Source organism: Barbus barbus (genome assembly GCF_936440315.1).
Source record: "Barbus barbus genome assembly, chromosome: 37".
Taxonomy (NCBI): domain Eukaryota; kingdom Metazoa; phylum Chordata; class Actinopteri; order Cypriniformes; family Cyprinidae; genus Barbus; species Barbus barbus.
Window position 1 is genome coordinate 20,937,722 of NC_136715.1, and position 144,179 is coordinate 21,081,900.

General features: G+C 41.7%; 4 protein-coding genes across 6 annotated transcripts; all 4 read left to right on the forward strand.

Moving 5' to 3' along the window:
• The first annotated feature begins 258 nt into the window (after positions 1-258).
• Positions 259-8,818, forward strand: asb14a (ankyrin repeat and SOCS box containing 14a). 2 transcript variants are annotated; one of them, XM_079396518.1, is made up of 10 exons: positions 259-342; positions 654-816; positions 903-955; positions 1,637-1,768; positions 1,859-2,017; positions 3,488-3,733; positions 4,632-4,803; positions 5,500-6,043; positions 6,118-6,271; positions 8,263-8,818. In XM_079396518.1, exons 2-10 carry the CDS (start codon positions 689-691, stop codon positions 8,439-8,441), a joined length of 1,767 nt encoding a protein of 588 aa, XP_079252644.1. In that variant the 5' UTR covers positions 259-342; positions 654-688; the 3' UTR covers positions 8,442-8,818. The 2 variants fall into 2 exon arrangements, with proteins under 2 accessions (XP_079252644.1, XP_079252645.1); XM_079396519.1 differs by lacking the exon at positions 259-342 and having other exon boundaries at positions 607-816.
• A 394-nt stretch (positions 8,819-9,212) lies between these two features.
• Positions 9,213-22,677, forward strand: appl1 (adaptor protein, phosphotyrosine interaction, PH domain and leucine zipper containing 1). 2 transcript variants are annotated; one of them, XM_079396104.1, is made up of 22 exons: positions 9,213-9,406; positions 9,883-9,981; positions 10,817-10,876; positions 10,992-11,063; positions 11,275-11,362; positions 12,327-12,368; positions 12,462-12,520; positions 13,378-13,524; positions 13,614-13,696; positions 14,976-15,134; positions 15,218-15,406; positions 16,466-16,508; positions 16,940-16,996; positions 17,110-17,201; positions 17,983-18,162; positions 18,292-18,341; positions 19,212-19,386; positions 19,623-19,659; positions 19,795-19,941; positions 20,392-20,442; positions 20,558-20,647; positions 21,096-22,677. In XM_079396104.1, exons 1-22 carry the CDS (start codon positions 9,353-9,355, stop codon positions 21,243-21,245), a joined length of 2,124 nt encoding a protein of 707 aa, XP_079252230.1. In that variant the 5' UTR covers positions 9,213-9,352; the 3' UTR covers positions 21,246-22,677. The 2 variants fall into 2 exon arrangements, with proteins under 2 accessions (XP_079252230.1, XP_079252229.1); XM_079396103.1 differs by having other exon boundaries at positions 18,289-18,341; positions 21,096-22,526.
• Positions 22,678-23,916: 1,239 nt separating this feature from the next.
• On the forward strand, positions 23,917-27,073 carry hesx1 (HESX homeobox 1; the record flags this gene model as incomplete). The annotated part of the gene is made up of 4 exons (XM_079395996.1): positions 23,917-24,052; positions 25,335-25,495; positions 26,681-26,782; positions 26,963-27,073. The coding sequence occupies 4 exons, from the start codon at positions 23,917-23,919 to the stop codon at positions 27,071-27,073; spliced, it is 510 nt and encodes a 169-aa protein (XP_079252122.1).
• Positions 27,074-30,792: 3,719 nt separating this feature from the next.
• On the forward strand, positions 30,793-76,989 carry LOC306856658 (interleukin-17 receptor D-like). Its single transcript, XM_079396025.1, has 13 exons — positions 30,793-31,014; positions 57,511-57,574; positions 59,153-59,278; positions 63,211-63,329; positions 63,431-63,551; positions 64,491-64,535; positions 64,676-64,827; positions 68,404-68,469; positions 68,553-68,607; positions 68,687-68,797; positions 70,342-70,526; positions 73,853-74,786; positions 76,104-76,989. The coding sequence occupies exons 1-13, from the start codon at positions 30,805-30,807 to the stop codon at positions 76,220-76,222; spliced, it is 2,307 nt and encodes a 768-aa protein (XP_079252151.1). The 5' UTR covers positions 30,793-30,804; the 3' UTR covers positions 76,223-76,989.
• The last annotated feature ends 67,190 nt before the right edge of the window (positions 76,990-144,179 follow it).

Genomic DNA, 144,179 nt, shown 5'->3' on the forward strand with positions numbered 1-144,179 from the left:
TTATTCCTCAGAGGAGCTTGATCAGATCAAATCATTCCTTAAAACAGTAATATGATATCAAACCCAAAAGCCCGCTGTACATAAAGCATCAAGCAGCAACTAATAATGTCTAGTTCATGTCCAATAATGACTTTTTATTGCAGAATGACAGGATGAAAGTATGTAAGGATCATATATCAGACGTCTGGATCCTTTAAGTGCCCTTCTGTGTCTCATGACCAGGTATTTATAGAAGACCTGTGACCTAAATAACCTAGTATGCAGTCAAAGCGATGCCCCCAAACATACTGGATCGACGCAACAACAACAACAACAACAACACTTGCCGTCCTAAAAAAAAAGGTAACGTGAAAATAAAATGCCTAATATTTGGATAAATGTCGTTTTAGAGTTTCGTATGTCTGATTGCGCAGCTAAAGAGAGTTTAAATCGTTTACTTTTTATATTTAGCCCCAGACGCAAAATGACACATTATCTTATCTTATCTTATTGACACATTATCACAGATTAAAGGATTTAAACATCATATATATTTGCTCATGTACGCTTTTAGACTCGCACGTGCTGTTATTTACAGTTTAATCACGTGAGCGGCAGATAGTTTGCGTGCAGATCGCAGGTCACGTGATGGCTTTTCTCTACCATGTTCATAGATTTGTCTATACTCAGCATCCAGTAGGACAGTGTGATGGATTTGCACACATCTGGAGGGGGTTTAAACGAGGATGTGGCGACTCAGCTGATGATCGAGCAGAGTCTCCTGCAGCGCCGCAAACACGCGGAGGTCAGGGGCTCTTTCTCCGGTGAAACCTGCAGGTCAAAGACACTTCACACTTTCAATGAGTTCAGATTCATTTGTGCTGCTGCTGCCTGAATGAAATACGATGTATTTTTGTCTGCAGGATCATTCAGATCACCCCTGAGAGAGAGAAGATATTCAATGCAATAAAGCATGGTATGAATGGGTCAGTCACACAATGACAAGGTCACATTTCATCCCAAAATAAAAAAAGAATAAGGGGCAAACTGTAAAGTTTTTTAATTGTGTATTTTATTTATATTTGGATATTTTAAATCAATGTTTTCATGACAAATACACACATTTTCACCCATTTTCTCATTAGTGTAGGTGTTTACTTATTTTATACTTTATTAGTAGTAGTAATAGTAATATTTTTACAATTATCCTTATATTCTCAAACGAGATTATTATTATCATTTGTTCTACATTATAAAAAAATGATGGAATATTTTTTATTAAAATCAGATGAAATCAAAGCAGTACAACAGATGCTTCCATAAATACTTTATTTATTATTTTGCTTGATTGTGTAATGATTATCAGGACCATTACTTTTTTTGCTTATATGACCTAGATATGTTTTATGAGTTTCGCCTGAATATGTTATTAATTACACTGATTATCGTCACATTTAAACAGCATGTGCATTCACTTCTGAAAATACTTCATTAATTTCACGTTGTACCGGGTTTCTGGTTTATGCTAGTTTTTGCTGGTCTGGCTCTGGTCTAGCAGTTGAACTGTAACCACAGCAAAGCTATGAACTTCACCAGAATAATTCAGCTGGTTAAGAAGCTTCTGTTCACTCATGTGTTTCTCTGGATGTGTTATCAGGTGATGAAAAGTCCCTCCGTAAGCTGACTGTCCATCAGCGAGCTTTCTCTGAAGAAGACGACACAGGCTACATCCCTTTACACGAGGCAGCCATACAGAACAACCAGGACATCCTTGAGATCACATTTAACGGTCTGTAGTCAGGATCCTCATTGTTTCTGATCATCATTGTTGATCTTATGTGTCAAGACAGCAGTGATTGTGATTTCTTCTGTTCATCAGCCTCTCCTGAGGATGCCAAGCACACAAAGACTCATCGGGGAAAGACGGCTCTCTTCTTAGCGGTGGAGAAAGGTCAATTGGACAACGCTTGTTTCCTGCTGGACCATGGCAGCAGTCCGGATGCCCTGGATAAGGAGGAAGACTCGCCTCTCGTTGTAGGTCAGAAAAGCCCACGGGTCATTCTTCCATTGGAGTGACAAGAGAGAATTGTTTTTTTTTAAATAACAAAATGTATTGCTATGTATTTAAAATTTGTTTAATATACTATATTTATTAAAATAGGGAAATTTTAATTTTTTATTAAAATTCTGGTGCTTATGCTTAGACTTTTCTAAAATATGAGCTGCCATTAAGATTTCATGCAGCGTTATTTAAGTATAATTGAGAAATTATTATAGTTTTATTAACATTTTGAACGAGTAACTATTTCCGTTTTCCATTTTAAATGTAACTTTAGTTTTAAAATGGAATATGTGACCCTGGACCATAAAACCAGTCTTAAGTGTCAATTTTTTGATATTTGAAAACTGGGATTTATACATCATCTGAAAGCTGAATAAATACGCTTTCCATTGATGTATGGTTTGTTAGGATTTGGCTGAGATACAACTATGAATCTGAGGGTGCAACAAAATCAAAATATTGAGAAAATGGCCTCTAAATGAAGTTCTTAGCAATGCATTTACTAATGAAAAATTAAGTTTTGATATATTTACAGTAAGAAATTTACAAAATATCTTCATGGAACGTGATCTTTACTTAATATGCAATGTATTTTTGTCTCTTGCTGCAAATATACCACAGCGACTTAAGACTGGTTTTGTACTCCAGGCTCTCATATTATGTTTTAAAAATTAAAAATATCTCTGCAGTTTTTATTAATTTTATTTTAGATTTAGTTTTAGTCAAGTGCATCAAATTAAACTAAATGCAAATCAAAAATAGTGTCTTGGGAACTAGCTGAAATAAAATAATTATTTTTAATGTTTATTTTAATTTCAAGTAACAATGTTTTTTAATGGTTTATTTCTTGTTTCAGCTTCTATTTATTACATTTTAGATTCGAATATGTAAAATCTGCAAGTTATTAGAGTAACACCATGGACTTCAGTAAAGTTAAACTGTCAGCAATTTAGAAAAATGTATGAAAATTATTAAGAAAGAATTAATAAAATCACAGAAATGGGAGACGACGACTATTGTTGCAACACAGACAAAGTTGGGCAACATATCTTTTTCTTAAACCGAATAAAATAAGTATTTATTTTAAACAAAATAAATTGTACATGTTAAAATCTATATTCAGAAGATAACCACTTTGTGTTAAAAATGTTATATTGTTGCAATTATATACCAGGATACTTTATTTAGTGGTTAGAACATACAGATTTGGTTTCAAACTAAATTAATAGTGTATTTTAACAGTGCACAAATTGTTCACCCTACAGAATACAAATATTTGATTATTTATTAGAATTTAAACCGATGTAAAGTAGATGGACTTCACTAGCCACCGCAAATCAAGGATGGCCTTCCTCTTTAAAAAGCCAGCAGTCTCACAGGCTGATTTCAGTTGAGTTGCATTTGTTCTTTATTCTGGTTTTATTAAAAATGGTTTTATTCCCGCAGCCATAAGGAACAATCACTATGACATGACGAAGCTCCTGCTAAACTTCAGTGCCAGAGTTAACCAGGAGGGGGCGAACCGCAGGACGGCCCTGCATGAAGCCGCCCGGCTCGGCCTGACGGATTTCGTGGATCTGCTGTTGAAGCACGGAGCTCATCCCGACCCCAGAAGCTCCTACGGCCTGACGCCGTTAGCATTAGCTGCACAGGCCGGACACCTGGAGATCATCCGAACGCTTCTCCGGAGAGGTCAGCAGAGAATCTGGATGCAGCCCAGGGTCAATATATTAAACTAAAACTAAAAACACACCCTGGCCAGTTCATTCTTTTTTTATTGATTTTCAGAAACTTTGATTAATGTGTCACAGTTTATTAAAATTATGTGGTATTACACTGATAACTTGCAGGTTTGACCATTTTTAAATATAGCCAAGGTTATTGGTTTAGGTTTATTAGTTAACTGAAACCTAAAATAAAAAAAACTAAACAAAACAAAACAAAAGAATTTCGTTACTTAGATTGAATTTTTTTTTTTACTTTTTTCAGTTAGTTGCCAGGGCAACATTTCTCATTTTCATTTAGTTTAACTTAATGTACTTAAAAAAATGTAGACATATTTTAACAACACAAAGACAAGTACAATTTTATATAATAGATATGCATTATATAATAATTATATAGTAATATTATAAATTATTGATGATATTATGAATAATAGTAATTACTGTTAATTACATTATTGTACATTTGTGGTCGAATGTTTTAACTGCTGATTTACATAAAAATAAACGGCAAATTGTAAGGTTTGTACAATAACAGTTTATATAATAATAATAATAATAAAAATAATACATAATTATTATAATGCTTTATTTTGTATATTTTGATATCATTATTAAGAATAGTTCAAACAGAGAAAGTAATAAAAATGGCAAAAACAACAAAATTACTAAAACTTAAAAATTAAAATGGAAAAATCTAAAAATAAACTAATTCAAAATATTAATACAAATTGTAGTAGTATTTCAATGATTATAAGATTTCACATGATGAAATCTTGTAATTATCTAATATTTTGTGTATCTGTGGTTTGAAGTGAGAATAATTTCTGTTGCTGTGCTGTGAGTGTAAATAGTGTTGTGTTCAGGTGCTGATGTGGAGGCTCAGGCTCAGGATCGTGCAACAATACTGTTTGAGGCGTCTGCTTCAGGAAACCCTGACGTCGTCTCGTTACTGCTGGAGTACGGGGCTGATGCCAACATCCCCAAACGCACGGGACACCTGCCCATCCACAGAGTGGCCCACCGCGGACACGTGAAGTTAGTGCTACATACTGGATGACAATGAATGTGATGAAGCATGATGAAGCCTTCGTATTGTGTTCTTTGCTAAATAAGCAGATTTAGTCCAGGCTTAAACTTTCTAAATAAACTAAAAGTGAAATGTGTAAGGTTTTAAATGTTTAAATTTGATGTATACATATTACCAGTGCAACAAATCAAAATATTAAGAAAATCGCCTTTAAAGTTGTCCAAATGAAGTTCTTAGCAATGCATATTACCAATCAAAAATTAAGTTTTGATATATTTACAGTAGGAAATTGACAAAATATCTTCACGGAGCATGATCTTTACTTAATATCCTAATGATTTTTGGCATAAAAAAAAAAAGATAATTTTGACCCATACAATGTATTTTTGGCTATTGCTACAAATATACCCCAGCGACTTATGACTGGTTTTGTGGTCCAGGGTCACATATTTATCACATTACTTTTGACAGCATCCTCATTTTACAGCATTTTTGCTGTAGCTTTGCAGGTAGGTTTCTGACACAATACAGCAAAAGATAGAAATAACTGACTTCAAACCATTTTTTAGCTGATGAAAATACTAGTGTTCTAACAATTTTGGCCACCAATGTATTTACTGTATAGTTCAGTTAATGTTTATTTTATTTCAAGTAATGAAATAGTTTTTTATGGTTTTATTTTTATAATTAACTTGCGTCCGGAGGGCTCTGGCTCTGCTGATACCGGTGACGTCGTGGGATGCAGTGGATGACAGTGGGATCAGTCCTCTTCACTCGGCGGCGGCGGGCAGACACACTCAGTGTCTGGAGATGCTGCTAAACGCCCATTACGACCCCAACTTCATGCTGCACCCGTGGGTGCGCCGCAGCTATGACGACAAGCGCCAATCTGTGCTCTACTTCGCCGTCTCCAACGACGACGTGGCCTCCACCCGAGTGCTGCTGGAGGCCGGAGCGATGCCCAACCAGGACCCTGTCAAGTGCCTGCAGGTGGCGCTGCGGCTGGGAAACTACGAGCTGATCAACCTGCTGCTTCGCTACGGAGCCAATGTCAATTACTACTGCAGAGTGAACACCACGCACTTTCCGTCGGCCTTACAGTACGCGCTGAAGGACGAGGTGGTGCTGCGGATGCTGTGTAACTACGGCTATCATGTGGAGCGATGCTTTGACTGTCCATATGGGGAGGGATCACACGTGCCACACGGTTACGAGGGCTGGAGTGACACTGTCATTAAAGACACGCTGGTGAGTTTGTGTCTGACGCTTGGCATTCAATGTTTCTGGTATGTGTCTTGAACGCTCTTTTCCGCTCGCTGTAGTTCTGTGAGGTCATCTCTGTAGCGTGGCTCAAGTATCTCTCGGGAAGCATGGTCCGCATCATGCTGGATTATGTCGATCATGTGACCTTTTGCTCCAAACTGAAGGCTGTGCTCATGGAGCAGAAACAGTGGCCTGAAATCTGCAAAATTCAAGGTTTGTTCAAAAATCTTTATTTGACCCTCTAACTCTAGCACTCTCTATTCTAATTCTATTTGATCTATTTGTTGACTTGACCCTCTCTTTTTGTTTTCTAACTGCTTGTTTACTTTAAAAAAAGGCCCCTAACACTAGCTTTCTCTATTCTTTTTTTATTCTATCTACTTGTTTTCTTTTTGCTATATGTATGTGTATATATAATATATGTATGTATGTATGTGTGTGTATATATATATATATATATATATATATATATATATATATATATATATATATATATATATATATATATATATACACATTATATATATATATACAGCACTTGCACATTATTGCTCTTTTGTTGGTTTTGATTTCTTCTATTGTCATCATTTGCAAGTCGCTTTGGATAAAAGCGCCTGCTAAATTACTAAATGTAAATTTAAAAACTATTTATAATAATAATAATAATAGGTATTCTATATCCATTCGTTTTCGAATTTTGACATTGCCAAAATGCACGTATATCGATGGGTGAAAAAGAGCTTTTTGAATCTCCGAATCAGTTAAATCTTTGCGTCATTTAACAGTGAAATGATTCACTGTTTGCAAATTGTTTTTATTTAGATCGGGACTTTGGAGCGTGGATTGCAAATAATTTGATTTAGTTCAGAATTTAGAGCGCTTATTGGAATCATTTGATTCAGATCGGGACTTCAGAGCACGTATCACAAATAATTTGATTCAGATCGGGACTTCAGAGCGTGGATTGCGAGTCATTTGATTCAGATAGGGACTTTGGAGCGCATATCGTAAATTATTTGATTCAGATCGGGCCTTCGGAGCATGGATTGCGAATCATTTGATTCAGATCAGGACTTAAACTCGTGTATCGCATAACATTTGATTTAGACCGGAACTTCAGAGCGGGTTTGCGAATCATTTTGCAAATTGAATGATTGGCGATCCAAGCTCCAAGTCCTGATCTGAAATGATGGTTTGCGAATCATTTGATTCAGATCGGGACTTCGGAGCAAGCATCGCAAATCATTTGATTCAGATAGCGTGTCACAAATCATTTAATTAAGATCGGAACTTCAAAGCATGTATTGCGAATCATTTGATTTAGATCAGAACTTCGGAGCAGGTTCGCGAATTTAATGATTCTTGATCTGCGCTCCGAGTCCTGATCTGAAATAATGGTTTGCGAATCATTTTTCTGATCGGTGTGGGTTTGCAAATCTTTTTTCAGAGGAGTGACAAAAACAGCAACCCACTTTAAGGGTGCCATAGAATGCAATATTTTACAATATTTTTAATTGTTCTCTGATATCTACATAGAAGGTATGTGGCTTAGGTAAGGGTAAAAATTCTCCGGAAACAGTTTTACATGTCCATTTACAACACTAAGATCTCTCCCCAGAATTAAATGGTCTGTTATTGGGCAGTTATATTGTTAGGTAATTATACTGTAAATAAAATGCGGGCATCAGGGAGCCTCTATTAATATGCTGGGCATTGAAACTGAAAGTAAAACACGATTGTGCATTTGAAAGCACTTTCGAGATTTGCGATTGCATGTACTCTGTTTATACAAGATCAGATGCTTGTCAGTGGTGCCCAAGATCTGTAAATCATTCGCCATCATCCTCAGTCATCTCTCCTTACTCTGTTTATGTGGTAAGTAAAATCGTATGTAATGTAACAGGCTATACTCTAGCGATCTAACCATGTCCCTTTAGTGGCTTGCGTTATTTTATTAGAACGCCTTTCTGAATACAGACACCAACCCATCCCTGCACTTCACATACCCTGCACAGCCTGGAACATAACATTTATTTCCATGATCTGCCAATAATTTTGATCAAACAATGTCCCCATTGGTATGTCCCCACCAATGCCAAACTCAAACCCACACCTTTGTGCAAAATATATGATCTCTAGTGTATAACTGCTTTTCCTCTGCTCATGTCATGCTTTTATTTTTGACTAGTTTTGTTTCTTCACAGAGAATGTCCACTGTCTGCAGCATCTCTGTCGGCTGAAGATCAGGGCTTGTTTGGGTCGGTTGCGTTTGAGAGCTCCGATCTTCATGAGCTTCCTTCCATTACCAGACCGACTGAAGCAATACATCCTATACAAAGAATATGATCTCTATGCTCAGAAATGCCAAACGCAAAGCAAATAAACCACAACACACTCCTGTAGAAACACACAATTACAGCTCAGCGCAAGTATAATGGACACTCCATGATAGGCATCTTGTCCAGAAATATGTGCATATTCTTTAAATACAGTTAATATGAAATATGAACATAGTCTTAATGTTAACGAATATGTATAGAACTCCAATAATTTGTTAAAATAAAGAAATATTTGTTTTAATAAAATATAGCATCAATACATTTGTTTATGAAGAAAAGTGGTATTTTTGGAAGCATATCTGTGTAAAAAAAGAAAAGAAGCTTTTTGTCTATAGAAATAACTTTGAGGAGGCTAACGTTTTTATGCATGTATTTTTTTAACAAATGAAAATAAATAAGAAATTATTTAAAAGGTTGCCTCATAAAATTGTTATTTTGATAATATTTAACCTATATTAACAACTCATAATCAACACTATTTCATTTTTTCCCACACGTTTCCACACTAACATCTCATGTAATTTTTATAAGCCTTTTTATGTTTTATTTTATTTTTCCTTTATTGAAATACAACACTTGACAAATATTGAACAGCTATCAGCCTGCCATATTTCTGAAAGTTTTTTAAATGAATTTATAAATATAAAGTGTATGAGCGATTCTGAAAAAAAAATGGATGAAATATTTCGCAAATATAATAATATTATTAATTATTAAATTATTAAAAGCCACGAATGGCTTTTATTTCTTATAAACAAGCGCGGACGTCATCATTTTAGCCACAGCGCCTCCGCCAATCAGCGTTAGGGAGGGGCGGGACTTCCGCGTTTGTGGGCGGATCCGGGTGGGTGTTGATTTGTCAGGAATAAAGCGAAGATCAACATTGTAACATTGTGATTTTTGTTTCTGAATAATAATCTAAATAGCTCGTTGCGCGCGCGGTTAATCTGCAGTCATGCCGGCAATCGATAAATTACCGATAGAGGAAACTCTGGAGGACAGTCCGCAGGTAAATCAGCAGCATTTAGCCAGCAAGCTAACAGAAATAAATAAATAAATAAACATTGATCATAATAAACATCTGCTGCCCTCGCTTCTCCCGAGTCTGTTCATCCTGATGGTTTGATCTGACTGATTCTGTCTGATTTGGAGCTCTTTCATTTTTGATGGGTGGTGGTGGATTGATTTGGCAATGATCAGTTATTAGAAAACACATGAATCTGAAATCATGTAAATATATAAAAGAAAACTGCAGTAAGATGGTCTAAGCATTGCTTTACTTACATGATCAATGTTGTAATTGAAACTCATCAATCAGAGTGAATGAATGTGTTCACATTTGTATTAAGATTCTGCATCACTCTTTGAGCTTCAAAAATAAAGTCTGAGGCCTTGCTTTACATGCATCCACAATTTGTTAATAACACATTTTATGATAGTAATAACATATTGAAGTCATGTCTGAACAGTGCTGGTGTTTTCCAGACTCGCTCTCTGCTCGGGGTGTTTGAGGAAGACACCGCAGCCATATCCAGTTATTTCAGTCAGCTCTTCAAAGCCATGCAGAGAATCTACGACGCCCAGGTGAGAACATGAAATATGATATATGCTCAGTAATAACATTATAATAGTGGCTGTAACCTAAGTCTTAATGGATGAATCACTCACAGCCTGTCAAGATCTTTTCATGATCACATTGCATACAAAAACCAAAAAATAAAACCCATTTTTAGGGTGATTATATCTGTAAATATTTATTTATTTAATTATATATTAGTCATATATTCTTCAAAATATTTTATTATTATTATTATTATTATTAACAACAACAATTGTTGTTGTTAATATTTAAAAGAATGATAAATAATTATTATACGAGATAATAGCATTATATATTATTACTATAAATTATTCTTAATAACAATAAAATACTACTAATAATAAATATTCATATTATATGAGAGATAATAATTCTATTGCATAGTATGGATATTATTATATTATTATAATGGTCAAACATCATATCAATATTAATAATAATGTAAGTAAAATAATAATAAATATTGATTATATGAGATATAATAACACTGTTGTATATTATTATAAAATTATTATCCATGAGAATGTCAGTATATTAATAAGAATAATAAATATTTATTATATTATATGAGATATAATACTATTATAAATTATTGATATTTTAAAATGGTTGGTGATTAATTAACAATTTTGTATAAAATAAATAATTATTATTAATAATAAATACATAAATGAAATGAAATAATATTAAAATCATATTAAAGAATGAATAAATATTCATAATAATAAAAAAAAAATCATGCATAATATAATATTTTTTTATGACTTTGTGGTACAGATTTTTAATTTTTTTATGAGAATTGTGTGCTTCTCCTTTCAGAATGAACTGAGTGCTGCCACACATCTCACGTCTAAATTACTGAAAGGCTATGAGAAACAGGTGATTTTTTTGCCTTTTGTTATTTTTATACATAATATCTTTTTTATACATAATGGCTTTCTTAAGTTCTCTGTCCGTTCCCTGTTATTGTTCAATATCTGTCTCTGTTGGGCAGCGTTTTCCTCTGGGCGGTGATGATGAGGTCATGAGCTCCACTTTGCAGCAGTTTTCCAAAGTCATTGATGAGGTCAGAACATCCTCAGTCACTAATGAAGGTCCTGTGTGTGTGTGTGTGTGTGCGTCTGTGAGTGTGCGTGTTTGTGTGCGTGTGTGTCTGTGTGTGTGCGTGTGTGTCTGTGTGTGTGCGTGTGTCTGTGTGTGTGTGTGTGTGTGTGTGTCAATCAATCAATCAATCAAAACTCACTCACTCACGTGTGATTCTGTGTGTTTTCTTTCAGCTCAGCTCGTGTCACGCCGTTCTCTCCACTCAGCTCGCAGACGCCATGATGTTCCCCATCACACAGTTTCAGGAGAGAGACCTGAGAGGTAGGAGACAGCGGTGCATTATGGGTGTAGGGCGTTCTAGAATACTTCATTCTGATTGGTCTGCTACTCTGTGGTCAAATATTTTTGTATGCTGATTGTTAAATATACAAAGGCGTTTTTTAGTATGTGTAAATTCTTTTAATGTCTATATAGTTTTAGTAACTTAGTTTTAGGTTTAAGTATCTTATTATAGCTATTTTTTTAAAATCTATTTTATATTTTCTTTCATGTCAGTTAATTCTCACATATAAAGTAATTTACCTATATATTGATGTTTCATGCTCGTTTAGTATTTTATTTGTTAAGTAGCTGTGTAATACAGTGTTATCTTAGTATTACTAATATACTAGTTTTTTTATTAGTATTTTGAATCCCTTTTTATTTAGTTATTTTTTAGTTTCATTTTAATTTTACTTAAGCTTTAGTCATTTTGTTGTTTTGGAAGGGGGGGGGTCTTTCTAGTATTATTATCTTTCAGTTTTAGTTAAGTTATTTTAGTGTATCAAGTTAAGCTAAATTAAATTGTGTAATGTTGCGTTTGCATCTAGCTCAATTTTATTTTATTTCAGTTAATATCTCTTATTCTTCTCACAAAAATGTCACTTAACTATATATTAATATTTCATGCCCATTTAGTCATTTATACAGTTGTGTAATACAATTATTCTAGTATCACTGAGATACTGTTATAGTTTTTATTCATATTTGTTCTATGTTTCCATTTCATTCTAATGAATTTAATTAATAAAAATTGTTTTATTTTAATTTTAGTAATTTTAGCACATCAAGTTAAACTAAACGAAAACGAGAAATGATGCCTTTGCAACTAACTGAAATAAAAAATGTTACATTTTATTTTAGTAAAAATAGAAGTAAAGAAAATGATTATTTAGGAGTTTGAGGAGACTGACTGTGCATTATCTCTTACATAACACAATTATTTTCCTCCTCTAATTGTCTCTAGAAATTGTCATCCTGAAGGAAGTGTTTCAGATTGCAAGTGATGGTAAGCACTTTATTTTTTCTACATGATTGCTGCATAATATGATAATGTAACCATTACTTTTTGCTTCATAATGTGCAACATATTTGATTTCAGATCATGACGCAGCCATCAACAGATACAGTCGTCTGTCTAAACGAAAGGAAAACGAGAAGGTGTGGCTTTTTGAGAATTCACAGTGTTTTATGATTGACAGCTGGTTGGTTTGCAGTCTTGATAACGAAACAGAAGAGTGTAACGTGTGTGTTTTAATGTGCTCATTTAATAAAACACACTGAGAGTTGGCCTGACCTCCAATAGATGAGCATCTGCTCCTCTGAGACACTGGCAGGTACCTGTGTCCTTGTCTAGGACAGAAAACAAGAAAATATTAGACAAATACCTCACTATTCAGTAGATGAAGTTTAAAAAACTTTTCTTAATGCACATTTTGATCCTATTGTGAACAATTCATCAGTGCATGTTATTCCAAATCATAAACTTACATCAAATTTGCTCCAGTTTATTTTAGTATTATTCACATACTACTATATTTTTGTTAATATTTTGAATTTTTATGATTCTGCTTTTGTTCATTTGGGGCTAACATTTTAGTAATTTTGTTGTATTTTTAATTTTATTGTAGTTTTTATTAATTTTCATTTCAGTTTTAGTTATTTTAGTACATCAGGTTATCAAACTAAATGAAAAATGTTGAATGGGAAACTAGCTGAGACTACTTTGAAAGGATTTTTTCACTGATATCACCAAGGACTTTTATTTTTGCATTTAACTGCAACGAAAAAAAAATTGGTTTAGAAGCAATTTTTACTCATAAATTGCTAGAAATTTCACAAACAATAAAGAAAAAGTATTAAACAAACAATAAAGAAAAGTATTTTTTTCAAAACGTACAATGATCTTTGCTTTATTCAGTGTATAGAGAGACTTTTCACCGTCCAATCAATTCCCAATCGTTCATATCATGTCCTGTCGTATATTTAATTAATATTCATGCATGCGTTCACTGCAGGTGAAGAATGAAGTGATGGAGGACGTCTACACGTCCAGGAAAAAACAGCACGAGACCATAATGCACTACTTCGCATCGCTCAATATGCTGCAGTACAAGAAGAAGATCGCTCTGCTGGAGCCGCTGCTGGGATACATGCAGGCGCAGGTGATCATATAACCCTCATTATCCATTCATAACCACATCTGATAATACTAGAGTCCTTTTATAATTCACTCTTGTTTGCTTTTCATCAGATCAGTTTTTTCAAACTTGGATCAGAGAATCTGACGCAGCAGTGGGAGGAGTTTCTCACCAACATCGGAACGAGCGTGCAGAAGTGAGTTTCAACCAATGCTGGTATTGTTAACTGTTAAAAATGAACTGTTTTGTTAACTGATGTAAAGATTTGTATTAGAAAAAAAATGAAGAAATGTCGTAAGTGAGGTATTAAAACTAAAACAGAAAAATATACTGTAGAAATTATATTTATTATTTAGCAGAATAATAAATAAAATATAAATATTATTAAAAATGTACATATTTATATATATAAATATAACAAATATAAAAAAATAATAAAAATGACAAACTACAATTAAAATAAAAAGTGGAAATATAAAAACTATGCATCTGGCATAATACATTTTATGGCATGTTAGTTGTGTTATAAGGATTTATTTTTTTTAATAGTGAAGCACAATATATTAGTGCACATATCAGTATCGGCCTGATTAGTTTGGTTAATTATTAGCAACATATCACAATATTGTAAACAGATGATATCATGATATTATTTTTCTAATTCAAACATTATTGTTTAGGGTAGGTAATAAACAATTAACTCTTTATTTATTTATTTTTATACCTGATTTCAGTGTTAACCGTGGAAAAGGGCAAACAGATTTATGATGTTACATCTGTTATGTCATCATATCAGTTCCATTACATAAAGCTAATTATGAGTCAATAATGATCCCTATCTGCCAAAATAATTTTAGTATGTACAGTACCCTTCAAAAGTTTCGGGTCAGTATAATTAAAAAAAAAGAAATTAATACTTTTATTCAACAAAGGTGCATTATACTGATCAAAAGTGACAGTAAAGACATTTATGATATTACAGAAATTTATAGTTCAAATAAATGCTGTTTAAAGTTTTTCTTGAGCAGTAAATCAGCATATTAGAATGATTTCTGAAGGATCATGTGACACTGAAGCCTGGAGTAATGATGCTGAAAATTCAGCTTTGCATCACAGGAATAAATTACATTTAAAAATATATTAACATAAAAAAAAGCCTTGGTAAGCAGAAGACACTTCTTTAAAATATATATATATATATAAAAACTGAAACAGCAGTGTATCTTATATCGTATACAGTATGTAAAGTATTGCACACTATCGTTCCTGTTTCAGTAATTTATAACTTTCTTCTTTGCTCTTGTCAATAAAATGTTCTTTGCATGATATTTGCATAAAAGCACATTTCAGTTGTTAATTTAACAAGAAAGTACAATAAATAAATGTAGTTTGTTTGCATGTGTTCTACTGCAAATGAGAAAACTAGTTAATGGATTACTCCGAAATGTCTGAGTTTGTTCTCGTTGTGCTCGTAGTGTTCGCAGGGAAATGGACAGCGACGCTGAAGCCACGGATCAGACGATTCAAGACATGAAAGCAGCCAGTGACCCGCTCTACATGCCCGACCCGGACCCCAACAAGATCCCGGTGAACCGCAACCTGACCCGCAAAGCTGGCTACCTCAACACTCGCAAGTACAACAGCATCAGCTGCCGAGTCAACATTTCCGTGTTTCAGTCGTCTGCATTTCTAATCATCTCATGCTTCTCTCCGCCAGTAAAACGGGTCTGGTGTCGTTTACTTGGGAGCGTCAGTATTTCTTCACGCAGGGAGGAAACCTCATGAGCCAGTCGCGTGGAGCCGTGGCCGGAGGTCTCGTTATGGACATCGACAACTGCTCCGTCATGGCGGTGGACTGTGAGGACCGACGCTTCTGCTTTCAGATCACAGCGTTTGATGGCAAGAAGTAAGTGCACAAATCTGTCTTGTGCAGTTCTTACTACTGTATATACTTCAATAATTAGTTATTACAGTATTGCTGTAGTCATCTATGGTTACGAAAGTAACAGTTCACCCAAAAAATACAAATGTGCTTAAAAGGTACTCAGTCTCAGGTCATCCAAGATGTAGATGAGTTTGTTTCTTCATCAGATTTGGAGAAATGTAGCATTGCATCACTGTCTCAGCAATGGATGCTCTGCAGTGAATGGGTGCCGTCAGAATGAGAGTCCAAACATCACAATTATACACACCACTCCAGTCCATCAGTTAACATCTTGAGAAGACAAAAGCTGCGTGTTTGTAAGAAACAAATCCATCATTAAGGCGATTTCAAATTTAAACCATTGCTTCCAGCCAGGTGAAAAATTAATCTCATCTGAATCAAGAGAGAAATCTGCACAGATCAAGCACCGTTTACAAGTCCAAAACAGCTCTAAACAAATATGTGGCTGGATTTTGATGAGAGAGACAACAGGAGATAGACTTTTTCACTGGAGGAAGCATTATTATTATGAATTATAGACTCTTAATTAAAATTCAAATATCTTGATGGATTTGTTTCTTACAAACACGCAGCTTTTCAACATAAGAAGATATTTATTGATGGACTGGAGTGGTGTGGATTACTTATTGTGACGTTTTTATCAGCTGTTTGGACTCTCATTCTGACGGCACCCATTCACTGCAGAGGATTCATTGCTGAGCAAGTGATGCAATGCTACATTTCTCCAAATCTGATGAAGAAACAAACTCATCCACATATTGGATGGCCTGAGGGTGAAGGTGGAAATCTGGTGTGGTTACTTTTCCTGTTCGTCTGGTATTAGTGTAGTAATGAGAAATGTAAACACTACAGTGCTAAAGTGCTGCCAGTGAATTCGCAAGTGCTGATCCAGTTTAAACTCGAATGAATATTTATCAGGCGAGTAAATGGCTGTCTTATCCTTTCTCGATACATCTGCCAGTTATTGAGTCATTCTGAGTCACTGCTTTCAGTGAATGGCTGTTTCTCTGTGTACCGCAGGGCTGCCATATTACAGGCGGAGAGCAGGAAAGACTGTGAGGAGGTGAGGAGACTGTGTTTGATTGAATCTCGTTCACTTGGAGATCCATCTTTGAAAAACAAAGAACATTTAACCACAAAATAAAAGAAATTATAATTACATTACTGTTCAAATGTCTGGGGTTTAGAAAGGAATTGCTACTTTTATTCAGCAAAGGATGCATTAAATTGATCAAAAGTGGCAGTGAAGACATTTATAATGTTACAAAAGATTTCTATTTCAGATAAATGCTGATCTTTTGAACTTTCTATTCATCAAAGAATCCTAAAAAATGTGAGCTTACAAAAAATATGAAGCAGCACAACAGTTTTCAATGTTGATATAATAGTCATAAATGTTTCTCGAGCAGCAAATCAGCATATTAGAATGCTTTTATTTGGCTTCAACAGAGCCACCAATTACAAATATTTCAAATGGTTTTTCTTTTGTTTTAGTGGATTGCAACAATAAACAACATCTCTAAGAGGATATACCTCAGTGAAAACCCAGAGGTGAGTGTGGAATTCAGATTTACTCTTACCGTCATGCATGAAAACCTAAACCTCTGCAAATATAATAAAATAACTTTAATGCGATTTAAAGTCAATGTTTCTTGTGTCGGCAGGAAATTGCAGCGAGAGTGAATCAGTCGGCTCTGGAGGCTGTAACACCTTCACCATCCTTCCAACAGCGGCACGAGAGTTTCAGACCGAGCACGTGAGTGTCAGCACAACATCTCACTAATAGAAATACTTCACCCTAAAATGAAAATTAGCTGAAAATGTCCTCTCCCTCAGATCATCCAAGATGAAGATGAGTTTGTTTCTTCATCAGATTTGGAGAAATGTAGCATTGCATCACTTGCTCAGCAATGGATCCTCTGCAGTGAATGGGTGCCGTCAGAATGAGAGTCCAAACATCACAATAATCCACACCACTCCAGTCCATCAGTTAACATCAGTTATAAATTGAAAAGCTGTATGTTTGTAAGAAATAAATCCATCAAGACATCTTTAACTTTATATTTTTGCTTTTGGCCAAAATATGAGTCCATAATCCATAATAACGCTTCCTCCAGAGAAAAAGTGGTCTGGTCTGAATCAGGAGAGAAATCTGCACAGATCAAGCACCGTTTACAAGCCAAAACATCTCTAAACAAATATGTGGCTGGATTTTGATGTGAGAGACAACAGGAGATGGACTTTTTCACTGGAGGAATTATGGATTATGGACTCAAATTTTGTCCAGAAATGATGGTTTGAAGTTAAAATTATCTTGATGGATTTAATTTTTACAAACATGCAGCTTTTGCCTTCACAAAACATTAATTGCTAGACTGGAGTGGTGTGGATTATTGTGATGTTTTTATCAGCTGTTTGGACTCTCATTCTGACGGCACCCATTCACTGCAGAGCATCCATTCCCTCATCAGAGTGATGCGTTTGTAAATTATTCCATGTTTTCTGTCACAATGCATTGGTGTTTTTTGCCCCTGAAGGCAAGGTCGACCCAAACCGGGGCGTTCAGGCAGTCAGTGTTCTGTGGGCTCCGAGTCTCCAGCGCTGTCGTCTCTGTCTCTGGATTCGCTGGTGGCTCCGGACACGCCCATTCAGTTTGACATCATCTCACCCGTCAGCGAGGAGCACACGAGTCAGGCTAAGAGCGGCGCTCAGGGCAGGTCTGTGCTTGAATCTCTGGTTTATGTTTGAATGCTTCAAAATTATTAGAAAAAGAGGACAATTGACTGTTGATTGTTATTAGGGAATTATTAAGCACTGGTTTGTGTTTTTCCCTTTACTGAAAGAAGGACCAACCCGTTTGGGGAATCTGGAGGGTCAAAATCTGAAGAAAGTGAAGGTACATTGATAAAAGAATATGTATACACCACTGTTTAAAAGTTTGGGGTCAGTAGGATTTTGTTTTGAAATAAATTATTGTTTTTATTCATTAAGGATTAAATTGATCAAAAGTGACCATAAAGACATTTAAAATGTTACAAAAGACTTCTATTTCAAATAAATGCTGTTCTTTTGAACTTTCTATATATCAAAGAATCCTGAAAAATAAAATGCATATCACAGTTCCCAAAAATATACATTGATAATAATTAGAAATGTTTCCTGAAGCATCATGTGACACTGAAGACTGGAGTAATGATGCTGAAAATTCAGTTTTGATCACAGAAATAAATGACATTTTACAATATATTCAAATAGAATACATCTATTTTAAATTGTAATAATATTTCACAGATTTACTGTTTTTGCTGTATTTTTAATCAAATAAATGCAGCCTTGGTGAGCAGAAGAGACTTATTTTAAAAAAAAAAAATTAGTATTTATAATAGATATAATTAGAACATGCGTTTGAAAAAATAATAAAACTATTCATGTTTAATTGTCTTTTAATGACAGAATTTAAATTTATGTGTGTGTTTATTGCAAATGCAATTTGCAGTGTATTTAATTTACATAATGTCTTGTATTTTCTGGTGAAATAGAATATTCTGGGACATAATGTAGGCTGGGACTTGATTTATATTCATCAGATTTTTTTAAATGATGATTTTTAGCCTGGTCACATTAGCAGAAAAGCAGAGAAAGGCATTGCATTTTCATAAAATCAGTTTTTATATGTGCACAATATGACTTTAATTAAGAAAATACATTTATTCATTTTGATTTCATGTTGGTGTGAAGTCAGACCGAGTCTCTTGTGTCGTTTCAGACTCGATTCTGCACCAGCTTTTCATTGTTCGGTTCCTGGGCTCCATGGAGGTGAAGGCCACAGAGAGCGCAGACGTCATCTATGAGACCATGAGACAGATCCTGGCTGCGCGAGCCATTCACAACATCTTCAGGATGACCGAGTCCCATCTGCTCGTCACGTGTGAATGCCTCAAGTGAGTTACGCCGTTTCTTTGTTTGAAAATATGTCAAGCATCACTTTGGGGCCGTGATTTGAACGAACCCCAAACCAAAATATTGAACTCTGGTGCAAAACCACCCATATTCTGGTAGCGAATTTTGCACAGACTCAAGAAAATGTGAAAATCTTGTGTTTTTAAAGATTTTGGTTTAGGTTTACATTACACTGTAGTTTTATGTCTCTTAAAATGATCTGTTTGTTTATTTGTAGGCTTATTGACCCACAGACACAAGTCACAAGACTACGGGTAGGTCCTTATCCAATTATTTAACAGTTTTGTCATTTATATTGACTTTTTTGGTCAAACAGTGAAAGACTCATATTGGATGTTCAGACTGAATCCAGTGCTGTTTTGAAGTCAGTATTTGTTGTCGTCCCTCAGTTTCCTCTCTCCAGCGTTGCGCTGTGTGCGTCACATCGGGAGAACAAGCGCTTGTTTGGTTTTGTGCTGAAGATGACAGGAGGACGAGTGGACGAACGGCCCGTTACTGTCTGTTACGTCTTTGAGTCAAACAATGATGGAGAGAAGGTACAAATATCTTGATCTCTTAGTAATGAATATACATATATATCTGTATGTGTATATATATGTATATATGAGTATGTGTGTGTATATGTATATTCACTTCTTTATTTAGTATAAAACATTTATGTAAAATATAAATTTGATAGAAATATAAATAAAATGTAATCTATTAAAATAATATATAATATTAATATATTATATGTATACTTAATATATTATATATATATATATATATATTGTTTATTTGTAGTCTATATAAACATATATTTATGAATCATTTGATTGTAATTATAAATCATATTATATTATCTATTTCATTTTATTTATTTTTGTAAACCTTTTAATTTTTCTACTTTATTAAGGACATGTGTGCATACACCTGACTTTTTTTTTTTTTAAATTAGAGATGTTTTTAAGCTCATTTTTGGTGATTTTGATGCTCTTGAATATTAGATCTGTGACAGTGTTGGACTTGCGAAGCAGATCGCCCTGCACTCTGAGAGGGTGAGAAAACTCTTCATTTATTTGATTTCACATGACTCGTTGTGTGCAGAAATGAAATAAAATTGATAATGCTGATGATATGCACGAAGATGCATGTTTTTTTTTCCCCTGACAGGACCGCAAAGCCACACAGAAACGGAGAGAGCTGGACAAAGCCAAAGAGAAACAACAGGAACAACTTGATAAACAAAAACAGATAGAGAAGGTAAGGTTAAACATTTGGGATCTGTACGTTTTTTTAATGTTTCTTAAAGAAGTCTCTCAAGGCTGCATTTATGTGATCTAAAACATTCAGTGAAAAGAGTAATATGAAATAATATTACAATTTAAAATAGCTGTTTTCTATTTGAAAAAACTACAAAATGTCATTTATTCCTGCGATCAAAACGGAATTTTTAACACCCGATCCTTCAGAAATCATTCTAATATGCTGATTTCGCTGCTCAAGAAACATTCTCATTACTATCAATGGATATTTTTGTGGAAACTGTGATTTTTATATATTTGTTTCAGGATTCTTTGATGAATAGAAAGTTCAAAAGAATTTTGTAACATTATGAATGTATTTACTGTCACTTTAGATTAATTTAATGCATCCTTGCTGAATTAAAGTATTAATTAAAAAACATAAACTATGTTCTCCAAACTCACAGGATCTCGAAGAACAAAGCCGTTTGATAGCCGCCTCTAGTCGACCTGGCCAACCAGCTGCTGATGGACAGTTCTTGGTCCTTAGCAACAGCCAATCAGAGGACAGCGACGCGGGAGAGGAGGGGCAGAAAAAGGGCGAATCGGAGGCCTGATGAAAACCGTTCTGTGCTTGGATTCCACTTCCTGTTCTTCAAGGGTTCTCCAGAGTGGCCTGCAGAAACAATAATGTAATATGTGACTGCAGAATATGATAAAAAAAGAATTCATGCGGACACTTCGGTGAAAACCTCTCAAAAGTTGTTATTTGTAAGAATCCTGTATTTTTTACCATATCCGTTATTGAACTGCATTTGCTTTTAGAGGGTTTTATATATGTATGTGTGTAAATGAAGCCACTATCATGACGAACTAAACCTGATGAGACTTAAGGCAACGTTTGTTGCTTTATTTCGATGAAGTTGCTCGTGTGAATAATAACAGAATTAATACTGTATGTTGAGCTTTGTTTTCTGTTCTCACTGATCATGGCTGCATGTGTTTTCGTTCATATCACGTCAACGGTGACAGAATTCAGAGTGAATTTTACAAAATGTGTCAAGAACGTGATTTCATATGGTAATTAAAATAATACTAAATATCTTAAAACAGGCATATTCTTTATGCAAAATAATTGCCGTTCTTGATTATTTCTGAGGTTCATTCTACTGCATTTCAAAATGATTTCATAAGGTTCTTTTTACTTTGTAATTAATACAGGCCTGATTTTTGTCTAGGCCGTTTCACTTCTTTTCAAATCTATTTGATTTATTTTACAGACAGTTTTGTAATCACTCAGTATTTCTAGCTCAACACTAAGAAAACATCTTCTGATCCAATGCCTTTTAACTTGGGATATACTTAAATCTTTGTTATTTTTTTGGTTTGGAGCCTGCATTGCACAAAATGGCCCGATGTATTGAAATGCTTCAGCTTGTGGATAATAGAAACAGGTGATGGAATTGCGAACTGAAATATTAATTTTTGCTTTTCTCCATTTTTATCTGACACGGTGGAAGTTTATTTGAGAATTAAATACTGTCTCATTCATTGATTTGGTTTATTTGATTGTTTGTGTGAAGTAATGAACAGTCTTCATGGTTTATATTCTGAAACACTTTCATGGATTTTGGAGCATTTGCAGCATTTAATTTGTAAATGATTATTTCTAACATGTTTGTGTCTAAATGTCTTTATACAAAATCAGTTGATGGATTTATGGGATTTATGATGATTTATTCAAATGAGCTGATGATCTTTGACTCATCTTACAGAACTACTATATGCTCAATTCATTTTTTTTTTTTCAATTACTCTAGTTTTGAATTTTTTAAGGGATTTTTTTTCTTCTTCAGATAATAAACCGGTATTATTGTTGTTACAGCTACAGTAAATCCAAAACTAAAAATAATAAAATATTAAATAAAAAAATAAATGAACACATATGTAAGCTAAATTAAATTATTAGAATTTTTGTTTACATTTTAAATGTTATTTTATTCAACTTATTCAGGTATTTCCATTGTTAAACACAGGTACGATAAATCCAAAATTGAAAAAGAGAGAGAAAAAAAGACAAATAAATATATAAAAGCAAACTTAATGAGGGTGAATGCATATATTTAGAGCATTTTAAGGTACTCTTCTTTTTTCATCATGTAATTTTTAAATGCCACAAAACCTTAAAAACACATTATTATTAGACACCAAAGTTAATATGATGCTCAAAACATTTTTAAGGCATATTATGCTGGTCTGGTTTTGGAAACGTTTTTGTAGATTTTTCTGTAAAACAGTATTGTATAATATATTTTCAGATTTTATTATATTTATTTTTTCGTAAGGTTTCAAGAGGTCACGTGTTTCTGAAGTATCTAAGAATAAATATTACCTAATAAACATTTTGTTTTTAATTCCAAGTATTTGAAAACAACCTCGGTATGAGTTCCATCAAACTCTCCAAACCTGAGCAACTGGATTACCTCTAAAATAAAGCGTAGATGGCTTGAATTGTAAGTTAAGTGATTTGATATTCATTTCTAATCGGTCTTCATTTGGTTTGCATTTAAACAAGTCTAATTGGTAATTTCTTTGCAAAACAATGGAGCCGCAGGGGCTGCGCTTGTGTCCTCGGTGCTCTCTGAGAGCCCAAGACAAATAAACAAGCAAGTCGTTTATTAAAAGCAGCCAAGCAACCAAAAGAGATCAATTCGGCATTGAATGGGACAATTATTACATGATGCTTCCAGCAAATTGCCAGGCAGCTATTGAGCTTTTGTGATCCGGACAGAGCATCTTCCTCCATGCATGTCAAGAGAGAATGGGAATATTCAGCAGGATTAGTTTAAACAGCATTAGGCTTTATTATTATTTTAAACTCGTGTGGTAGAAAATAAGGTAAATAAGATTAAGCACTAGCTGACTGCTTTCTCATAATGCTGGAGATGTGGCACAAGGAAATGAGGAGAAGATAAATCCCGGGAACGGGGCCTAATTTTCTACCTGGTGAGTAAAAAGAATGGCACATCAGCCGTGTTTTGTCCCGTTCAATAGCAGCTTTAAGGGATTCAGTGTCTCCAGAAGATAACAGGTTGCTGCTTCAGGTTGGAAGGCTTCATTTGGACCCTGAATTACCTGCAATCCAGGGGCCCCATGCGGAGGGCCGGCGATTCTCATGTAAAACATTCGGTTTCAGGCTTTAATTAGTGACGTTTCGGGGAGTGTGGAGCTATAAAGACGAACCTCCGGCTTTCAGATCACACTAGAAGAAGAGGACTAGATCTTCAGATGGCTTCTCTCACAGTCAGCGTGCATCAGAACCGCTCGATGCCCAGACAGTCTGCCTTCACCATCGACAGCATCCTGGGACTCGACAGACCGGATCAGAGAACCGTCCTGTCAGCACCTTACCGACCCTGGACAGGTAAAATAACACGCTCTATAGGCACAAATATGTGACCCTGGACCACAAAATCAGTTGGAAGGGTCAATTTTTAAAATTGAGATTTAAACATCATCTGAAAGCTGAATAGATAATCTTTCCATTGATGTATTTGTGTTTGTTAGTACAGGGCAATATTTAGCTGAGATACAACTATTTGAAAATCTGGAATCTGAGGGTGCAAAAAAATCTAAATATTGAGAAAATCACCTTTAAAGTCGTCCAAATCAAGTTCTTAGCAATGCATGTTACTAATCAAAAATTAAGTTTTGATATATTTATGCTAGGAAATTTACAATATATCTTCACAGAACATGATCTTTACTTAATATCCTAATGATTTTTGGCATAAAAGAAAAATCGATCATTTTGACCCATACAATATATTGTTGGCTATTCCTACAAATATACCTGTGCTCCAGGGTCACATATATTTCAGATATGTGTTTTTCCATATAGGCCTGTAGGCTACTTTAAACCCGAAACTGGATTACTTCTGTAAAACTAAGCGTAAATTTCTTGAGTGATTTGATATTCATTATTTTACCTGTACAAGAACGGTCCGTTATGCTGCTTGACTTTGCAAGATGGAAGTAGTTTTCATATTATTTTAATTACTTAATAAACACACTGGTTTGTAGTGTAAATATTTTTACTGTTTACTGCACTTATTCAAAGACAATTTGCAAAATAAAGTGGATACAACAAGCATTATGTATCAGTCTTTAAAATATGCTAATATTTATTTTCATATATAACTTGAATAATTGTATGTACCAGTTTTTCCCCTATTTTTAGAGTAGGCTATTTTTGTATGTTTTTAAAGTGAAAATACCCTTTAAAATACATACAAATTAGAAACAATATTGTTGACAATATTGGGGATTATTAAGGTAAATATTATTTTAAATTTAAATAAAATAATAAAATTGGTAATTAATATTACTAGAAACTAGGAAGTTATGGATAAAATGTATGTTTTACAATAAAATACTTCAATATTTACTTTCCACTTTTTTTTATTGTATTACTTGCCTTTTTTGTAATTATTAATGACGTTTTTGAGGGAAAATTGCTTCAAACTAAACCCTGCACCAAAAATGGGCTTCTGGGAATCATTTCGAGTTATGAGTCAGTTTACTGAACCGATTCTCTGGAGCGATTCGTTCGAACAAACCGATTCACTTGAATAAATCGCACTTTCCAGCACGAACTGATGGAGATTATTCCCTAGCATAATGTTTTTCTGTTTTATTTACTTCAGACGTGAAACCAGCTGGTCAGAACCGTGGCGTGGTCGCAGACAGTGATGTTTCAGTGGATGTGAGGGTGAATGAAGACAGTAAATCACCAGCAGACGCTTACAGGAGAACACTGAACTGGTACATCGGGCGCAGGCCGAGGACGGCTTTCTCTAGTGTTCAGGTAAATGTTGAGCATGGACATGTGATTTACTTAACCATAACATATATTTCATATTTAATATTTAACATACAACATTTAATATTTATGTGACCCAGGACCTCAAAACCAGTCATAAGGGTCAGTTGTTTTAAAATTGAGATTTATACATCATATGAAACCTGAATAAATGCGGTTTGTTAGTACAGGACTACGGAAGCGTATTGCATTCACTTGAGGTAAAAAAATCTACTCTGTTTTTCTGAATTAACGACTTAATTATCTCAGAATTACGAGATAATTTTTCATTTAAAAAAAGTTTTTGCTCTGTTTTTCTGAATTAATGACTTAATTATCTCGTAATTCTGAGATAATTAAGTCGTTAATTCAGAAAAACAGAGTAGATTTTTTTTCCTCAAGTGAATGCAATATGCTTCCGTACAGGACAATACTTGGCTGAGATGCAACTATTTGAAAATCTGGAATCCGAGGGTGCAAAAACGCCTTTAAAGTTGTCCAAATTAAGTTCTTAGCAATGCATATTACTAATTAAGTTTTGATATATTTACAGTAGGAAATTTACAACATATCTTCACGGAACATAATATCCTAATGATTTTTGGCATAAAAGAAAAATGGATAATTTTGAATTTATTTTTGGCTATTGCTACAAATATACCTGTGCTACTTACTTATGACTGCTTTTGTACTCCAGGGTCACATATGTGCTATTTTTCCTTTAAACCATATGTTCCAGCACTAAATGAGTGGGTTTATTTTATTCAAAATAAAAGTCTTAACGCACAAAACTGCAGGTTGTGAACTAAACTATAATTTTTGCAACCTATTACACTGAAATCTCAAAATATTGAAAGCTGTTTCAGCCATGGACTATTTATGATTTCTATAGATATAATAAATAAAGAGTAAACTGTGTTTTTATCTGTAATTAGTGCTGTCAAACGATTAATCGCATCCAAAATAAACGTTTTTGTTTACATAATATATGTGTGTGTGCTCTGTATATTCAATGTTTATATAATAAATATGAATATAAATTTATACATGTAAATATGTTCAAAATATATGCTGTATGTGTGTGTATTTATATATACATAATAAATATAATATATATATATATATGTAAATAAAAATGTGATTAATTGTTTGACAGCACTATTAACTATAACTATACATTTTTATGTCCAGATCAAGATATTGGAGAGTGTGTTTCAAGTGAACTCATACCCAGGCATCGATATACGTGAAGAACTTGCTAAGAAACTGCATCTGGATGAGGACAGAATTCAGGTAAAGACTGGTGTATATTTATATATTGATAACCAATATTATTTATTTAGTATAGCACTTGACCTGTATATGTACTAGACCTAGGACTTAATACTAAACTAGAAGATGTGAAATGTAATAAGTTTAAATTGAATATGTTTATTGCAGATAATTGTCTGATATTTTTTGTCTGTCTCTTAGATTTGGTTCCAGAACAGAAGAGCGAAGCTGAAGCGTTCACACAGAGAATCTCAGTTTCTCATGGTGAAAAACGTCCTCAGTGATATACAGTCCAGCAGAGATGAACGCTGATTGTCGCAGATCCACATTTGATCCTATTATTATTATTTCTGTCGCTCTGCCTTGTTCTGTGATGTTGTAATTTATTATATATGTCTTTACCGGTTATGTAATTATGAATCTTTTACTATGATTTAAATGCTAAAGATTCTTATTGTGTTTGCTGAAAATATAAAAGAATAAAGTCAGTATAAACACAATTTTAATGTAGGTTTTTAATTCTGCGAAGGTTTCTCTACTTCCAAGTGGAGTTAAGTTAACATTATCTTCTGCCAACTGTTACGCAAACACATCACGCTCCACCTCCAAACTAATTAGTGCTTTGTAACTAGGGTTTAGTAAACCTATTAAGCATTGATTGGGTCACAAAGGGGGGTTTCTCTGAGGGGGGCATTTCAGCAGAATTACATTTGCATTTGAGGTAGTCGTGGGATTTTAACATTTCCAGCACTTGCACAGTTTTGTGTGTTTAAAAGGATGTATTATATTATATTATATACACATAATACACATATACATATGCAAACACCAGATGGGGCTATTGTTTTAAATCTTGCTCTGAAATAATGCCTTTTTTCTCATTTGTTACAAAAATACACTGAAATTACTTAGAAATGGCTAGTAAATACTAGTTTGTTTTAAATAGTGTTTTCTTGTAAAATGTACACCAATAATTGTATTATTTACAATATATTTTTTACAGTGTAGACTGAAAATAAAAAAAAAACAACTGTTTTTAAATTAACAAATGCATTCTGTTAATAATATAAGGTATAAAATGACAGTGATCTACCTAAAAAATATTTTAAGAAGTTAAAATATAGTCAAAAATATTTTGTACATGCCATGGTAGCAACTGATATTTTGAAGTTGTAGATAAAACAAAGACGAAGTAAATAATGTAGACCTCAAAATATTACATTTAATTCAATGTGTAACTTGCCGTTTGAAAAATTTATATGAATAAATAATTTATTGCCATTGCTGTAGAACAACGAGATTACATTAGAGCCTCAATCGACAGCGCAATTTCATAAAGTGCAAATGCATTTTAAATTAATTTCTGAGTAAAAGTTGTTTCTTTTGTTTGAATTTGTTCAATGTATTTTTTCAAAATAAAAATATAGTCCAAAATACATTTTAAAAATAAATGTCATGTTTAGGAGTAAAACTGAGGTAGGAACTATTTTATTTAAAATATTGGGAATACATTTTAATATTATTAATTATAGTTATTATAATTATGAGTGAAGTGACATTCAGCCAAGTATGGTGACCCATACTCGGAATTCGTGCTCTGCATTTAACCCATCCAACATGCACACACACAGCAGTGAACACACACACACCGTGAACACACACCCGGAGCAGTGGGCAACCATTTATGCTGCGGTGCCCGGGGAGCAGTTAGGGGTTCGGTGCCTTGCTCAAGAGCACCTCAGTCGTGGTAGTGAGGGTGAAGAGAGCACTGGACATTCACTCCCCCACCTACAATCCCTGCCGGCCGGAGACTCGAACCCGCAACCTTTGGATTACGAGTCCGACTCTCTAACCATTAGGCCACGACTTTCCACCACAACAAAAGCAAAAAGCAAAAGCTACGTATTTCCTTTGTCCAGAATATCAAAGCACATTTTCACAGGGTGATAACACACATTCATAGCTTTATTATTTATATTTTTATGCACTGCATAATGAATGCATCATAAAAGCTGTTGGGGGCATTGCTGGTGGGTTCATCTTTAAAGCAGCTTGTTTTGATGCGAGTGTCAATAACAGAAGCGGGGCTGAAAGAGGATCTGGGTGTATCTGTGCACCAGACTCCTCCGGCCTCCATTTCTGTCTTTGATCTGAAACAGGATCGTTGGATGTACATCGTGGCTGTTGGCTACAGAGCAGATGAGCTGAACTTTCTCTCTGTCCTTTTTTCTCCCCCAGCATTTGAGACACGGCCAGAAATATCATCAGGATTACATAGAAAGCAATATTTTCCAGGTGATGTATATTTGGAAGGAATGAAAGCGTGTTTCTTGACTGCTAACACTCAAAATAGAATTTACTAGTCCAAACCATTACTTCAGCTTTATAATTACTCATTTTTGCTTTGTTGTCTTGCACCTGCACACATCCACATTTCGGGTGTATTTGCTGGATTTTCTTTATCATCTGCTGATACAGTTTGATTTGAGGGTAGCGGATATGCATTTATGTGTCTGGTTTCAGTACAAACTGGTATGCAATTTTAATATTATTGATAAAAGAAAATGTGTTCATCTTAGCAATCAAGAAGATTGTGAATAACACATTCAACAAACAACTGATGCAGTAGCCAATCTCATATCATAGTAACAGATCATTCAAAATTCACTAATGCATCAATAATCCATGATTGTATATGATTACACACTCATCTAACATACTTCAGATGTCTCACATGTTTCCAGCGTGTCACAACAGGGTGTGAATCTCTCATATGAGGTCGGTCAGGTGTTGCAATCTGAAAGTAAATGACAATGAAATATGGAAGTGTGTTTACCACTGTGTAAATGAACATGGCTTAATAACGAACTATGAAATAATCTTGTACATGTTCAGAGTCAAACTATCATACTACTTGTATTAATATTGCAGCATGCAGTACGCTATGTATACTCACTGCATTCATTATGGAAATATTTTTATGTATAAAGTCACAAGATGATCTATCTCACTTATGGTTTAAATATGCAACATGGTGAGATCATGTGGCAGCATGTAGAACATTCATGGTTGTATAAAACTATATTTAAATAAAAATCACAGAAAATGTGTATATAGCCTACTGCAGAAAGAGTATGTTATTATGTGATATCAGAACACAATAAAGCATGCAACATATTGATTACTGTATATGTACATGTGACCCTGGACCACAAAACCAGTCATAAGTCGCACGGGTATATTTGTAATAGCCAAAAATTGCATGGGGAATAATGATACATTTTTATTTTATGCCAAAAATCGTTAAGATATTAAGTAAAGATCATGTCCCATGAAGATATATTGTAAATTTCCTTCCGTAAATATATCAAAGCTTAATTTTTGATTAGTAATATGCATTGCTAAGAACTTCATCTGGACAACTTTAAAGGCGATATTCTCAATATTTAGATTTTTTATTTTTTTTCACCCAGATTCCAGATTTTCAAATAGTTATATCTCAGGCAAATATTGTCCTGACAAACCATACATCAATGGAAAGCCTATTTTGTTCAGCTTTTATTTCAAAATATTGACCCTTATGACTGGTTTTGTGGTCATTTATTTATTTTCTAAAGGCAATAAACAGCATCTTAAACCGAATTTTCCGACAGGGATGTCTTTTTATTCTCTAGTTCTTTGCACAAAAATGGATTAAAAATATGTGTTTTTTAATACAATGATGTATGTATGTATTTGTGTATTTACTTTTTAAAAAATTATTAGGCTACTTAAACAGGTGACATAATGAGATGTGAAGCATAAACCAAACACAATAAGTACATTTTAATGCCTTAAATGATATATATTTCATTAAAATATGGAATAAACAGTAATTACTGCGTTTCTGAGATGTTATTCACTTAAATATGCATATGAAGTTTTTACTGCTATAGGCTACTATAAGTAGCCTATAGCAGTAGTCAGTAATCAGTCTGCTATTCAACATAATAGGTCAAGTCGCGCGCACTGTATTTGCATACTACAGAAACAGTAGGATTGGAATGGCATTATGCTGTGCACACACACACTTTGTGAAACTCTTGCACCTCCTTCGCTCACGTTCATTCCTATCAGTGGAGCTTCATGGACGGACAGGAATGGCTGGGTCACGGAGATTTGTTCATTTTCTCACGGCTTTGTGCGTGTTTTTGTGTTGCAGCGCTCCGGTGAACGCAGGAAAGAGAGGAAACTCGGATAAATGCAGCTACAAGGTAAAAAACACACTCGAGTGAAATCTGTAAAACATTAACGCGCGATGTTTCTGTGGGTGACACGAGCTGAAAACTTTACGAACAAGTTCAGTCATGTCAAGTTACCTCAGAAGAACGGTTAAAGCTCTTTTTTTGCAACTATGGTGAATTATTGATCACAAAACTGTGTTTTTGTAATGGGTGGAAGTTAAAATAGCCTACACGTATCCGAAAGCAAGTATATTTATTTGTAAGGCCGAGTATGTGTGTTTATTTGGGTTTACACTCTTAAAGTTCTGGTACCATAGAGCATTTGTAATGTATTTGCATGTGTTTAATAACATGGTAGCTGGTTTAGCTGGTTCAAGTTGGTCTCAAGTTACAATGTTACAAAAATCTTTGCTGGTTTATTGCTGGTCTGAGGTGGTTAAACAAAACCAAAAATAAAGGGCAAAAACTTAACTTTCCCACTTTTTTATTATCTAGTTCTTCTGAAAACCATCTATGTTTTGGTGGCTTCAAACCACTGTTCTAATGAAACTTTTTAATCTCTAATGAACTAGAGTGCACCTGTATGGTTTGTGCTATGTTTTTGAAGTTAAAGTTACAGTGTTCACCCAGTCAGGAGCATTGAGCTTTGGGAAATGGCCTTGTTAGTAGGTCAGATGTGTGAATGAGTCTCTCAGTTGGGTCTTTTGTTGATCTATTGTTGCTGGAGTTGACCTGTTGATGCTTCTGTTGAGAGTTGAATGGTGGTAGACTAGAGATCAGTGGGGAGATTGAAATTAAAAAGGCTGCACAGCTTTTCATGTAAGCATTCAGTTGAATTTCTATTCTTATCAGATCATTGTAAAAATCCAAACTATGGCGAACAAACCTTGAAAACAAAATAAACCACGGATATTTAATTATGGTTATTTAAAGGGACAGTCACCCAAAAATGAAAATTTTGAAGAATGTTGGAAACCAAACAGTTGACGGTAGCGATTTACTTCAATAGTATGGAATCAACGGCTACTCTCAGCTGTTTGGTGGTTGTTTAATATATGGCTTAAACTTTTTGATTTTATAGACAGCCACATGACTGCTTCATTAATGCTTAACTGTTTTGCATGAACGGTTGTTTAGTTATTTGCCTATACATGACTTTTATGAGTTCTCAATTATGTTTTAAAGCATTTTTGGACTACTAAAGGAACACTTCACTTTTTTTTTTGGAAATAGGCTCATTTTACAACTCCCCTAAAGAGAAACAGCTGAGTTTGACCATTTTTGAATCCATTCAGCCGATTAGCATAGATCATTGAATCGGATTAGACCATTAGCATTTGGTCATCAAAAATGACTAAAGAATTTCGATAATTTTCCTATTTAAAACTTGACTCTTCTGTAGTTACATCGTGCACTAAGACCGACGGAAAATGAAAAGTTGCGATTTTCTAGGCTGATATGGCTAGGAACTATACTCTCGTTCCGGTGTAATAATCAAGGAACTTTGCTGCCATGGGTGCAGCAGGCGCAGTGATATTACGCAATGCCTGAAAGTAGTCCCCAGCTAGGTAGTCTCGCGTAGCCAGACCTTCAGACTGACGGCTGAAGGTCTGGAATAGATGGCTGCGTTCATTGGCCAAGGCCCGCCCAAGACATGTCAAACAGACATGTCAAACAACAAATCATAGTTGGTTTCGTTTAGCGTCACGTTTCAGGGCGTGGAAATGTCGCCACAATAACAGAAACTCTCAGATGTATTTTAAAGATTCAATGCCGCGAACTTTAAATATTTCACATACTTTTGAAAATCCAACGTTTAGTTGACTCTGATAAGCATTCGTCGTCACAGTTGTAAACACGACGGCTTTCTTCTTTCGTGAGGGAGTTTGGCGCCACGGCATCTTTGTTTCCTGGCGGACCGAAAATAAACGTGACACTCGCGTCTCCTGGAAATCCGGTTTAATTCAACCAGTCAGATGACAACTTCGACATTCCTGAAGTGTTTCCAGAAAAGTGTGCCATATGCATCAGACGTTTAGACAACGGTCCGTGGGTGTGACGTCTGAGGCTGAGACTACCAGCTAGGTAACTAGTTATGATATAGCTGGGGACTACTTTCAGGCGCTGCGTAATATCACTGCACAATATCAAAGTTCCTTGATTATTACGCCGGAATGAGAGTATAGTTCCTAGCCATATCAGCCTAGAAAATCACAACTTTTCATTTTCTGTCGGTCTTAGTGCACGATGTAACTACAGAAGAGTCAAGCTTTAAATAGGAAAATTATCGAAACTCTTTAGTCAAAAGCTGATAAAATGTAAAAACTGTAACTTGAATGCAATGTGAGTCGCTTTGGATAAAAGCGTCTGCTAAATGCATAAATGTAAATGCATAAATGTAGTCATTTTTGAGCGAGATGCTAACGGTCTAATCCGATTCAATGATCTATGCTAAGCTAAGCTAAAAGTGCTACCGCCAGACCCGGAGATCGGGTCAAAAACGGTAAAACTCAACTGTTTAACTCTTGGGGAGTTGTACAATGAGCCTATTTCCAAAAAAAGTGGAGTGTTCCTTTAAGCATTATTTTGAGATTTTGAAATGTAGGCTACCCTTGCTTATGTTTTTCAGCAGTCTTTCTAACAATTTCCAATTAAAAAAGACCAGCTAGATATGTGAGTATCAGCTATCAAAAGATGATTCAAAAATTTATATGGCTGTAATACAAGATTCTTCACAAGTCCATGTTGTGTTGGCAGTGTTTGTCTTTGTCTTTTCTTCCTGCTGACCCATGTCTGGGTCGTTTGCTGATGACAGACAGGCTATTGACAGACAGATTGCCCCACAATCTCATTGTCTTGGAGGGACAGGGCTGCTTTGAAGTCATTTCCCATAGGAAGTCAGTGAACTGTTTGCTCTATTAAAATTCTTTGGCATTTCCTTTTAGGAAGCACAGTTCACCTCCCTCCACTGCTACATCAATGCCGTCCTGTTGAGAGAAACACTTCAGGTGTGAATGAATTGTGTGTTCTTGTGAGCCGTTACATTTTTTACTTCTGGGCTGACAACTTGGCTGAAACATAGTTGAACTACTTAATTTTCATAGACAACAGACAGTGTGTGACTTCATTAATGAAAGCTGGCATTTGTGAGATTCTTTCTATATGCATTTTTGTGCATAATGAAGATGTGCTTTGGCATGCTCTCCGTGTTTTAAAGACATTTTGGCTCTTTAATGCTATTTTGAGATTGTAAAATTACTGAGGAATCACTATTATGCTATATACTATTGCTCATACTTAGGTTTAGTAGTTTGTTCAACCCGTCCCATTGTATTTGTGTTATGTACTGTGTATGAATGATGCCTAAAATAATATGTCTTGTAGAGGAGATATGAGCTATTATTTTTCAATGCAAACCTTGATAAAATTGGCTAAAAAATCGACTTGGGTCAAAAACCACTCAGATTTTCAAGAAAATAAAATTTAATCGTTTGTGTTGTATATTGTCTCTATAGAGAGTTTTATACTTTGCATGATTGCATTTTTGTCAATTTTCATATGCAAAGACATTTTTGTCCATATAATTTTAATGAAGTTGTACTTTTGCTTGCTTGGCTCTTTAAAGCCTGCAGTCTGTAAGTTTTGCCTCTTTGTCGCCATCTCTGTTTGAAAACCTGGAATTGCAGTTACTTGCGGAATTATCTTCATTGGGTAGGTTGTGAGTTCCAGCGTGGATGAATCTAATGTTTTGAGGTGAATGTGTAGCTGTAACCGGTGTGAATCATGTACTTGGTAATCACAGATTCTAGCCTACGTCTTGGAATATATTGACCCAAATAAGAATTTTCACCGTATATTGCCATCTGTAAGTAACAAGTCTGCCACGCTTGTTTTGACCAAATGAGGAAAAAAGCATTACAATAAATCACGCTAATGGTGATTTAAATCTGATGATCGGTTAGCTCATATCACATCAAACCCTGCAAAGTATTATTATTGTTATACTTTATTCTCAAATTATTAATGGTAACAACATCAGCATTGCGTGACAATGAGTATAGTGTGTATTAGCGTGTACATTTCAATCTCTGTACAGCCTAATCTATAATTATCATACCATTCGAATTTCATAAGAAATTCTTTTAACTCAAAAAGCAAACTATGCTCCATTCGAATTGGTTTTCTATAAAATACAAATCTTGTGTAATCCCAGGCTATCTGTAATCAGAAACACATTTAAAACTGGAATATAATTTAATTTCATTCACGTGTGTTTCATATAATGCTTTCTGGATTATACATACCTGCAAACTTGTCGCTTTTCGGCGACAATCGCCGCTTTTATTGTCAATTGGGTCATTCACGTGAATCGTGTAGAACCGGAGAGTTTTTTTTAGGGGGGGAGGGGGGTCAGGGTCTTGCGTTAATTGACATCTGGGCCGATCGGAATCTCTACTGAGCTCGCGCCTGTCAAGAGAGGGAGGTGGGGGTGGACTTGCGTGGCATGTAGGCCATTATTGGACAATTCTTATAAATGACATTTTTTTCTGGACCAATCGGAATCTCAGCGCTTGGTTCAGGATCTTGAAACACACTGCCATCTGTGTTCGTGCCTGTCAAGAGACACCTGACCTAATGTGGAAACTCTGATGGAAATTGAATTCAAGGTAAATCAGTCTTTTTGGAGCTAAACAACAGATATTTGTTTGCTTAAGTCAAATAACGTCAGCTAAGTTAGCGGTTTTTTTTCATACAGTTAGCCTATGCTTCGAGCAAAATGCTTAATAGCAAGCAATACAAGCGGATCCAATGCTGGAATTTCCGTTAGCAAGTTGATAGCAAATTTTCTAGCCATCTAACATTGTTAGCTAGTTGTAATGTTAATTCCTGCATTGTCTGACCGTCTTGCTAACTAAAGTTAACCATTTAGCTTGCTACGTAAGTATATATATTTCAGATAGCCAACTTAGGTTGCAACCTTATCATTAGCCCCTAACTTAAGCCAGGTGCTCTGCCCTGAGTTCTGGCTACTACTCCAATTCTGAGCTACCCTGATTAACGACACGTTATGGAGGTTGTCGTGTGCGCAGCAGTCATTCAAGTCAGCTGGATGTAGCCCTACTTTTAAAGCGTTTTTGATGTGTTGATGTGGGTAGATGTGACTGTTTAGACAACAGCTGATGCGAGAGTAATACAGTGTAACAAAGCAATTTGACGTCTTGTTGCATTGGATGCGGCGCATTACTTGTAAACAATGTCTATTTAGAATCTGGCGAACGTGCAAGGCTAATGCGTTCACGGTGTCGGCGTCGCCCATTCTGCACCCCCCAACACTGTCACCTTTTTTTCTCTGATGAGTTTGCAGGTCTGATTATAGTCTGCCATCAAAATTATTTTTTGACATTTAATTGTTCTAGCTGCTGTGAGAAAAGGCTATAAACGATCCGCCACCTGCAGGATCCTCACATGTGATAGCCTACTAGCCGGGACAACTTCTTTATGTTTACAGACGTGACGTAACGATGCAGTGCCATGGTCAAATTTCCCACGAAATGTACCACTCAAATTAGAAAACATTTATTATAATCTTACCGTGGTGAATTGGGCTAAATTAAGACGATAGTTTTGAACACTGGCTGGTTATGTACTTACTCAAATATTGAATTTGGATCATTTTTAACCAAAAAAAGTTACGGATTGCAGCTTTAACATTATTTTTCGATTGTACTGAGGCATCTCTATTATGCTTTATACCATTGCTCATAATTAGATTTAGTTGTTTGAACACATCTCTAAGTTGCAAACTTTGATGCATAACCTGTCCTGCTGCGTTTGTGGTATGGGTATGAACATGGGTCAGTAAGCAGTCACCTTAGAAATGTATGTTTTGCATGGGCAAACACCACTTAAAAAAATGACCATTTTTAAGATGCAAAATTACTAATACATTTTTTAAAGAAAATGTAATCGTTTCTGTCACATTGTGTCCGTAGAGAGTTTTGAACTTTGCATCATTGTGTTTTTGTCAATTCTCATATGCAAAGACAACTTAAAACAAGTGTTTATTTTTAGGATGCAAAAAAAGTGCTAGTTTGTGTCGCATATTGTCTCTGCGGAGAGTTTTATACTTTCTGTCTTTGCTTTGTTTCCTGTTTTTGACTGCACAGTTCAGATTAAGTCTCAGGAAAAACAAAGGTAGATATTTAAATTGGCCTCTGAGCTTTGTTGGGCTCCAGCCGAGGCTCAATTGGTTCTCCGATGGGGGCCTTTTGGACTCGGATTAAAGTGGTTGTTCTCTCCGGAAGTCCCAGGCCTCTCGGCTCAATAGCATCCTGCCTTTGGCTTTCCAGCAAGCTCTGCGAGAAATCCCACTGCCAGGGCATCGTAGGGAGTCGTAGAAATGAGCCTAACTTTCCTTTCTTTCTCAGAGACTGACCTCAAGTCCCGTACCTCTGTTTAAGAAATGAAGGAATTCATTATGGAACGGATATTACCGGCTGTGTAATCGGTTTAACAAAAGTCTCATCCCCGTCCATCTGGTTAAGTTATGCTCTCTGAGAATGATGTCAGCCAAACCTCACAAACATTAGCAAGCATCTCGAAATTGTTTCCAGCGAGAGCAATGGTTTCTGGGGGTGCGATTAGCATCGGGGGAGACCGTGTTTTTCATGTGTAAACCTCAGTTGTGCTTTCAAGGGAATTGAGGGCCTTGATTAATATTCAACTTTGTGGAGCTCACTTTTCCTTGGGCGCTCAAGTAAATGTTTTGCAGAGAGCGTATTTATTTGTTCCTTAAGGAACTTTAAAGCAGTAGTTCACCAAAACACATTTGTCTTTATTTACTCACCAACCATCATGTGGTTCCAAACTAGTTTGATTATTATTATGAATATGCTGCTGACAAATTTCTTTTATAATTTTTATGAAGTCTTTAATCCATAATGCATAAATGTAAATGACTGACTATCCTTTATGAAAAACAAGATCACATATTAAGCAAAATGGGTGAATAAATGGCACTGTTTTGTTTACTACACATACTGAAGAATGCATGACGCTCACGGTGATTTCAGCGTCTGTTGTCTCACTAAATAAGGAACTAAATACATGAGATGCATTCAAAACAGCATTTTCATTTGAGAAGAACTATTGTCATGTCTTATACTCACAGAAACGTAAAGGTATTCATGGCAGCCCGTCAAAATAAAAGTTTGGTTTAACTTGAAGAAATTGTGTCAGAAATTAATTGCAGTAAATTGTACGTAATACTACTACTACTAATAAAATTATTAAAACTTTTTGTAAGGCATAATCACACAATATTTCTTCCATTTTTAATTTTAATAGTAAATCTCTTTGGTTTGCCCAAAATAATAAAGTTTGTTTAATTTACATTTCATTAAAAGATGTTTCATGCCTTCATTTGATAACCAGAAAAATGTAAATGCACAACATAGAATTTCTGGAAAAAACAAAACAAAACACTGGGCTATTGTAAAAAATAAAATTAGTTTTTATGCATTCAAATTACACACAGAATTTGGTAACAAAACAGAACGCGAGAAAAAATTTAATCTATTTCATAGGGCCCTACAAATTAAATTTTTTAAAAATAAATTGATGTTCAATTGTATCAGTTTCATGATTTTAATTCATTAGACATGGTTTTTGTTTTAATTTAAGCATTAAAAAGTCCTAAAAAATTAAAATTTATAAAAAAAAAAAAAAACGGAATCCAGAAAAATTAAAATTTAAAACATGGAATTTGGGATAAAATTAAACCAGAATTTGGCAAAAAATAAAACTGATTGCATAGTGCTCTATAAACGGTTACAAAGAAATGGCAAGCAACACATTGAATAAAACATGGAATTTGAAAGTTGAAAGACTGAAATTGTGTGTTCCTGTTCATTTTTTTATTTACAACTTTTTTAGAATTTACTTTTATTATGTGGAAAAGAGCAGTGTGAACATTCTGCTAAACACATAAACAATAATAATACAGGGTTGGAGTGACATGAGAGTTAGGTTTCTTATTTGTGAACTGTTTCTTTAATCATCTGACCTTGGGAAGTCAAACCCACCTTGAGCATTCTCAAAACAATCAGTGGTGATTTTGATGTCTTAGACGTGATTTAAAACTTGCTTACATGCAAATCATTTTCCCTGTTTATCTTCCAGTGATTTGTTTTTTTAATGATAGCCTTGGGATAGTTCACCCAAAAATGAAAATTGTCATTTACTCCCCTTTATCAAAGTCAAAGTCTGCTTTATTGTCAATTCTGCCACATTTACATCACATACATAGAGATAATTGAAACTGCATTACTCTCAGACTTTTATGTTGTTCCAAAAGAACACAAAAGAAGATATTTTGAAGAATGTTGGGAACTAAGCAGCTACCAGTAGCCATTGACTTCAATAGTATGGAAAAAATGCTATGGAAGTCAATGGATACTGCGTTGGTTACATTTACATTCTTCAAAATATCTTCTTTTGTGTTCAACAGAAGAAAGAAAAACATACTCCAATTCATTTTTGGTGAGCTAATGCATTCATGTACATGAAACGGAAGCAGTCGGATGGAAAGATGTTTTTAAACCAGAACAAATCTCATTGGTGGTTTTGACAACTGATCTAGACCAGACCTGAATTTCAGTGCTGAAATCTCCCAGTTTCAGTCTGATCAAATAAAACAAAAGCATAGCGACCCAAGTTTTACTGCGTCCCCAGACGAACACAAGCAGAATCCTGGCCAAGCCCTTCCTTTATTATGGTGGTTCAGGGATCTAATGCAAAACCTTGAGTTCTCATATGGGCCTTTTTCCATTTCTGTGTGTTTCTCAAAAGAGCCCGCACACTTTGGTTCCTTGTTCTCGTAACATCTGGTTGAGGATGAATGATGGGGAAGGGGGTGTGTTTCATGCGCTCACAGTGTGGAGAGAGAATGAAAGGGGGGTCGCTCTGAGTTATTTCTGTGCCATCTTAAGGGTGCATTGAAAACCATCCAAGCAGCTCGTCACCTTGGAGGCTGTGTCTTGTGGTGCGGTGGGAAAATCCCTGGTTGGCTGGCTCTGAATCGGCCTGGTTCGCTGAACCGCTTTGAATTCTGGGATGGAAGTCTTTCAGCGGCGACACTTCTTTTGACCGGACGAGTGTTCCTGCCGCTCACTCTGAATGGCAGGATGTCGCTGGTCAACTTAGGTATGTTAAAAGTGAATTAAGTTGGGACACTCTGTTCACCTCGGCTGGGGGCCTGTGATTGGTCTGATTTTTCTGTGATCCCATTAAAGCTCTCGGTCTAAAGTTGACCAGGCCTGCTTTTGTTTTGTGCAGAATGACATCATACATTCTTACATAACACTATGAATTTTATTTATTTATTTATTTATCAATCAATCAATCAAAAATGGTTATGGTTATTAATTTAAATGCTATTTTATAATGTCAACATCAATATTTAGTAATATCAAAATTGTTTATGTAATATATATATATATATATATATTATACACACAAATTATTATATACAAATTCTATATAATTTTACAAATAGAAATTGAAATATATTACATTAAACAACAAATAACAAAACTATATGTAAATCAACAAGTAAGCACATTCATTGAAGTAGCATTGAAGAATTATCTCATTTTTAAATGTTTTATATATATATATATATATATATATATATATATATATATATATATATATATATATATATATATATATATATATATATATATATTTAGTATTTAATGTTTTATTTTTTTGTATAATTATTGATATATAATTAATTTGAAGTATGTGCATTACTATATATATATATATTATAATAACATTTAAAAATGAGAGTTCTTTAATTTAATATTTAATCAATGCTATTTAATTGTATATGCTTATTTGTTAAAATACATATAGTTTATAGTTATTTAATTTAGTATATTTAATTAGGAATTACAAAATTGTATATGATATTGAATAATTATTGAAATAATTTATTTAATAATATTTAATGATTTACTTGTTATATATTTAAGTATTTAATTATATACACATATTTGATAATTTATACAAAATCATGATTTTTTTTATAATGAACTTCAGTACTTTAAAAACTAGATGAATTGTTTCATTATTTTATTTGTGTAATTATTTATTAAAATGCATAATATATAATAAAATATACAAAAACAATCTCTAGCATTTCTGCCATCGTATATGCTGTCATACTGCCCACTTCTATTCAGAATCCACCGTGAAATTAATAAAATGTTGAAAATTAACCATGCAAATCATTATTATTTGTAATATGGCTATAAAATGTCTCCTAAACCTAATGCAGAACAAATCTGAACATTTATTTATGCTATTTGAGCTCGCATTTTAACCTCATAGAGTTGGCAATGCTCTGGCGACCCCGAGGGCTGTAACCCGAGTCTGTGATCTGCGGTCATACCAACCCTTCCTCTTTCTCTCTGCCGCCCCACAGACTGAAGTCATTATAATCAATTAGCTGCTCTTTGCTCCGGCCTAATCAAGGATCTGGTACAGAGCAGCTTCCTGCCTGTAGGTTTCAGGCAATGATTTGAGATTATACAGTGTCTGTCGTTTGCAGGGTGAAGCATGCTCTGGGGTGGAGGCATCTTTATGTTGCTAGTTTGTGGGTGCTTGGATCAAAACCACAGCTTGTGAGTGTCCTGAAGTTGTGAAGTTGAAGTAAAGGACATTAGGTTGACGCAAATATTAGTTTCCAAGTCAAAAAATGACCCTATTTACTTACTTGTTATACATCATTATACACTTATTTTCATATAGGCTACACTGCGATTTATTATTATTATTATTTTTTATTTTGTTTTTGCAGCAATGCAATAGAGGAACCATTTTAGGTCCCTCAGGGAACCATTCACAGAACAATTCTTTAAAAAAGCCAATTTTAAAATTTCTAAAGAAACTTTTTCCACATACAAGAACCTTTTGTTTTATGAAAAGCTCCATGGATGTTAAAGGTTCTCCATGGAATCATCAATGCAAATAAAGAGCCTTTGTGTTTTGAGGTGCTTGATTCATTGGTGTGTGTTGCTCCAAAGAATCAAGTGTTTTTAAAAAATGTAATTTCTAAAGTGATTTTACTTTCAGCAAACATGAAATAGGTTGTAAACAATTCAATTTTCACTGAATTATTCTACTTGAGTACGATAAGTAAGAGTTCATGCACAGAGATTTTTTTCAAAAAGCGAAAGAAATCAAATTAATGACAGTTCATAGTTTTTCTGTGTAATCTTTAATCAAAATGCATTAAATTAAAGGTGATTTATAATATATAAAAAAAAAAAAAAAAAAAAAAAAAAAAATATATATATATATGTATATATATGTGTGTGTGTGTATATATGTATGTATGTATGTATATATAAAAATAACTACTAATTAAAAAAAAATATTAAATAAAAAATATATATAATATATATTTTCTGTGTATAGAATGAGATCCTACTAACGATGCGTTAATTAAGAGTTCATGCGTAGATGTTTTCTAAAAAGCGGAGCTTTAAACATCGGCTCTGGTGACTCTCAAAAGCAGCTTCATTATGAGTATGGATGCAACGATACCATTTTTTCAGATCCGATCCGACCCAGATAATTCTGAGTATCGGCCAATTTCGATCCGATACAGCGCAGTTTTTTTATTATTTTTTTAAATCAATGTAGAATTTCTATACTTCTGTGTCACTTTTTTATGTGTTAAACACAATATATTAGACAACTTCATTTTAATGAAAAATAACATGAAAAAATATATAGGGGCTGTTTACACCTGGTCACTTCATGCGTTTTGTAATATAAATCTGATCGCTCAAACCACTTCAGGAGGTGGTCTGGGCCGCATTCCAAACGAAACTGGATATGTGTAAACGCATCTGGTTGTTGAAACCACTTTTGTAAATTTGACTTGCCCCAAAATGTAAAAAATAAAAATAAACGTGTGAGACCGTGTTATAGGCTATATGACATTATAGTCAGGCATGACTGCGCTAATGCAACACACATCGCCGCGGACGAGTAGCTGAGCATCTCTTCAGCAAGCAGACACGCAAACTGCCGCGAATGAAACTGAAAGAAAGACGCAGACGATCAACACAATACTCTTCATTAAAAGTATAAGACAAACTTATCTTTCCAGTGCTGATGCCACGTGCTCTCCTATTGCGGTCTTTGATCTTGAAATGAGCTGATAATTAATCAAATGCAGCGCTTATCTTTTGATTTCGTTGACGTGAACTTCATTACATTTAAATATAGCGCAGGAATTGAAGATCGGATTTATATCCGTTTTGCGATTTTGTGGCCATGTGTAAATTGAAACGTTTTAACAAATCAGATAGATATCCGATCAGCGAAAACACATGAAATGACCAGGTGTAAACAGGCCCATTCATAATCTATGACAAAAAATATTATTATAAATTAGGTTAGTGGATAATTTAGCAGCAAAATTTATTCTAGCAAAATCATGAGTGCACAATTTTATAAAATCTAAACATTTAGTGATAAAATTATTTAGTGGGGAACAAATAAAAGTGAATATGCGAAGGACTATATCTGGTAAAATGTTACACATTGCTCTTTATATTGTTGTAAAATACATTGAATTTAACGACTTAAATATTCACCTGTACCTCACATTAAACTATGGAACGGCTTCAGAACACTTGGACTTTGACTTTATGGTGCCTTCTAATGTTTTTGTGCTTTCGTGGGGCTTAACAATAACACAGAATAGTATACGCACAATATCGGATTTGGATTGGTCTCGTCTGACCGATACCCGATCCGGCAGAAATTCCAGTATCGGAGCCGATTCCGATCCTGAGTATCGGATCGATGCATCCCTAATTATGAGGGGCCCTGTGCCTCGGGCTGAAGGGTTAGTCAGCATGTGTTCTGCTCTCTTGTGTCTCATCCGTCCTTCTTGGCACCGCCTCTGTGTTTTCCATTAGAGAGCGAGATGATCTTCCTTTCTCTTCCTCTTCTTCATGCTCGTGCGTTTCTGGAAGGCCGTGGGCAGCGGCGCATTCTTAACTCATGAAACCCAAAACTTCAAATCCCACAAGCCTCTGTCCTCCTGTCAAGAGGTCCATTGTTTGTGAATGTCATCCGGCAGCTCATTCTTGGCCGTGTCTTCTGGTCTCTTTTCTCGGTGTGTGTTGTGTAGCTGCTTGTTCTTGCAGGGCGGACGCACAGTGACTGTTTTATCAGCTCCAACTATTAATCCAGGCCATAGAAGTGGAAATGAAAGGGCTTTTTTGAGGCTCGGTTTCTCTCATGTTGTTGGGCTTCTGAAAGCGTGTCTGGACTCGTTTCAGGGAGTTTCTGCCTGCTGTGTCTACATCCTTTATTTAGCAATGTGAATTTCCAACGATTATAAAAACAAGATGATAACAAAGGAGGAAGAATCCAAACAACAAAGATATCTTATGAGTTAAGGTGGACGTGCTGACAAGAAAATCTGTTTTTGGTTTTCCCAAACACTTTTGTCAGCCAACCAACTTTGAACTGAAATATTTACTCAAAGTACACCTGAGATTTTAAGTTAATATTTCAATAAATTTAAAACACATTCACTTGTTCACAGTTCTCTTGATGTTGGTTTATGGTCACATGACATGCAGGTAAACAAATATAATATATAATTTTTGTACTCAATATTACATATGATTTATTTTTATCTTATATATAATTATTATTATTATTTTTTAAAATGTGACATTTTAATTAAAAATTATGATTTTATTAATATTTAGTTAGTTTTCTCTTGTTTCATCTTGTTTCAATATTTTAATTTTATTTATTTATATATATATAAAACAGGCAAAATAAAAGTAGCCTGTTTGACTCGTTCGCTATATTCCAGGTATAATCCAAGACGTGCAATATTTCTGTGCAAAAACAGACCAACATTTAAGTTGTATTATAAAAGGATTTGTCTTCAAACTTGGGACTCTCAGAAACATATCACAGTATGTTGTTTCTCATTAACAGGACACACGTTTTATTCATTATGGTTGTGAAATAGTTTATATTTCATATTTAGTTTTGCCTCAGATATGAGTCCAGCAGATGTTCGTGAAGCTTTGACCTTTGCCACGTGTTGAACGGTACTGAAGATCAACCATGCACAAGTTCAGAAATCAATTTATGATGGTTCCCAGGGTTCAGAGGCCAGAGCTTCCCAGGTTCCCGGTGCACATGTTGGCCACTTTTCATGACTTCTGTCTTCAGACATTGGGGGTTTTTTGATAGAAAAGTCTGGTCCTGGATCAGTGGGTTGAGTTAAGCTCTACCTAGATGTTTTAGGACTGGAAAACCCATCATTAGAGAGGAAGCTGAGCGTGATGTACATGAACTCTGAGACTAGTTAAAGCATTCTTCACCCATCCTGTGATAAATTCCCTACTAAAAGCGGCGGTGTTTGCTCAAATGAGATCAAGAGAGCACCTCGACTGTGCTGTGTTTGTGTAAATGAGCTGCTGAAGTTCCTCAGAGCGCATGTAATGGCATATGGGAGCGTTTTTGTGACAGAAGGGGCTGGGAAGACAGGAAAGACATTAAGGAGAGCAGACTGAAGCCCTCCAGCGTTTGACCGAATGTCACAAAGATTCTTCATCAGACACTCCTCGCTGACCTGCACATCCGGTTCCTCTTCGCGCTGAGAGACGGATGTTTTAGGTGCTTGATCGGAACAAATTCAGTGTAGTATGTAGTTGTGTTTGTTTTGACTTTTGGTTTGTTTTGACAGCAGTGCTGGAGCTGATGTGTGTGAAACCGGGAAATATGACTGTCTTTAGTTACATGATCAAAATCACTCATTTAGCCTACTACATCTATATCGGTCAAAAATCTTCTCTACCTACCTATCGATCTATGCGTCCATCCGTCCGTCCATCCATCCGAATATCTGTCTGTATGTCTGTCTTGTCTGTCTGTCTACCTATTAGGGCTGGGTGATGTATCGCATTCGATATGCACGTGCATCTCGTCAGTAAAGCCGGTTCCTTGATTAGCGGTAAATCTCCATCATAATATTGTGAAATTAAATATTATTGCAATTTAAAATAACTTTTCTATTTGAATATGATGTAAAAAGTAATTTATTTCTGTGATGCAAAGCTGAATTTTCAGCATCATAACTCCTTCAGAAATCATATGTGACCCTGGACCACAAAACCAGTCATAAGGGTCAAGTTTTTGAAATTGAGATTTATTCACCATCTGAAAGTTTAATAAATAAGCTTTCAATTGATGTATGGTTTGTTAGGATCGGACAATATTTGACCGAGATACAACTATTTTAAAATCTGGAATCTGAGGGTGCAAAAAAATCAAAATATTGAGAAAATCACCTTTAAATATGCCCAAATTAAGTTATTAGCAATGCATATTACTAATCAACAATGAAGTTTTGATATACAGTCCCCTCCATAAGTATTTGAACAGTAAAGACAACATTGCTCTGTTGGCTGTGGAGTCAAGACATTTGCAAATATGATTAAAAGATGAATATGAGACAAAACTACAGAATGTCACATTTTATTATTAGCCGTTTCAAAACATACATGTTTTGCCAAATAAAAAGAACAGCACTTTTAGAGTTCATCCCACTCATTGATGTGAGCATAAGTATTGGGACAGTTGAACATAAGGCAGATATAAAAGATTAAAAGCTATTATTTGGTTGCAGATCCCTTGCGCACAATCACAGCAGTGAGTCTGTGACCCATAGACATCACCAGACTCTTGGTCTCATCCTTTGAAATACTTTTCCCAGCCTTTAATGCAGCCAATTCTAATTGTTGCTTGTTTTGGGGAGTTTCTGCCTTTACTCTCCTCTCCAGCTGGTGAAATTCATGTTCAATCGGATTTAAATCTGGAGATTGACTTGGGCAATCTAAGACTTTCCATCTCTTTGCTCTTATAAATTCCTTGACTGAACTGGCAGGGTGTTTTGGGTCATTGTCCTGATGCAATATGAAGCACTTCCCAATGAATCTGGAGGCATTTTCTTGAATTATTGGGTAGGAAAGATGGTTTTGTACCCTTCCAAATTCATTCTGCTACTGTCATCATACATTAAGTCATCAGTAAAGATGAGAGAGCCTGTTCCAGAGACAGCCATGCATGCCCATGCCATGACACCACCTCCACCATGCTTTACAGATGAGGCTGTATGCTTGAGATCATAGCAGTTTTCTTTTTGCTTTTCCATCACTTAGATAAAGGTTCATCTTTGTCTCATTGGTCCATAAACACAGTTCCAAAACTCTTCTGGCTCACCTTTGTGCTTTTTTGCAAACTCTAATCTTGCCTCTCTATTTTTGGTGCTGGTCAGAGGTTTGCATCTTGCTGTGTAGCATCTGTAATTCTGTGTCAAAGTCTCTGAGGACAGTAGATTGTCAGAGCATCACTCCAGCTTTCTGGAAGTTGTTGGTGATTTTACAGACACGTCTTTTAGGGTTCATTTTCACAGCTTTTATGATTTGTCTGTCATCAACTACTGTTGTTTTCTCAGCCGATCAGGTCGTTGTTGGTTGCTTGGTGGTTTCCAAACTCTTGATTTCTCCATGCCCTTTGTTTTTGCTATAGCTCTAATTGACTTCCTCTTTTCTTTTAGCATCCAAATTGCTTGCTTTTCTCTCAAAGTCAGCTCCCTCGTCTTCATCCTGGTTTGTGTGTGTCATCATCGAATGCAAGATTCAGAATACAGAAGTAATGGATATAACGGATACGACACATTCCCTGCTTTTAATATCTGAAGAATTAATGCAACAGGACACAGCTGATCACTTAGAAAGACCTGTGAGGCAACTGTTTCAATACTTATGCTCACATCAGATAGAGGGATCAAACTCTAAAAGTGCTGAACTTCTTAGCTTGTAAAACATCTATGTGTTGAATCACCCAATAATAAAATGTGACCTTCTGTAGTTTTGTCTCATATTCATATTTTAATCATATTTGTAAATGTCTTGACTCCACAGCCAACAGAGCAATTTGTCTTTACTGTTCCAATACTTTTGGAGGGCACTGTATTTATGGTAGGAAATTTACAAAATATCTTCATGTAACATGATCTTTACTTTTTGAGCCACAATTAAAATTTTGAGCCATACAATGTATTGTTGGCTATTGCTACAAATATACCTGTGCTATACTTATGACTGCTTTTGTGCTCCAGGGTCACATATATGTCTAAAACGTGTCTTTTTTGTTCTCAGTATCCTGTTGATTTTGAATTGGTATTGATTTAGCATTAAATTTGTTCATTTCATACCGTCTTTTAGCATCTCCTTTAGTTGCTCTCATGTCTGAAGTTGCGTCTGAGTGTCAGGATGTTTGTAGCTGCTGTTGCGTTGCAGACGTGCTCTATGATGACCATAATTACACCGATGAAGAAAGCTGATACCTGCTCATTAATGCCACATGATCACCTGCAGCTACGGGCCGGCAGCCGGAAAGAAACCCAATCTGTTTGTTTTTGATGTCAAAACGTATAGTTTATATGCAAGTTAGTCCGATTCATGACTAATTTTTATTATATTTCATGTTAAATATTGTAAATATGTTGACACCATCCCTCTCCGATGGTAAACAAAGTTTCCTCAAGACAAACAAAGGCGAGACAAGAAAGTTGCATATAAAAGAGATTAATAACGACATGACCCGATAGCAAACACAAAGTTGATTGTCCTAGAAAATGACTCTTTTTGGAATATAAAATTGGAGACACATGTTGAGGAAATGAGAAGCGTGTGTTCGGGCTCCGGTCAGATCAGCTGCGGTCAGATTTATCAACTCAAATGCAAAAAGGTTCTCGTTTCCTCTGTTTGGACATTGGGGAAAGACATTTCGCTGATTCAAGTGGTTTTGTCAAGGAGGAGATGTGAATTTGTACTTTTTGTCTAACATGAGTTTTATCATTTTCTTTTCTAAATTTTTCTTTACAACCAAATGACAGATCTATCTGTCTGTCTGTCTGTCTGTCTACATTTTAAAAATATATATATACATTTGTAAATACAAGTGCAAATAGTTTTTTAAATTTGTAATTGTTAGATATTTAATAGAATCTTTATTGCTAAGTAAAGACATTTTGTAAAATAAAGGCAATTTTCCCCCGTCACAACAGTGCAAATCAGACCGGCGCTGATCATGCTTTGTTTCTTTTATATTCCAAGCAATTTGTTGGACAAACAGTGAGAAGTGGTCTGGGGGTTTTGTTTGTTTTCACAGCGCAGAGGAACAAGCCCCCCGAGAACAGATCAGCCAGATCTGAAGCTCAATATCATAAGTGCATGTAAGACAAACACAGTGATGGAGAGCGGCTGCCGCAGACTCAAACCCTTTTAACTCAAACAGTGCTCTCCTGCACTTTTATCTTCTTCCTTAAGCCCACGAGGTCTGGAACGTGCAATTATCATTTGATTTCTTGCATTTGTGAGTAGCACTGGTAGGCCTGACTGCTCTGGTTGTTTAGATAAAGTTCATGCATGCATATTTTTTGGACAAAATGTGCAAAATAAAAAGTGCAAAACAATGCTAAAATTGCTAAAGTGTGTCTAGAGATTTAGTAGGGCTGAACAATTAATCGAAAGCAAAACTGTGATTATGGCTTAGTGTGATTATCAAATTGCAAAGGCTTCATATGTGAGTTTCAGAGTGACGTGGCATTATTCATTTACACACGAGCAGCTCAAGTTTTCAGTATCTCAGTTCACAGTAATTGTTGCTTTACATGGTCATGTATAAGTATATTTGTATTGTTACTTGAAAGTCTTATAGTATTATTTCATGCTTTAATTTTTTATATTTATTATTTTAGAAAAAAATATTTATAATAATAATTATTATTATTATTACTCATATTGATATCTAATCACACTTTTTAGCCAAATTGTGCAGCCCTACAAGCAAAATAAATTAATATAGATTTTATATATTAATTTATAATTTATATAAAATACTATAATATGTTATATCTTGTATATCATTTCATATATGCAAATTAAACATAATTTTTAATTTGTTAGAACCTGGTTTGTTTTAGTATCATTGAAGATACTATTACAGTATTTTAATTTATTATATTTAGATTTTTAATGTGTTTTCATGTAATTTAGTTGAACTTTTTGGAATTTTGTTGTTTGTTTTTTATCATGCATTTTTCTTTTTTGGTTTTGTTTATTTTAATACATCAATTTAAACTATATGAAAATGTTTTGGTGACTGGCTGAAATAAAATAAATGAAAAATAAGTTGAATAAAAAATTAAATGTATTTTTTAAAAATATATTTCTGTTTTATTTCAAGTAACGAGCATGTTTTGGTATGGTTTTCGTCATACACTATACCCTCGTTAGAACTTTAGATAAAAATATTAAATGTAGAACTATATTGCAAAATATAAATATAATCAAATCAAATACTAACAATTTTAAACTGTGTTTAAGAGTTAAAAGCAAACCTGTAACGCTTAAAAAAAAAAATAGCATTTTAAATTACAATCACAATTTTTTTTTTTTTTTTTTTTTCAGAGAAATTGCCATTTCTTTTTTTCCCTGCAGCTAATCGTACAGCTAGTTTTAGCATCGGGTTTCACTGAAGCTCTGTTTTCTGCCATTCACTTGTGATATTTATTCATGCAGTTTATTTGCATCATCTGGGATCCATATGAGGCGGTTTGTTTCTTGTAAAGAAGTACCAGTCTGTTCTGAGAAACCGTATAGAAAGCAGCGAGATGCAGGTCGCCTCAGCTTCTTGTGTAATCCTAACAAACGCTGCTGGGTAATTTAGTGAGTTCTCAGGCTTGAGACATTATCCACCCCCTTCCTGATCCCAGACCAAAGAATAGCAGCAGTGTCCGTCTGATTGATCATCGCTGGTCAGATATCCCATCGTGCTTTCTCTCCCCTTCAGCAAATAGAAACCGATAGCATGCATGTTCCTGTTCAATGCGGGGGCAAAATCCCAGAGGGATGCATTTCCTCCGAGTTGGGTGGGAGAAAATTGAAGCAGTGAAGGATCAAACAAATACCTGCCCTTTGAAAAGAAAAAAAAGTGTGGTCTGCTGGCTTGTTTGCCGTTGTCTTCATATGGGTTACAGCTAATTGGGTTCTTAAGAAGAACCATCTACACTTGTAACTTAGCTGGCAGTGTTCTCATTAAATTAGCTTCATGTGTGAGCTTAGATGCCAAAGCACAAGTCAAACCAGGTACTTCAAACCGTTTGCTTTATGTAACGTGATTGTGTCTGGATTGGATTGTGAGAAATTAACATTTCAAAATGAAACTGTTTGCCAGATTAACCCTGGAAAGCCCGACACATTAGACAGCTTTAGACGGAATATAAAAGGAAATCTAAAAACGTTTGCGTATGTGTTTTTTTTATATTTGATACGTCAGGTTTTTATGGCTCATATGATATAGTGAGAATACATAATTTTATTCTGAAGCCCAAACTGAGCAAAAACATGCAGTTTGATGAAGTTTCTGATATTTATATGGACAAAATTGATGAAATTGCTTGTAATGTAAAACAGTGAGATCTTTATAACAGCGTGTCTAAGAAAAAAACAACTTAATTTATGCTTTTGAAAGCTATAAAAGGAAACACTGTCATCTTATTTGCTGAATGCAGTCGCATTGTGCAAAAAAAGTCATTTTTCAAATAAAATGATAAATAAAAGCATAAAAAAATCTTAAAAAATAAACAAATAAATAAAATAAAGTCAAAGATAAATAAATGCATAAAAAGCAAACAAAACAAATATTAAATAAATACAAAATAAAATAAATTGAAATGGAAAACAAAATAAAGTAATAAAAACCACACAAATAAAATGTAAAGTAAAATAAAATAAAATTGACTTCAAATCTGAAATGATGAAGAGACTGCATAAAGAGATGGCCGACTACTTACAAGAAATGGTTTAAATATCAGTCATCACTATATCTCCAATAAATGTCTTGGTAAAATGAGATTGAAATGATCGAAATACATATTGAGAGATAATAGATTTCTCAGAAGATGTGAGATGTTTTGGAGGCTTGTGAAGATCATTCCTCCGCTGAGAAACAGGGAAAGTAAAGCTTCTGGAAACAAATGTTCCTCAAAAGATCCTGATGATCAGATTTGAGACGCACTGATTTTTCTAAAACATTATTGATGGAGAATCAAGTAAAGCCGAGCTGCTTCAGTCCAGTAGGTGTTCATTTGGAAATATGACTACAGTTATTCTGACGCTTACTTGATCAAAAGCAGTCAAGTGCTTAAGGTTGACGTTTGTACAATTACACAACAAGAGCTTTTGCTGGATAAAAACTATCAATCCGATGACAGAAGGCATGGAGTAGATTGTGTGTGACCGGTTTGATCATTAGTAATTTGCATATCAAGTATAATATAGCAGGCTTGCTTTATAGGGTTAATTGCAGTTGCTCTGTGGTCGCCACGAGAAGTCAGTCTTTTGTGAAAACATAAAAGGAAATAAATGCGTAAAAGCCTGAGCCCAGCTCCCATGCTGTGAAGTTTTTTCCTCATTTTGGATGATATAATTACTGTTATTATTGGTATGGAAGGAGGAACACCTGGATGGATCAGTCTTTGGTGTTCATCAGGAAACACGCAGTGCTTCACCTGCTGCTGCTCTGTTCAGACACGCTCGTCTCCCTGATCCACACAATACTGAACTAAATCTCATCTCTATAATGGCTACTTTTGCTCGTGCCAGGTGTGTGTGTGTGTGTGTGTGTGTTTGATGAGAGATCAATGGCAAATTTTGAACTGATCTTCATTTTTCTTGTTCATTAATCCCTTACTGTGGCAGTAGTATGACACACTTTCTTTTCTGCAAAACAAACTGTATCACAGTCTCTGCAAAAATATGATGCAGCTCAACTGTTTTCAGCATTGATAATAATCAGAAGTGTTTCTTGAGCAGCAAATTAGCATATTGGGAAAATGGCTCAAATTAAAACAGAAACTATAAAATAAAAATTAATAAAAAAATACTAAACGCTACAAAATTACTAAAACTTTAAATTAAAATTAAAACAGAAAATGTGTAGTATCTCAACAATACGTAAATAACATTGCTCCAACTTTTCTATAATAATTTTTATATCATAATACTACAGTGGTACAAGAAACATGGTACTGACATGTCCATGGTTATAACTTTAAGCTTTTTGGTTTGGTACATATTACATGATCACCATAGCACATGATTAGAAAAACATAGTATTTTCATGCAACATTTCCATAAAACCATAGTTTTACCATTTTGCATTATCAGCATGATCTGCAGACTCATGCTTTAGCAGTGCACTGGAGTTTTACCGTGGCATTATTTTGTAATTGTAGATTGGTCTTGACTTGGGTCATTGTGTGTTCTCTTAATTTCCACGGTGCGTTTAATGGCCCCGGTCATTAAACAAAAGGCACACAGTTTTCCCTCTTTTACAATCACTTAAGGCCTAATAAAGCACAGGGACCCTTGTTTGACCGCCGTCTGACCTGCTTGTTTTACCTCACGGGCAACATTTCTGCTCATTTGCCACATGGGATGTAGCAAGTTTATGGGTCCCAGTCACAACAAACTGTCCATTTGAAGTTTTAGGATGCCAAATGACTGCTGGGGCCGTTAGCACAGCAAGCGCTGAAGGTCCTCAGGCTCCTGCTTTTCTCAGCGGGACCAGCGGCCCTCAGGTACAAAGGGAAGCAGAGGAGGGGTGTGTGGCCTGTCAGGGGGTCGTAAAAGGGTGTCGAGGAGAGTGTGACAGGCTTTTTAGGAGGCATAGTGCCACATCGTACACCACCTTCCTTCCTCACAAACACTCGTTCACTCAGACAGAGAAACATAGAGCAGGGAAATGTTCAATTATAATAAAGAAAGACAATTTTTGGGAACTTATGCAATATTTAATGCCAATGTTTAATGTAATATGCAATGTTTAATGTTAACCTTGTTATATTTATATAAAATATATATCAATGCAATGTAAGTCGCTTTAGACAAAAGCATCTGCCAAATGCATACCAGTGAAAAGTAATAAAACACCTCTTGCATGATTGCATGCATGTGCAGCACTAACTCTGAGCATTAGTTATAGCGATGCATGACTTGCCAAACACTATTTTGGTGCAGCTGATAGTTGCATTGGTATAGTTTGTGAGCACTTTCAGAGAGATGAAGTGATTAGCTGCAGGTGTGAAGCAGTCACAGCAGCAGCTGTCTGTGTGTCCGCCGTGACCCTCAGGAACCCGCTGGGCTCTTGGTGTTAAAACAACCCCAGGACAGCAGGGCAGGAGCCATTAGTGCACTCTGGAGCTCAGACTTACTCACTTTATTCTGCTGCTAAATGAGGAATTAGCCTGACGCCGCCTCCTTCTGCTGGCAGTAAATGGCTTTTGCTACCTAAAATCTATGGTTTTAAAAGAGAGGCCGAGGGCTGTGAGCCAAATTAGTTTGTGCTTTCATTCCCCTCAGTTCATTAACTGCAGTGATAAACTTCCAGAAGAGTTTTCCCAGTAAAAGTCCAGGTTGTTTTTCCACAAATACTACTGGACTTCCTGAGAAGGACTGTAGGTTTTTCAGAGGAAAATGAGAAAAGTGAAGGAAAATGTGTGTTGTTTGCCCTCGCAAAACTGAAGTTTAATTCTTAGTGTAATACTTTAATGCGGTTTGTTTAAATCATTAACATTAAATATAAACCGTAAGTTAGAAAACTTAAAAACGTAGTTTTTATGCTGTTTATTCGTGGTGTCATCCATGTAGTCTGCCTGTTTCAGTGTTATTTTAGTATTATTATAATATTTTGAATTAGTTTTAATTTTTACATTTTTAGGTTTTATATTTAATTTTTTGGTACATTTTTTAGTAAGTTAAATTATTTGCTTTTGACATTTTTTATTTATATTTTTTATTACATTTTAGGTTTAATTCATTTTTATATTTCAGTTTAAATTTTTATTTACATTTAGTAATTTTAGTACTTAAAATTATTTTCTCACAATTGCCAAGGACACGTTTCAGATTTTTTCATTTAAATTTTTTTTGTTTTAGTAAAGTTAGTTTATTAAAAGGAGTTTCTTATGTTTAACTTTTTGTTCATTTCCAGTTTGTAATTTTAATATTACTGTTTAGGACTACATTATTGCATTTTATTTTTAGTTCCATTTTCAATTTTATTTGTTTTCAGCAAGTAATTTTTGTACTTTGTGTAATTGTTTTTGTCAAATTATTTGTGCTTTTGTCATTTTTTAAAAAATATTACTATTTAGAATTATTTATTTTAATTCTTTAGTTTATATGTTTCTAATAGTATATAATGACTATTCTAATTGTCTATAATTATTTTAGTGTTATTTATATATTATTATATATATTTCTATTTTAGTTTATGGTCTTTGGCATTTTTATTATCTAAAATTCATTTGTGTAAAATTTTTTTCAGCTTAATTTCAAGTAACATAATTGTTTGTAATAGTTGTGGTTTTCACTAGAATAACCCTGTTTGACTGTAGTTGTACATCTGGTCCAGGTACGGGGTCAGCGAGACACCCGGGGTCAAGAGGTCACGCCCTCATCGGTACACATCCTGTGGAAATGGGGCAGAGGATGTCATTAAGACAGATTACTCTTGCGCATATGCTGGACTCGTTTACTCACACCGTTTTAGTAGCAGCTCACTGATGGGCTTGCATTACTTATAAGTGCTTTGGCTAAATGAGGTTGTTTGCTGGATAATTTTAATTCAGGAAGCCCACAGATCGGTTCACTTACCATTGCAAACCACATTTAATCAGCAGTTTCCCACAAGCAATTTATGCAAAGCAGCGAGTCTTCAGTTTCCCAGGCTGCATAGCTGCATAGTTTATTCTAATGTAAGCAAAATATCATTGACATTTACTGGATTGGCAGCAGAGAAGTCGTCTGTCATGTTTATCTTTGGTTATGTGGTTGTTGAGGTTTCCAGTGGAACAGGGAAACTCTGGATGATTTATGTGTTTGGTGAAAAAAAATGAGGTGAACGGGGAGTAGAGATGCTCCAACCCGGGATAAAAACAGATCAGCTTTGAGAATTGCTTTCCCAGAGTGAAACAAACAGGTGCATTTTGTGTCGATCCAGTTGCTGATCCAACTTTCGAGATTTATTTGTGTTGTTTTGACTTGCTTTCATTTTACAGGGTAAAAAGAACCAGGAAATCATTGGCTAGCATTATTATTTTGCCAAAAAAGGTACTGTATTTAGGTATGAACATGGTAAATGTCCAAAAAAATTGCTTTGTATTGAATCCTATAAACCCTATATAATATACATTTTGTGCCTCATATACACTGTAATAATAACTTTTGAAGTCATTGGTGTTTGGTGACGAGTTTTTGGCTCAAGGTCTGCATATAGAGTGTGTATATATATATATATATATATATATATATATATATTCACACACACACATATATGTATGTGTGTGAAATAATTATTGAATTTTTTAAATAAATATTACATTTTTGATTAGTTATTTTTTTATTTATATCTTATTTTTAAAATAAAGTAATTCAGCTTTTTTCTAGTTTTCTATGATTTATATTTAGCCTAATTCTGGAGGTCCTTGTTGAGGATCTTAGTTTTAAAAATAAAATAAAAATCAGTTATCCTACATAATCATGTGATCATTGACATGCTTTGTTTGATGGTGAAGTGCAATAGACCCTTTATATTTTTTTTTTTCTCCCAGTATGTCATTATTGTGGTTTTGTTAGCTCTCATCTTCTGGGTGGGAGTGGATTGTGTGCCGTCCCGTCATGTATAACGACTTCCTTTATCCCAGATAACATGAGGAAGACGATAAGATCGCTGATACACACAAGAACAAGGCCTCTTTAGTGTCACTCCGCATCAGCGAGGATCCTTCACCCCGTGACTTTTCTCTTGAAATGTTTGCTTTATTTGATAATCCCTATTTCATGTATCTTCCTTTTTGTTTTTTCACATCCGCCCTGATCTGGCCTGCTGATTACAGAGCTCGCGAGTCTCGTGCAGCGTCTGTCTGCTTCTGTCACGCAACACTATTTGTTTTGACTTCTTTTGATATACCTTAAAGCTCTGGTCTGGAGTCAGCCGTAACCCTTCATTATCTCACCTGAGATACACATGGCTGACTCTGGGTCAGTTAGTGCCGTGTTGTGTGTTACTGAAGGGTTATATTAGTGTTTTGGCAGCGAGCGCAGTGTTGTTGAGTGCCAGGATTCTCATAATTGTGGGATTGTGTGCTTCGGCTGTCACCACATGAAGTGCTGCTGGTTTTCAATGCTTGAGCTCACATTCCTGTCCAAGTTGCTGTTTGTCTCTGGGACGCCCCTAACGCTGCCATTACAGTCAGATTCAGATGGTATATTCATGTGGAAGTGATGGTTATGTAATAAAGCATTTTCTGACGTTTCCTGTTCTTTTTCTCTACAGGGAATGCAGTTGTCCAGCGGCGACGAGAGCGGCCGCAAACTCGGAGTCACGTTTCGATTTGACAGTAAGACACTTTATAATCAGACCTGTCTATAATTATACAGTTAGTGGGTGGATCTGATGAAAACATGGCACATTGCAACAAATCCAAAACAGATTTCAGAACTCTTATTTTGCTTAAAGAAACTTTTTTTTTATTTTGACACCATAAATTCTTTGTTGTGACTTTAACTTAAAATGACCATTACTGTAATGCATCTGGATGTTTTCCTTCTCAAATCACAAAACAAACTCCTATTATACAAATTGAAAATATTAATTTTCCAATTTCTGTTCTTGATAATATTCATTGGATAATCTGTACTATATTATTAAAACATTTATTAAATCATTTATTTGTTAGCAACTATTTAATTAGATTTATGTAGAATTGTGTGTGTGTGTATATATATATATATATATATATATATATATATATATATATATATATATATATATATATATATATATATATATATATATATATATATATATATATATATATATATATATATATATATATATATATATATAATTTTTTTTTATATTAAATGCAAATAATATATCAATTATTTGTAATAAGATAATAATAAAAAATATTTAAATCAGCATAAATTAAAATAAACAAAATAAAAAATAGGCAGTACACGTACTATATTTAATGCATCGATACTGTACAATTGAAATAATATATAATTATTTATTTGGCATTTTTATAAAAAAAATTTTTTAAATAAGCAAAAATTATAAAAGAAAATTGATGCTTAATTTTCACTGAAATAATATCACAGTAGAAATAAGAACTAAATCTGAGCTTAATTTTCTTCAAATTTAGTGTTTGCCATATTTTTTGACGTTTCAATATTTCTTCTCTAAACATCAAAACATTTGGGGCGGGTCTGTCTGTTTACCAACCAATAGGAGACTACAAGGGTGTTTAGGCAACCTGTTTGAAAACAGTCATTATTGTTCCATTTGGTGATGATAGTGGCACAGAAATGACACACTCCGCCTTAAAGCTATGTATTCTTTTATCTGTATGTTATATAATGTGATTTTTGGTGTGAAATATGACCTGGGAATGTTCTTTGTGTGATTCACCCTAATTGATTCTCTCTGCTTGGCTTAATGTAGCATTTATTCTCTTGTTAATGCCAAATGTTGTTTCAGTCAAGCTTCCTGAGCTCTTGTCCACCCCTTAAGCGCTGAAAAGTCAAGTTTCTCATCCTGTAGCTAATCCCGGTTTCTCCTCGGTATTCAATCCCCATTGTGCGTGACTACGAACGGGAACGGGCCTGATTCTGGTTAGCATCACAATAGTGATTGCGTAAAAAATAGCGACGGGGTGTGAGGGGCACAAATGGCTGCTCCTCTTCCTATACCTGCTTATCTGCAGCCGCTGAGGAGAAAGAAACAAGTGAAAGAAAGAAGGACGGAAGGAAGGGGGAGGGAGGGAAAGAGCGTCTCCTCGCTTGGCTGCATATTTTCTCTCGCTGCTTGCCAAAGAATCTCACCGATGTTCTCACTGGGAAACACTCTCTGTCTTTCTGTTTCACTCACTCACTCTCTCTCTTTGTGTTCCTGCTCTTTCTGTCCCAATTAGACTGCTCTCTGAACTGGAATCTGCTGGGGAAACACGCCATCCATGAAGTGAACAACATCACCTACAGTCATTTGTCTTGTGACAGCCAGGCGGCCGTGGTGGTCCACTGGATGGCCAGCCCTCTCGGTAGGTTTCTTCTCAGCTGTGTTGGAGAAACTACTTTCAAACACCTGACACTTCAACTTCTGTCCCACTGGAGTCCCAATGAGGCAGGACTATCTGTTAGTAGATAAGGCACAGGCTGTTTTCAATCTGCCCTTTTGCAAAAGTAGTTAACAACACTAGTATAGATTAGATAATTTGTCTAAAAGAAGACATAACAATCACAAAGAGGTTCACATTTAGGGTGAAATCAGACATTATTATCAAACATATTCACATAAATTGCAACCAAGAATTATAACCAAGTTGCATTTAGTTGAATTTTTTTTTAACAGCTTTTCTATTTACTTTTGCATATTTATTTATTAGTTGCATTTAGACAAATTCACACTAAATGCATATATATGTGCAAGTTTCACGTTTTGAAATAAGTTACAAAAAATTGTAATTCTAATATTCAAATTTTTTTAAATGCACCTGTATGTGTATGTATGTATGTATGTGTATACGTGTATATATAATATGTATATGTTTATTTATTTATTTATACATTAATATATTAGTTTTTTACACGCATATATATATATATATATATATATATATATATATATATATATATATATATATATATATATATATATATATATATATATATATATATATAGCTTTTTTGCTTTAGTAGTTGAATTTTTGCTCTTAGTTGCATTTAGTGTAATAATTGTGGATATTTAAAAAATTTGAATACAGATTTTTTTATATGCATTTTAGTTGCATTTAGATAGCAAATTTGTATAAAAACATATCAGAGAAATTTATACATTTATGTATTATCCTCTGCATTTGTGTTTGCAATATTATGTGACACAAAACCATCTTGTCAAGAAAATATACATTATTAATGGCAAAGCTGACTTACTGAAAAATACAGTTATTTATGTCGCTACCTTTGGTCAGTTACTCCCCTTGACTAAAATCAATAACCATTGGCGGTTCAGTCGATGGAAAAGTTTGTGTCCCCAAACAGTCCTAAAACAGAGATTTCAGACTGCGTGTCTGCGCTTTCCATTAGTGTGCACGAACCCATAACAGAGCGCATTTTAAAGTGCATGTGTGTTGCATGGGTGGTTGCACATGAGGGTGATTTATCTTAGTCCATCTCCATAGCTCAAAGAAAGGCTCTTCGAAGAGAGTTCCTGCTCTTCCTGATCAAAGCCGCAGGTTCCCTCCTCCCGGGCTGTATTATTCTTTGGGCCTGACAGTCTCACGGATCCGTCCAAGAGACGAGAATAGATCGGCACATAGCAGCGCTGTGATTTTTGTCCTGGGAGGAATGTGTGCGTGTGTGGCTGAGGGAAAGATGGGGATGTCCCTCGCTTCCGCCTGCCAGGGTGCTATTGAACTTGGTAATGCGAGCTTGGGCTGACGAGCGGGACAATGTGGCCTGTTGTTCGCTCGAGGTTAATCCTTTTGACTGGGGCAGGACTTGACACAGCACAGGTGTGTATTAAAGAAACTCAAAGAAGAAAGCCTTGGGTGTGGGGCCTTTTCCTCATGCACTGAGCTTAAAGGGACAGTCCACCCAAAAAATGAAAATGCATTATTTACTCTTCCTCAAAGATATTTTGAAAGGTCTTAAAGAAGCTCTTTTCCATGCAATGAAAACATATTGTGACCAGCCTCCAAAGAGGGCAAACAATACCATAAAAGGCCAAAATTTCACACAGTCTTTCACAAATCTCATTTGCACTACTGCATATTCAGTTGTCGTATGACGTTTTTCTTCACAAAAAGCTTCCCTTTAACTCTATGCAGAAGATTTGGAAATTGCACACAACATTTTCGGTGCATTTATGGTGTTTTTAGTCATTTTGGAGGTCAGCAGTACTAGTTCCCATTCTCTCTCATTGTATGTGTGAACGTTTTTCAGAACTTCTCTTTTTATGTTTTAAGCCATAAAGGTTTAGGATTTTTTGCAACATTTATTGATGTAGATCAGGGTTTCCTAAACTGGGGTTTGTGAGGGAACTGCAGGGGGTCAAAATTACATAACGAATTTGATGAAAAAAAAAAATGTAATTTTTAAAATGTTAATAAAACTAAATATTTTTAAAAAATCTAAATAAATCACAAAGGTCAAATGGATTCAGGTGACAAAAAAAGTTTGAGAATCTTTTTTAGAAATATTATTCTTTGTTAATATATGTTTGTTCATGAAATGTAAAATAATGTATTGATATATTAATTGTCATGCACCAATTTTTTTTACGATACACTAAAACCGAAATTTTCATTTAGCCGATAAAACTAAAAGTTTAAATTAATTAATCAAATGTATTAATAATCAACACTCAAATAACATATAAACAATTAATTTTTAAAATACATTTTTAAAAACATTTAAAACATAAATTTTATAAAAATATGAACTGTTTATATCAACGTTTTCATGATATAATTGTTTCTACTACAATTTGTTGTTGAAATATAAACATTTATACTTGTTTATAAACATATATGAAAACTTGTTTTCGTGGAATCAAGATTTATTCAAACATGCATCAAATAATGAATGTTTAGTGAAGTTTTGTTCATGCATCAACTGAAAACAGCATAGTGCATCACTAGAAATTACATTAACCTTGATTAATAAATGCTGAAAAACAATTTTTCATTATTAGTTCATAATACCTAATGCATTTAGGATATTAATCTCTTTAAAGTAAAGCAACCCTCTACAAGAGCTGATAAAAAGCAAGGAAAACAAGAGCGCACAACCAGTTCGGCAGCTTTTTTTCCACCTTCAGTGGTGTTTTTGAAGGTTGTGTGATGGGGTGGCTATCTCTTGATGCTATCTGTAGGCTGGCGGAGGTGTGGAGTTACACCCGTCCCATCAGGCTGCTCCCTGCCGCGGTAATTGGAACCACACGGAATGTGTGCGGGAGCCTTTTCTTCTCCCCTCTTTTCTCTCTGCAACTGATAAGACAGAAATCTAATTAAAAGGGAGACAGGCTGGCACACTTTGAAGGGCACGGGAATGCTCCGCTGGCACGCACGCTCCCGTCCGCTCTGTCTTCAGGGGTGCTAATAAAAAAAGAAACTGAGGGAAAGAAAGGAAGATTAAAAAATGGTGCTTTGAAACTTCCATGCCGTTTCCAGTCCTGAAAGTTTATGGCAGGTTTACAGGAAGGTCTGTGCAAATCCCACACATCTGTTAGAGTTCATCTGAAATTGCAGACTCAGACTTGTGCTGTAAAGCTTGGCTATTCAGCTATATGTAAAAATGTTTTAAAACTAAGATGCAAGAAGTATGTTCATAACCATGAACTCATTAACATATGACCCCAACATTTGCATATTCAACGCTTTGTCTAAGAATTACACCAGTTAACTAAGAATCTTAAAGGTACAGTAGCAAAAACAGCCTGTTTATTCAGATCAGAAAGGGTGAAAATGGCCTTAAAAGGCTACATTTATATTTTTGGGCCAGTAAACCTTGACAATCATAAAAAAAAAAAAAAGTACTAAAAAATAAAAATTATAAATAAAATAAAATTAATAAAAATAAATAAATATAGCTTTATGTTGTGGTCTATTCTGTAATTGTGAATTGCACCCATTAACTGAAAATCTTAAAGGTACAGTAGCAAAAGCAGCCTGTTTATTAAGATCAGAAAGGGAAAGTGGAAAATGGCCATAAAAGACTACATTTACATTTTTAGGGCAATGAATCTTAATTAACATTAAAAATGCACGAGAAAAAAGTTAAATGCAAAAACATGTCCCTTGTGATCTATTTTATAAATGCTCTTGGTACAATGCAAATATGAATTGCTTAATAATTTCTGCATTTTCAAAGCCATTCAGTTGCACAGGTGTGCTGCAGTCATCTGGATTTATTTCTGTGCTTTTATATCATCTAATCTTCTTTAATTCTTCTAACCTGTTTGATCTGCTAGGTATTGAACATGTGAAAGGATTCAGAGTGTATCTGGAGGACAAGAATCCTGAGGGAAAGCAGTGCCAGCACATGATCCTGAAGGATCCGCGACAGCTTAACTTCTCTTACAAAACCGTTGTAAGTATGATATGGTTTATATTAGACTTGTAATTTATTGGAAAAATAATTTTTAAGATCATGTTCATCTGTTTGGCACCATTTCGCATTTTTCCCAACAGAGGATGAGCTCACAGCCCTTTGCTGGTCTCGCCTTTGAGACCGACTACATGGTCAGAATCGTACCGTTTCCCACCTTCTTGAATGACAGCTTCTTTCCGCCATCTTTTCTGCGCACTAACAGTGAGTGTTAAGCCTGAAAGGATACTATAAAAACATGTTTATGGCCTTATTCTGTCCTACTTTTAAAACCTTATTGTTGTTATTATTATTAAATATTTATAAATATTAATTTGATAAAAAAATAAACTATTGATAATTTCAATTAAATAATAAAAAAAATACTCTGGTACACAAAATAACAATTACTTATTTTTTACTATTAGTTATAGCTTTATATTCTAACTTAATGGCCATGTAAAGTTTAAAATTACATTAATAATTACTTGTTTATGCCATCTTTCCTGCATAGAAGTAAACATGTTTTACAAAAATTTGTTTCTGGCCTTATTCTGTTAGGCTTTTGGAAAATAATAATTTATTTTATTTTATATTTTATATTTTTATTTCATTGTATTATTTTTATTCTATTTTATGTATTTACTTATTTATTTATATTAATGTGTATTTTAACAAAACTATTTATAATTATATATATATATATATATATATATATCCTGGTATACAAAATGACAAATTTATATTAAATGTTAATAATGTGATTATAAATCTAATTAAAAATAATTATACTTTATTTATTTAAATTTGTTTGTAATTTATTTTTATGAATATTATGATTTATAATATTTACAAATAATTTGTTACATAAATGTATACTTAAGTGTTTATAATTTATTTACAGATGTAATTAAAATACAAAATTATAATTTGTTTATTTTATTTTATAATTATTTATAATTTATAATGTATTACTGTTATCATTTTTATTTTGTTTTTATTAATATTTATAATTACAGTTAAAATAAAGCAAACAATATTTCTCCTTTTTTTTTTTTAATAGTGTCATATTCTAACTCAATGGATGTTCAAAGTTACTTGACTTCTATAGAAAAAGTTTGCAAAAGAAGTAATTTCTCTGCCTTGTTCCTTGCGTTCTCACAGGTTGTGAAGTGCTTCTTGGCCCAGATAACCTCGTCTGCAAACCATGTGAGTTCTTTAGAGAGAGAAAAAAGATGTCAAATCCAATTCATCCGCTTTTGTTAGCCAAGCTGTGAAACAGCCTTAAACAGGGATCTCAAATGAAGCTGAAACCAACCTTACTCTTCTTTCTCTTTCTTCCCTGACAGTCTGGAAGCCCAAGACGCTGAATGTTTCTCAGCTCGGATCTAATTTGCATGTTGTGTTTGACCACGCCCCCTCCACATTCGGCTTCACCATCTACTACCTGTACTACAAGCTCAGACAGGAGGGGCCCTTCAGACTCAAACGCTGCAAACCTGTGAGCATTTTACCTAGTAACTGCATTGGAAAATCCTGCCGCAAATTCATAAACATTTGCATTCATAATTCACCCCAAATGCTCACTCTCATGTCATTTCGAGAAGGCGTTTGCTAATGTTTTGCATGTTTGGGGTAACCGTAATTGTTTGCATATTCTGTTAGCTCTGAAGAGTTGCACACACAGTGAGATGTGGCTGGAAGTGAGATGTTGAGGGTTAATGCTTCCAGCAGCGTGTAATGCTCTTCCCAGACAGCTGGAATAATATATAGTCTTGTCCGTTGAATCGCCGCTCTGGGAAATGGACGTGTTCTGCTGCTTTCCACGCTTTGGTTGTGCTGGAGACGGAAATGTAAAGAGAAGAGAGCTTTTACAGCAGCACTTTGTCACTTAGAAACTGTCCTGGGAGTTAGAAGACGGCTATCTGTCTTTCTTTTGGCTAAGGACACATGTATTTTTGGTTCAGGACTAGCTCTCTTGAAGGGATAGTTTACCCAGAAATGGATGTTTTGTCATCATTTACTCACCCTCGTGTCACTCAAATGCATTTGGCTTTCTTTCTTCTGTGAAACACAAAAGGAGAGGTTTGTTCATGCTGCTCCTTTTCATACAGAGAAAATATGCTTTTAGGCTAAAAAAATAAAATAAATGATAACATAAAGAAATGGAAGACATTGTCATGAGTCTGGGTCCTGCGGTTCTTCCTTTCACCACCAGAGGTCACCATTTCCCGTCCTCCCGGACTCCACTCCCCTAACTGCACACACCTGCTGCATATCATTCACCTGACACTCATTATTACACCCTCAGCTGTTCCCCATTGCCACAGACTGTATAGTCTCCTTTCTCTCACCACTCTGCCTGGTTGTATTAATGGCATTATTGTAGTGTTTGCTCTGGTCTGGGATACATGCACTGTGTTGCCGTCTCGTATCCCATTCCTTTACTGCTTTGTTTTTTGCCGTGTTGGCTTTTTTGTTTATACTAAATACCCTTACCTGCACTTGGACCCAGGCTCTGTTTTTTCCACGGCTCTCCCGAAGCGGTTCCGTGACAGACATATGACAGGAATTTAAATTAGTGATGATATAATCATTACTAATAAATTACATTATTATTATTATTATTATTTGATCATGGTCATTATTTAATAGTAGTAGTAGTAATAATAATAATTACTATTATTATTAAGAAAATGACAGTACTACTAGCAATAGTAGTTGACAAGCACATTACAAATAAAATGTATAATAATTATAAAAATTAATATAATATTAAAATTATTATTTATGCTATATAATAATTGTTAATGTTTGATTTGAATATTTATTTATTTGTACATTATTATTATTATTAAAAATATTAGTACTTAGTAATTATTATTTAATAATAATAATAATAATAATAATAATAATAATAATGGCAATAATAATTATTATTAATAAAATAAACTATTATATATATTAATGAGAATTTATTATTTTTGTAAAAATGATCAATTATTATTATTATTATTATTATTATTATTATTATTAATAATAATAATATAAATAATAATAGTTATTATTATTAGTATATTATATACTATATAATTATATATTATATGTAACATGTTAATATATTATATATAATAAATTTATTATTATATTATTATTATATTATTATTATTATTATTATTATTATTATTTACATTAAATAATAATAATACTATTAGTAATAGTAATTGAGAAAATTGCATTACATATAAAATTCATAATAATAAAATTTAAATTATTATTATTATTATTATTAATAATAATAATAATATTGGTATTATTACTACTAGTAGTTTTTATTTATCTTCTATAAATTAAAAATAATTATAATCATTATTATTTTGCATTTTGTTTGTGATACACTTTTCTCAAACCCTGCGTGCAACAAGCAATTAAACATGAAATATTAACACATATATATACATGAAATACACAACAGGTTAATTAACTACAGAAAGATAAATTACACTCCATGTGTAAATGTGCACTTTTATGGTGTTTTTTTTTTTTAGCTATCCCTGTACGTCTTTGGCTGAAACAGTCTTGGAATCACAGTGTTAGGATTGATTTCATTTAGAGGTTTTATTATTTCAGCACCAGCATGAGGTGTTTCATATTTGTCATTTTGGAACACGACCTGGTTCTTTTGAACCATATTATTCACATCTTCTTCCTATTAAAGGGTGTAAAAGCATTGTCCTGACTCTTTTCAGAAGAGCGCAGCGGTCATATCTTAGCCGGGCCGGACAGCATTGTTTGTAGCTATAATAGAAAGAGGTGAAATTTGAGGTGAGCGATGCCACCAATGGGGGATTCCAGAGTTCAGATGCTCTATGGGTCTCTGTGAGATCATTGTTAGCATTTCAGTTTCCCACCACTGCTTTCTGAGTGCATTATAGAAACCCTGTTTTAATGTGTAGCATCTGTAAACATATACTACAAGTTTGGATCCTTGTGTTTGGATGTTTAACTGAATTTAAAGTGACAGGGTAACAGTTTAACGGTTTATTTAGCTTTTTACAGCCTTGCTCTTAAAGTAATGGTAAAGGTATTTATTAGAAACAAAATTCAATGCTAATATGTCTGTGAATACCAATTTTTCAAAGATAGTTTGCTGATAATGTATCCTCAGGTCATCCAAGATGTAGATGAGTTTGTTTCTTCATCAGATTTGGAGAAATGTAGCGTTGCATCACTTGCTCAGCAATGGATCCTCTGCAGTGGATGGGTGCCATCAGAATGAGAGTCCAAACAGCTGATAAAAACAATAATCCACAAGTAGTCCACACCACTCCAGTCCGTCAGTTAACATCTTGAGAAGACAAAAGCTGCGTGTTTGTGAGAAACAAATCCATCAAGACATATTTCACTTCAAACAGGCTAAGATATGAGTCTATAATCCATATTAATGCTTCCTCCAGTGAAAAAGTTCTCTCATCTGAATCAGGAGAGAAATCTGCACAGTTTACAAACCAAAACAGCTCTAAACAAATATGTGGCTGGATTTGGAAGTGAGACGACAACAGAAGATGGACTTTTTCACTGGAGGAAGCGTTCTTATTGATTATGGACTCGTATTTTAGCCAGAAGCAGTGTTTTGAAGTTAAAAACGTCTTAATGACGGATTTGTTTCTTACAAACACAGCTTTTGGCTTCTCAAGACATTAACTGTTGGACTGGAGTGGTTTGGATTACTTGTGGATTATTGTGATGTTTTTATCAGCTGTTTGGGCTCTCATTCTGACGGCACCTATTCACTGCAGAAGGATCCATTGGTGAACTACATTTCTCCAAATCTGATGAAGAAACAAGCTCATCTACATCTTGGATGATCTGAGGGTGAGGAAATATTCAGCAAATTTTCATTTTTTGATGAACTATGCCTTTAAAAGGGTCTTATTTATTAATGAAGGCCACAAAAAGCTCTTGGTTTATGGAATGACCAAAATATTGTGATTTAATCCATTATATTTCATTGCATGTAATTGTGCATAAAATGCATTACACATTTGTTAATAACGTTTCTCTGCTTCCCTTGCAGGAGCAAAATGGCCCCAAAACTACATGTGTTTTACAAGATGTCACTCCAGGAACTTATGCAATAGAGGTTTGAGCATTATTTATATCATACGCAGTTAAATTAGTTTCATTGAATGCTTATTGAATAAATTCACTTTCTTATTCCCACAGCTTCGTGATGACAACAACACGACCAGAAAACAGACGCAGTATCATGTGAGCCAAGGTAAAAAACAGTGAAATTTGTACACTTTGTGCATGTTCAGCATCTGTATTTGCACTGATCAGATGTTGTTTGTTTGCAGTGCATTCTCCGTGGGCCGGACCGATCCGCGCCATGGCCATCACCGTCCCGCTGGTCATCATGTCGGCATTCGCCACTCTCTTCACCGTCATGTGTCGCAAGAAACAGCAAGGTGCGGTCCGTCATTATAGCGAGACTCAGGTTTTCTCTCTTTTGTGCGGTATCTGTAAGCCGATCGGTATAATCTGACGGCACTGACGAGGATTAATGCATGATGGAATCTAAGCGTTTGCGCTCACGCCATTCTGCTGCAGCTCTGCTTGAGTCACACAAAAGAAACTCCTGTAAGCCTGTTAGTGTGTAATGCATCTCACAGAAGCACAACTCACTCGTTACATGTGCATTTCCTCAGAATAGCTCGCATAGATGTTCAGTTTCCAATGTTTTGGGAAGATTTCCTTCACAAAACCTTCTAAAATACCTTAATTTGGGCAGTTACTGTTATTACTGTAAAATCTGAAAAAAGGTCATTTTCGGGAAAAAAATTTAATAAATTGTTTGCAAAGTCGCCGACATGATTTAGTGGCACAACAAGTCTATTCTGGTCTCTAGATCAGTGTTATTTTAATATCACTGAGATATTATCATTTTTATTAATATTTTGAAATCATTGTTGCTTTTGTATTTCCTGTTTTATTTTTTATTTTTTTCCCTCTAGTTTTTATTTTTCATTTTAGTTTTAGTTATTTAGTGTTTTATTTATTATTGTTTTGTTATTTTTTTTTATTAGTACATCAAGATAATCTAAATGAAGATGAGAAATGTTGCTTTGGCAACTCACTGAAATAAAACAAGTTTAACTTTTTTTTATACTTTATTTCTGTTAAAGTTTATTTTATTTCAAGTAACAAAGCTGTTTTTATAGTTTCAGGTGTAGTCAACTAGCTGAAATATGTTCAAGGTTTTTAGCATTTTTTTTAAGTTTATTTTATTTCAAGTAACAAATGTTTATTTTTTTGTTTTAGTTTTGTTTATCTAGCTTCAAGAAAATAAGTTTGTTTTTATAGTATTTTATTTCAAATACTATAAGTAATTTTATCACCACAAGTCATTTTTTATATATTTTATATCAGTTTACATTTTTATGGTTATATTTTAGTCAACAAGTCCACATTTTTATTTTATTTTATTCTATTTAACATTTATTTAATTTCAAGAAACAAAAATACTTTTTAAATGGTTTCGGTTTTAGTCGACTAGCTAAAATAAAATACATTTTTGGAATATTTAGTTTAGTTATTTATATTTTATTTCAAGTAATGAAATTGGTTTTAAGGATTTTAGTTTTAGTCAGTTAGCTGAAATTATTGTATTATTTAATTATTGTATTATTTAATTTCAGTTAACAAAATGTTTATATATGGTTTTATTTTTAGTTAATAACAATAAACCTAACTATGTGTAGTCTTCAAGTCAGTAATATTTTTCTATTAATTCCAGTATTTAAAGCTCAAAATATGGTACATTTTTGTAAAGGTGGATTGGGGTGATGTAAGACAAAAACATCTGTTGCTCTAACATGGACATATTAGGCTTTACTTTCAGTCTTACAGTGCTCTCATCATATGGAAACAATAAATGTGCTTTTTCCCCACTCGCAACAAATCTCATTTGATCCTGGTTAGATTCACGTCTCTGATCTGAATTCCTCTGCAGAGAACATCTACTCCCACCTGGATGAGGAGAGCTCAGAGTCTTCATCTCTGACCACGGCGCTGAACGCAGACAGACCCTGGCCTAGACCCAAGATCTTCATCTGTTACTCCAGCAGAGACTGTCCCAAACACCTCGCCGTCATCCAGAGCTTCGCCTTCTTCCTGCAGGACTTCTGCGGCTGTGAGGTCAGGCTTTACCTGTTTGTGTTTCAAAATTAGATACACTACTATGGAAGAATTTTAGGGACTATTTTCAAAAGGAATTACAAATTATATTTTCAATTGTTTTCCACATGTGGGTGCATACATTGTGACATAATCTAAATGCAGTTTCAAATCTTGCATTACAGTTTTCATTACAGTATGCGAAACACACAGTGACTGCCACATTTCAAATGAAAAAGCAAAGTCCATTTGAAACTGTGTTTCCCATGTCTTACGAGCTATGAGCCTGTCATATTTAAATAGCGATATTAATTACCACATTGGCCTTTTCACTTTCTCTGCTTCTTGCATGTAACTTGCCAAAACTCAAATGGAATCGCAATTCCTTTTGCATTTGAATTTCCCATGTCTTCACAGAAAGCTGTCAATCAATGTGGGGGGTGGGACTATACTATGGGGCGTGTTTGTAGTGGGAGGTGACGTCACTCACAGACGACCGTGCCGAATGCTTTGATCAATGCAGGTAATCGGTAAAGGCTCCGCTAAAGGCAGCAGCCAATCAGTTCATGCCTGTGTGAACGAACAGAAAACCTTCCTGGGACAATACATAATTTTTTTATAATATTAATAATTATAATAATCTTTTTTACCCCAAATGCAGCGATTATACCCTGCTAACAGTGGGAGCAACAACGGTATTCACTATTACCCAAATGCTTTTTACCTGTCTCAAAATTTCTCACTGTTTCTCTCATTCTGATTGATGCAAGTGAGTAAACAGACAGAGCAATTCTACACTTATTACAGTACATTTTATTCCTTTCTTTTAATCTGTAAAAGAGTGATGGAAAAAAAAAACCTGCCAATCTATATTTATCTACCCATTTTCCACCTTTATATATTATTTCATATTTGAACAGTTTTAATCCGTTATGGAGCACGCGTCCTATGGGCAGTTTTCTACATTTCTTTGTAAGAAATCACAAGTGTAGAATTGCACTGTCTGTTTACTCACTTGCATCAATCGAAGTGAGAGAAACAGTGAGAGATGTCGAGACAGGTAAAAAGCGTTTGGGTAATAGTGAATATTGACCTATTGTGCGTACCGTTGTTGCTCCCACTTTTAGCAGGGTATAATCGCTGTATTTGGGGTAAAAAAGATTATTTTTTTATAATAATAATAATTATTATAATAATGTATTGTTCCAGGAAGGCTTTCTGTTCGTTCACACGGGCACTGATTGGCATACTTCCATACAAAAATTAAGTACTTCCATACTTCCATACTAAAATTCTTCCATAACTGATTGGCTGCTGCCTTTAGCGGAGCCTTTACCGATTACCTGCATTTGCAATTCCTTTTGAAAATAGTCCGGAAAATCCTTCCATAATCCTTCCATAATGTTACACTCTTAAAAATAAAGGTGCTTGACGATTCCATAGAAGATCATTTTTGTCTAAATGGTTCCATAAAGAACCTTTAACATCTGAAGAGCCTTTCTGTTTCACAAAAGCTTCTTTGTGGCGAAAGAAGGTTCTTCAGAGTATAAAAAGGTATGGAAGAGATGGTTCTTTAAAGAACCTTTGACTGAATAGTTCTTCTATGGCATCGCTGTGAAGAACCTTTTGAAGCACCTTTATTTCTTAGTGTACAAAAGATATCTGTTTCACATAACTGTAAACTTTCTATTCATCAAAGAATCCTGAAAAATAAAATTGATCTGTTTCCACAAAAATATGAACTGTTTTCAGTATTGATAATAATCCGAAATGTTTGTTGAGCAGCAAATCAGCATATTAGAATGATTTCTGAAGGATCATGTGACACTGAAGTAATGATGCTGAAAATTCAGCTGCGCATCACAGGAATTCTATTTGACTATATATTCACATAGAAAACAGTTATATCAAGATTGCAATAATATTTCAAAATTTTACTGTTTTTACTGTATTTTTGATAAATTAAATACAAACGTGGTGAGAGGAAGAGACTCCTTTCAAAAACAACTTATTTCCAAACAACTTTGACTGGTTTGAAATGTGTGCGGATGACGCTCTCTAGTGGCAGAAGAAAGTTGAATGCTGTTTGATGACTCAAATTATTCCACAGATAGTAATCCAGATGTCAACATGAAATTAGAAATTAATTTATTTACTTTCCTCTTACTTGTTCCTGGTCATGATCCCGGTCATGAATCATCTGTGATTGTGATCCAAAGAAAACACATTACAGCAAGGTTTCATTTGTTAACATTAGCTACATTTGTAGACATTAGTCGTCATTAATCTTAATTATTGTTCATTTCAACATTTGCTAGTGCTTGCTTTTTAAAATTAAAAGTTGTGTCTTTTCACATTAGTTAATGGACTGTAAACTAACTTGATGAACTCAATGAACTATTGTTTATTTATTAACTAAGGTCCCTCAGTGGTTTTCCACCAAAATAAAAGCTCTATAGTTAAATGTCTGAAAGTAAATAAATTAAGAAAACCATTAATATAATTATTGGAATTTAACTGTTGTTGTGTAAAATAAATGTATAATAATAATGACTATTATTATTATTATTATTGTTATTATTTTAAATATATAATTAGTTTATTTCCTATATTTTAAATAATGATTAAATACAGTTGTTTGAATATTATTATGAAATTATTCTTACTCATTTTTTTACAGTACAATAGTTATATTTTTATTCATTGTTTAATTTTGATAATTTGATAATTAAAATATATGAATAATAATTATCATCATTAATAAAAGCTGTATATTTACTGTTGTTTATTGGAAATAAAAAAATATTATCATCATCATTAAAAGTTATTTTATAGTATTTTATATTAAATAATGATTAAATACAGTATTTTGAATATTATTTAATACACTTTGCTTTTTACATTACGTTACATATCTCTTCATTGATTGTTTAATTTTTAGAATTTTAATAATTACAATATATGAATAATAATAATAATTATTATTATTAATAAAACTATTTTTACTGCTCTTTATTGTAAATTAAAAAATATTATTATTATCATCATCATTAAAGGTTATTATATTATTACAGTTATTTTGAATGGAGAAAAACAGGTTTTTCTTTTCTTTTCTTTTCTTTTTTCTCCAGCTGATGACATGCCTGTTCATGTGTATTTGTGGGAAACTTTGATGCTTTTAACTCATTGAATGCAAAATAAAACTAACTGAACCAGAAGTTGTTGAATCACAGTGCTCTTTATCAAGGCACTTCACCTCAAGCCACAGTATAAAAGTCTTTGGCACCTGACTCATTTTCTTTAGGTGCTTGGGATCTGACTCTCTCTGTCTGTGTGTGAATGCTCAGGTGGCGCTGGATCTCTGGGAGCACCTGGAGATCTGTAAGGAGGGTCAAATGTCCTGGCTGAGCCGGCGTCTCAACGAGGCTCACTTCATCATCACCGTCTGCTCCAAAGGCCTGAAGTACTTTGTGGAGAAAAGACACCGTAAAGGCAAAGCCACGTCGAAGGAGAACAACCGAGAACCGACCACATCTGACTCCACTGGAAACAGGGACCTGTTCATCGTGGCCACGGCGATGATCGCAGAAAAAATCAAAGAGGTGCATCTGAAATCCTCGGACCTCTCGCACTTTATGTCGGTGTACTTCGACTACTCTCACGAGAGCGACATCCCGACTTCTCTCAACCTGGTGCCCAAATACAAACTAATGGACCAGCTTCCCAAGCTCTTCGCCAGACTCCACTCTCGCCAGCTCAGCCTGACCGACCGCGAGCCGCAGCCGCCCAACGTTAGCAAACGCAACTACTTCCGCAGCAAATCAGGCCGCTCGCTGTATGTGGCCATCTGTAACATGCACCAGCACATCGAGCAGGAGCCCGACTGGTTCGAGAAGCAGCTCATGCCGCCGCCGCCCAATAAGCGCCTCCCTCCTCCAGAGAAGCTGGACTCGGGGCTCGTCCTGAACGAGGTCAAGCTCAAACACCCCTCGGAGAGCGACTGTCCCGTGAGGAGCAACGTCCTGATGCTGACGGCAACGCCGAGGCTGGGACTGTCGCTGAGTTTGTCGCGGGAGGATCTCGGGGAGGGTTCGTCTCATCAGGACGTGGGGTCGTCTCGGCCTGATGGATCGGCCAGTCCGGTGGAGATGCCCAGAGACTCAGGGATCTACGACTCGTCTGTGCCATCCTCAGAGCTCTCCATCCCGCTGATGGATGGACTCTCACCGGACCACGACAACTCGTCTCTGGCCGACAGCGTGTCCTCCTCCTTGGGACTGGGTAGGTATTTAACATGTTTAGTATACAGTGGGTAAAATAAGTATTGAACACGTCACCTTTTTCCTCAGTAAATATATTTCTAAAGATGCTTTTGACTTGAAATTTTCACCAGATGTCGGTAACAGCCCAGTTAATCCACACATACAAATAAAACCAAAAAAATAAGTTCAGAATAGTGCTGTCAAACGATTAATCGCTTCCAAAATAAAAGTTTTTAAATAATATATTTGTGCGCACTGTATATATTTATTATGTATATATAAATACACTCTCATACAGCATATATTTTGAAATTATTTACATGTATATATTTATATTTATAATTTATATATATATATATATATAATATTGATCAAAATATATTTAATATATAAATATAACCTATTTTTCTTAAATATATTCATGCACGTGTGTATATTTATATATACATAATAAATATACATAATTATTTAAATAATAAAATAAAAATATGATTTTAAAATAGATAATAATAATAATTATTATTATTGTTGTTGCTAATAATAGTAATAAATAGTGCTGTCAAACAATTAATCGGATCCAAAATAAAAGATTTTGTTCACATAATATATGCGTGTGTACTGTGTATATTTATTATGTACATATAAATACAAACACATGGATGTATATATTTAAGAAAAATGTTATGTTTATATATATATTTATATATAATATAAAGTATATGACTATAAATATATACATGTAAATATTTTCAAAATATATACTGTATGTGTGTGCTTTTATATGTACATAAATATACACAGTGCACACATATATTATGTAAATAAAAACTTATTTTGGAAGCGATTAATCGTTTGACAGCACTAGTAATAATATAATAAATTACAGTATAGTGTTATGATTGTAATAACAATATTTTTTATTAATTTCTAACATTTAAATCACTATAAAGTTTAAATGATTAATTTACGATTATTATTAATAATATTATTAAATACTCATTTTTTATTTTACTGTAGTATTGAACTGAACTGTAGTGTGAATGCAATAATGTTTCTTTGATTAGTTTACTTTTTATAATTTAAACAGTACTAAAATAAAATGATTCTTAAATTGATAATATCAATACTAGTAGGAATAATAATAATAATAATTATAAATAGTATTTTTACAGTGCATTATGATTGCAGTAGTAATATATTTCTATCATATTTTTATAGTAATTTTGATCACTTAAATTACTATAAAATTTAAATGACTAATTACTATATTATTATTATTTCAGAATAGAGGTTTATGGCATATATATTGACCATGCTTGTGTTTTTGTGTGTGTAGGTGACGAGGAGCCCCCTGCTGTCAGCTCTCTGCACTGCACAGCTCCCACAATATGCAAAGCAGAACTTCATCATAACATCCACCAGAGTGAAGGACTCTTAGCCGCTGCCTCCACCTAGTGGCCTTCAGCTGTACTTGCATCGCCACTTTAATTCCTGTACTTACCACTGACATGGACAAGCTGCCAGCGAGTCTTCAACATACCTCATCAGGGAAAATCTTTGACGGATCGGATCTTAAGGGATTGAACATTGAGGTGTTTTGTCGAGGTGCTTTTTAACCAAAGTGGTTGTGTACTTAGTATGCAGCCGAGTCTGTGGTGTTACAGCTGTGTGTTACTACAAACCCCATGTCATTCAGACCTTCTTGCCTTAAAAGTGCCATGAAGCTGTGGACACGAGTGTGTTGTGCTGAATGTCAGTCGTTTTAACATGTAATTTCACTTTTATTTATTGCATTAACGTGCTTCAGTTGTGGGATAACATGAAAAGCAACAGACGTGTTTAGATTAGCACTTGGTGTTTTTCACATTAGCCCGGGGATCGTTTCACTGAAGCGGTTTGGAGGTAACGCATATCAAGAGCTTTTTAATGATTTTAGGCCTTTATTTGCTTTAAATGGATCTTAAAAAAGCTCAAAAATGTTGACAGCAGCATAACTAGATTAGAATAGGTCTAATGTTTATGACAAAGGGAAGTACAAGCTAAACAAGTGAGATGTGCCATTTTATTAACTTTATGAGTTTTATTTGTGTACTTTATCCAGGTTTTGTACAGTTTTTTTTTTTTAGAATATTAGAAGTGATTTCTACATTATATAAACTTTGTACTGTTTTATAGTACTCTAATGTAGGAGATACGACTTAATAAAACTAAGATTTATATGCAGTGTGACTTGAGTTATTTGTGAGGTTTCCTGTATTTGAAATGCAAAAATACACATGCCTGAAAAATCTGGTCAAAAATATACATATAAGACGTGATTAAAAACTTTAGAGTGACGTTATATGTGGGTTATATTATAAAATATAATATACAAGAAGTTATTTTAAGCTAAAAATAAAATCTAAAACAAAAAAATAATGAATAGGTGATTAAACACTCCAGAGTGACATTTTTAAATGATTTATATTTGCATACATTGATTTTTTTGTATACTGGAAATGTGCATATAAATCAAAAATGTATATATATTTATATTTTCATATAGGCATAGGTGGATTTTTTTGTTGTTGCTAGAAATATACATACATTTTAATTATCTCTTCATTATTTGTATTTCTTTAGTTTATTTTGCACACTTCTATCAGAAAAATCTGCACATATGCAAATATTAATAACTTAATTAGGCTATATATATATATATATATATATATATATATATACACACACACACATACATATAAATGTGACCCTGGACCACAAAACCAGTCGCTGGGAAATATTTGTAGCAATAGCCAAAAATACATTGTATGGGTCAAAATGATAGATTTTTCTTTTATGCCAAAAATTATTAGGCCATTAAGTAAAGATCATGATCCATGAAGATATTTTGTAAATTTCCTACCGTATATATATCAAAACTTAATCTTTGATTAGTAATATGGATTGCTAAGAACTTAATTTGGACAATTTTAAAGGCGATTTTCTCAATATTTAGATTTTTTTGCACCCTCAGATTCCAGATTTTCAAATAGAATCTCGGCCAATTGTCTGATCCTAACAAACCATACATCAATGGAAAGATTATTTATTCAGCTTTCAGATAACGTATAAGTCTCAATTTCGATAAACTGACACTTATGACTGGTTTTGTGGTCCAGGGTCACATATATATATATACAATATAATATATATATATATATATATATAAGACTGAGCTTTATGACTCCACCCCTTTTTTGCCAGGACACATAACGCTCTCTTCTCAGGGTTCAGGAAAGCAACGCACACTCTTCTTTGAGTAAAGAGAGAAGAGTGAATAAGCCTTCTTGTACGTGACGCTAACCTGTTCCGTAAACACACCACGCAGCCACCCGTGCCAAAAGTAGGGTGGCCATATGTGCCATTTATACGGGACGCGTCCTGACCAGGATTTTTATGTTGCCTAAAACGTCCAAAGTAGTTTGACCGATAACATGCAGGTATTTTACATAATCGACCAATCGTGGCGCGTGAGAAGGAGAGAACGATCAGAGGGGTGCAAATATGCGCACGTGCTTGTTTGTTCGTTCGACTTGAGTCTGTGCACCGATCATTGTATGACACCAAAGTACCGCGTGAGCGATTTGAAAGCTTAAGGAGCCGTCTGCTTTGCTCTCTATAGCTCTCGTGAAATAGTCATACAACGATCGATCTGCAGAGTGCAAACAGCCAAAACCTGGATATTTTAGGCAATATAGAAATCCTGGCAAGGGTGCGTCCTGTAAAAAGGGCCCGTATGGTCACCCTAGCCAGAAGGCTGATTGCATGGCAGTTTGAAGCTTGTCACCACCCTGTCGGTCCACGTCCACATAGGTGCACGGGAGAGGTCGCGACCCTCGCTGGCATTCTTTCGCAGAGGCAATATCGTAGCTTATGAGGTTCAGCCGAGGCGTGATCATTGCTAGTTGAAAACTTTACCCAATATCCTGCCTGGATGACTTGAAATACAGTCAGCCTTGGCAATTTTTGCCAGCTTCTTCGGAGGCTTGACATCAGGTTGAGAAAAGTGGGCTTATTTCTGTTTCTTTCACGTGCGTGTGTTTAGTTTTCGCTCGACGCTCTGGACGCAGCTGGAACTGGATCTCCCTCAGAACATGTTAGCAGTGTCGTCGCGCTCTTCATTATCCTACCCAAACCCCCAGGGGGCTCGTCGAATCGATCCCGACCTTGACAGTGTCTTCGGAGACTGAGCTTTATGACTCCACCCCTTTTTTGCCAGGACACATAACGCTCTCTTCTCAGGGTTCAGGAAAGCAACGCACACTCTTCTTTGAGTAAAGAGAGAAGAGTGAATAAGCCTTCTTGTACGTGACGCTAACCTGTTCCGTAAACACACCACGCAGCCACCCTTGCTCGACGGGTGCCTGTGGGCTTGTTTTCGGGCTTAAAGGTGAGGTTTTTCTGCAGCTGTCATTAATCTACGGGGCAATTAAAGCTCACTGTGACGTGTTCTAAAATTGGTTCTGCAGATGCGGGCGGCAGACCTTCCCGATCCGCTGGGCTCGCTGTGACGTGTATTAAAGCCTTAAAGTGGAAAAGATGCGATTATAACCCGCACATGCAGAGCACAATGGATTAGCTTTATCCACATTGCCGTAGCCTTTATTTAAAACGCCTGATTCAGTTCATCAGCTTTTTATTAGAGAGCTCAACAAACTCAACGAGTGTGTTAGACAAGGAAGATGCAGAGCGGTGGGGGTCCCCAGGTTCTGTGTTAAAATCCATCACTATATAGGGGCCGACCGACAAGGATGGGATTCGAATCCACTCGTGAAGAGCACAGTGGATTAGCATTCCATTGCCTTAACCACTCGGTCACCTGTGCATTGCATTTGTGTAAAATGCCTGATTCAGACCATCAAGTCTTTAGCAGAGGGCAAAACCAACTGAATTGAGCGTGTCAGACAAGGAAGATTCTCAAAAGGTGCTGAGCAGTGGGGTCCCCAGGTTCCGTGTTAAAAACCACCGCTATACGCATCTGTCGACGAGGATGGGACTCGAACCCACACGTGCAGAGCACAATGGATTAGCCGTCCATCGCCTGAACCACTCGGCCACCTCGTCTCAAGAAGAGCAGACTATGTTTATATTCCTGCATCTCCTTTCAATAGGACGCCGTAAAAACTGACCCTTAGGGTGCCGTGTAGGTACGAGTGTCAATAGCACCGGCCCCTCTCAAAGGCATCGACCGACGAGGATGGGATTCGAACCCATGCGTGCAGAGCACAATGGATTAGCAGTCCATCGCCTTAACCACTCGGCCACCTCGTCTCACACCCAGCTGCTGGATGCTGTGGTGCTTTTCAGCCGCTCTCATTAACACGACGGAGACAAGGTTCCACGTAACGTGTTGTAAATGGTTGGGTGCATGCGAGAGGTAACCCTTGGACTGAGCTGCGAGGAGCACTGGGTTCTCTGGGTTAGGGGGCTCGCACTGCTGTTGAAAGAGGGAGATGTGCTTGGGCTTCTTTTATGTGCTGTTTCTGTTTTGCGGGAATTAATTAGGAGAGAACGCGTGAGCCTAGCAAAAGGTAGAATAGCTGGAACTGGACCTCCCTCAGAACATGTTAGCAGTGTCGTCGCGCTCTTCATTATCCTACCCAAACCCCCAGGGGGCTCGTCGAATCGATCCCGACCTTGACAGTGTCTTCGGAGACTGAGCTTTATGACTCCACCCCTTTTTTGCCAGGACACATAACGCTCTCTTCTCAGGGTTCAGGAAAGCAACGCACACTCTTCTTTGAGTAAAGAGAGAAGAGTGAATAAGCCTTCTTGTACGTGACGCTAACCTGTTCCGTAAACACACCACGCAGCCACCCTTGCCAAAAGTAGGGTGGCCATATGTGCCATTTATACGGGACGCGTCCTGACCAGGATTTTTATGTTGCCTAAAACGTCCAAAGTAGTTTGACCGATAACATGCAGGTATTTTACATAATCGACCAATCGTGGCGCGTGAGAAGGAGAGAACGATCAGAGGGGTGCAAATATGCGCACGTTCTTGTTTGTTCGTTCGACTTGAGCCTGCGCACCGATCATTGTATGACACCAAAGTACCGCGTGAGCGATTTGAAAGCTTAAGGAGCCGTCTGCTTTGCTCTCTATAGCTCTCGTGAAATAATGTCATACAACGATCGATCTGCAGAGTGCAAACAGCCAAAACCTGGATATTTTAGGCAATATAGAAATCCTGGCAAGGGTGCGTCCTGTAAAAAGGGCCCGTATGGTCACCCTAGCCAGAAGGCTGATTGCATGGCAGTTTGAAGCTTGTCACCACCCTGTCGGTCCACGTCCACATAGGTGCACGGGAGAGGTCGCGACCCTCGCTGGCATTCTTTCGCAGAGGCAATATCGTAGCTTATGAGGTTCAGCCGAGGCGTGATCATTGCTAGTTGAAAACTTTACCCAATACCCCGCCTGGATGACTTGAAATACAGTCAGCCTTGGCAATTTTTGCCAGCTTCTTCGGAGGCTTGACATTAGGTTGAGAAAAGTGGGCTTATTTCTGTTTCTTTCACGTGCGTGTGTTTAGTTTTCGCTCGACGGGTGCCTGTGGGCTTGTTTTCAGGCTTAAAGGTGAGGTTTTCTGCAGCTGTCATTAATCTCCGGGGCAATTAAAGCTCACTGTGACGTGTTCTAAAATTGGTTCTGCAGATGCGGGTGGCAGACCTTCCCGATCCGCTGGGCTCGCTGTGACGTGTATTAAAGCCTTAAAGTGGAAAAGTTGCGATTCAAACCCGCACGTGCAGAGCACAATGGATTAGCTTTATCCACATTGCCGTCGCCTTTATTTAAAACGCCTGATTCAGTTCATCAGCTTTTTATTAGAGCGCTCAACAAACTCAACGAGTGTGTTAGACAAGGAAGATGCAGAGCGGTGGGGGTCCCCAGGTTCTGTGTTAAAATCCATCCCTATATAGGGGCCGACCGACAAGGATGGGATTCGAACCCACTCGTGAAGAGCACAGTGGATTAGCATTCCATTGCCTTAACCACTCGGTCACCTGTGCATTGCATTTGTGTAAAATGCCTGATTCAGACCATCAAGTGCTTAGCAGAGGGCAAAACCAACCGAATTGAGCGTGTCAGACAAGGAAGATTCTCAAAAGGTGCTGAGCAGTGGGGTCCGCAGGTTCCGTGTTAAAAACCACCGCTATACGCATCTGTCGACAAGGATGGGACTCAAACCCACGGGTGCAGAACACAATGGATTAGCAGTCCATCGCCTTAACCACTCGGCCACCTCGTCTCGAGAAGAGTAGGCTGTGTCTATATTCCTGCATCTGCTTTCAATAGGACGCCGTAAAAACTGACCCTTAGGGTGCCGTGTAGGTACGAGTGTCAATAGCACCGGCCCCTCTCAAAGGCATCGACCGACGAGGATGGGATTCGAGCCCACGTGTGCAGAGAACAACGGATTAGCAGTCCATCGCCTTAACCACTCGGCCACCTCGTATCATACCCAGCTGCTGCTTGCTGTGGATGCTGTGGTGCTTTTCAGCCGCTCTCTGTTTCTGTTTTGCGGGAAAGAATTAGGAGAGAACGCGTGAGCCTAGCAAAAGGTAGAATAGCTGGAACTGGACCTCCCTCAGAACATGTTAGCAGTGTCGTCGCGCTCTTCATTATCCTACCCAAAACCCCAGGGGGCTCGTCGAATCGATCCCGACCTCGACAGTGTCTTCGGAGACTGAGCTTTATGACTCCACCCCTTTTTTGCCAGGACACATAACGCTCTCTTCTCAGGGTTCAGGAAAGCAACGCACACTCTTCTTTGAGTAAAGAGAGAAGAGTGAATAAGCCTTCTTGTACGTGACGCTAACCTGTTCCGTAAACACACCACGCAGCCACCCGTGCCAAAAGTAGGGTGGCCATATGTGCCATTTATACGGGACGCGTCCTGACCAGGATTTTTATGTTGCCTAAAACGTCCAAAGTAGTTTGACCGATAACATGCAGGTATTTTACATAATCGACCAATCGTGGCGTGTGAGAAGGAGAGAACGATCAGAGGGGTGCAAATATGCGCACGTGCTTGTTTGTTCGTTCGACTTGAGCCTGCGCACCGATCATTGTATGACACCAAAGTACCGCGTGAGTGATTTGAAAGCTTAAGGAGCCGTCTGCTTTGCTCTCTATAGCTCTCGTGAAATACTGTCATACAACGATCGATCTGCAGAGTGCAAACAGCCAAAACCTGGATATTTTAGGCAATATAGAAATCCTGGCAAGGGTGCGTGCTGTAAAAAGGGTCCGTATGGTCACCCTAGCCAGAAGGCTGATTGCATGGCAGTTTGAAGCTTGTCACCACCCTGTCGGTGACCAACAGCTGCCCCTGTCAAGGTTCCTTCCATCCTGAAGAACTTTATTAGCTGCTTCAGGAGTGTTTGATTAGGTTTGGAGCTAAATTCTGCAGGGACACCGGCCCTCTAGGATCAACGCTCCCCACCCCTGGTCTAACTGCTTCCCCACAGACACAGCTTTCTGTAACAATTAGCAGTCTGGACTTTGAAAATAGCAATCGGAGTTTAAATCTCGGTGGAACCGGTGCGCTTTCTTGCGGCATGAAAAAAAAATTAAAAGCACAAGTTTGCTGGTGCTGCGGACGAGCCTGTAAGTGATTTAGTCTTTGCGGCCCTGTGACCAACAGCTGCCCCTGTCAAGGTTCCTTCCATCCTGAAGAACTTGATTATCTGCTTCAGGCGTGTTTGATTAGGTTTGGAGCTAAATTCTGCAGGGACACCGGCCCTCTAGGATCAACGCTCCCCACAGACACAGCGTTACCTGCCTGCCAGACGGACGCCTACAAAGCAGTGTTGGTTCCATGGTGTAACGGTTAGCACTCTGGACTTTGAATCCAGTGATCCGAGTTCAAATCTCGGTGGAACCTGTGTGCTTTCTTGCAACATGAAAAGAAAAAGCACAAGTTCGTCGGTGCTGCGGGCGGGACTGAGAGTCTGACCCTTTCAGCTGTCCACCCTAATATTCCTCTACATGTTAGGTCCAGCTCCGTTTTTAAATCCAGTAAGAGGCCAACTTTCCTTCGTTTGCCTTTGACACTGTCTCGAGGTGTTTGATTACTTCCATGTTAGTTCGTATTCCTTCCTTGGTTGTTGCTGAAGTTGTTCTTTTTTTCTCGGCTAGGCACATGCGCAGGCAGGCTCGTTGGTTTAGGGGTATGATTCTCGCTTTGGGTGCGAGAGGTCCCGGGTTCAAATCCCGGACGAGCCCATGATGAAGCTTGACCCCGAAGCCGTTTTGTCTCTTTAGGGTCACGAGTAATCAGAAAGTTTTTGGTCAATTGGGCAGAAGCCCAAGCAAAGCCAGGCCGGTTAGCTCAGTTGGTTAGAGCGTGGTGCTAATAACGCCAAGGTCGCGGGTTCGATCCCGGTACGGGCCTGTCTCATTTGTTCTCTGGGAGCTCAGCTCTGCTCTTCTTGCAAAGTGACGGGTGGTCTCACGGTAATCCCAGTTGGCTAAACTGTGTGAGGGTGTGGCCGAAATAGCTCAGTTGGGAGAGCGTTAGACTGAAGATCTAAAGGTCCCTGGTTCAATCCCGGGTTTCGGCAGTTGTCCCATGTCGTTTCCTTTTGACCGAGGGGCCAGAGACGAAAATTCACTGGGATCCAACCCCACTGTCAAACTCAGGGGTCGGAAACGTTGATCCTGGAGGGCCACTCTCCTGTAGAGAAACAAACAAAACCAAAAATACCTAACTGCATCCTGAAGACCTTGATTAGCCGCTTGCTAAATTCTGCAGGGACACCGGCCCTCTAGGATCAACGCTCCCCACCCCTGGTCTAACTGCTTCCCCACAGACACAGCTTTCTGTAACAATTAGCAGTCTGGACTTTGAAAATAGCAATCGGAGTTTAAATCTCGGTGGAACCGGTGCGCTTTCTTGCGGCATGAAAAAAAAATTAAAAGCACAAGTTTGCTGGTGCTGCGGACGAGCCTGTAAGTGATTTAGTCTTTGCGGCCCTGTGACCAACAGCTGCCCCTGTCAAGGTTCCTTCCATCCTGAAGAACTTGATTATCTGCTTCAGGCGTGTTTGATTAGGTTTGGAGCTAAATTCTGCAGGGACACCGGCCCTCTAGGATCAACGCTCCCCACAGACACAGCGTTACCTGCCTGCCAGACGGCCGCCGACAAAGCAGTGTTGGTTCCATGGTGTAACGGTTAGCACTCTGGACTTTGAATCCAGTGATCCGAGTTCAAATCTCGGTGGAACCTGTGTGCTTTCTTGCAACATGAAAAGAAAAAGCACAAGTTCGTCGGTGCTGCGGGCGGGACTGAGAGTCTGACCCTTTCAGCTGTCCACCCTAATATTCCTCTACATGTTAGGTCCAGCTCCGTTTTTAAATCCAGTAAGAGGCCAACTTTCCTTCGTTTGCCTTTGACACTGTCTCGAGGTGTTTGATTACTTCCATGTTAGTTCGTATTCCTTCCTTGGTTGTTGCTGAAGTTGTTCTTTTTTTCTCGGCTAGGCACATGCGCAGGCAGGCTCGTTGGTCTAGGGGTATGATTCTCGCTTTGGGTGCGAGAGGTCCCGGGTTCAAATCCCGGACGAGCCCATGATGAAGCTTGACCCCGAAGCCGTTTTGTCTCTTTAGGGTCACGAGTAATCAGAAAGTTTTTGGTCAATTTGGCAGAAGCCCAAGCAAAGCCAGGCCGGTTAGCTCAGTTGGTTAGAGCGTGGTGCTAATAACGCCAAGGTCGCGGGTTCGATCCCGGTACGGGCCTGTCTCATTTGTTCTCTGGGAGCTCAGCTCTGCTCTTCTTGCAAAGTGACGGGTGGTCTCACGGTAATCCCCGTTGGCTAAACTGTGTGAGGGTGTGGCCGAAATAGCTCAGTTGGGAGAGCGTTAGACTGAAGATCTAAAGGTCCCTGGTTCAATCCCGGGTTTCGGCAGTTGTCCCATGTCGTTTCCTTTTGACCGAGGGGCCAGAGACGAAAATTCACTGGGATCCAACCCCACTGTCAAACTCAGGGGTCGGAAACGTTGATCCTGGAGGGCCACTCTCCTGTAGAGAAACAAACAAAACCAAAAATACCTAACTGCATCCTGAAGACCTTGATTAGCCGCTTCAGGAGTGTTTGATTAGGTTTGGAGCTAAATTCTGCAGGGACACCGGCCCTCTAGGATCAACGCTCCCCACCCCTGGTCTAACTGCTTCTCCACAGACACAGCTTTCTGTAACAATTAGCAGTCTGGACTTTGAAAATAGCAATCGGAGTTTAAATCTCGGTGGAACCGGTGCGCTTTCTTGCGGCATGAAAAAAAAATTAAAAGCACAAGTTTGCTGGTGCTGCGGGCGAGCCTGTAAGTGATTTAGTCTTTGCGGCCCTGTGACCAACAGCTGCCCCTGTCAAGGTTCCTTCCATCCTGAAGAACTTGATTAGCTGCTTCAGGCGTGTTTGATTAGGTTTGGAGCTAAATTCTGCAGGGACACCGGCCCTCTAGGATCAACGCTCCCCACAGACACAGCGTTACCTGCCTGCCAGACGGCCGCCGACAAAGCAGTGTTGGTTCCATGGTGTAACGGTTAGCACTCTGGACTTTGAATCCAGTGATCCGAGTTCAAATCTCGGTGGAACCTGTGTGCTTTCTTGCAACATGAAAAGAAAAAGCACAAGTTCGTCGATGCTGCGGGCGGGACTGAGAGTCTGACCCTTTCAGCTGTCCACCCTAATATCCCTCTACATGTTAGGTCCAGCTCCGTTTTTAAATCCAGTAAGAGGCCAACTTTCCTTCGTTTGCCTTTGACACTGTCTCGAGGTGTTTGATTACTTCCATGTTAGTTCATATTCCTTCCTTGGTTGTTGCTGAAGTTGTTCTTTTTTTCTCGGCTAGGCACATGCGCAGGCAGGCTCGTTGGTCTAGGGGTATGATTCTAGCTTTGGGTGCGAGAGGTCCCGGGTTCAAATCCCGGACGAGCCCATGATGAAGCTTGACCCCGAAGCCGTTTTGTCTCTTTAGGGTCACGAGGAATCAGAAAGTTTTTGGTCAATTGGGCAGAAGCCCAAGCACAGCCAGGCCGGTTAGCTCAGTTGGTTAGAGCGTGGTGCTAATAACGCCAAGGTCGCGGGTTCGATCCCCGTACGGGCCAGCCTCATTTGTTCTCTGGGAGCTCAGCTCTGCTCTACTTGCAAAATGACGGGTGGTCTCACGGTAATCCCCGCTGGCTAAACTGTGTTAGGGTGTGGCCGAAATAGCTCAGATGGGAGAGCGTTAGACTGAAGTTCTAAAGGTCCCTGGTTCAATCCTGGGTTTCGGCAGTTGTCCCATGTCTTTTCCTTTTGACCGAGGGGCCAGAGACGAAAATTCACTGGGATCCAACCCCACTGTCAAACTCATGGGTCGGAAACGTTTGTCCTGGAGGGCCACTCTCCTGTAGAGAAACAAACAAAACCAAAAATACCTAACTGCATCCTGAAGACCTTGATTAGCCGCTTCAGGAGTGTTTGATTAGGTTTGGAGCTAAATTCTGCAGGGACACCGGCCCTCTAGGATCAACGCTCCCCACCCCTGGTCTAACTGCTTCCCCACAGACACAGCTTTCTGTAACAATTAGCAGTCTGGACTTTGAAAATAGCAATCGGATTTTAAATCTCGGTGGAACCGGTGCGCTTTCTTGCGGCATGAAAAAAAAATTAAAAGCACAAGTTTGCTGGTGCTGCGGGCGAGCCTGTAAGTGATTTAGTCTTTGCGGCCCTGTGACCAACAGCTGCCCCTGTCAAGGTTCCTTCCATCCTGAAGAACTTGATTAGCTGCTTCAGGCGTGTTTGATTAGGTTTGGAGCTAAATTCTGCAGGGACACCGGCCCTCTAGGATCAACGCTCCCCACAGACACAGCGTTACCTGCCTGCCAGACAGCCGCCTACAAAGCAGTGTTGGTTCCATGGTGTAACGGTTAGCACTCTGGACTTTAAATCCAGTGATCCGAGTTCAAATCTCGGTGGAACCTGTGTGCTTTCTTGCAACATGAAAAGAAAAAGCACAAGTTCGTCGGTGCTGCGGGCGGGACTGAGAGTCTGACCCTTTCAGCTGTCCACCCTAATATCCCTCTACATGTTAGGTCCAGCTCCGTTTTTAAATCCAGTAAGAGGCCAACTTTCCTTCGTTTGCCTTTGACACTGTCTCGAGGTGTTTGATTACTTCCATGTTAGTTCATATTCCTTCCTTGGTTGTTGCTGAAGTTGTTCTTTTTTTCTCGGCTAGGCACATGCGCAGGCAGGCTCGTTGGTCTAGGGGTATGATTCTAGCTTTGGGTGCGAGAGGTCCCGGGTTCAAATCCCGGACGAGCCCATGATGAAGCTTGACCCCGAAGCCGTTTTGTCTCTTTAGGGTCACGAGGAATCAGAAAGTTTTTGGTCAATTGGGCAGAAGCCCAAGCACAGCCAGGCCGGTTAGCTCAGTTGGTTAGAGCGTGGTGCTAATAACGCCAAGGTCGCGGGTTCGATCCCCGTACGGGCCAGCCTCATTTGTTCTCTGGGAGCTCAGCTCTGCTCTACTTGCAAAATGACGGGTGGTCTTACGGTAATCCCCGTTGGCTAAACTGTGTTAGGGTGTGGCCGAAATAGCTCAGTTGGGAGAGCGTTAGACTAAAGGTCCCTGGTTCAATCCCGGGTTTCGGCAGTTGTCCCATGTCTTTTCCTTTTGACCGAGGGGCCAGAGACGAAAATTCACTGGGATCCAACCCCACTGTCAAACTCATGGGTCGGAAACGTTTGTCCTGGAGGGCCACTCTCCTGTAGAGAAACAAACAAAACCAAAAATACCTAACTGCATCCTGAAGACCTTGATTAGCCGCTTCAGGAGTGTTTGATTAGGTTTGGAGCTAAATTCTGCAGGGACACCGGCCCTCTAGGATCAACGCTCCCCACCCCTGGTCTAACTGCTTCCCCACAGACAGAGCTTTCTGTAACAATTAGCAGTCTGGACTTTGAAAATAGCAATCGGAGTTTAAATCTCGGTGGAACCGGTGCGCTTTCTTGCGGCATGAAAAAAAAATTAAAAGCACAAGTTTGCTGGTGCTGCGGACGAGCCTGTAAGTGATTTAGTCTTTGCGGCCCTGTGACCAACAGCTGCCCCTGTCAAGGTTCCTTCCATCCTGAAGAACTTGATTATCTGCTTCAGGCGTGTTTGATTAGGTTTGGAGCTAAATTCTGCAGGGACACCGGCCCTCTAGGATCAACGCTCATCACAGACACAGCGTTACCTGCCTGCCAGACGGCCGCCTACAAAGCAGTGTTGGTTCCATGGTGTAACGGTTAGCACTCTGGACTTTGAATCCAGTGATCCGAGTTCAAATCTCGGTGGAACCTGTGTGCTTTCTTGCAACATGAAAAGAAAAAGCACAAGTTCGTCGGTGCTGCGGGCGGGACTGAGAGTCTGACCCTTTCAGCTGTCCACCCTAATATCCCTCTACATGTTAGGTCCAGCTCCGTTTTTAAATCCAGTAAGAGGCCAACTTTCCTTCGTTTGCCTTTGACACTGTCTCGAGGTGTTTGATTACTTCCATGTTAGTTCATATTCCTTCCTTGGTTGTTGCTGAAGTTGTTCTTTTTTTCTCGGCTAGGCACATGCGCAGGCAGGCTCGTTGGTCTAGGGGTATGATTCTAGCTTTGGGTGCGAGAGGTCCCGGGTTCAAATCCCGGACGAGCCCATGATGAAGCTTGACCCCGAAGCCGTTTTGTCTCTTTAGGGTCACGAGGAATCAGAAAGTTTTTGGTCAATTGGGCAGAAGCACAAGCACAGCCAGGCCGGTTAGCTCAGTTGGTTAGAGCGTGGTGCTAATAACGCCAAGGTCGCGGGTTCGATCCCCGTACGGGCCAGCCTCATTTGTTCTCTGGGAGCTCAGCTCTGCTCTACTTGCAAAGTGACGGGTGGTCTCACGGTAATCCCCGTTGGCTAAACTGTGTTAGGGTGTGGCCGAAATAGCTCAGTTGGGAGAGCGTTAGACTGAAGATCTAAAGGTCCCTGGTTCAATCCTGGGTTTCGGCAGTTGTCCCATGTCTTTTCCTTTTGACCGAGGGGCCAGAGACGAAAATTCACTGGGATCCAACCCCACTGTCAAACTCATGGGTCGGAAACGTTTGTCCTGGAGGGCCACTCTCCTGTAGAGAAACAAACAAAACCAAAAATACCTAACTGCATCCTGAAGACCTTGATTAGCCGCTTCAGGAGTGTTTGATTAGGTTTGGAGCTAAATTCTGCAGGGACACCGGCCCTCTAGGATCAACGCTCCCCACCCCTGGTCTAACTGCTTCCCCACAGACACAGCTTTCTGTAACAATTAGCAGTCTGGACTTTGAAAATAGCAATCGGAGTTTAAATCTCGGTGGAACCGGTGCGCTTTCTTGCGGCATGAAAAAAAAATTAAAAGCACAAGTTTGCTGGTGCTGCGGACGAGCTTGTAAGTGATTTAGTCTTTGCGGCCCTGTGACCAACAGCTGCCCCTGTCAAGGTTCCTTCCATCCTGAAGAACTTGATTATCTGCTTCAGGCGTGTTTGATTAGGTTTGGAGCTAAATTCTGCAGGGACACCGGCCCTCTAGGATCAACGCTCCCCACAGACACAGCGTTACCTGCCTGCCAGACGGCCGCCGACAAAGCAGTGTTGGTTCCATGGTGTAACGGTTAGCACTCTGGACTTTGAATCCAGTGATCCGAGTTCAAATCTCGGTGGAACCTGTGTGCTTTCTTGCAACATGAAAAGAAAAAGCACAAGTTCGTCGGTGCTGCGGGCGGGACTGAGAGTCTGACCCTTTCAGCTGTCCACCCTAATATTCCTCTACATGTTAGGTCCAGCTCCGTTTTTAAATCCAGTAAGAGGCCAACTTTCCTTCGTTTGCCTTTGACACTGTCTCGAGGTGTTTGATTACTTCCATGTTAGTTCGTATTCCTTCCTTGGTTGTTGCTGAAGTTGTTCTTTTTTTCTCGGCTAGGCACATGCGCAGGCAGGCTCGTTGGTCTAGGGGTATGATTCTCGCTTTGGGTGCGAGAGGTCCCGGGTTCAAATCCCGGACGAGCCCATGATGAAGCTTGACCCCGAAGCCGTTTTGTCTCTTTAGGGTCACGAGTAATCAGAAAGTTTTTGGTCAATTTGGCAGAAGCCCAAGCAAAGCCAGGCCGGTTAGCTCAGTTGGTTAGAGCGTGGTGCTAATAACGCCAAGGTCGCGGGTTCGATCCCGGTACGGGCCTGTCTCATTTGTTCTCTGGGAGCTCAGCTCTGCTCTTCTTGCAAAGTGACGGGTGGTCTCACGGTAATCCCAGTTGGCTAAACTGTGTGAGGGTGTGGCCGAAATAGCTCAGTTGGGAGAGCGTTAGACTGAAGATCTAAAGGTCCCTGGTTCAATCCCGGGTTTCGGCAGTTGTCCCATGTCGTTTCCTTTTGACCGAGGGGCCAGAGACGAAAATTCACTGGGATCCAACCCCACTGTCAAACTCAGGGGTCGGAAACGTTGATCCTGGAGGGCCACTCTCCTGTAGAGAAACAAACAAAACCAAAAATACCTAACTGCATCCTGAAGACCTTGATTAGCCGCTTGCTAAATTCTGCAGGGACACCGGCCCTCTAGGATCAACGCTCCCCACCCCTGGTCTAACTGCTTCCCCACAGACACAGCTTTCTGTAACAATTAGCAGTCTGGACTTTGAAAATAGCAATCGGAGTTTAAATCTCGGTGGAACCGGTGCGCTTTCTTGCGGCATGAAAAAAAAATTAAAAGCACAAGTTTGCTGGTGCTGCGGACGAGCCTGTAAGTGATTTAGTCTTTGCGGCCCTGTGACCAACAGCTGCCCCTGTCAAGGTTCCTTCCATCCTGAAGAACTTGATTATCTGCTTCAGGCGTGTTTGATTAGGTTTGGAGCTAAATTCTGCAGGGACACCGGCCCTCTAGGATCAACGCTCCCCACAGACACAGCGTTACCTGCCTGCCAGACGGCCGCCGACAAAGCAGTGTTGGTTCCATGGTGTAACGGTTAGCACTCTGGACTTTGAATCCAGTGATCCGAGTTCAAATCTCGGTGGAACCTGTGTGCTTTCTTGCAACATGAAAAGAAAAAGCACAAGTTCGTCGGTGCTGCGGGCGGGACTGAGAGTCTGACCCTTTCAGCTGTCCACCCTAATATTCCTCTACATGTTAGGTCCAGCTCCGTTTTTAAATCCAGTAAGAGGCCAACTTTCCTTCGTTTGCCTTTGACACTGTCTCGAGGTGTTTGATTACTTCCATGTTAGTTCGTATTCCTTCCTTGGTTGTTGCTGAAGTTGTTCTTTTTTTCTCGGCTAGGCACATGCGCAGGCAGGCTCGTTGGTCTAGGGATATGATTCTCGCTTTGGGTGCGAGAGGTCCCGGGTTCAAATCCCGGACGAGCCCATGATGAAGCTTGACCCCGAAGCCGTTTTGTCTCTTTAGGGTCACGAGTAATCAGAAAGTTTTTGGTCAATTTGGCAGAAGCCCAAGCAAAGCCAGGCCGGTTAGCTCAGTTGGTTAGAGCGTGGTGCTAATAACGCCAAGGTCGCGGGTTCGATCCCGGTACGGGCCTGTCTCATTTGTTCTCTGGGAGCTCAGCTCTGCTCTTCTTGCAAAGTGACGGGTGGTCTCACGGTAATCCCAGTTGGCTAAACTGTGTGAGGGTGTGGCCGAAATAGCTCAGTTGGGAGAGCGTTAGACTGAAGATCTAAAGGTCCCTGGTTCAATCCCGGGTTTCGGCAGTTGTCCCATGTCGTTTCCTTTTGACCGAGGGGCCAGAGACGAAAATTCACTGGGATCCAACCCCACTGTCAAACTCAGGGGTCGGAAACGTTGATCCTGGAGGGCCACTCTCCTGTAGAGAAACAAACAAAACCAAAAATACCTAACTGCATCCTGAAGACCTTGATTAGCCGCTTGCTAAATTCTGCAGGGACACCGGCCCTCTAGGATCAACGCTCCCCACCCCTGGTCTAACTGCTTCCCCACAGACACAGCTTTCTGTAACAATTAGCAGTCTGGACTTTGAAAATAGCAATCGGAGTTTAAATCTCGGTGGAACCGGTGCGCTTTCTTGCGGCATGAAAAAAAAATTAAAAGCACAAGTTTGCTGGTGCTGCGGACGAGCCTGTAAGTGATTTAGTCTTTGCGGCCCTGTGACCAACAGCTGCCCCTGTCAAGGTTCCTTCCATCCTGAAGAACTTGATTATCTGCTTCAGGCGTGTTTGATTAGGTTTGGAGCTAAATTCTGCAGGGACACCGGCCCTCTAGGATCAACGCTCCCCACAGACACAGCGTTACCTGCCTGCCAGACGGCCGCCGACAAAGCAGTGTTGGTTCCATGGTGTAACGGTTAGCACTCTGGACTTTGAATCCAGTGATCCGAGTTCAAATCTCGGTGGAACCTGTGTGCTTTCTTGCAACATGAAAAGAAAAAGCACAAGTTCGTCGGTGCTGCGGGCGGGACTGAGAGTCTGACCCTTTCAGCTGTCCACCCTAATATCCCTCTACATGTTAGGTCCAGCTCCGTTTTTAAATCCAGTAAGAGGCCAACTTTCCTTCGTTTGCCTTTGACACTGTCTCGAGGTGTTTGATTACTTCCATGTTAGTTCGTATTCCTTCCTTGGTTGTTGCTGAAGTTGTTCTTTTTTTCTCGGCTAGGCACATGCGCAGGCAGGCTCGTTGGTCTAGGGGTATGATTCTCGCTTTGGGTGCGAGAGGTCCCGGGTTCAAATCCCGGACGAGCCCATGATGAAGCTTGACCCCGAAGCCGTTTTGTCTCTTTAGGGTCACGAGGAATCAGAAAGTTTTTGGTCAATTGGGCAGAAGCCCAAGCAAAGCCAGGCCGGTTAGCTCAGTTGGTTAGAGCGTGGTGCTAATAACGCCAAGGTCGCGGGTTCGATCCCGGTACGGGCCTGTCTCATTTGTTCTCTGGGAGCTCAGCTCTGCTCTTCTTGCAAAGTGACGGGTGGTCTCACGGTAATCCCAGTTGGCTAAACTGTGTGAGGGTGTGGCCGAAATAGCTCAGTTGGGAGAGCGTTAGACTGAAGATCTAAAGGTCCCTGGTTCAATCCCGGGTTTCGGCAGTTGTCCCATGTCGTTTCCTTTTGACCGAGGGGCCAGAGACGAAAATTCACTGGGATCCAACCCCACTGTCAAACTCAGGGGTCGGAAACGTTGATCCTGGAGGGCCACTCTCCTGTAGAGAAACAAACAAAACCAAAAATACCTAACTGCATCCTGAAGACCTTGATTAGCCGCTTGCTAAATTCTGCAGGGACACCGGCCCTCTAGGATCAACGCTCCCCACCCCTGGTCTAACTGCTTCCCCACAGACACAGCTTTCTGTAACAATTAGCAGTCTGGACTTTGAAAATAGCAATCGGAGTTTAAATCTCGGTGGAACCGGTGCGCTTTCTTGCGGCATGAAAAAAAAATTAAAAGCACAAGTTTGCTGGTGCTGCGGACGAGCCTGTAAGTGATTTAGTCTTTGCGGCCCTGTGACCAACAGCTGCCCCTGTCAAGGTTCCTTCCATCCTGAAGAACTTGATTATCTGCTTCAGGCGTGTTTGATTAGGTTTGGAGCTAAATTCTGCAGGGACACCGGCCCTCTAGGATCAACGCTCCCCACAGACACAGCGTTACCTGCCTGCCAGACGGCCGCCGACAAAGCAGTGTTGGTTCCATGGTGTAACGGTTAGCACTCTGGACTTTGAATCCAGTGATCCGAGTTCAAATCTCGGTGGAACCTGTGTGCTTTCTTGCAACATGAAAAGAAAAAGCACAAGTTCGTCGGTGCTGCGGGCGGGACTGAGAGTCTGACCCTTTCAGCTGTCCACCCTAATATCCCTCTACATGTTAGGTCCAGCTCCGTTTTTAAATCCAGTAAGAGGCCAACTTTCCTTCGTTTGCCTTTGACACTGTCTCGAGGTGTTTGATTACTTCCATGTTAGTTCATATTCCTTCCTTGGTTGTTGCTGAAGTTGTTCTTTTTTTCTCGGCTAGGCACATGCGCAGGCAGGCTCGTTGGTCTAGGGGTATGATTCTAGCTTTGGGTGCGAGAGGTCCCGGGTTCAAATCCCGGACGAGCCCATGATGAAGCTTGACCCCGAAGCCGTTTTGTCTCTTTAGGGTCACGAGGAATCAGAAAGTTTTTGGTCAATTGGGCAGAAGCCCAAGCACAGCCAGGCCGGTTAGCTCAGTTGGTTAGAGCGTGGTGCTAATAACGCCAAGGTCGCGGGTTCGATCCCCGTACGGGCCAGCCTCATTTGTTCTCTGGGAGCTCAGCTCTGCTCTACTTGCAAAATGACGGGTGGTCTCACGGTAATCCCCGCTGGCTAAACTGTGTTAGGGTGTGGCCGAAATAGCTCAGTTGGGAGAGCGTTAGACTGAAGTTCTAAAGGTCCCTGGTTCAATCCTGGGTTTCGGCAGTTGTCCCATGTCTTTTCCTTTTGACCGAGGGGCCAGAGACGAAAATTCACTGGGATCCAACCCCACTGTCAAACTCATGGGTCGGAAACGTTTGTCCTGGAGGGCCACTCTCCTGTAGAGAAACAAACAAAACCAAAAATACCTAACTGCATCCTGAAGACCTTGATTAGCCGCTTCAGGAGTGTTTGATTAGGTTTGGAGCTAAATTCTGCAGGGACACCGGCCCTCTAGGATCAACGCTCCCCACCCCTGGTCTAACTGCTTCCCCACAGACACAGCTTTCTGTAACAATTAGCAGTCTGGACTTTGAAAATAGCAATCGGAGTTTAAATCTCGGTGGAACCGGTGCGCTTTCTTGCGGCATGAAAAAAAAATTAAAAGCACAAGTTTGCTGGTGCTGCGGACGAGCCTGTAAGTGATTTAGTCTTTGCGGCCCTGTGACCAACAGCTGCCCCTGTCAAGGTTCCTTCCATCCTGAAGAACTTGATTATCTGCTTCAGGCGTGTTTGATTAGGTTTGGAGCTAAATTCTGCAGGGACACCGGCCCTCTAGGATCAACGCTCCCCACAGACACAGCGTTACCTGCCTGCCAGACGGCCGCCGACAAAGCAGTGTTGGTTCCATGGTGTAACGGTTAGCACTCTGGACTTTGAATCCAGTGATCCGAGTTCAAATCTCGGTGGAACCTGTGTGCTTTCTTGCAACATGAAAAGAAAAAGCACAAGTTCGTCGGTGCTGCGGGCGGGACTGAGAGTCTGACCCTTTCAGCTGTCCACCCTAATATTCCTCTACATGTTAGGTCCAGCTCCGTTTTTAAATCCAGTAAGAGGCCAACTTTCCTTCGTTTGCCTTTGACACTGTCTCGAGGTGTTTGATTACTTCCATGTTAGTTCGTATTCCTTCCTTGGTTGTTGCTGAAGTTGTTCTTTTTTTCTCGGCTAGGCACATGCGCAGGCAGGCTCGTTGGTCTAGGGGTATGATTCTCGCTTTGGGTGCGAGAGGTCCCGGGTTCAAATCCCGGACGAGCCCATGATGAAGCTTGACCCCGAAGCCGTTTTGTCTCTTTAGGGTCACGAGTAATCAGAAAGTTTTTGGTCAATTTGGCAGAAGCCCAAGCAAAGCCAGGCCGGTTAGCTCAGTTGGTTAGAGCGTGGTGCTAATAACGCCAAGGTCGCGGGTTCGATCCCGGTACGGGCCTGTCTCATTTGTTCTCTGGGAGCTCAGCTCTGCTCTTCTTGCAAAGTGACGGGTGGTCTCACGGTAATCCCCGTTGGCTAAACTGTGTGAGGGTGTGGCCGAAATAGCTCAGTTGGGAGAGCGTTAGACTGAAGATCTAAAGGTCCCTGGTTCAATCCCGGGTTTCGGCAGTTGTCCCATGTCGTTTCCTTTTGACCGAGGGGCCAGAGACGAAAATTCACTGGGATCCAACCCCACTGTCAAACTCAGGGGTCGGAAACGTTGATCCTGGAGGGCCACTCTCCTGTAGAGAAACAAACAAAACCAAAAATACCTAACTGCATCCTGAAGACCTTGATTAGCCGCTTCAGGAGTGTTTGATTAGGTTTGGAGCTAAATTCTGCAGGGACACCGGCCCTCTAGGATCAACGCTCCCCACCCCTGGTCTAACTGCTTCTCCACAGACACAGCTTTCTGTAACAATTAGCAGTCTGGACTTTGAAAATAGCAATCGGAGTTTAAATCTCGGTGGAACCGGTGCGCTTTCTTGCGGCATGAAAAAAAAATTAAAAGCACAAGTTTGCTGGTGCTGCGGGCGAGCCTGTAAGTGATTTAGTCTTTGCGGCCCTGTGACCAACAGCTGCCCCTGTCAAGGTTCCTTCCATCCTGAAGAACTTGATTATCTGCTTCAGGCGTGTTTGATTAGGTTTGGAGCTAAATTCTGCAGGGACACCGGCCCTCTAGGATCAACGCTCCCCACAGACACAGCGTTACCTGCCTGCCAGACGGCCACCGACAAAGCAGTGTTGGTTCCATGGTGTAACGGTTAGCACTCTGGACTTTGAATCCAGTGATCCGAGTTCAAATCTCGGTGGAACCTGTGTGCTTTCTTGCAACATGAAAAGAAAAAGCACAAGTTCGTCGGTGCTGCGGGCGGGACTGAGAGTCTGACCCTTTCAGCTGTCCACCCTAATATTCCTCTACATGTTAGGTCCAGCTCCGTTTTTAAATCCAGTAAGAGGCCAACTTTCCTTCGTTTGCCTTTGACACTGTCTCGAGGTGTTTGATTACTTCCATGTTAGTTCGTATTCCTTCCTTGGTTGTTGCTGAAGTTGTTCTTTTTTTCTCGGCTAGGCACATGCGCAGGCAGGCTCGTTGGTCTAGGGGTATGATTCTCGCTTTGGGTGCGAGAGGTCCCGGGTTCAAATCCCGGACGAGCCCATGATAAAGCTTGACCCCGAAGCCGTTTTGTCTCTTTAGGGTCACGAGTAATCAGAAAGTTTTTGGTCAATTTGGCAGAAGCCCAAGCAAAGCCAGGCCGGTTAGCTCAGTTGGTTAGAGCGTGGTGCTAATAACGCCAAGGTCGCGGGTTCGATCCCGGTACGGGCCTGTCTCATTTGTTCTCTGGGAGCTCAGCTCTGCTCTTCTTGCAAAGTGACGGGTGGTCTCACGGTAATCCCAGTTGGCTAAACTGAGTGAGGGTGTGGCCGAAATAGCTCAGTTGGGAGAGCGTTAGACTGAAGATCTAAAGGTCCCTGGTTCAATCCCGGGTTTCGGCAGTTGTCCCATGTCGTTTCCTTTTGACCGAGGGGCCAGAGACGAAAATTCACTGGGATCCAACCCCACTGTCAAACTCAGGGGTCGGAAACGTTGATCCTGGAGGGCCACTCTCCTGTAGAGAAACAAACAAAACCAAAAATACCTAACTGCATCCTGAAGACCTTGATTAGCCGCTTGCTAAATTCTGCAGGGACACCGGCCCTCTAGGATCAACGCTCCCCACCCCTGGTCTAACTGCTTCCCCACAGACACAGCTTTCTGTAACAATTAGCAGTCTGGACTTTGAAAATAGCAATCGGAGTTTAAATCTCGGTGGAACCGGTGCGCTTTCTTGCGGCATGAAAAAAAAATTAAAAGCACAAGTTTGCTGGTGCTGCGGACGAGCCTGTAAGTGATTTAGTCTTTGCGGCCCTGTGACCAACAGCTGCCCCTGTCAAGGTTCCTTCCATCCTGAAGAACTTGATTATCTGCTTCAGGCGTGTTTGATTAGGTTTGGAGCTAAATTCTGCAGGGACACCGGCCCTCTAGGATCAACGCTCCCCACAGACACAGCGTTACCTGCCTGCCAGACGGCCGCCGACAAAGCAGTGTTGGTTCCATGGTGTAACGGTTAGCACTCTGGACTTTGAATCCAGTGATCCGAGTTCAAATCTCGGTGGAACCTGTGTGCTTTCTTGCAACATGAAAAGAAAAAGCACAAGTTCGTCGGTGCTGCGGGCGGGACTGAGAGTCTGACCCTTTCAGCTGTCCACCCTAATATCCCTCTACATGTTAGGTCCAGCTCCGTTTTTAAATCCAGTAAGAGGCCAACTTTCCTTCGTTTGCCTTTGACACTGTCTCGAGGTGTTTGATTACTTCCATGTTAGTTCATATTCCTTCCTTGGTTGTTGCTGAAGTTGTTCTTTTTTTCTCGGCTAGGCACATGCGCAGGCAGGCTCGTTGGTCTAGGGGTATGATTCTCGCTTTGGGTGCGAGAGGTCCCGGGTTCAAATCCCGGACGAGCCCATGATGAAGCTTGACCCCGAAGCCGTTTTGTCTCTTTAGGGTCACGAGGAATCAGAAAGTTTTTGGTCAATTGGGCAGAAGCCCAAGCACAGCCAGGCCGGTTAGCTCAGTTGGTTAGAGCGTGGTGCTAATAACGCCAAGGTCGCGGGTTCGATCCCCGTACGGGCCAGCCTCATTTGTTCTCTGGGAGCTCAGCTCTGCTCTACTTGCAAAATGACGGGTGGTCTCACGGTAATCCCCGCTGGCTAAACTGTGTTAGGGTGTGGCCGAAATAGCTCAGTTGGGAGAGCGTTAGACTGAAGTTCTAAAGGTCCCTGGTTCAATCCTGGGTTTCGGCAGTTGTCCCATGTCTTTTCCTTTTGACCGAGGGGCCAGAGACGAAAATTCACTGGGATCCAACCCCACTGTCAAACTCATGGGTCGGAAACGTTTGTCCTGGAGGGCCACTCTCCTGTAGAGAAACAAACAAAACCAAAAATACCTAACTGCATCCTGAAGACCTTGATTAGCCGCTTCAGGAGTGTTTGATTAGGTTTGGAGCTAAATTCTGCAGGGACACCGGCCCTCTAGGATCAACGCTCCCCACCCCTGGTCTAACTGCTTCCCCACAGACACAGCTTTCTGTAACAATTAGCAGTCTGGACTTTGAAAATAGCAATCGGAGTTTAAATCTCGGTGGAACCGGTGCGCTTTCTTGCGGCATGAAAAAAAAATTAAAAGCACAAGTTTGCTGGTGCTGCGGACGAGCCTGTAAGTGATTTAGTCTTTGCGGCCCTGTGACCAACAGCTGCCCCTGTCAAGGTTCCTTCCATCCTGAAGAACTTGATTATCTGCTTCAGGCGTGTTTGATTAGGTTTGGAGCTAAATTCTGCAGGGACACCGGCCCTCTAGGATCAACGCTCCCCACAGACACAGCGTTACCTGCCTGCCAGACGGCCGCCGACAAAGCAGTGTTGGTTCCATGGTGTAACGGTTAGCACTCTGGACTTTGAATCCAGTGATCCGAGTTCAAATCTCGGTGGAACCTGTGTGCTTTCTTGCAACATGAAAAGAAAAAGCACAAGTTCGTCGGTGCTGCGGGCGGGACTGAGAGTCTGACCCTTTCAGCTGTCCACCCTAATATTCCTCTACATGTTAGGTCCAGCTCCGTTTTTAAATCCAGTAAGAGGCCAACTTTCCTTCGTTTGCCTTTGACACTGTCTCGAGGTGTTTGATTACTTCCATGTTAGTTCGTATTCCTTCCTTGGTTGTTGCTGAAGTTGTTCTTTTTTTCTCGGCTAGGCACATGCGCAGGCAGGCTCGTTGGTCTAGGGGTATGATTCTCGCTTTGGGTGCGAGAGGTCCCGGGTTCAAATCCCGGACGAGCCCATGATGAAGCTTGACCCCGAAGCCGTTTTGTCTCTTTAGGGTCACGAGTAATCAGAAAGTTTTTGGTCAATTTGGCAGAAGCCCAAGCAAAGCCAGGCCGGTTAGCTCAGTTGGTTAGAGCGTGGTGCTAATAACGCCAAGGTCGCGGGTTCGATCCCGGTACGGGCCTGTCTCATTTGTTCTCTGGGAGCTCAGCTCTGCTCTTCTTGCAAAGTGACGGGTGGTCTCACGGTAATCCCCGTTGGCTAAACTGTGTGAGGGTGTGGCCGAAATAGCTCAGTTGGGAGAGCGTTAGACTGAAGATCTAAAGGTCCCTGGTTCAATCCCGGGTTTCGGCAGTTGTCCCATGTCGTTTCCTTTTGACCGAGGGGCCAGAGACGAAAATTCACTGGGATCCAACCCCACTGTCAAACTCAGGGGTCGGAAACGTTGATCCTGGAGGGCCACTCTCCTGTAGAGAAACAAACAAAACCAAAAATACCTAACTGCATCCTGAAGACCTTGATTAGCCGCTTCAGGAGTGTTTGATTAGGTTTGGAGCTAAATTCTGCAGGGACACCGGCCCTCTAGGATCAACGCTCCCCACCCCTGGTCTAACTGCTTCTCCACAGACACAGCTTTCTGTAACAATTAGCAGTCTGGACTTTGAAAATAGCAATCGGAGTTTAAATCTCGGTGGAACCGGTGCGCTTTCTTGCGGCATGAAAAAAAAATTAAAAGCACAAGTTTGCTGGTGCTGCGGGCGAGCCTGTAAGTGATTTAGTCTTTGCGGCCCTGTGACCAACAGCTGCCCCTGTCAAGGTTCCTTCCATCCTGAAGAACTTGATTATCTGCTTCAGGCGTGTTTGATTAGGTTTGGAGCTAAATTCTGCAGGGACACCGGCCCTCTAGGATCAACGCTCCCCACAGACACAGCGTTACCTGCCTGCCAGACGGCCGCCGACGAAGCAGTGTTGGTTCCATGGTGTAACGGTTAGCACTCTGGACTTTGAATCCAGTGATCCGAGTTCAAATCTCGGTGGAACCTGTGTGCTTTCTTGCAACATGAAAAGAAAAAGCACAAGTTCGTCGGTGCTGCGGGCGGGACTGAGAGTCTGACCCTTTCAGCTGTCCACCCTAATATTCCTCTACATGTTAGGTCCAGCTCCGTTTTTAAATCCAGTAAGAGGCCAACTTTCCTTCGTTTGCCTTTGACACTGTCTCGAGGTGTTTGATTACTTCCATGTTAGTTCGTATTCCTTCCTTGGTTGTTGATGAAGTTGTTCTTTTTTTCTCGGCTAGGCACATGCGCAGGCAGGCTCGTTGGTCTAGGGGTATGATTCTCGCTTTGGGTGCGAGAGGTCCCGGGTTCAAATCCCGGACGAGCCCATGATGAAGCTTGACCCCGAAGCCGTTTTGTCTCTTTAGGGTCACGAGTAATCAGAAAGTTTTTGGTCAATTTGGCAGAAGCCCAAGCAAAGCCAGGCCGGTTAGCTCAGTTGGTTAGAGCGTGGTGCTAATAACGCCAAGGTCGCGGGTTCGATCCCGGTACGGGCCTGTCTCATTTGTTCTCTGGGAGCTCAGCTCTGCTCTTCTTGCAAAGTGACGGGTGGTCTCACAGTAATCCCAGTTGGCTAAACTGTGTGAGGGTGTGGCCGAAATAGCTCAGTTGGGAGAGCGTTAGACTGAAGATCTAAAGGTCCCTGGTTCAATCCCGGGTTTCGGCAGTTGTCCCATGTCGTTTCCTTTTGACCGAGGGGCCAGAGACGAAAATTCACTGGGATCCAACCCCACTGTCAAACTCAGGGGTCGGAAACGTTGATCCTGGAGGGCCACTCTCCTGTAGAGAAACAAACAAAACCAAAAATACCTAACTGCATCCTGAAGACCTTGATTAGCCGCTTGCTAAATTCTGCAGGGACACCGGCCCTCTAGGATCAACGCTCCCCACCCCTGGTCTAACTGCTTCCCCACAGACACAGCTTTCTGTAACAATTAGCAGTCTGGACTTTGAAAATAGCAATCGGAGTTTAAATCTCGGTGGAACCGGTGCGCTTTCTTGCGGCATGAAAAAAAAATTAAAAGCACAAGTTTGCTGGTGCTGCGGACGAGCCTGTAAGTGATTTAGTCTTTGCGGCCCTGTGACCAACAGCTGCCCCTGTCAAGGTTCCTTCCATCCTGAAGAACTTGATTATCTGCTTCAGGCGTGTTTGATTAGGTTTGGAGCTAAATTCTGCAGGGACACCGGCCCTCTAGGATCAACGCTCCCCACAGACACAGCGTTACCTGCCTGCCAGACGGCCGCCGACAAAGCAGTGTTGGTTCCATGGTGTAACGGTTAGCACTCTGGACTTTGAATCCAGTGATCCGAGTTCAAATCTCGGTGGAACCTGTGTGCTTTCTTGCAACATGAAAAGAAAAAGCACAAGTTCGTCGGTGCTGCGGGCGGGACTGAGAGTCTGACCCTTTCAGCTGTCCACCCTAATATTCCTCTACATGTTAGGTCCAGCTCCGTTTTTAAATCCAGTAAGAGGCCAACTTTCCTTCGTTTGCCTTTGACACTGTCTCGAGGTGTTTGATTACTTCCATGTTAGTTCGTATTCCTTCCTTGGTTGTTGCTGAAGTTGTTCTTTTTTTCTCGGCTAGGCACATGCGCAGGCAGGCTCGTTGGTCTAGGGGTATGATTCTCGCTTTGGGTGCGAGAGGTCCCGGGTTCAAATCCCGGACGAGCCCATGATGAAGCTTGACCCCGAAGCCGTTTTGTCTCTTTAGGGTCACGAGGAATCAGAAAGTTTTTGGTCAATTGGGCAGAAGCCCAAGCACAGCCAGGCCGGTTAGCTCAGTTGGTTAGAGCGTGGTGCTAATAACGCCAAGGTCGCGGGTTCGATCCCCGTACGGGCCAGCCTCATTTGTTCTCTGGGAGCTCAGCTCTGCTCTACTTGCAAAATGACGGGTGGTCTCACGGTAATCCCCGCTGGCTAAACTGTGTTAGGGTGTGGCCGAAATAGCTCAGTTGGGAGAGCGTTAGACTGAAGTTCTAAAGGTCCCTGGTTCAATCCTGGGTTTCGGCAGTTGTCCCATGTCTTTTCCTTTTGACCGAGGGGCCAGAGACGAAAATTCACTGGGATCCAACCCCACTGTCAAACTCATGGGTCGGAAACGTTTGTCCTGGAGGGCCACTCTCCTGTAGAGAAACAAACAAAACCAAAAATACCTAACTGCATCCTGAAGACCTTGATTAGCCGCTTCAGGAGTGTTTGATTAGGTTTGGAGCTAAATTCTGCAGGGACACCGGCCCTCTAGGATCAACGCTCCCCACCCCTGGTCTAACTGCTTCCCCACAGACACAGCTTTCTGTAACAATTAGCAGTCTGGACTTTGAAAATAGCAATCGGAGTTTAAATCTCGGTGGAACCGGTGCGCTTTCTTGCGGCATGAAAAAAAAATTAAAAGCACAAGTTTGCTGGTGCTGCGGACGAGCCTGTAAGTGATTTAGTCTTTGCGGCCCTGTGACCAACAGCTGCCCCTGTCAAGGTTCCTTCCATCCTGAAGAACTTGATTATCTGCTTCAGGCGTGTTTGATTAGGTTTGGAGCTAAATTCTGCACGGACACCGGCCCTCTAGGATCAACGCTCCCCACAGACACAGCGTTACCTGCCTGCCAGACGGCCGCCGACAAAGCAGTGTTGGTTCCATGGTGTAACGGTTAGCACTCTGGACTTTGAATCCAGTGATCCGAGTTCAAATCTCGGTGGAACCTGTGTGCTTTCTTGCAACATGAAAAGAAAAAGCACAAGTTCGTCGGTGCTGCGGGCGGGACTGAGAGTCTGACCCTTTCAGCTGTCCACCCTAATATTCCTCTACATGTTAGGTCCAGCTCCGTTTTTAAATCCAGTAAGAGGCCAACTTTCCTTCGTTTGCCTTTGACACTGTCTCGAGGTGTTTGATTACTTCCATGTTAGTTCGTATTCCTTCCTTGGTTGTTGCTGAAGTTGTTCTTTTTTTCTCGGCTAGGCACATGCGCAGGCAGGCTCGTTGGTCTAGGGGTATGATTCTCGCTTTGGGTGCGAGAGGTCCCGGGTTCAAATCCCGGACGAGCCCATGATGAAGCTTGACCCCGAAGCCGTTTTGTCTCTTTAGGGTCACGAGTAATCAGAAAGTTTTTGGTCAATTGGGCAGAAGCCCAAGCAAAGCCAGGCCGGTTAGCTCAGTTGGTTAGAGCGTGGTGCTAATAACGCCAAGGTCGCGGGTTCGATCCCGGTACGGGCCTGTCTCATTTGTTCTCTGGGAGCTCAGCTCTGCTCTTCTTGCAAAGTGACGGGTGGTCTCACGGTAATCCCCGTTGGCTAAACTGTGTGAGGGTGTGGCCGAAATAGCTCAGTTGGGAGAGCGTTAGACTGAAGATCTAAAGGTCCCTGGTTCAATCCCGGGTTTCGGCAGTTGTCCCATGTCGTTTCCTTTTGACCGAGGGGCCAGAGACGAAAATTCACTGGGATCCAACCCCACTGTCAAACTCAGGGGTCGGAAACGTTGATCCTGGAGGGCCACTCTCCTGTAGAGAAACAAACAAAACCAAAAATACCTAACTGCATCCTGAAGACCTTGATTAGCCGCTTCAGGAGTGTTTGATTAGGTTTGGAGCTAAATTCTGCAGGGACACCGGCCCTCTAGGATCAACGCTCCCCACCCCTGGTCTAACTGCTTCTCCACAGACACAGCTTTCTGTAACAATTAGCAGTCTGGACTTTGAAAATAGCAATCGGAGTTTAAATCTCGGTGGAACCGGTGCGCTTTCTTGCGGCATGAAAAAAAAATTAAAAGCACAAGTTTGCTGGTGCTGCGGGCGAGCCTGTAAGTGATTTAGTCTTTGCGGCCCTGTGACCAACAGCTGCCCCAGTCAAGGTTCCTTCCATCCTGAAGAACTTGATTAGCTGCTTCAGGCGTGTTTGATTAGGTTTGGAGCTAAATTCTGCACGGACACCGGCCCTCTAGGATCAACGCTCCCCACAGACACAGCGTTACCTGCCTGCCAGACGGCCGCCGACAAAGCAGTGTTGGTTCCATGGTGTAACGGTTAGCACTCTGGACTTTGAATCCAGTGATCCGAGTTCAAATCTCGGTGGAACCTGTGTGCTTTCTTGCAACATGAAAAGAAAAAGCACTAGTTCGTCGATGCTGCGGGCGGGACTGAGAGTCTGACCCTTTCAGCTGTCCACCCTAATATCCCTCTACATGTTAGGTCCAGCTCCGTTTTTAAATCCAGTAAGAGGCCAACTTTCCTTCGTTTGCCTTTGACACTGTCTCGAGGTGTTTGATTACTTCCATGTTAGTTCATATTCCTTCCTTGGTTGTTGCTGAAGTTGTTCTTTTTTTCTCGGCTAGGCACATGCGCAGGCAGGCTCGTTGGTCTAGGGGTATGATTCTCGCTTTGGGTGCGAGAGGTCCCGGGTTCAAATCCCGGACGAGCCCATGATGAAGCTTGACCCCGAAGCTGTTTTGTCTCTTTAGGGTCACGAGCAATCAGAAAGCTTTTGGTCAATTGGGCAGAAGCCCAAGCAAAGCCAGGCAGGTTAGCTCAGTTAGTTAGAGCGTGGTGCTAATAACGCCAAGGTCGCGGGTTCGATCCCCGTACGGGCCAGCCTCATTTGTTCTCTGGGAGCTCAGCTCTGCTCTTCTTGCAAAGTGACGGGTGGTCTCACGGTAATCCCCGTTGGCTAAACTGTGTGAGGGTGTGGCCGAAATAGCTCAGTTGGGAGAGCGTTAGACTGAAGATCTAAAGGTCCCTGGTTCAATCCCGGGTTTCGGCAGTTGTCCCATGTCTTTTCCTTTTGACCGAGGGGCCAGAGACGAAAATTCACTGGGATCCAACCCCACTGTCAAACTCATGGGTCGGAAACGTTTGTCCTGGAGGGCCACTCTCCTGTAGAGAAACAAACAAAACCAAAAATACCTAACTGCATCCTGAAGACCTTGATTAGCCGCTTCAGGAGTGTTTGATTAGGTTTGGAGCTAAATTCTGCAGGGACACCGGCCCTCTAGGATCAACGCTCCCCACCCCTGGTCTAACTGCTTCCCCACAGACAGAGCTTTCTGTAACAATTAGCAGTCTGGACTTTGAAAATAGCAATCGGAGTTTAAATCTCGGTGGAACCGGTGCGCTTTCTTGCGGCATGAAAAAAAAATTAAAAGCACAAGTTTGCTGGTGCTGCGGACGAGCCTGTAAGTGATTTAGTCTTTGCGGCCCTGTGACCAACAGCTGCCCCTGTCAAGGTTCCTTCCATCCTGAAGAACTTGATTATCTGCTTCAGGCGTGTTTGATTAGGTTTGGAGCTAAATTCTGCAGGGACACCGGCCCTCTAGGATCAACGCTCATCACAGACACAGCGTTACCTGCCTGCCAGACGGCCGCCTACAAAGCAGTGTTGGTTCCATGGTGTAACGGTTAGCACTCTGGACTTTGAATCCAGTGATCCGAGTTCAAATCTCGGTGGAACCTGTGTGCTTTCTTGCAACATGAAAAGAAAAAGCACAAGTTCGTCGGTGCTGCGGGCGGGACTGAGAGTCTGACCCTTTCAGCTGTCCACCCTAATATTCCTCTACATGTTAGGTCCAGCTCCGTTTTTAAATCCAGTAAGAGGCCAACTTTCCTTCGTTTGCCTTTGACACTGTCTCGAGGTGTTTGATTACTTCCATGTCAGTTCGTATTCCTTCCTTGGTTGTTGCTGAAGTTGTTCTTTTTTTCTCGGCTAGGCACATGCGCAGGCAGGCTCGTTGGTCTAGGGGTATGATTCTCGCTTTGGGTGCGAGAGGTCCCGGGTTCAAATCCCGGACGAGCCCATGATGAAGCTTGACCCCGAAGCCGTTTTGTCTCTTTAGGGTCACGAGTAATCAGAAAGTTTTTGGTCAATTGGGCAGAAGCCCAAGCAAAGCCAGGCCGGTTAGCTCAGTTGGTTAGAGCGTGGTGCTAATAACGCCAAGGTCGCGGGTTCGATCCCGGTACGGGCCTGTCTCATTTGTTCTCTGGGAGCTCAGCTCTGCTCTTCTTGCAAAGTGACGGGTGGTCTCACGGTAATCCCCGTTGGCTAAACTGTGTGAGGGTGTGGCCGAAATAGCTCAGTTGGGAGAGCGTTAGACTGAAGATCTAAAGGTCCCTGGTTCAATCCCGGGTTTCGGCAGTTGTCCCATGTCGTTTCCTTTTGACCGAGGGGCCAGAGACGAAAATTCACTGGGATCCAACCCCACTGTCAAACTCAGGGGTCGGAAACGTTGATCCTGGAGGGCCACTCTCCTGTAGAGAAACAAACAAAACCAAAAATACCTAACTGCATCCTGAAGACCTTGATTAGCCGCTTGCTAAATTCTGCAGGGACACCGGCCCTCTAGGATCAACGCTCCCCACCCCTGGTCTAACTGCTTCCCCACAGACACAGCTTTCTGTAACAATTAGCAGTCTGGACTTTGAAAATAGCAATCGGAGTTTAAATCTCGGTGGAACCGGTGCGCTTTCTTGCGGCATGAAAAAAAAATTAAAAGCACAAGTTTGCTGGTGCTGCGGACGAGCCTGTAAGTGATTTAGTCTTTGCGGCCCTGTGACCAACAGCTGCCCCTGTCAAGGTTCCTTCCATCCTGAAGAACTTGATTATCTGCTTCAGGCGTGTTTGATTAGGTTTGGAGCTAAATTCTGCAGGGACACCGGCCCTCTAGGATCAACGCTCCCCACAGACACAGCGTTACCTGCCTGCCAGACGGCCGCCGACAAAGCAGTGTTGGTTCCATGGTGTAACGGTTAGCACTCTGGACTTTGAATCCAGTGATCCGAGTTCAAATCTCGGTGGAACCTGTGTGCTTTCTTGCAACATGAAAAGAAAAAGCACAAGTTCGTCGGTGCTGCGGGCGGGACTGAGAGTCTGACCCTTTCAGCTGTCCACCCTAATATCCCTCTACATGTTAGGTCCAGCTCCGTTTTTAAATCCAGTAAGAGGCCAACTTTCCTTCGTTTGCCTTTGACACTGTCTCGAGGTGTTTGATTACTTCCATGTTAGTTCATATTCCTTCCTTGGTTGTTGCTGAAGTTGTTCTTTTTTTCTCGGCTAGGCACATGCGCAGGCAGGCTCGTTGGTCTAGGGGTATGATTCTAGCTTTGGGTGCGAGAGGTCCCGGGTTCAAATCCCGGACGAGCCCATGATGAAGCTTGACCCCGAAGCCGTTTTGTCTCTTTAGGGTCACGAGGAATCAGAAAGTTTTTGGTCAATTGGGCAGAAGCCCAAGCACAGCCAGGCCGGTTAGCTCAGTTGGTTAGAGCGTGGTGCTAATAACGCCAAGGTCGCGGGTTCGATCCCCGTACGGGCCAGCCTCATTTGTTCTCTGGGAGCTCAGCTCTGCTCTACTTGCAAAATGACGGGTGGTCTCACGGTAATCCCCGCTGGCTAAACTGTGTTTGGGTGTGGCCGAAATAGCTCAGTTGGGAGAGCGTTAGACTGAAGTTCTAAAGGTCCCTGGTTCAATCCTGGGTTTCGGCAGTTGTCCCATGTCTTTTCCTTTTGACCGAGGGGCCAGAGACGAAAATTCACTGGGATCCAACCCCACTGTCAAACTCATGGGTCGGAAACGTTTGTCCTGGAGGGCCACTCTCCTGTAGAGAAACAAACAAAACCAAAAATACCTAACTGCATCCTGAAGACCTTGATTAGCCGCTTCAGGAGTGTTTGATTAGGTTTGGAGCTAAATTCTGCAGGGACACCGGCCCTCTAGGATCAACGCTCCCCACCCCTGGTCTAACTGCTTCTCCACAGACACAGCTTTCTGTAACAATTAGCAGTCTGGACTTTGAAAATAGCAATCGGAGTTTAAATCTCGGTGGAACCGGTGCGCTTTCTTGCGGCATGAAAAAAAAATTAAAAGCACAAGTTTGCTGGTGCTGCGGGCGAGCCTGTAAGTGATTTAGTCTTTGCGGCCCTGTGACCAACAGCTGCCCCTGTCAAGGTTCCTTCCATCCTGAAGAACTTGATTAGCTGCTTCAGGCGTGTTTGATTAGGTTTGGAGCTAAATTCTGCAGGGACACCGGCCCTCTAGGATCAACGCTCCCCACAGACACAGCGTTACCTGCCTGCCAGACGGCCGCCGACAAAGCAGTGTTGGTTCCATGGTGTAACGGTTAGCACTCTGGACTTTGAATCCAGTGATCCGAGTTCAAATCTCGGTGGAACCTGTGTGCTTTCTTGCAACATGAAAAGAAAAAGCACTAGTTCGTCGATGCTGCGGGCGGGACTGAGAGTCTGACCCTTTCAGCTGTCCACCCTAATATCCCTCTACATGTTAGGTCCAGCTCCGTTTTTAAATCCAGTAAGAGGCCAACTTTCCTTCGTTTGCCTTTGACACTGTCTCGAGGTGTTTGATTACTTCCATGTTAGTTCATATTCCTTCCTTGGTTGTTGCTGAAGTTGTTCTTTTTTTCTCGGCTAGGCACATGCGCAGGCAGGCTCGTTGGTCTAGGGGTATGATTCTCGCTTTGGGTGCGAGAGGTCCCGGGTTCAAATCCCGGACGAGCCCATGATGAAGCTTGACCCCGAAGCTGTTTTGTCTCTTTAGGGTCACGAGCAATCAGAAAGTTTTTGGTCAATTGGGCAGAAGCCCAAGCAAAGCCAGGCAGGTTAGCTCAGTTAGTTAGAGCGTGGTGCTAATAACGCCAAGGTCGCGGGTTCGATCCCCGTACGGGCCAGCCTCATTTGTTCTCTGGGAGCTCAGCTCTGCTCTTCTTGCAAAGTGACGGGTGGTCTCACGGTAATCCCCGTTGGCTAAACTGTGTGAGGGTGTGGCCGAAATAGCTCAGTTGGGAGAGCGTTAGACTGAAGATCTAAAGGTCCCTGGTTCAATCCCGGGTTTCGGCAGTTGTCCCATGTCTTTTCCTTTTGACCGAGGGGCCAGAGACGAAAATTCACTGGGATCCAACCCCACTGTCAAACTCATGGGTCGGAAACGTTTGTCCTGGAGGGCCACTCTCCTGTAGAGAAACAAACAAAACCAAAAATACCTAACTGCATCCTGAAGACCTTGATTAGCCGCTTCAGGAGTGTTTGATTAGGTTTGGAGCTAAATTCTGCAGGGACACCGGCCCTCTAGGATCAACGCTCCCCACCCCTGGTCTAACTGCTTCCCCACAGACAGAGCTTTCTGTAACAATTAGCAGTCTGGACTTTGAAAATAGCAATCGGAGTTTAAATCTCGGTGGAACCGGTGCGCTTTCTTGCGGCATGAAAAAAAAATTAAAAGCACAAGTTTGCTGGTGCTGCGGACGAGCCTGTAAGTGATTTAGTCTTTGCGGCCCTGTGACCAACAGCTGCCCCTGTCAAGGTTCCTTCCATCCTGAAGAACTTGATTATCTGCTTCAGGCGTGTTTGATTAGGTTTGGAGCTAAATTCTGCAGGGACACCGGCCCTCTAGGATCAACGCTCATCACAGACACAGCGTTACCTGCCTGCCAGACGGCCGCCTACAAAGCAGTGTTGGTTCCATGGTGTAACGGTTAGCACTCTGGACTTTGAATCCAGTGATCCGAGTTCAAATCTCGGTGGAACCTGTGTGCTTTCTTGCAACATGAAAAGAAAAAGCACAAGTTCGTCGGTGCTGCGGGCGGGACTGAGAGTCTGACCCTTTCAGCTGTCCACCCTAATATCCCTCTACATGTTAGGTCCAGCTCCGTTTTTAAATCCAGTAAGAGGCCAACTTTCCTTCGTTTGCCTTTGACACTGTCTCGAGGTGTTTGATTACTTCCATGTTAGTTCATATTCCTTCCTTGGTTGTTGCTGAAGTTGTTCTTTTTTTCTCGGCTAGGCACATGCGCAGGCAGGCTCGTTGGTCTAGGGGTATGATTCTAGCTTTGGGTGCGAGAGGTCCCGGGTTCAAATCCCGGACGAGCCCATGATGAAGCTTGACCCCGAAGCCGTTTTGTCTCTTTAGGGTCACGAGGAATCAGAAAGTTTTTGGTCAATTGGGCAGAAGCCCAAGCACAGCCAGGCCGGTTAGCTCAGTTGGTTAGAGCGTGGTGCTAATAACGCCAAGGTCGCGGGTTCGATCCCCGTACGGGCCAGCCTCATTTGTTCTCTGGGAGCTCAGCTCTGCTCTACTTGCAAAGTGACGGGTGGTCTCACGGTAATCCCCGTTGGCTAAACTGTGTTAGGGTGTGGCCGAAATAGCTCAGTTGGGAGAGCGTTAGACTGAAGATCTAAAGGTCCCTGGTTCAATCCCGGGTTTCGGCAGTTGTCCCATGTCTTTTCCTTTTGACCGAGGGGCCAGAGACGAAAATTCACTGGGATCCAACCCCACTGTCAAACTCATGGGTCGGAAACGTTTGTCCTGGAGGGCCACTCTCCTGTAGAGAAACAAACAAAACCAAAAATACCTAACTGCATCCTGAAGACCTTGATTAGCCGCTTCAGGAGTGTTTGATTAGGTTTGGAGCTAAATTCTGCAGGGACACCGGCCCTCTAGGATCAACGCTCCCCACCCCTGGTCTAACTGCTTCCCCACAGACACAGCTTTCTGTAACAATTAGCAGTCTGGACTTTGAAAATAGCAATCGGAGTTTAAATCTCGGTGGAACCGGTGCGCTTTCTTGCGGCATGAAAAAAAAATTAAAAGCACAAGTTTGCTGGTGCTGCGGACGAGCCTGTAAGTGATTTAGTCTTTGCGGCCCTGTGACCAACAGCTGCCCCTGTCAAGGTTCCTTCCATCCTGAAGAACTTGATTATCTGCTTCAGGCGTGTTTGATTAGGTTTGGAGCTAAATTCTGCACGGACACCGGCCCTCTAGGATCAACGCTCCCCACAGACACAGCGTTACCTGCCTGCCAGACGGCCGCCGACAAAGCAGTGTTGGTTCCATGGTGTAACGGTTAGCACTCTGGACTTTGAATCCAGTGATCCGAGTTCAAATCTCGGTGGAACCTGTGTGCTTTCTTGCAACATGAAAAGAAAAAGCACAAGTTCGTCGGTGCTGCGGGCGGGACTGAGAGTCTGACCCTTTCAGCTGTCCACCCTAATATTCCTCTACATGTTAGGTCCAGCTCCGTTTTTAAATCCAGTAAGAGGCCAACTTTCCTTCGTTTGCCTTTGACACTGTCTCGAGGTGTTTGATTACTTCCATGTTAGTTCGTATTCCTTCCTTGGTTGTTGCTGAAGTTGTTCTTTTTTTCTCGGCTAGGCACATGCGCAGGCAGGCTCGTTGGTCTAGGGGTATGATTCTCGCTTTGGGTGCGAGAGGTCCCGGGTTCAAATCCCGGACGAGCCCATGATGAAGCTTGACCCCGAAGCCGTTTTGTCTCTTTAGGGTCACGAGTAATCAGAAAGTTTTTGGTCAATTGGGCAGAAGCCCAAGCAAAGCCAGGCCGGTTAGCTCAGTTGGTTAGAGCGTGGTGCTAATAACGCCAAGGTCGCGGGTTCGATCCCGGTACGGGCCTGTCTCATTTGTTCTCTGGGAGCTCAGCTCTGCTCTTCTTGCAAAGTGACGGGTGGTCTCACGGTAATCCCCGTTGGCTAAACTGTGTGAGGGTGTGGCCGAAATAGCTCAGTTGGGAGAGCGTTAGACTGAAGATCTAAAGGTCCCTGGTTCAATCCCGGGTTTCGGCAGTTGTCCCATGTCGTTTCCTTTTGACCGAGGGGCCAGAGACGAAAATTCACTGGGATCCAACCCCACTGTCAAACTCAGGGGTCGGAAACGTTGATCCTGGAGGGCCACTCTCCTGTAGAGAAACAAACAAAACCAAAAATACCTAACTGCATCCTGAAGACCTTGATTAGCCGCTTGCTAAATTCTGCAGGGACACCGGCCCTCTAGGATCAACGCTCCCCACCCCTGGTCTAACTGCTTCCCCACAGACACAGCTTTCTGTAACAATTAGCAGTCTGGACTTTGAAAATAGCAATCGGAGTTTAAATCTCGGTGGAACCGGTGCGCTTTCTTGCGGCATGAAAAAAAAATTAAAAGCACAAGTTTGCTGGTGCTGCGGACGAGCCTGTAAGTGATTTAGTCTTTGCGGCCCTGTGACCAACAGCTGCCCCTGTCAAGGTTCCTTCCATCCTGAAGAACTTGATTATCTGCTTCAGGCGTGTTTGATTAGGTTTGGAGCTAAATTCTGCAGGGACACCGGCCCTCTAGGATCAACGCTCCCCACAGACACAGCGTTACCTGCCTGCCAGACGGCCGCCGACAAAGCAGTGTTGGTTCCATGGTGTAACGGTTAGCACTCTGGACTTTGAATCCAGTGATCCGAGTTCAAATCTCGGTGGAACCTGTGTGCTTTCTTGCAACATGAAAAGAAAAAGCACAAGTTCGTCGGTGCTGCGGGCGGGACTGAGAGTCTGACCCTTTCAGCTGTCCACCCTAATATTCCTCTACATGTTAGGTCCAGCTCCGTTTTTAAATCCAGTAAGAGGCCAACTTTCCTTCGTTTGCCTTTGACACTGTCTCGAGGTGTTTGATTACTTCCATGTTAGTTCGTATTCCTTCCTTGGTTGTTGCTGAAGTTGTTCTTTTTTTCTCGGCTAGGCACATGCGCAGGCAGGCTCGTTGGTCTAGGGGTATGATTCTCGCTTTGGGTGCGAGAGGTCCCGGGTTCAAATCCCGGACGAGCCCATGATGAAGCTTGACCCCGAAGCCGTTTTGTCTCTTTAGGGTCACGAGTAATCAGAAAGTTTTTGGTCAATTGGGCAGAAGCCCAAGCAAAGCCAGGCCGGTTAGCTCAGTTGGTTAGAGCGTGGTGCTAATAACGCCAAGGTCGCGGGTTCGATCCCCGTACGGGCCAGCCTCATTTGTTCTCTGGGAGCTCAGCTCTGCTCTTCTTGCAAAGTGACGGGTGGTCTCACGGTAATCCCCGTTGGCTAAACTGTATGAGGGTGTGGCCGAAATAGCTCAGTTGGGAGAGCGTTAGACTGAAGATCTAAAGGTCCCTGGTTCAATCCCGGGTTTCGGCAGTTGTCCCATGTCTTTTCCTTTTGACCGAGGGGCCAGAGACGAAAATTCACTGGGATCCAACCCCACTGTCAAACTCAGGGGTCGGAAACGTTGATCCTGGAGGGCCACTCTCCTGTAGAGAAACAAACAAAACCAAAAATACCTAACTGCATCCTGAAGACCTTGATTAGCCGCTTGCTAAATTCTGCAGGGACACCGGCCCTCTAGGATCAACGCTCCCCACCCCTGGTCTAACTGCTTCTCCACAGACACAGCTTTCTGTAACAATTAGCAGTCTGGACTTTGAAAATAGCAATCGGAGTTTAAATCTCGGTGGAACCGGTGCGCTTTCTTGCGGCATGAAAAAAAAATTAAAAGCACAAGTTTGCTGGTGCTGCGGGCGAGCCTGTAAGTGATTTAGTCTTTGCGGCCCTGTGACCAACAGCTGCCCCTGTCAAGGTTCCTTCCATCCTGAAGAACTTGATTAGCTGCTTCAGGCGTGTTTGATTAGGTTTGGAGCTAAATTCTGCAGGGACACCGGCCCTCTAGGATCAACGCTCCCCACAGACACAGCGTTACCTGCCTGCCAGACGGCCGCCGACAAAGCAGTGTTGGTTCCATGGTGTAACGGTTAGCACTCTGGACTTTGAATCCAGTGATCCGAGTTCAAATCTCGGTGGAACCTGTGTGCTTTCTTGCAACATGAAAAGAAAAAGCACTAGTTCGTCGATGCTGCGGGCGGGACTGAGAGTCTGACCCTTTCAGCTGTCCACCCTAATATCCCTCTACATGTTAGGTCCAGCTCCGTTTTTAAATCCAGTAAGAGGCCAACTTTCCTTCGTTTGCCTTTGACACTGTCTCGAGGTGTTTGATTACTTCCATGTTAGTTCATATTCCTTCCTTGGTTGTTGCTGAAGTTGTTCTTTTTTTCTCGGCTAGGCACATGCGCAGGCAGGCTCGTTGGTCTAGGGGTATGATTCTCGCTTTGGGTGCGAGAGGTCCCGGGTTCAAATCCCGGACGAGCCCATGATGAAGCTTGACCCCGAAGCTGTTTTGTCTCTTTAGGGTCACGAGCAATCAGAAAGTTTTTGGTCAATTGGGCAGAAGCCCAAGCAAAGCCAGGCAGGTTAGCTCAGTTAGTTAGAGCGTGGTGCTAATAACGCCAAGGTCGCGGGTTCGATCCCCGTACGGGCCAGCCTCATTTGTTCTCTGGGAGCTCAGCTCTGCTCTTCTTGCAAAGTGACGGGTGGTCTCACGGTAATCCCCGTTGGCTAAACTGTGTGAGGGTGTGGCCGAAATAGCTCAGTTGGGAGAGCGTTAGACTGAAGATCTAAAGGTCCCTGGTTCAATCCCGGGTTTCGGCAGTTGTCCCATGTCTTTTCCTTTTGACCGAGGGGCCAGAGACGAAAATTCACTGGGATCCAACCCCACTGTCAAACTCATGGGTCGGAAACGTTTGTCCTGGAGGGCCACTCTCCTGTAGAGAAACAAACAAAACCAAAAATACCTAACTGCATCCTGAAGACCTTGATTAGCCGCTTCAGGAGTGTTTGATTAGGTTTGGAGCTAAATTCTGCAGGGACACCGGCCCTCTAGGATCAACGCTCCCCACCCCTGGTCTAACTGCTTCCCCACAGACAGAGCTTTCTGTAACAATTAGCAGTCTGGACTTTGAAAATAGCAATCGGAGTTTAAATCTCGGTGGAACCGGTGCGCTTTCTTGCGGCATGAAAAAAAAATTAAAAGCACAAGTTTGCTGGTGCTGCGGACGAGCCTGTAAGTGATTTAGTCTTTGCGGCCCTGTGACCAACAGCTGCCCCTGTCAAGGTTCCTTCCATCCTGAAGAACTTGATTATCTGCTTCAGGCGTGTTTGATTAGGTTTGGAGCTAAATTCTGCAGGGACACCGGCCCTCTAGGATCAACGCTCATCACAGACACAGCGTTACCTGCCTGCCAGACGGCCGCCTACAAAGCAGTGTTGGTTCCATGGTGTAACGGTTAGCACTCTGGACTTTGAATCCAGTGATCCGAGTTCAAATCTCGGTGGAACCTGTGTGCTTTCTTGCAACATGAAAAGAAAAAGCACAAGTTCGTCGGTGCTGCGGGCGGGACTGAGAGTCTGACCCTTTCAGCTGTCCACCCTAATATCCCTCTACATGTTAGGTCCAGCTCCGTTTTTAAATCCAGTAAGAGGCCAACTTTCCTTCGTTTGCCTTTGACACTGTCTCGAGGTGTTTGATTACTTCCATGTTAGTTCATATTCCTTCCTTGGTTGTTGCTGAAGTTGTTCTTTTTTTCTCGGCTAGGCACATGCGCAGGCAGGCTCGTTGGTCTAGGGGTATGATTCTAGCTTTGGGTGCGAGAGGTCCCGGGTTCAAATCCCGGACGAGCCCATGATGAAGCTTGACCCCGAAGCCGTTTTGTCTCTTTAGGGTCACGAGGAATCAGAAAGTTTTTGGTCAATTGGGCAGAAGCCCAAGCACAGCCAGGCCGGTTAGCTCAGTTGGTTAGAGCGTGGTGCTAATAACGCCAAGGTCGCGGGTTCGATCCCCGTACGGGCCAGCCTCATTTGTTCTCTGGGAGCTCAGCTCTGCTCTACTTGCAAAGTGACGGGTGGTCTCACGGTAATCCCCGTTGGCTAAACTGTGTTAGGGTGTGGCCGAAATAGCTCAGTTGGGAGAGCGTTAGACTGAAGATCTAAAGGTCCCTGGTTCAATCCCGGGTTTCGGCAGTTGTCCCATGTCTTTTCCTTTTGACCGAGGGGCCAGAGACGAAAATTCACTGGGATCCAACCCCACTGTCAAACTCATGGGTCGGAAACGTTTGTCCTGGAGGGCCACTCTCCTGTAGAGAAACAAACAAAACCAAAAATACCTAACTGCATCCTGAAGACTTTGATTAGCCGCTTCAGGAGTGTTTGATTAGGTTTGGAGCTAAATTCTGCAGGGACACCGGCCCTCTAGGATCAACGCTCCCCACCCCTGGTCTAACTGCTTCCCCACAGACAGAGCTTTCTGTAACAATTAGCAGTCTGGACTTTGAAAATAGCAATCGGAGTTTAAATCTCGGTGGAACCGGTGCGCTTTCTTGCGGCATGAAAAAAAAATTAAAAGCACAAGTTTGCTGGTGCTGCGGACGAGCCTGTAAGTGATTTAGTCTTTGCGGCCCTGTGACCAACAGCTGCCCCTGTCAAGGTTCCTTCCATCCTGAAGAACTTGATTATCTGCTTCAGGCGTGTTTGATTAGGTTTGGAGCTAAATTCTGCAGGGACACCGGCCCTCTAGGATCAACGCTCCCCACAGACACAGCGTTACCTGCCTGCCAGACGGCCGCCTACAAAGCAGTGTTGGTTCCATGGTGTAACGGTTAGCACTCTGGACTTTGAATCCAGTGATCCGAGTTCAAATCTCGGTGGAACCTGTGTGCTTTCTTGCAACATGAAAAGAAAAAGCACAAGTTCGTCGGTGCTGCGGGCGGGACTGAGAGTCTGACCCTTTCAGCTGTCCACCCTAATATCCCTCTACATGTTAGGTCCAGCTCCGTTTTTAAATCCAGTAAGAGGCCAACTTTCCTTCGTTTGCCTTTGACACTGTCTCGAGGTGTTTGATTACTTCCATGTTAGTTCATATTCCTTCCTTGGTTGTTGCTGAAGTTGTTCTTTTTTTCTCGGCTAGGCACATGCGCAGGCAGGCTCGTTGGTCTAGGGGTATGATTCTAGCTTTGGGTGCGAGAGGTCCCGGGTTCAAATCCCGGACGAGCCCGTGATGAAGCTTGACCCCGAAGCCGTTTTGTCTCTTTAGGGTCACGAGGAATCAGCAAGTTTTTGGTCAATTGGGCAGAAGCCCAAGCACAGCCAGGCCGGTTAGCTCAGTTGGTTAGAGCGTGGTGCTAATAACGCCAAGGTCGCGGGTTCGATCCCCGTACGGACCAGCCTTATTTGTTCTCTGGGAGCTCAGCTCTGCTCTACTTGCAAAGTGACGGGTGGTCTCACGGTAATCCCCGTTGGCTAAACTGTGTTAGGGTGTGGCCGAAATAGCTCAGTTGGGAGAGCGTTAGACTGAAGATCTAAAGGTCCCTGGTTCAATCCCGGGTTTCGGCAGTTGTCCCATGTCTTTTCCTTTTGACCGAGGGGCCAGAGACGAAAATTCACTGGGATCCAACCCCACTGTCAAACTCATGGGTCGGAAACGTTTGTCCTGGAGGGCCACTCTCCTGTAGAGAAACAAACAAAACCAAAAATACCTAACTGCATCCTGAAGACCTTGATTAGCCGCTTCAGGAGTGTTTGATTAGGTTTGGAGCTAAATTCTGCAGGGACACCGGCCCTCTAGGATCAACGCTCCCCACCCCTGGTCTAACTGCTTCTCCACAGACACAGCTTTCTGTAACAATTAGCAGTCTGGACTTTGAAAATAGCAATCGGAGTTTAAATCTCGGTGGAACCGGTGCGCTTTCTTGCGGCATGAAAAAAAAATTAAAAGCACAAGTTTGCTGGTGCTGCGGGCGAGCCTGTAAGTGATTTAGTCTTTGCGGCCCTGTGACCAACAGCTGCCCCTGTCAAGGTTCCTTCCATCCTGAAGAACTTGATTAGCTGCTTCAGGCGTGTTTGATTAGGTTTGGAGCTAAATTCTGCAGGGACACCGGCCCTCTAGGATCAACGCTCCCCACAGACACAGCGTTACCTGCCTGCCAGACGGCCGCCGACAAAGCAGTGTTGGTTCCATGGTGTAACGGTTAGCACTCTGGACTTTGAATCCAGTGATCCGAGTTCAAATCTCGGTGGAACCTGTGTGCTTTCTTGCAACATGAAAAGAAAAAGCACAAGTTCGTCGATGCTGCGGGCGGGACTGAGAGTCTGACCCTTTCAGCTGTCCACCCTAATATCCCTCTACATGTTAGGTCCAGCTCCGTTTTTAAATCCAGTAAGAGGCCAACTTTCCTTCGTTTGCCTTTGACACTGTCTCGAGGTGTTTGATTACTTCCATGTTAGTTCATATTCCTTCCTTGGTTGTTGCTGAAGTTGTTCTTTTTTTCTCGGCTAGGCACATGCGCAGGCAGGCTCGTTGGTCTAGGGGTATGATTCTCGCTTTGGGTGCGAGAGGTCCCGGGTTCAAATCCCGGACGAGCCCATGATGAAGCTTGACCCCGAAGCTGTTTTGTCTCTTTAGGGTCACGAGCAATCAGAAAGTTTTTGGTCAATTGGGCAGAAGCCCAAGCAAAGCCAGGCAGGTTAGCTCAGTTAGTTAGAGCGTGGTGCTAAAAACGCCAAGGTCGCGGGTTCGATCCCCGTACGGGCCAGCCTCATTTGTTCTCTGGGAGCTCAGCTCTGCTCTTCTTGCAAAGTGACGGGTGGTCTCACGGTAATCCCCGTTGGCTAAACTGTGTGAGGGTGTGGCCGAAATAGCTCAGTTGGGAGAGCGTTAGACTGAAGATCTAAAGGTCCCTGGTTCAATCCCGGGTTTCGGCAGTTGTCCCATGTCTTTTCCTTTTGACCGAGGGGCCAGAGACGAAAATTCACTGGGATCCAACCCCACTGTCAAACTCATGGGTCGGAAACGTTTGTCCTGGAGGGCCACTCTCCTGTAGAGAAACAAACAAAACCAAAAATACCTAACTGCATCCTGAAGACCTTGATTAGCCGCTTCAGGAGTGTTTGATTATGTTTGGAGCTAAATTCTGCAGGGACACCGGCCCTCTAGGATCAACGCTCCCCACCCCTGGTCTAACTGCTTCCCCACAGACAGAGCTTTCTGTAACAATTAGCAGTCTGGACTTTGAAAATAGCAATCAGAGTTTAAATCTCGGTGGAACCGGTGCGCTTTCTTGCGGCATGAAAAAAAAATTAAAAGCACAAGTTTGCTGGTGCTGCGGACGAGCCTGTAAGTGATTTAGTCTTTGCGGCCCTGTGACCAACAGCTGCCCCTGTCAAGGTTCCTTCCATCCTGAAGAACTTGATTATCTGCTTCAGGCGTGTTTGATTAGGTTTGGAGCTAAATTCTGCAGGGACACCGGCCCTCTAGGATCAACGCTCATCACAGACACAGCGTTACCTGCCTGCCAGACGGCCGCCTACAAAGCAGTGTTGGTTCCATGGTGTAACGGTTAGCACTCTGGACTTTGAATCCAGTGATCCGAGTTCAAATCTCGGTGGAACCTGTGTGCTTTCTTGCAACATGAAAAGAAAAAGCACAAGTTCGTCGGTGCTGCGGGCGGGACTGAGAGTCTGACCCTTTCAGCTGTCCACCCTAATATCCCTCTACATGTTAGGTCCAGCTCCGTTTTTAAATCCAGTAAGAGGCCAACTTTCCTTCGTTTGCCTTTGACACTGTCTCGAGGTGTTTGATTACTTCCATGTTAGTTCATATTCCTTCCTTGGTTGTTGCTGAAGTTGTTCTTTTTTTCTCGGCTAGGCACATGCGCAGGCAGGCTCGTTGGTCTAGGGGTATGATTCTAGCTTTGGGTGCGAGAGGTCCCGGGTTCAAATCCCGGACGAGCCCATGATGAAGCTTGACCCCGAAGCCGTTTTGTCTCTTTAGGGTCACGAGGAATCAGAAAGTTTTTGGTCAATTGGGCAGAAGCCCAAGCACAGCCAGGCCGGTTAGCTCAGTTGGTTAGAGCGTGGTGCTAATAACGCCAAGGTCGCGGGTTCGATCCCCGTACGGGCCAGCCTCATTTGTTCTCTGGGAGCTCAGCTCTGCTCTACTTGCAAAGTGACGGGTGGTCTCACGGTAATCCCCGTTGGCTAAACTGTGTTAGGGTGTGGCCGAAATAGCTCAGTTGGGAGAGCGTTAGACTGAAGATCTAAAGGTCCCTGGTTCAATCCCGGGTTTCGGCAGTTGTCCCATGTCTTTTCCTTTTGACCGAGGGGCCAGAGACGAAAATTCACTGGGATCCAACCCCACTGTCAAACTCATGGGTCGGAAACGTTTGTCCTGGAGGGCCACTCTCCTGTCGAGAAACAAACAAAACCAAAAATACCTAACTGCATCCTGAAGACCTTGATTAGCCGCTTCAGGAGTGTTTGATTAGGTTTGGAGCTAAATTCTGCAGGGACACCGGCCCTCTAGGATCAACGCTCCCCACCCCTGGTCTAACTGCTTCCCCACAGACAGAGCTTTCTGTAACAATTAGCAGTCTGGACTTTGAAAATAGCAATCGGAGTTTAAATCTCGGTGGAACCGGTGCGCTTTCTTGCGGCATGAAAAAAAAATTAAAAGCACAAGTTTGCTGGTGCTGCGGACGAGCCTGTAAGTGATTTAGTCTTTGCGGCCCTGTGACCAACAGCTGCCCCTGTCAAGGTTCCTTCCATCCTGAAGAACTTGATTATCTGCTTCAGGCGTGTTTGATTAGGTTTGGAGCTAAATTCTGCAGGGACACCGGCCCTCTAGGATCAACGCTCCCCACAGACACAGCGTTACCTGCCTGCCAGACGGCCGCCTACAAAGCAGTGTTGGTTCCATGGTGTAACGGTTAGCACTCTGGACTTTGAATCCAGTGATCCGAGTTCAAATCTCGGTGGAACCTGTGTGCTTTCTTGCAACATGAAAAGAAAAAGCACAAGTTCGTCGGTGCTGCGGGCGGGACTGAGAGTCTGACCCTTTCAGCTGTCCACCCTAATATCCCTCTACATGTTAGGTCCAGCTCCGTTTTTAAATCCAGTAAGAGGCCAACTTTCCTTCGTTTGCCTTTGACACTGTCTCGAGGTGTTTGATTACTTCCATGTTAGTTCATATTCCTTCCTTGGTTGTTGCTGAAGTTGTTCTTTTTTTCTCGGCTAGGCACATGCGCAGGCAGGCTCGTTGGTCTAGGGGTATGATTCTAGCTTTGGGTGCGAGAGGTCCCGGGTTCAAATCCCGGACGAGCCCGTGATGAAGCTTGACCCCGAAGCCGTTTTGTCTCTTTAGGGTCACGAGGAATCAGCAAGTTTTTGGTCAATTGGGCAGAAGCCCAAGCACAGCCAGGCCGGTTAGCTCAGTTGGTTAGAGCGTGGTGCTAATAACGCCAAGGTCGCGGGTTCGATCCCCGTACGGGCCAGCCTTATTTGTTCTCTGGGAGCTCAGCTCTGCTCTACTTGCAAAGTGACGGGTGGTCTCACGGTAATCCCCGTTGGCTAAACTGTGTTAGGGTGTGGCCGAAATAGCTCAGTTGGGAGAGCGTTAGACTGAAGATCTAAAGGTCCCTGGTTCAATCCCGGGTTTCGGCAGTTGTCCCATGTCTTTTCCTTTTGACCGAGGGGCCAGAGACGAAAATTCACTGGGATCCAACCCCACTGTCAAACTCATGGGTCGGAAACGTTTGTCCTGGAGGGCCACTCTCCTGTAGAGAAACAAACAAAACCAAAAATACCTAACTGCATCCTGAAGACCTTGATTAGCCGCTTCAGGAGTGTTTGATTAGGTTTGGAGCTAAATTCTGCAGGGACACCGGCCCTCTAGGATCAACGCTCCCCACCCCTGGTCTAACTGCTTCCCCACAGACACAGCTTTCTGTAACAATTAGCAGTCTGGACTTTGAAAATAGCAATCGGAGTTTAAATCTCGGTGGAACCGGTGCGCTTTCTTGCGGCATGAAAAAAAAATTAAAAGCACAAGTTTGCTGGTGCTGCGGACGAGCCTGTAAGTGATTTAGTCTTTGCGGCCCTGTGACCAACAGCTGCCCCTGTCAAGGTTCCTTCCATCCTGAAGAACTTGATTATCTGCTTCAGGCGTGTTTGATTAGGTTTGGAGCTAAATTCTGCAGGGACACCGGCCCTCTAGGATCAACGCTCCCCACAGACACAGCGTTACCTGCCTGCCAGACGGCCGCCGACAAAGCAGTGTTGGTTCCATGGTGTAACGGTTAGCACTCTGGACTTTGAATCCAGTGATCCGAGTTCAAATCTCGGTGGAACCTGTGTGCTTTCTTGCAACATGAAAAGAAAAAGCACAAGTTCGTCGATGCTGCGGGCGGGACTGAGAGTCTGACCCTTTCAGCTGTCCACCCTAATATCCCTCTACATGTTAGGTCCAGCTCCGTTTTTAAATCCAGTAAGAGGCCAACTTTCCTTCGTTTGCCTTTGACACTGTCTCGAGGTGTTTGATTACTTCTATGTTAGTTCATATTCCTTCCTTGGTTGTTGCTGAAGTTGTTCTTTTTTTCTCGGCTAGGCACATGCGCCGGCAAGCTCGTTGGTCTAGGGGTATGTTTCTCGCTTTGGGTGCGAGAGGTCCCGGGTTCAAATCCCGGACGAGCCCATGATGAAGCTTGACCCCGAAGCCGTTTTGTCTCTTTAGGGTCACGAGCAATCAGAAAGTTTTTGGTCAATTGGGCAGAAGCCCAAGCAAAGCCAGGCCGGTTAGCTCAGTTGGTTAGAGCGTGGTGCTAATAACGCCAAGGTCGCGGGTTCGATCCCCGTACGGGCCAGCCTCATTTGTTCTCTGGGAGCTCAGCTCTGCTCTTCTTGCAAAGTGACGGGTGGTCTCACGGTAATCCCTGTTGGCTAAACTGTGTGAGGGTGTGGCCGAAATAGCTCAGTTAGGAGAGGGTTAGACTGAAGATCTAAAGGTCCCTGGTTCAATCCCGGGTTTCGGCAGTTGTCCCATGTCTTTTCCTTTTGACTGAGGGGCCAGAGACGAAAATTCACTGGGATCCAACCCCACTGTCAAACTCATGGGTCGGAAACGTTTGTCCTGGAGGGCCACTCTCCTGTAGAGAAACAAACAAAACCAAAAATACCTAACTGCATCCTGAAGACCTTGATTAGCCGCTTCAGGAGTGTTTGATTAGGTTTGGAGCTAAATTCTGCAGGGACACCGGCCCTCTAGGATCAACGCTCCCCACCCCTGGTCTAACTGCTTCCCCACAGACAGAGCTTTCTGTAACAATTAGCAGTCTGGACTTTGAAAATAGCAATCGGAGTTTAAATCTCGGTGGAACCGGTGCGCTTTCTTGCGGCATGAAAAAAAAATTAAAAGCACAAGTTTGCTGGTGCTGCGGACGAGCCTGTAAGTGATTTAGTCTTTGCGGCCCTGTGACCAACAGCTGCCCCTGTCAAGGTTCCTTCCATCCTGAAGAACTTGATTATCTGCTTCAGGCGTGTTTGATTAGGTTTGGAGCTAAATTCTGCAGGGACACCGGCCCTCTAGGATCAACGCTCCCCACAGACACAGCGTTACCTGCCTGCCAGACGGCCGCCTACAAAGCAGTGTTGGTTCCATGGTGTAACGGTTAGCACTCTGGACTTTGAATCCAGTGATCCGAGTTCAAATCTCGGTGGAACCTGTGTGCTTTCTTGCAACATGAAAAGAAAAAGCACAAGTTCGTCGGTGCTGCGGGCGGGACTGAGAGTCTGACCCTTTCAGCTGTCCACCCTAATATCCCTCTACATGTTAGGTCCAGCTCCGTTTTTAAATCCAGTAAGAGGCCAACTTTCCTTCGTTTGCCTTTGACACTGTCTCGAGGTGTTTGATTACTTCCATGTTAGTTCATATTCCTTCCTTGGTTGTTGCTGAAGTTGTTCTTTTTTTCTCGGCTAGGCACATGCGCAGGCAGGCTCGTTGGTCTAGGGGTATGATTCTAGCTTTGGGTGCGAGAGGTCCCGGGTTCAAATCCCGGACGAGCCCGTGATGAAGCTTGACCCCGAAGCCGTTTTGTCTCTTTAGGGTCACGAGGAATCAGCAAGTTTTTGGTCAATTGGGCAGAAGCCCAAGCACAGCCAGGCCGGTTAGCTCAGTTGGTTAGAGCGTGGTGCTAATAACGCCAAGGTCGCGGGTTCGATCCCCGTACGGGCCAGCCTTATTTGTTCTCTGGGAGCTCAGCTCTGCTCTACTTGCAAAGTGACGGGTGGTCTCACGGTAATCCCCGTTGGCTAAACTGTGTTAAGGTGTGGCTGAAATAGCTCAGTTGGGAGAGCGTTAGACTGAAGATCTAAAGGTCCCTGGTTCAATCCCGGGTTTCGGCAGTTGTCCCATGTCTTTTCCTTTTGACCGAGGGGCCAGAGACGAAAATTCCCTGGGATCCAACCCCACTGTCAAACTCATGGGTCGGAAACGTTTGTCCTGGAGGGCCACTCTCCTGTAGAGAAACAAACAAAACCAAAAATACCTAACTGCATCCTGAAGACCTTGATTAGCCGCTTCAGGAGTGTTTGATTAGGTTTGGAGCTAAATTCTGCAGGGACACCGGCCCTCTAGGATCAACGCTCCCCACCCCTGGTCTAACTGCTTCCCCACAGACACAGCTTTCTGTAACAATTAGCAGTCTGGACTTTGAAAATAGCAATCGGAGTTTAAATCTCGGTGGAACCGGTGCGCTTTCTTGCGGCATGAAAAAAAAATTAAAAGCACAAGTTTGCTGGTGCTGCGGACGAGCCTGTAAGTGATTTAGTCTTTGCGGCCCTGTGACCAACAGCTGCCCCTGTCAAGGTTCCTTCCATCCTGAAGAACTTGATTATCTGCTTCAGGCGTGTTTGATTAGGTTTGGAGCTAAATTCTGCAGGGACACCGGCCCTCTAGGATCAACGCTCCCCACAGACACAGCGTTACCTGCCTGCCAGACGGCCGCCGACAAAGCAGTGTTGGTTCCATGGTGTAACGGTTAGCACTCTGGACTTTGAATCCAGTGATCCGAGTTCAAATCTCGGTGGAACCTGTGTGCTTTCTTGCAACATGAAAAGAAAAAGCACAAGTTCGTCGATGCTGCGGGCGGGACTGAGAGTCTGACCCTTTCAGCTGTCCACCCTAATATCCCTCTACATGTTAGGTCCAGCTCCGTTTTTAAATCCAGTAAGAGGCCAACTTTCCTTCGTTTGCCTTTGACACTGTCTCGAGGTGTTTGATTACTTCTATGTTAGTTCATATTCCTTCCTTGGTTGTTGCTGAAGTTGTTCTTTTTTTCTCGGCTAGGCACATGCGCCGGCAAGCTCGTTGGTCTAGGGGTATGTTTCTCGCTTTGGGTGCGAGAGGTCCCGGGTTCAAATCCCGGACGAGCCCATGATGAAGCTTGACCCCGAAGCCGTTTTGTCTCTTTAGGGTCACGAGCAATCAGAAAGTTTTTGGTCAATTGGGCAGAAGCCCAAGCAAAGCCAGGCCGGTTAGCTCAGTTGGTTAGAGCGTGGTGCTAATAACGCCAAGGTCGCGGGTTCGATCCCCGTACGGGCCAGCCTCATTTGTTCTCTGGGAGCTCAGCTCTGCTCTTCTTGCAAAGTGACGGGTGGTCTCACGGTAATCCCTGTTGGCTAAACTGTGTGAGGGTGTGGCCGAAATAGCTCAGTTAGGAGAGGGTTAGACTGAAGATCTAAAGGTCCCTGGTTCAATCCCGGGTTTCGGCAGTTGTCCCATGTCTTTTCCTTTTGACTGAGGGGCCAGAGACGAAAATTCACTGGGATCCAACCCCACTGTCAAACTCATGGGTCGGAAACGTTTGTCCTGGAGGGCCACTCTCCTGTAGAGAAACAAACAAAACCAAAACTACCTAACTGCATCCTGAAGACCTTGATTAGCCGCTTCAGGAGTGTTTGATTAGGTTTGGAGCTAAATTCTGCAGGGACACCGGCCCTCTAGGATCAACGCTCCCCACCCCTGGTCTAACTGCTTCCCCACAGACACAGCTTTCTGTAACAATTAGCAGTCTGGACTTTGAAAATAGCAATCGGATTTTAAATCTCGGTGGAACCGGTGCGCTTTCTTGCGGCATGAAAAAAAAATTAAAAGCACAAGTTTGCTGGTGCTGCGGGCGAGCCTGTAAGTGATTTAGTCTTTGCGGCCCTGTGACCAACAGCTGCCCCTGTCAAGGTTCCTTCCATCCTGAAGAACTTGATTAGCTGCTTCAGGCGTGTTTGATTAGGTTTGGAGCTAAATTCTGCAGGGACACCGGCCCTCTAGGATCAACGCACCCCACCCCTGGTCTAACTGCTTCCCCAGAGACACAGCTTTCTGTAACAATTAGCAGTCTGGACTTTGAAAATAGCAATCGGAGTTTAAATCTCGGTGGAACCGGTGCGCTTTCTTGCGGCATGAAAAAAAAATTAAAAGCACAAGTTTGCTGGTGCTGCGGGCGAGCCTGTAAGTGATTTAGTCTTTGCGGCCCTGTGACCAACAGCTGCCCCTGTCAAGGTTCCTTCCATCCTGAAGAACTTGATTATCTGCTTCAGGCGTGTTTGATTAGGTTTGGAGCTAAATTCTGCAGGGACACCGGCCCTCTAGGATCAACGCTCCCCACAGACACAGCGTTACCTGCCTGCCAGACGGCCGCCGACAAAGCAGTGTTGGTTCCATGGTGTAACGGTTAGCACTCTGGACTTTGAATCCAGTGATCCGAGTTCAAATCTCGGCGGAACCTGTGTGCTTTCTTGCAACATGAAAAGAAAAAGCACAAGTTCGTCGGTGCTGCGGGCGGGACTGAGAGTCTGACCCTTTCAGCTGTCCACCCTAATATCCCTCTACATGTTAGGTCCAGCTCCGTTTTTAATTCCAGTAAGAGGCCAACTTTCCTTCGTTTGCCTTTGACACTGTCTCGAGGTGTTTGATTACTTCCATGTTAGTTCATATTCCTTCCTTGGTTGTTGCTGAAGTTGTTCTTTTTTTCTCGGCTAGGCACATGCGCAGGCAGGCTCGTTGGTCTAGGGGTATGATTCTCGCTTTGGGTGCGAGAGGTCCTGGGTTCAAATCCCGGACGAGCCCATGATGAAGCTTGACCCCGAAGCCGTTTTGTCTCTTTAGGGTCACGAGTAATCAGAAAGTTTTTGGTCAATTGGGCAGAAGCCCAAGCAAAGCCAGGCCGGTTAGCTCAGTTGGTTAGAGCGTGGTGCTAATAACGCCAAGGTCGCGGGTTCGATCCCGGTACGGGCCAGTCTCATTTGTTCTCTGGGAGCTCAGCTCTGCTCTTCTTGCAAAGTGACGGGTGGTCTCACGGTAATCCCCGTTGGCTAAACTGTGTGAGGGTGTGGCCGAAATAGCTCAGTTGGGAGAGCGTTAGACTGAAGATCTAAAGGTCCCTGGTTCAATCCCGGGTTTCGGCAGTTGTCCCATGTCGTTTCCTTTTGACCGAGGGGCCAGAGACGAAAATTCACTGGGATCCAACCCCACTGTCAAACTCAGGGGTCGGAAACGTCGATCCTGGAGGGCCACTCTCCTGTAGAGAAACAAACAAAACCAAAAATACCTAACTGCATCCTGAAGACCTTGATTAGCCGCTTCAGGAGTGTTTGATTAGGTTTGGAGCTAAATTCTGCAGGGACACCGGCCCTCTAGGATCAACGCTCCCCACCCCTGGTCTAACTGCTTCCCCACAGACACAGCTTTCTGTAACAATTAGCAGTCTGGACTTTGAAAATAGCAATCGGATTTTAAATCTCGGTGGAACCGGTGCGCTTTCTTGCGGCATGAAAAAAAAATTAAAAGCACAAGTTTGCTGGTGCTGCGGGCGAGCCTGTAAGTGATTTAGTCTTTGCGGCCCTGTGACCAACAGCTGCCCCTGTCAAGGTTCCTTCCATCCTGAAGAACTTGATTAGCTGCTTCAGGCGTGTTTGATTAGGTTTGGAGCTAAATTCTGCAGGGACACCGGCCCTCTAGGATCAACGCACCCCACCCCTGGTCTAACTGCTTCCCCACAGACACAGCTTTCTGTAACAATTAGCAGTCTGGACTTTGAAAATAGCAATCGGAGTTTAAATCTCGGTGGAACCGGTGCGCTTTCTTGCGGCATGAAAAAAAAATTAAAAGCACAAGTTTGCTGGTGCTGCGGGCGAGCCTGTAAGTGATTTAGTCTTTGCGGCCCTTTGACCAACAGCTGCCCCTGTCAAGGTTCCTTCCATCCTGAAGAACTTGATTATCTGCTTCAGGCGTGTTTGATTAGGTTTGGAGCTAAATTCTGCAGGGACACCGGCCCTCTAGGATCAACGCTCCCCACAGACACAGCGCTACCTGCCTGCCAGACGGCCGCCTACAAAGCAGTGTTGGTTCCATGGTGTAACGGTTAGCACTCTGGACTTTGAATCCAGTGATCCGAGTTCAAATCTCGGTGGAACCTGTGTGCTTTCTTGCAACATGAAAAGAAAAAGCACAAGTTCGTCGGTGCTGCGGGCGGGACTGAGAGTCTGACCCTTTCAGCTGTCCACCCTAATATCCCTCTACATGTTAGGTCCAGCTCCGTTTTTAAATCCAGTAAGAGGCCAACTTTCCTTCGTTTGCCTTTGACACTGTCTCGAGGTGTTTGATTACTTCCATGTTAGTTCATATTCCTTCCTTGGTTGTTGCTGAAGTTGTTCTTTTTTTCTCGGCTAGGCACATGCGCAGGCAGGCTCGTTGGTCTAGGGGTATGATTCTCGCTTTGGGTGCGAGAGGTCCCGGGTTCAAATCCCGGACGAGCCCATGATGAAGCTTGACCCCGAAGCCGTTTTGTCTCTTTAGGGTCACGAGCAATCAGAAAGTTTTTGATCAATTGGGCAGAAGCCCAAGCTAAGCCAGGCCGGTTAGCTCAGTTGGTTAGAGCGTGGTGCTAATAACGCCAAGGTCGCGGGTTCGATCCCCGTACGGGCCAGCCTCATTTGTTCTCTGGGAGCTCAGCTCTGCTCTTCTTGCAAAGTGACGGGTGGTCTCACGGTAATCACCGTTGGCTAAACTGTGTGAGGGTGTGGCCGAAGTAGCTCAGTTGGGAGAGCGTTATACTGAAGATCTAAAGGTCCGTGGTTCAATCCCGGGTTTCGGCAGTTGTCCCATGTCTTTTCCTTTTGACCGAGGGGCCAGAGACGAAAATTCACTGGGATCCAACCCCACTGTCAAACTCATGGGTCGGAAACGTTTGTCCTGGAGGGCCACTCTCCTGTAGAGAAACAAACAAAACCAAAAATACCTAACTGCATCCTGAAGACCTTGATTAGCCGCTTGCTAAATTCTGCAGGGACACCGGCCCTCTAGGATCAACGCTCCCCACCCCTGGTCTAACTGCTTCCCCACAGACACAGCTTTCTGTAACAATTAGCAGTCTGGACTTTGAAAATAGCAATCGGAGTTTAAATCTCGGTGGAACCGGTGCGCTTTCTTGCGGCATGAAAAAAAAATTAAAAGCACAAGTTTGCTGGTGCTGCGGACGAGCCTGTAAGTGATTTAGTCTTTGCGGCCCTGTGACCAACAGCTGCCCCTGTCAAGGTTCCTTCCATCCTGAAGAACTTGATTATCTGCTTCAGGAGTGTTTGATTAGGTTTGGAGCTAAATTCTGCAGGGACACCGGCCCTCTAGGATCAACGCTCCCCACAGACACAGCGTTACCTGCCTGCCAGACGGCCGCCGACAAAGCAGTGTTGGTTCCATGGTGTAACGGTTAGCACTCTGGACTTTGAATCCAGTGATCCGAGTTCAAATCTCGGTGGAACCTGTGTGCTTTCTTGCAACATGAAAAGAAAAAGCACAAGTTCGTCGGTGCTGCGGGCGGGACTGAGAGTCTGACCCTTTCAGCTGTCCACCCTAATATTCCTCTACATGTTAGGTCCAGCTCTGTTTTTAAATCCAGTAAGAGGCCAACTTTCCTTCGTTTGCCTTTGACACTGTCTCGAGGTGTTTGATTACTTCCATGTTAGTTCGTATTCCTTCCTTGGTTGTTGCTGAAGTTGTTCTTTTTTTCTCGGCTAGGCACATGCGCAGGCAGGCTCGTTGGTCTAGGGGTATGATTCTCGCTTTGGGTGCGAGAGGTCCCGGGTTCAAATCCCGGACGAGCCCATGATGAAGCTTGACCCCGAAGCCGTTTTGTCTCTTTAGGGTCACGAGTAATCAGAAAGTTTTTGGTCAATTGGGCAGAAGCCCAAGCAAAGCCAGGCAGGTTAGCTCAGTTAGTTAGAGCGTGGTGCTAATAACGCCAAGGTCGCGGGTTCGATCCCCGTACGGGCCAGCCTCATTTGTTCTCTGGGAGCTCAGCTCTGCTCTTCTTGCAAAGTGACGGGTGGTCTCACGGTAATCCCCGTTGGCTAAACTGTGTGAGGGTGTGGCCGAAATAGCTCAGTTGGGAGAGCGTTAGACTGAAGATCTAAAGGTCCCTGGTTCAATCCCGGGTTTCGGCAGTTGTCCCATGTCTTTTCCTTTTGACCGAGGGGCCAGAGACGAAAATTCACTGGGATCCAACCACACTGTCAAACTCATGGGTCGGAAACGTTTGTCCTGGAGGGCCACTCTCCTGTACAGAAACAAACAAAACCAAAAATACCTAACTGCATCCTGAAGACCTTGATTAGCCGCTTCAGGAGTGTTTGATTAGGTTTGGAGCTAAATTCTGCAGGGACACCGGCCCTCTAGGATCAACGCTCCCCACCCCTGGTCTAACTGCTTCCCCACAGACACAGCTTTCTGTAACAATTAGCAGTCTGGACTTTGAAAATAGCAATCGGAGTTTAAATCTCGGTGGAACCGGTGCGCTTTCTTGCGGCATGAAAAAAAAATTAAAAGCACAAGTTTGCTGGTGCTGCGGACGAGCTTGTAAGTGATTTAGTCTTTGCGGCCCTGTGACCAACAGCTGCCCCTGTCAAGGTTCCTTCCATCCTGAAGAACTTGATTATCTGCTTCAGGCGTGTTTGATTAGGTTTGGAGCTAAATTCTGCAGGGACACCGGCCCTCTAGGATCAACGCTCCCCACAGACACAGCGTTACCTGCCTGCCAGACGGCCGCCGACAAAGCAGTGTTGGTTCCATGGTGTAACGGTTAGCACTCTGGACTTTGAATCCAGTGATCCGAGTTCAAATCTCGGTGGAACCTGTGTGCTTTCTTGCAACATGAAAAGAAAAAGCACAAGTTCGTCGGTGCTGCGGGCGGGACTGAGAGTCTGACCCTTTCAGCTGTCCACCCTAATATTCCTCTACATGTTAGGTCCAGCTCCGTTTTTAAATCCAGTAAGAGGCCAACTTTCCTTCGTTTGCCTTTGACACTGTCTCGAGGTGTTTGATTACTTCCATGTTAGTTCGTATTCCTTCCTTGGTTGTTGGTGAAGTTGTTCTTTTTTTCTCGGCTAGGCACATGCGCAGGCAGGCTCGTTGGTCTAGGGGTATGATTCTCGCTTTGGGTGCGAGAGGTCCCGGGTTCAAATCCCGGACGAGCCCATGATGAAGCTTGACCCCGAAGCCATTTTGTCTCTTTAGGGTCACGAGTAATCAGAAAGTTTTTGGTCAATTGGGCAGAAGCCCAAGCAAAGCCAGGCCGGTTAGCTCAGTTGGTTAGAGCGTGGTGCTAATAACGCCAAGGTCGCGGGTTCGATCCCGGTACGGGCCAGTCTCATTTGTTCTCTGGGAGCTCAGCTCTGCTCTTCTTGCAAAGTGACGGGTGGTCTCACGGTAATCCCCGTTGGCTAAACTGTGTGAGGGTGTGGCCGAAATAGCTCAGTTGGGAGAGCGTTAGACTGAAGATCTAAAGGTCCCTGGTTCAATCCCGGGTTTCGGCAGTTGTCCCATGTCGTTTCCTTTTGACCGAGGGGCCAGAGACGAAAATTCACTGGGATCCAACCCCACTGTCAAACTCAGGGGTCGGAAACGTCGATCCTGGAGGGCCACTCTCCTGTAGAGAAACAAACAAAACCAAAAATACCTAACTGCATCCTGAAGACCTTGATTAGCCGCTTCAGGAGTGTTTGATTAGGTTTGGAGCTAAATTCTGCAGGGACACCGGCCCTCTAGGATCAACGCTCCCCACCCCTGGTCTAACTGCTTCCCCACAGACACAGCTTTCTGTAACAATTAGCAGTCTGGACTTTGAAAATAGCAATCGGATTTTAAATCTCGGTGGAACCGGTGCGCTTTCTTGCGGCATGAAAAAAAAATTAAAAGCACAAGTTTGCTGGTGCTGCGGGCGAGCCTGTAAGTGATTTAGTCTTTGCGGCCCTGTGACCAACAGCTGCCCCTGTCAAGGTTCCTTCCATCCTGAAGAACTTGATTAGCTGCTTCAGGCGTGTTTGATTAGGTTTGGAGCTAAATTCTGCAGGGACACCGGCCCTCTAGGATCAACGCACCCCACCCCTGGTCTAACTGCTTCCCCACAGACACAGCTTTCTGTAACAATTAGCAGTCTGGACTTTGAAAATAGCAATCGGAGTTTAAATCTCGGTGGAACCGGTGCGCTTTCTTGCGGCATGAAAAAAAAATTAAAAGCACAAGTTTGCTGGTGCTGCGGGCGAGCCTGTAAGTGATTTAGTCTTTGCGGCCCTTTGACCAACAGCTGCCCCTGTCAAGGTTCCTTCCATCCTGAAGAACTTGATTATCTGCTTCAGGCGTGTTTGATTAGGTTTGGAGCTAAATTCTGCAGGGACACCGGCCCTCTAGGATCAACGCTCCCCACAGACACAGCGTTACCTGCCTGCCAGACGGCCGCCGACAAAGCAGTGTTGGTTCCATGGTGTAACGGTTAGCACTCTGGACTTTGAATCCAGTGATCCGAGTTCAAATCTCGGTGGAACCTGTGTGCTTTCTTGCAACATGAAAAGAAAAAGCACAAGTTCGTCGGTGCTGCGGGCGGGACTGAGAGTCTGACCCTTTCAGCTGTCCACCCTAATATCCCTCTACATGTTAGGTCCAGCTCCGTTTTTAATTCCAGTAAGAGGCCAACTTTTCTTCGTTTGCCTTTGACACTGTCTCGAGGTGTTTGATTACTTCCATGTTAGTTCATATTCCTTCCTTGGTTGTTGCTGAAGTTGTTCTTTTTTTCTCGGCTAGGCACATGCGCAGGCAGGCTCGTTGGTCTAGGGGTATGATTCTCGCTTTGGGTGCGAGAGGTCCCGGGTTCAAATCCCGGACGAGCCCATGATGAAGCTTGACCCCGAAGCCGTTTTGTCTCTTTAGGGTCACGAGTAATCAGAAAGTTTTTGGTCAATTGGGCAGAAGCCCAAGCAAAGCCAGGCCGGTTAGCTCAGTTGGTTAGAGCGTGGTGCTAATAACGCCAAGGTCGCGGGTTCGATCCCGGTACGGGCCAGTCTCATTTGTTCTCTGGGAGCTCAGCTCTGCTCTTCTTGCAAAGTGACGGGTGGTCTCACGGTAATCCCCGTTGGCTAAACTGTGTGAGGGTGTGGCCGAAATAACTCAGTTGGGAGAGCGTTAGACTGAAGATCTAAAGGTCCCTGGTTCAATCACGGGTTTCGGCAGTTGTCCCATGTCGTTTCCTTTTGACCGAGGGGCCAGAGACGAAAATTCACTGGGATCCAACCCCACTGTCAAACTCAGGGGTCGGAAACGTTGATCCTGGAGGGCCACTCTCCTGTAGAGAAACAAACAAAACCAAAAATACCTAACTGCATCCTGAAGACCTTGATTAGCCGCTTCAGGAGTGTTTGATTAGGTTTGGAGCTAAATTCTGCAGGGACACCGGCCCTCTAGGATCAACGCTCCCCACCCCTGGTCTAACTGCTTCCCCACAGACACAGCTTTCTGTAACAATTAGCAGTCTGGACTTTGAAAATAGCAATCGGATTTTAAATCTCGGTGGAACCGGTGCGCTTTCTTGCGGCATGAAAAAAAAAATTAAAAGCACAAGTTTGCTGGTGCTGCGGGCGAGCCTGTAAGTGATTTAGTCTTTGCGGCCCTGTGACCAACAGCTGCCCCTGTCAAGGTTCCTTCCATCCTGAAGAACTTGATTAGCTGCTTCAGGCGTGTTTGATTAGGTTTGGAGCTAAATTCTGCAGGGACACCGGCCCTCTAGGATCAACGCTCCCCACCCCTGGTCTAACTGCTTCCCCACAGACACAGCTTTCTGTAACAATTAGCAGTCTGGACTTTGAAAATAGCAATCGGAGTTTAAATCTCGGTGGAACCGGTGCGCTTTCTTGCGGCATGAAAAAAAAATTAAAAGCACAAGTTTGCTGGTGCTGCGGGCGAGCCTGTAAGTGATTTAGTCTTTGCGGCCCTGTGACCAACAGCTGCCCCTGTCAAGGTTCCTTCCATCCTGAAGAACTTGATTAGCTGCTTCAGGCGTGTTTGATTAGGTTTGGAGCTAAATTCTGCAGGGACACCGGCCCTCTAGGATCAACGCTCCCCACCCCTGGTCTAACTGCTTCCCCACAGACACAGCTTTCTGTAACAATTAGCAGTCTGGACTTTGAAAATAGCAATCGGAGTTTAAATCTCGGTGGAACCGGTGCGCTTTCTTGCGGCATGAAAAAAAAATTAAAAGCACAAGTTTGCTGGTGCTGCGGGCGAGCCTGTAAGTGATTTAGTCTTTGCGGCCCTGTGACCAACAGCTGCCCCTGTCAAGGTTCCTTCCATCCTGAAGAACTTGATTAGCTGCTTCAGGCGTGTTTGATTAGGTTTGGAGCTAAATTCTGCAGGGACACCGGCCCTCTAGGATCAACGCTCCCCACAGACACAGCGCTACCTGCCTGCCAGACGGCCGCCTACAAAGCAGTGTTGGTTCCATGGTGTAACGGTTAGCACTCTGGACTTTGAATCCAGTGATCCGAGTTCAAATCTCGGTGGAACCTGTGTGCTTTCTTGCAACATGAAAAGAAAAAGCACAAGTTCGTCGGTGCTGCGGGCGGGACTGAGAGTCTGACCCTTTCAGCTGTCCACCCTAATATCCCTCTACATGTTAGGTCCAGCTCCGTTTTTAAATCCAGTAAGAGGCCAACTTTCCTTCGTTTGCCTTTGACACTGTCTCGAGGTGTTTGATTACTTCCATGTTAGTTCATATTCCTTCCTTGGTTGTTGCTGAAGTTGTTCTTTTTTTCTCGGCTAGGCACATGCGCAGGCAGGCTCGTTGGTCTAGGGGTATGATTCTCGCTTTGGGTGCGAGAGGTCCCGGGTTCAAATCCCGGACGAGCCCATGATGAAGCTTGACCCCGAAGCCGTTTTGTCTCTTTAGGGTCACGAGCAATCAGAAAGTTTTTGGTCAATTGGGCAGAAGCCCAAGCTAAGCCAGGCCGGTTAGCTCAGTTGGTTAGAGCGTGGTGCTAATAACGCCAAGGTCGCGGGTTCGATCCCCGTACGGGCCAGCCTCATTTGTTCTCTGGGAGCTCAGCTCTGCTCTTCTTGCAAAGTGACGGGTGGTCTCACGGTAATCCCCGTTGGCTAAACTGTGTGAGGGTGTGGCCGAAATAGCTCAGTTGGGAGAGCGTTAGACTGAAGATCTAAAGGTCCCTGGTTCAATCCCGGGTTTCGGCAGTTGTCCCATGTCGTTTCCTTTTGACCGAGGGGCCAGAGACGAAAATTCACTGGGATCCAACCCCACTGTCAAACTCAGGGGTCGGAAACGTTTGTCCTGGAGGGCCACTCTCCTGTAGAGAAACAAACAAAACCAAAAATACCTAACTGCATCCTGAAGACCTTGATTAGCCGCTTGCTAAATTCTGCAGGGACACCGGCCCTCTAGGATCAACGCTCCCCACCCCTGGTCTAACTGCTTCCCCACAGACACAGCTTTCTGTAACAATTAGCAGTCTGGACTTTGAAAATAGCAATCGGAGTTTAAATCTCGGTGGAACCGGTGCGCTTTCTTGCGGCATGAAAAAAAAATTAAAAGCACAAGTTTGCTGGTGCTGCGGACGAGCCTGTAAGTGATTTAGTCTTTGCGGCCCTGTGACCAACAGCTGCCCCTGTCAAGGTTCCTTCCATCCTGAAGAACTTGATTATCTGCTTCAGGAGTGTTTGATTAGGTTTGGAGCTAAATTCTGCAGGGACACCGGCCCTCTAGGATCAACGCTCCCCACAGACACAGCGTTACCTGCCTGCCAGACGGCCGCCGACAAAGCAGTGTTGGTTCCATGGTGTAACGGTTAGCACTCTGGACTTTGAATCCAGTGATCCGAGTTCAAATCTCGGTGGAACCTGTGTGCTTTCTTGCAACATGAAAAGAAAAAGCACAAGTTCGTCGGTGCTGCGGGCGGGACTGAGAGTCTGACCCTTTCAGCTGTCCACCCTAATATTCCTCTACATGTTAGGTCCAGCTCTGTTTTTAAATCCAGTAAGAGGCCAACTTTCCTTCGTTTGCCTTTGACACTGTCTCGAGGTGTTTGATTACTTCCATGTTAGTTCGTATTCCTTCCTTGGTTGTTGCTGAAGTTGTTCTTTTTTTCTCGGCTAGGCACATGCGCAGGCAGGCTCGTTGGTCTAGGGGTATGATTCTCGCTTTGGGTGCGAGAGGTCCCGGGTTCAAATCCCGGACGAGCCCATGATGAAGCTTGACCCCGAAGCCGTTTTGTCTCTTTAGGGTCACGAGTAATCAGAAAGTTTTTGGTCAATTGGGCAGAAGCCCAAGCAAAGCCAGGCAGGTTAGCTCAGTTAGTTAGAGCGTGGTGCTAATAACGCCAAGGTCGCGGGTTCGATCCCCGTACGGGCCAGCCTCATTTGTTCTCTGGGAGCTCAGCTCTGCTCTTCTTGCAAAGTGACGGGTGGTCTCACGGTAATCCCCGTTGGCTAAACTGTGTGAGGGTGTGGACGAAATAGCTCAGTTGGGAGAGCGTTAGACTGAAGATCTAAAGGTCCCTGGTTCAATCCCGGGTTTCGGCAGTTGTCCCATGTCTTTTCCTTTTGACCGAGGGGCCAGAGACGAAAATTCACTGGGATCCAACCACACTGTCAAACTCATGGGTCGGAAACGTTTGTCCTGGAGGGCCACTCTCCTGTACAGAAACAAACAAAACCAAAAATACCTAACTGCATCCTGAAGACCTTGATTAGCCGCTTCAGGAGTGTTTGATTAGGTTTGGAGCTAAATTCTGCAGGGACACCGGCCCTCTAGGATCAACGCTCCCCACCCCTGGTCTAACTGCTTCCCCACAGACACAGCTTTCTGTAACAATTAGCAGTCTGGACTTTGAAAATAGCAATCGGATTTTAAATCTCGGTGGAACCGGTGCGCTTTCTTGCGGCATGAAAAAAAAATTGAAAGCACAAGTTTGCTGGTGCTGCGGGCGAGCCTGTAAGTGATTTAGTCTTTGCGGCCCTGTGACCAACAGCTGCCCCTGTCAAGGTTCCTTCCATCCTGAAGAACTTGATTAGCTGCTTCAGGCGTGTTTGATTAGGTTTGGAGCTAAATTCTGCAGGGACACCGGCCCTCTAGGATCAACGCTCCCCACAGACACAGCGCTACCTGCCTGCCAGACGGCCGCCTACAAAGCAGTGTTGGTTCCATGGTGTAACGGTTAGCATTCTGGACTTTGAATACAGTGATCCGAGTTCAAATCTCGGTGGAACCTGTGTGCTTTCTTGCAACATGAAAAGAAAAAGCACAAGTTCGTCGGTGCTGCGGGCGGGACTGAGAGTCTGACCCTTTCAGCTGTCCACCCTAATATCCCTCTACATGTTAGGTCCAGCTCCGTTTTTAAATCCAGTAAGAGGCCAACTTTCCTTCGTTTGCCTTTGACACTGTCTCGAGGTGTGTGATTACTTCCATGTTAGTTCATATTCCTTCCTTGGTTGTTGCTGAAGTTGTTCTTTTTTTCTCGGCTAGGCACATGCGCAGGCAGGCTCGTTGGTCTAGGGGTATGATTCTTGCTTTGGGTGCGAGAGGTCCCGGGTTCAAATCCCGGACGAGCCCATGATGAAGCTTGACCCCGAAGCCGTTTTGTCTCTTTAGGGTCACGAGCAATCAGAAAGTTTTTGGTCAATTGGGCAGAAGCCCAAGCTAAGCCAGGCCGGTTAGCTCAGTTGGTTAGAGCGTGGTGCTAATAACGCCAAGGTCGCGGGTTCGATCCCCGTACGGGCCAGCCTCATTTGTTCTCTGGGAGCTCAGCTCTGCTCTTCTTGCAAAGTGACGGGTGGTCTCACGGTAATCCCCGTTGGCTAAACTGTGTGAGGGTGTGGCCGAAATAGCTCAGTTGGGAGAGCGTTAGACTGAAGATCTAAAGGTCCCTGGTTCAATCCCGGGTTTCGGCAGTTGTCCCATGTCGTTTCCTTTTGACCGAGGGGCCAGAGACGAAAATTCACTGGGATCCAACCCCACTGTCAAACTCAGGGGTCGGAAACGTTGATCCTGGTGGGCCACTCTCCTGTAGAGAAACAAACAAAACCAAAAATACCTAACTGCATCCTGAAGACCTTGATTAGCCGCTTCAGGAGTGTTTGATTAGGTTTGGAGCTAAATTCTGCAGGGACACCGGCCCTCTAGGATCAACGCTCCCCACCCCTGGTCTAACTGCTTCCCCACAGACACAGCTTTCTGTAACAATTAGCAGTCTGGACTTTGAAAATAGCAATCGGAGTTTAAATCTCGGTGGAACCGGTGCGCTTTCTTGCGGCATGAAAAAAAAATTGAAAGCACAAGTTTGCTGGTGCTGCGGGCGAGCCTGTAAGTGATTTAGTCTTTGCGGCCCTGTGACCAACAGCTGCCCCTGTCAAGGTTCCTTCCATCCTGAAGAACTTGATTAGCTGCTTCAGGCGTGTTTGATTAGGTTTGGAGCTAAATTCTGCAGGGACACCGGCCCTCTAGGATCAACGCTCCCCACAGACACAGCGCTACCTGCCTGCCAGACGGCCGCCTACAAAGCAGTGTTGGTTCCATGGTGTAACGGTTAGCATTCTGGACTTTGAATCCAGTGATCCGAGTTCAAATCTCGGTGGAACCTGTGTGCTTTCTTGCAACATGAAAAGAAAAAGCACAAGTTCGTCGGTGCTGCGGGCGGGACTGAGAGTCTGACCCTTTCAGCTGTCCACCCTAATATCCCTCTACATGTTAGGTCCAGCTCCGTTTTTAAATCCAGTAAGAGGCCAACTTTCCTTCGTTTGCCTTTGACACTGTCTCGAGGTATTTGATTACTTCCATGTTAGTTCATATTCCTTCCTTGGTTGTTGCTGAAGTTGTTCTTTTTTTCTCGGCTAGGCACATGCGCAGGCAGGCTCGTTGGTCTAGGGGTATGATTCTTGCTTTGGGTGCGAGAGGTCCCGGGTTCAAATCCCGGACGAGCCCATGATGAAGCTTGACCCCGAAGCCGTTTTGTCTCTTTAGGGTCACGAGCAATCAGAAAGTTTTTGGTCAATTGGGCAGAAGCCCAAGCTAAGCCAGGCCGGTTAGCTCAGTTGGTTAGAGCGTGGTGCTAATAACGCCAAGGTCGCGGGTTCGATCCCCGTACGGGCCAGCCTCATTTGTTCTCTGGGAGCTCAGCTCTGCTCTTCTTGCAAAGTGACGGGTGGTCTCACGGTAATCCCCGTTGGCTAAACTGTGTGAGGGTGTGGCCGAAATAGCTCAGTTGGGAGAGCGTTAGACTGAAGATCTAAAGGTCCCTGGTTCAATCCCGGGTTTCGGCAGTTGTCCCATGTCGTTTCCTTTTGACCGAGGGGCCAGAGACGAAAATTCACTGGGATCCAACCCCACTGTCAAACTCAGGGGTCGGAAACGTTGATCCTGGTGGGCCACTCTCCTGTAGAGAAACAAACAAAACCAAAAATACCTAACTGCATCCTGAAGACCTTGATTAGCCGCTTCAGGAGTGTTTGATTAGGTTTGGAGCTAAATTCTGCAGGGACACCGGCCCTCTAGGATCAACGCTCCCCACCCCTGGTCTAACTGCTTCCCCACAGACACAGCTTTCTGTAACAATTAGCAGTCTGGACTTTGAAAATAGCAATCGGAGTTTAAATCTCGGTGGAACCGGTGCGCTTTCTTGCGGCATGAAAAAAAAATTAAAAGCACAAGTTTGCTGGTGCTGCGGACGAGCCTGTAAGTGATTTAGTCTTTGCGGCCCTGTGACCAACAGCTGCCCCTGTCAAGGTTCCTTCCATCCTGAAGAACTTGATTATCTGCTTCAGGCGTGTTTGATTAGGTTTGGAGCTAAATTCTGCAGGGACACCGGCCCTCTAGGATCAACGCTCCCCACAGACACAGCGTTACCTGCCTGCCAGACGGCCGCCGACAAAGCAGTGTTGGTTCCATGGTGTAACGGTTAGCACTCTGGACTTTGAATCCAGTGATCCGAGTTCAAATCTCGGTGGAACCTGTGTGCTTTCTTGCAACATGAAAAGAAAAAGCACAAGTTCGTCGGTGCTGCGGGCGGGACTGAGAGTCTGACCCTTTCAGCTGTCCACCCTAATATTCCTCTACATGTTAGGTCCAGCTCCGTTTTTAAATCCAGTAAGAGGCCAACTTTCCTTCGTTTGCCTTTGACACTGTCTCGAGGTGTTTGATTACTTCCATGTTAGTTCGTATTCCTTCCTTGGTTGTTGCTGAAGTTGTTCTTTTTTTCTCGGCTAGGCACATGCGCAGGCAGGCTCGTTGGTCTAGGGGTATGATTCTCGCTTTGGGTGCGAGAGGTCCCGGGTTCAAATCCCGGACGAGCCCATGATGAAGCTTGACCCCGAAGCCGTTTTGTCTCTTTAGGGTCACGAGCAATCAGAAAGTTTTTGGTCAATTGGGCAGAAGCCCAAGCTAAGCCAGGCCGGTTAGCTCAGTTGGTTAGAGCGTGGTGCTAATAACGCCAAGGTCGCGGGTTCGATCCCCGTACGGGCCAGCCTCATTTGTTCTCTGGGAGCTCAGCTCTGCTCTTCTTGCAAAGTGACGGGTGGTCTCACGGTAATCCCCGTTGGCTAAACTGTGTGAGGGTGTGGCCGAAATAGCTCAGTTGGGAGAGCGTTAGACTGAAGATCTAAAGGTCCCTGGTTCAATCCCGGGTTTCGGCAGTTGTCCCATGTCGTTTCCTTTTGACCGAGGGGCCAGAGACGAAAATTCACTGGGATCCAACCCCACTGTCAAACTCAGGGGTCGGAAACGTTGATCCTGGTGGGCCACTCTCCTGTAGAGAAACAAACAAAACCAAAAATACCTAACTGCATCCTGAAGACCTTGATTAGCCGCTTCAGGAGTGTTTGATTAGGTTTGGAGCTAAATTCTGCAGGGACACCGGCCCTCTAGGATCAACGCTCCCCACCCCTGGTCTAACTGCTTCCCCACAGACACAGCTTTCTGTAACAATTAGCAGTCTGGACTTTGAAAATAGCAATCGGAGTTTAAATCTCGGTGGAACCGGTGCGCTTTCTTGCGGCATGAAAAAAAAATTAAAAGCACAAGTTTGCTGGTGCTGCGGACGAGCCTGTAAGTGATTTAGTCTTTGCGGCCCTGTGACCAACAGCTGCCCCTGTCAAGGTTCCTTCCATCCTGAAGAACTTGATTATCTGCTTCAGGCGTGTTTGATTAGGTTTGGAGCTAAATTCTGCAGGGACACCGGCCCTCTAGGATCAACGCTCCCCACAGACACAGCGTTACCTGCCTGCCAGACGGCCGCCGACAAAGCAGTGTTGGTTCCATGGTGTAACGGTTAGCACTCTGGACTTTGAATCCAGTGATCCGAGTTCAAATCTCGGTGGAACCTGTGTGCTTTCTTGCAACATGAAAAGAAAAAGCACAAGTTCGTTGGTGCTGCGGGCGGGACTGAGAGTCTGACCCTTTCAGCTGTCCACCCTAATATCCCTCTACATGTTAGGTCCAGCTCCGTTTTTAAATCCAGTAAGAGGCCAACTTTCCTTCGTTTGCCTTTGACACTGTCTCGAGGTGTTTGATTACTTCCATGTTAGTTCATATTCCTTCCTTGGTTGTTGCTGAAGTTGTTCTTTTTTTCTCGGCTAGGCACATGCACAGGCAGGCTCGTTGGTCTAGGGGTATGATTCTCGCTTTGGGTGCGAGAGGTCCCGGGTTCAAATCCCGGACGAGCCCATGATGAAGCTTGACCCCGAAGCCGTTTTGTCTCTTTAGGGTCACGAGCAATCAGAAAGTTTTTGGTCAATTGGGCAGAAGCCCAAGCTGTAAGTGATTTAGTCTTTGCGGCCCTGTGACCAACAGCTGCCCCTGTCAAGGTTCCTTCCATCCTGAAGAACTTGATTATCTGCTTCAGGCGTGTTTGATTAGGTTTGGAGCTAAATTCTGCAGGGACACCGGCCCTCTAGGATCAACGCTCCCCACAGACACAGCGTTACCTGCCTGCCAGACGGCCGCCGACAAAGCAGTGTTGGTTCCATGGTGTAACGGTTAGCACTCTGGACTTTGAATCCAGTGATCCGAGTTCAAATCTCGGTGGAACCTGTGTGCTTTCTTGCAACATGAAAAGAAAAAGCACAAGTTCGTCGGTGCTGCGGGCGGGACTGAGAGTCTGACCCTTTCAGCTGTCCACCCTAATATTCCTCTACATGTTAGGTCCAGCTCCGTTTTTAAATCCAGTAAGAGGCCAACTTTCCTTCGTTTGCCTTTGACACTGTCTCGAGGTGTTTGATTACTTCCATGTTAGTTCGTATTCCTTCCTTGGTTGTTGCTGAAGTTGTTCTTTTTTTCTCGGCTAGGCACATGCGCAGGCAGGCTCGTTGGTCTAGGGGTATGATTCTCGCTTTGGGTGCGAGAGGTCCCGGGTTCAAATCCCGGACGAGCCCATGATGAAGCTTGACCCCGAAGCCGTTTTGTCTCTTTAGGGTCACGAGCAATCAGAAAGTTTTTGGTCAATTGGGCAGAAGCCCAAGCTAAGCCAGGCCGGTTAGCTCAGTTGGTTAGAGCGTGGTGCTAATAACGCCAAGGTCGCGGGTTCGATCCCCGTACGGGCCAGCCTCATTTGTTCTCTGGGAGCTCAGCTCTGCTCTTCTTGCAAAGTGACGGGTGGTCTCACGGTAATCACCGTTGGCTAAACTGTGTGAGGGTGTGGCCGAAATAGCTCAGTTGGGAGAGCGTTATACTGAAGATCTAAAGGTCCGTGGTTCAATCCCGGGTTTCGGCAGTTGTCCCATGTCTTTTCCTTTTGACCGAGGGGCCAGAGACGAAAATTCACTGGGATCCAACCCCACTGTCAAACTCATGGGTCGGAAACGTTTGTCCTGGAGGGCCACTCTCCTGTAGAGAAACAAACAAAACCAAAAATACCTAACTGCATCCTGAAGACCTTGATTAGCCGCTTCAGGAGTGTTTGATTAGGTTTGGAGCTAAATTCTGCAGGGACACCGGCCCTCTAGGATCAACGCTCCCCACCCCTGGTCTAACTGCTTCCCCACAGACACAGCTTTCTGTAACAATTAGCAGTCTGGACTTTG

Excerpts from the sequence above, each read along its gene's own strand:
- asb14a (XM_079396518.1), top strand. The coding sequence starts at position 689 with ATGGATTTGCACACATCTGGAGGGGGTTTAAACGAGGATGTGGCGACT. Across the intron at positions 1,769-1,858 it reads CCTTGAGATCACATTTAACG|CCTCTCCTGAGGATGCCAAG; the intron begins GTCTGTAGTCAG and ends TCTGTTCATCAG. Across the intron at positions 4,804-5,499 it reads GCCCACCGCGGACACGTGAA|GGCTCTGGCTCTGCTGATAC; the intron begins GTTAGTGCTACA and ends TTGCGTCCGGAG.
- appl1 (XM_079396103.1), top strand. The coding sequence starts at position 9,353 with ATGCCGGCAATCGATAAATTACCGATAGAGGAAACTCTGGAGGACAGT. Across the intron at positions 12,369-12,461 it reads GTTTCAGATTGCAAGTGATG|ATCATGACGCAGCCATCAAC; the intron begins GTAAGCACTTTA and ends ATTTGATTTCAG. Across the intron at positions 18,342-19,211 it reads AAAATCTGAAGAAAGTGAAG|ACTCGATTCTGCACCAGCTT; the intron begins GTACATTGATAA and ends GTGTCGTTTCAG.
- LOC306856658 (XM_079396025.1), top strand. The coding sequence starts at position 30,805 with ATGGCATTATGCTGTGCACACACACACTTTGTGAAACTCTTGCACCTC. Across the intron at positions 68,470-68,552 it reads CAGGAACTTATGCAATAGAG|CTTCGTGATGACAACAACAC; the intron begins GTTTGAGCATTA and ends TTATTCCCACAG. Across the intron at positions 68,608-68,686 it reads GCAGTATCATGTGAGCCAAG|TGCATTCTCCGTGGGCCGGA; the intron begins GTAAAAAACAGT and ends GTTTGTTTGCAG.